This window comes from Populus nigra, chromosome 3 (genome assembly GCF_951802175.1).
Source record: "Populus nigra chromosome 3, ddPopNigr1.1, whole genome shotgun sequence".
Taxonomy (NCBI): Eukaryota; Viridiplantae; Streptophyta; class Magnoliopsida; order Malpighiales; family Salicaceae; genus Populus; species Populus nigra.
Genome location: NC_084854.1, coordinates 22,383,458 through 22,520,746, shown reverse-complemented (window position 1 = coordinate 22,520,746; position 137,289 = coordinate 22,383,458). Strand labels below are relative to the sequence as shown.

Below are 137,289 nucleotides of genomic sequence, written 5' to 3'. Positions count from 1 at the left end.
CTAAAACTCTTTCTATTACTAAAATTCAGCCACTTTCTTTCTCATGTCTTAAACTAGAGACTAAAAGATAGGGAAAATGAAGTTTCGTAATAAAATTAAATTTTAAAAAAATTAAGGGGCTAGAAGTTTATAATTTAATAAGGTGAAAGATCAAAGTGAATTTTTTGACCCAATTATGAACCTACCACCTATTTTATCCACCATTTTCATGCTGATCCTTTTATTTTAATCTTGCTATTCCTCAATAAATTTGAAGTAAATAGTCTTTAATTTAAAAATAAAAGGATGAAATCATCTAAAATAAAAGTTTGATGAGTAAAATAAAAATAAAAAAATACATAGTAAGTGAGTTCACAATGAAATATAAGAAACACAGTGTTTTATGTAGGGTGAAATCACCTTTTAGAGTTATTATTATTTTATTATTAATGACAACAACAACGCATACTGGAAGTTCTAGCCCTAGGAACCTTTGAGGGAGTTCAGAAATGTGCATAAATTTTATTTGTTCACAAATCTTTTAACCATAGAAACCCAAACCCTAAAAACTCCCAGAATTAGTTAGGCTTCAAGTTGATTATAAAAAGATTTTTCATGGGGAAGAATAAAAAAAGAAAATATATGTAATTGCGAAAACTCTGCAAAAGTCCAATACTCTGCAAGAGGCTATGAACAATCCCCCAAGTATTCTGGTGTAAGCAAAAACCGGGAGTTTTTTTTTTTTTTTTTGAATGATAATTCTCATTTATCAAGAAGAAGAAAGTGCAAAGGACGTCAAAATAAACGATCTCAAAGAGATGCTTGGAGAAAGTTGACCAATCATCAAACACTTCACCGCTTTAAAACTGGTCAACACATGCCAGCTTGTGAATTAGCGCTAACATTCCAATCCATTAAAAAGATACTAAAATCAAGATTGTCCGAATTAAAAAACTAGCAATTCACTTAATGAGGCCTTTTCCACGCGCAAAATGATACAAAGTGCAGGGAATCCTCCTGCAAGCATAAAATATGTTGCCTTGATCATGGCCAGCCAAAAAAACGTAAACAAATACGAGACAGACAAGAAAATCGAACTACACTCGGGTATAGAATAAAGACGCTGCGTGCCAACCTGAGTCAAGACCTGCTGTATTGCTCAAAGCTATGCAAACCTCAGCTCCTCAATATTCCATTGGACACATCTCTCGCCATACAGACTCAAGGCTAGTACATGCTTGAAAATTGTTGAAAAGAGGAGCACAAAGCTGGTAAAGTGACAAATAGCCAAAGAATTTTTCTGGCTTTTTTTATTCATGTAAACATCAAAAGGAACTGGAAACAAATTCTGTCAAAGGAGCTCCTCTGATGAACAAAAATGGAGCTCCCTAACAATTACTAGAAACAAATGATACAACAAACTCACCTACCTATGAAAGGAAAAAGATACAACAAATAACAGGCTGTGAAACCAGAGAAGGAGAAATAACCTAAAAATTGCAGGAGAATGAACTTAACGAACTTCATATTAAGCAATGGCTTGTGCAAAAACCCTTTTCTTAACGCCGGAGAAAGAGAATCAGTTTGATACTAAACTGGACCGAGCCCGGGATCTTCTCACATACTTGAACTTCTGCTTGTCCCTGAGATACTGTCACACTGGATCAATTTTATTTCCCATCTACATCACACGTCATGGAAGCATCTTCATATACGCCTCATCTCACCATCACTCATTGCCTCTAGCAAGTTGCAAAAATATTTTCAGCTAGTGGCTTAAATACAATTTTTCGAGGATGACTTTCTCTACTGCCGATTCTGTTTAGCTGGAATTACCAACTTACCCAGCAGCACAAAACTCCTATGACAGAGATGACACATGATTAATAATTACGCTTGCAAACATCTAGAGAAGAAACAAGAAGAGAAATTGAACGATATGATTGAACTATGATGAGATAGAATGACAGTGTTACACATTTCTGAGTTGTCTTTATAAATGATTCAACATGACACTCAAAAACAAGAGAGAGCCACTGATGGAGGACCTATATTTTATTAATCAACATTTAACAACCAACTTTCACAAGAGAAATCTGAGAAATTGTTGAGAATAAAAGGTACTCAATGATACATTGTACAACAGGGTGCGGTGCAGATATCACCACTCAACAGTGTATTTCATCACTCCCACAAAGCTTATAATAGCACTGCTTGGGGAGTGGAATTAAACTGGGGGAGTGGAAACATCGTTTCCCAGAACAATGATTGACAAATTTGTTTAAAAATCAACATAACATGGCGACAAAGACCTGATATAATAAGAAAGACCTGTCAAAGATTTTACTAAAAATAATATTGATGTTCAAGGTTTTAGACATGTAAAAACTAGAACAACTATGAAGGACGTTTTCCCTTTTAACAGAATGGTTCTGTCATTAATAGCTCTACTTCTAGGATTTCAAGTTTGATATTTCTTGAGGGCAATAATATAGATGCAGCATCAGTTATAGATGGTGCGAAAGAAGAATTAAACTTGGAAATGATAAGCACTGAAATGCCTTTGCCACTTACCAATAATGCAAAGGTACATAGATGTTAATTATTTTCAGCATTAAGAGTCTCCAAACAAGAAGACACCAATGCAGCACTATTTTGAGAGAATTTTGCATCCGAAGGTTCCTCACTCAAGTCTTGAGAGTTGTCTGAACTCCCAAACAATTGCTTCCTGAGAACTCCATGCAACCGTCCAAACAGCTGATCCTTCAATGATTCAAAAGCCAAATCCAACCTCTCTAACTGCTCCATTGCATTTACATTGTACATGAACAAACCATAGTACAGATCAAAGCTATCCCCAGCTGTATTTTCCACCAAATTCAACAAAGTTTCATAGCCTTTAGTGTTAACTGGAGTTGACTCCATTCCTAACTTTTCCAAAACCCGTCCCATGGTGTGTGTAATGAACTGTGATCCTGCAGCATACCAATCATGCTCTGCACAAGACATCTCCACCATTCTGCATCTTTCTCGAGCAAAAATATCAAGAAACTTGTCGCATCGTGATACTCTTGAACCTTCACTTCCAATCCTGACCTTCTCAAAAACAAAAGCCAGCCGGTTCCACCCATTTTTACCACTTTCAGGTCCAAACATAGGATGAGTACAGAGAATATCAAAATGCGATGGTAAATGTTGAAGAAACAGATTCCTTGGAAACTCTTTAACTGAAAGTACATCAACAAAAAGAGTACTTCTCTTCAGTCTCTGAAATGGTAATGACTTGAGAACCTTTTCTGTCGAGAGAATAGAAGTACAAAGAACAATCACTTCTGGATGCTCTTCACAGAGGTCATCTGCATTAGAGAAATAAGAGACCCCAAGCCTTTGAGCCGCATCAGAGTAGTTCGCTCTAGAATAGGCTAAAACTGAGTGACCCTGTTGAACAAAGGTTTTTGCAAGGAACTGACCAAAGTTTCCAAATCCAACAATAGCAATCTTGAGCTTGGAGCTGTCATCAGAGCAGCTTGAGTTCTCTGCCTCGTACTTGTATGTCTGGGCAGAGCCCTGAAATCTGAAAGGTTCATATAAAATTATGTTAATGATCATTCATTTGGTTTCGGCAGTCAAAACTATCCCAGAGAGTGCAATTTCCCATCCCTACCCTAACACCAACCACCATCTGAGGACTTCTTGCTCCCTTTTTTTTCTTTTTCCCCCCCTGGTAAATTGTGAAAACTACCCTATCATTTGGCATATGTGCGCACTCAACGGACACAAGTTTTCCAGACAAATAAGTGACACCTGCTTTTTCTCTATTAGCAATTTAACACATTCTCCAATACCATTAATTTTCTTGTTATTTTGGCATAACTTTTGCATCTCTTGTCTAACATGAGAGCTACTTGAATTGATGGATTCAAGCTTTAATTAAGTGAATTAAGTAAAAGAAACTATTCCTCAAGTTTTTCATAATGTGTCAAACATTTTTGTGGGATCTCTTCACTCCAGAATATACAAGCCTTTACAAGGTGATCTTCACAATAGTCAAACAGCAAAATTTAATTCATATCTCTAAACAAGTATAGCACAGATCCCCTAAATTGTTCATAGGTAGCATCTATGACAGGCACAAACTACAGGAGATCCTATACCTAATTACAAGTACCTTTCGCTTTTCAATCTTGAGATGGGAAACTAGAATGAGAATCAGCACTAAGAAAACATACCAATGCCATGATAAAACAACAGGATGGGAAATGCACAAGAACACCCACATCACTTACTAAAACTAAAAACCCAAGAATTTGCTTAAACACTTACCTCACAGATTTTGAACTAGATGATAATGCAGCAGCACCATTGAGGTGCCCTTTACTGTAATTCTCTTGCACGACTTTACGGCTCTCCGCATTCCCAAACAGCTGCTTCCTCACAACCTCATGTAACCTTCCAAAGAGCTGCTTCCTCAAATCCTCAAAGGCCAAGTCTAACCTCTCCAACATCTCAAGCACGTTCCTATTATACATAAACAACCCGTAATACAGATCAAAACTATCCCCTGAAGTATTCTCCACCAAATCCAGCAAACTCTCATACCCTTTAGTATTAATCGGCGTGGACTCCAATTTCAACATCTCCAACACTCTCCCCACAGTATGCGTTAAAAACTGTGATTCCGCGGCATACTTATCATGTTCTTGACAACTCATTTCCACCATTTTACACCCTTCTCTTTCAAAAATTTCCAGAAACTTTTTACACCTATTAACTCTATTTTCCTCATTACCGATCCTCACATTCTCGTAAACAAAATAAAGACCATCCCACCCATGTTTTGCACTCTGAGGACCAAACATGGGGTGGCTACAAATGATATCAAAATCATGAGGCAATACATCAAGCAATACATTCTTAGCAAATTCTTTCACAGATAACACATCAACAAACAACGTGTTTCTCTTTAGTCTTTGTAAAGGCAAAGACTTTAGCACTGTTTCAGTTGAAATAATTGACGTGCAAAGTAAAATGACATCTGGGTGTCGCTCACAGAGATCATGAGGGTCCAAAAAGAAAGAGACACCAAGGGATTTGGCTGCAAGAGAATGGTCTGATCTTGAGTGAGCAAGGACTGTGTGGCCTTGGGAAATGAGGGTCTTGGCGAGGAATTGGCCATAGTTGCCAAAGCCAATTATAGCTATTTTTAAATCGTACGAAGAGGGATTTTGGGTTTGGTTTTTTGGGTTCGCTTTGGTGGCGGAGGAGGAACAGGAGGATTGGAGGCGGGGAGAGACGGTTGTGGGGGTCATGGGTTTGATCCTGGGAGTGAAAATGAGAGATTTTGACGGTGGTAAACAGAGAGGGACAGGGGAGAGAGACAGAAGAGAAGGTTTTGGAGGTGGAAGGTGGAGAGAAGAGAAGGAGAGCATTTTTTTGGCTTCAGAAAGAGACAATTGTCCCTCTCTTGTCTTGAGAAACAATGGAGTTTGAGTTTGAAGTGCTTGCTCGGGTCTTAAAAGACAGCTGTGGCAGCTTTGTTCGGCACGTTCTTTATACTGTGTTTCTGCACACAGTTGCTAGGACTCAGCACGGAGCACAATGCCCATCTCCATCACCACCTTTCTCATGCTTGGGCCCCTCTTACATTATAGCTGTGGGAGCCTCGTACGTCAAGCCTCTGACCCATTGCAAGCGTCTGGCCCTTTCTTGTTGGGTCATCCCAGAATGAAGTGGGATGACCCATCCTACTAAATTTAATAAATTCATTGAATCCTACTAAATTTAATAAATTCGCTGTAATTTCTCTGTGTTCGGATTTAATGGTGGTTGGATTAAATTAAATTTGCTTTCGTATCCTCAATTGATTTCATCTGTAAGGAAGGATTATTCCCGCACCTCTACTGTCCTCTCCATCTGCTGCGTTTTCTTCCTCTGTTTCAACTTCTGTGCCCACAAAGCTATGAATGACAAAAATTACCACCAACAATAATCCAACCAGGACAGACCCAACAATTTATCCACGCTTTTGGAACTGGGAGAGCAGAAAGCCAATCCTTCCAATTCCTCAACCTGAACTATAATTAAAATATAGTGATAATTTAAATTTTTTAATTGATATTTTTTTGTGATGACATAAAATGTAACTTTAAAAATTGTGTTTGATTTTGTATGTAAAATATGATTCCTGAAAAAATAACTAAACGATAGAAAATTCACAATAATTTCTTCCAATATTAAAGTTAAACCGTAGAAAATTCACAATAACTCAGTGGTCAAGCGCGAGTATATTATATAGAATTCACGGGTTTGAGATTGGAAGGCATGGATTATTAATTATTCTCATATGACCTATTTTTCTAAAAAAAAAAAAAAACAACACGCGTGTGTGTATAATATAGAGTTCGTGGGTTCGAAACTGGGAGGTGTGGATTATTTATTTTGAGAAGACAAATGACTTGTTGCTTGTTTATCTTTTTATTAAAAAACAGAAAGAAAAAAAAACTCTTGAGAGGGCCCACTCACTTGAGGCATGTTTGGGAGTGTGGTTGTAATTATTTTTCAAAATATTTTTTATATGGAAATGCATCAAAATAATATTTTTTTTATTTTTAAAAAAATATTTTTGAGATCAACGCATCAAAACACATAAAAAAATTAAATTTTTAAAAAACACAATTTCCACCGCATTCCCAAACATTCTTTTTGTAGTGACAAACCCTTTGGATTTTTGTATTGGTCATTTATTTTTTGGCCTCCTTTTTTTATTTTATTTTTTTATTTTTCAATTTAATTTTTTAATATGATATTTTTATTTTCTTTGGATTTATAACCTCTTTTTATTTTTTTATTTTATTATTTGATATAAATTTATATATATGGAAGTTATGAATGCTCGATTTTCATTAAAAGATCAAAGTTTCGATCATTTTCTGTTTTTCTCCGACCAACTGCCTCAAGTCTTTTTCAGAAATTGACCATTTTATTAAGAGGACCGAAGGTGAGAGTTTCAAATAAGAGCACCGAAGTGAAACTTGATAAAAACAACGTCGTTTCATCATCCACACACAAGGCAGGGGTTTTTTTTTTGGGAATGTTCACTATTCATTTTAAATAGAGTCACTCTCTTTTCTCTTTCTTTTTTTTCTTTCATATTCTCCAAGCAAATTTATTCATAAAAGGAAAAGAACTTTCCTTTTGTCAAAATATCATAATTTTTTATTTATTTTGTAATTATGGAATACTTGAGCGTGTTTGGCAGTGTGGTTGCGGGTGCTTTTCAAATAGCTTTTCCTGCCGAAATACATGCCAATGATATTTTTTTATTTTTTAAAAATCATTTTTGACATCAGCACATCAAAAAGATTCAAAAAGTACAAATCGCACTCAATTTTAACAAAAAAAAAATTTCAAATTTTAACGAAATGCAGGTACAAACACAGTAACAAACGTTTCCTTAAACTGACGAGGACTTCTCTCAAATTGTCAACACCTTAACGTGCCAAGACCGGATTTATTAATTATTTATATAATTTCTTGTTTTATTAATTAGGACAAACTACAGATATATCCTCCACCTATTTGTTAGGTTTTGATTCGGTTGTTCTCTTCCTTATAGCACCCAAGTAGTCCAATCCCTTCCCTCCACGTTACTCTTCCCTGACATTACTTATGAAACTCATGCATGTGCTAACTTCATAATTATCTCATAACCTCTAGTGGTTAGTTTAGTGATCAAGAAGGGAGGTTAGTGTTTTTTTTTCCCTTACTTTTTGAATTCAAATCTTGCATGAGGTTAATTAATATATATTGAGAAGATTTTATTAAAATTTTCTGAATGTATTCATTAAATTCATGTAGGAAGCGAAACTTAGTTTTGTTTGACATGAAAATTGGCATAAAATATCATTTACCGTGGAATAAAAGAGCGAATTATTATGATAAAAGATATGAATACAATTATTTCTTTATTTTTGTCCATAATCGTGAGTTTTTTTGAAGTTTTTTCTCTTTAACTAGATGCTCGTGATAAGAGATATGAACTTCGAGACAATTGCTGTGTGATAATAAATTAAGTTGGTGTTAAAGATGGATTAGAATTATTAAAATCGACAAGGTTAAAGGGAGAAAACCAGAGAAAAGTCGAGATACGACAACTTTCTTGTGAAATTTCACAGTGTGTCTGCGTGTGTGTTTTGGGGAAGAAGGAGATGAGCACAATCTGGACAGGTTGAGGGTAGAATTGGCTGAATTAAGCGAATAAGGACCAAATCAAAAGCTATCAGATAGATGAAGGGCACATTTATAGTTTCCGTTTGATTTAAAAAAGAGAGCTCAAGCACCCAAAACAAAGAAGTTTCTCATGCACGACTCCTTTTCCATGCTCTTGCAGAGTCATTTTGCTACCTGATTCATCTTTTCTGGTTATTAAATAGATGCTTTAGGGTTATTTTTATTAGGCTAGAAGTCAAGGCGGCCTTGTAACCGGGAAGCATGGCGGCAGCAGCGGAGATTACAAGTGGCAATAACATTAATGCAGCTACAGATAGTGTCCGGCCAGGACAACATCACCGTAATATCTGTTGGGAAAACTCGGGACAACTAACCGGATCAATTAAGCGGAATACATTCACAATTCACAAGTCCCAATCCTTTTTCCCTCTTTGTGCAGTAAAAAACAGATTCAAACAATGATCAAATATAATGCAAATAATCACACAAATTAACACCAAGATTTTTACGTGGAAAACCCGATGCGGGAAAAACCACGGGACCGGAGTCCACCTAAAAACTTCCACTATCACAAATAATGGGTTCACAACTGTTCTTCCTCAGATTCAACTAAGGGATACAACATATATATCATCAAGAACTACTTATTCTCGGATTACAACAAGATTAAAGGAGAATTATTTGAGAAAAACTCACAAAACTGACAGCCCCGTTTTCTGTCAAAACGGCCAGCTTCCACACCACCAATCTTCGATCCAACCGTCCAGAATGAAGAGGAATGTGTCTAGAAGCTGCTGTCAAAATCTCAGCCCGATCCAACGGTGAACGAACTGGAAATCAAAGAAAGAACGCAGGTTGCTCTGCTGCCTCTTCTTCTATTTTTCTCTCGGTTTTCTTCTCCTTTCTTGTTAAATTTGCTGCTGCTGCTACAGTATCCGACCCACATTAATTTAAATTCCAAGAGACAACATGTCTCTTGACAATTAATGTGGTGGTCCCACCATCACATGGTGCGGGACCACACAACAAATCTCCCCCTCACGCACCATGTGAGGAATTCGCCATACTGGCGATCAATATGTAAACTTCAATTTAGGAGGCTCTGATAAGCCTGCTTCCCTTCTGCAAAACTCAAACTTCTCTCTCGATAGAGGTTTGGTCATCATGTCTGACACATTGTCATCGGTATGAATCTTCTCGACAACAAATGACTTCATCTCCATAGCATCTCGAATCCATTGATATCTAACCTCAATGTGCTTTGACCGAGAGTGAAAAGTAGGATGCTTACTAAGATGGATTGCACTTTGACTATCACAGTGCAACACAAAGTTCTCTTGAACTAGGCCAAGTTCATGTAAGAACTTCTTCATCCATAACAACTCTTTGCCCCCTTCAGTAAGAGCAATATATTCAGCCTCTGTAGTGGATAATGCCACACATTTTTGCAACCTTGATTGCCATGAGACTGCTCCCCCTGCAAACTTCATCAAGTATCCTGATGTGGACTTTCTAGAATCAACATCACCAGCCATATCTGCATCTGTGTATCCATCCAACACAGGTTTATCATTACCAAAACATAAGCTGAAACTAGAAGTACCTTTGAGATACCTGAGTATCCATTTCACTGCTGACCAGTGTTCTTTACCAGGATTGGAGAGGAACCGACTAACCACACCAACTGCATGAGCTATATCCGGCCTTGTGCAAACCATGGCATACATCAAGCTACCAACTGCGGATGCATAAGGAACCTTTTCCATCTCATCTCTTTCTTCATCACTTGAAGGACACTGCTTAGAACTTAGTTTAAAGTGGCTTGCAAGTGGAGAACAAACTGGTTTGGAGTTGCTCATGTTGAATCTCTCAAGTACCTTTTGGACATATCTCTCCTGAGATAGCCAAAGTTTCTCCTTCTTCCTGTCACGTGTGATCTTCATGCCAAGAATCTGTTTTGCCGGTCCTAAGTCTTTCATTGCAAAAGACTTGTTTAACTCTTCCTTCAACATCTGAATCTTCTTAGCATCATGGCCAACAATCAACATATCATCCACATACAACAGGAGAATAATAAAGTTTCCATCTGGAAACCTTTTCATAAATACACAATAATCAGAAGTAGTCCTGTCATAACCATGATCCACCATGAAAGAATCAAACTTCTTGTACCATTGTCTTGGAGCTTGCTTTAACCCATATAAGCTCTTTTTCAACTTGCAAACTAGCTGCTCTTTACCTTTTGCTTCAAACCCTTCAGGCTGTTCCATGTAGATCTCCTCATCTAAATCACCATGGAGAAAGGCAGTTTTCACATCAAGTTGCTCAACTTCAAGATTCAAACTAGCAGCTAAGCCAAGCACAACTCGGATTGAAGACATCTTGACCACTGGTGAAAAGATTTCTTCAAAATCAATACCCTTCTTCTGACCGAAACCTTTCACAACCAATCTTGCCTTGTACCTTGGCTGTGAGCAATGTTCATCAATTTTCAACCTGAACACCCATTTGTTCTTGAGCGCTCTCTTACCTTTAGGAAGCTTCACTAACTCAAAGGTATGATTTTCATGCAAGGATTTCATCTCTTCTTGCATTGCTTTCAACCACTCACTTTTCTTCTCATGTGACATAGCTTCATCAAAGCATTCTGGCTCTCCCCCGTCAGTAACCAGCACATACTCATGAGGAGAGTATTTGGTGGAAGGTTGGCGAGGTCTAGTTGACCTCCTCAATTGTGGCTCATCTGGAGCTTCCTGCATAACCTGTTCAGGAATAACATCAATATCATCATTAGCTGATTCAGGATCACCAACTAATGGCTCATTAAGAAAACCACCATTTTCATCATTTTGCAAGTCTCCCCCATGATTAGCAGGCATCAAAGATAACTGTGGAGTAGGTGCTGGATTTGAATTAGATGGAATAAAAGTAGTAGACTCTGTTTTCTCCTTCAGTTCAAAGTCTTCAATGGTTTGATCTTCAAAGAAGATAACATCTCTGCTTCTCACAATTTTCTTCTCCTTTGGATCCCACAACCTATAACCAAACTCATCATCTTCAGAGCCCAAGAAAATACACTGCTTTGTCTTGCTATCAAGCTTAGACCTTTCATCCCTTGGAATATGTACAAATGCTCTACATCCAAACACTCTCAAGTGTGCATAGGAAACATCCTTTCCTTTCCAAACTCTATCTGGAACATCAAACTCAAGAGGAACTGATGGAGAAAGGTTGATCATGGCAACTGCAGTCTTCATTGCCTCACCCCAAAAGGACTTAGGCAGCTTTGCATGAGAGAGCATACATCTAATTCTTTCAACAATTGTTCTATTCATTCTCTCAGCCACTCCATTCTGTTGTGGAGTCTTAGGAACTGTCTTCTCTAACTTGATGCCATGTTCCCTGCAGTACTTCTCAAAAGGACCCCTGTATTCACCACCATTATCTGCTCGAACACATTTCAGCTTTCTACCAGTTTCTCTTTCAACTCTGGCATGGAAATCCTTAAAGACATCAAACACCTGATCTTTGGATTTCAAACAAGTGGCCCAAATCTTCCTGGAGTGATCATCAATAAAACTAACAAAGTACAATGCACCTCCAAGAGACTTATCAATCATTGAGCAAACATCAGTATGAACTAAATCAAGAACATGTGACCTTCTATGTGAAGGTGATCTTTGAAATGCAACTCTATGTTGTTTACCAACTAAACAATGAGTACATGTGTTCAAGTTCATACCTTTTAAAGGAAGGTAATTCTTCTTGGCAAGGATTCCAAGGCCTTTCTCACTCAAATGTCCAAGCCGCTTATGCCATAAATCAGTAGAGCAATCTTCAATTGCATTTACCTCCCCTTTGATCACCTTGGCTTGTGACATGTAGAGACCCATCTTCTTCCCTTTAGCAACAATTAGGGAATTTCTGGAGAGCTTCCATTTACCATCTCCAAAGTAACTGTGATAGCCTTCTTCATCAAGAGTACCAGTAGAGATCAAATGTAGGCGCATATCAGGCACATGCCTAACATCTTTGAGTAGCAACTTGCACCCAGTATTGGTTTCCAACCAAATATCTCCAATGCCCACAACACTAGCCATCCCTTGATTTCCCATCCTAACTTGACCAAAGTCACCAGCAGTGTAGGATGTGTAAAAATCACGTCGGGGTGTAACATGGTAAGAAGCTGTTGAATCTGCAACCCAGGTGGTATCTTGACATGCAAGATTAACACAACCATCATCACACACAATGGCAACATCACCATCAGATACAACTGCAGCTGTACCATTCTCTTCATTCTTGTCTTCATCTCTACCCTTTTTATCTCTTTTATACTTTCTGCAATCTTTTTGCATATGCCCAGGCTTGTCACAATAATAACACTTAAAACCCTTCCTTGACTGAGATCTTCCTCTTGGCTTCCATTTGCCTTTTCTATTGCTGGATTCTCCATCTTGCTTGCCGTGAGAGAACCTGCTTTGACTTCTCCCTCGACTTTCTGTAACAAGTGCATGAGACTCGGAAGTGCTTGTCCCTTTCCTCCTCTTCTCTTCATTGAGGATACAATCCTTCACTGTTTTCAAAGTGAGCTTTCCATTCGGAGTAGAATTGCTAAGTGACACTACCAAAGTCTCCCAACTATCCGGCAATGAACTCAATAGGATTAATGCTTGCATTTCATCGGCTAACTCAAGGTTCATCAATGACAGCTGATTCAAGAACCCTTGGAATACATTTATATGCACTGAAGCATCTTCACCATCTCTATACTTCAAATTCACAAGGTCTCTAATTACAAAAACCTTGTTTTGTGCACTCTCCTTGGCAAATGTTTCTTCCAACATCTTCCACACTGTATAACAGTCATGTTCTTGAGAAATATGATTAATGGACTTAGAAGATACCCATTTTCTAACATTAGCGGTAGCCTTTCTATTTAGTCCATTCCATTTTGCATCATCCATGTCATCAGGCTTTATTCCTTTACATTCAATCGGCAAAGCCAAATCATTGCAATATAAGTGATCCTCCATCATTGTTTTCCACAGAAAATAATTTGAGGAAGTGAGCTTTATCATGCCCGAATCTTCCTTTTCCATTTTAACTGCACAAGAACTCAATCTACACAACCAAATGCTCTGATACCACTTTGTTGGGAAAACTCGGGACAACTAACCGGATCAATTAAGCGGAATACATTCACAATTCACAAGTCCCAATCCTTTTTCCCTCTTTGTGCAGTAAAAAACAGATTCAAATAATGATCAAATATAATGCAAATAATCACACAAATTAACACCAAGATTTTTACGTGGAAAACCCGATGCGGGAAAAACCACGGGACCGGAGTCCACCTAAAAACTTCCACTATCACAAATAATGGGTTCACAACTGTTCTTCCTCAGATTCAACTAAGGGATACAACATATATATCATCAAGAACTACTTATTCTCGGATTACAACAAGATTAAAGGAGAATTATTTGAGAAAAACTCACAAAACTGACAGCCCCGTTTTCTGTCAAAACGGCCAGCTTCCACACCACCAATCTTCGATCCAACCGTCCAGAATGAAGAGGAATGTGTCTAGAAGCTGCTGTCAAAATCTCAGCCCGATCCAACGGTGAACGAACTGGAAATCAAAGAAAGAACGCAGGTTGCTCTGCTGCCTCTTCTTCTATTTTTCTCTCGGTTTTCTTCTCCTTTCTTGTTAAATTTGCTGCTGCTGCTACAGTATCCGACCCACATTAATTTAAATTCCAAGAGACAACATGTCTCTTGACAATTAATGTGGTGGTCCCACCATCACATGGTGCGGGACCACACAACAATATCGAGGTCGTAGTAGCCCCTCAACAACCACTTCCTACTGGTGATGGAGGTAAATAATTAAGTTGGATGTTTAATTATTGTTCTTGTTAACTTCATATTGTGAGGGTTTGCTTTTTGCCATGGCTGCCAGTAGAGAAAAAAAATATCCAGTAACTTTTTCAATGATTAAACACACTGTTATACTTATTAGTTATAGTCAGCTTTCTATGTAATTCATGTTCGTGTTATGTCACTGCAACAAAAATGACTTGTGAGTGATTTTAGAAATTCTACAGAAATTACGTAAGGTTTCGAAGAGGAGAAATTGCCTAAATCAAAACTATTCTAACTTGTCCAGCACTATTTCTTCTCGACAGCACTGGAAAGAAGAAGACACTTGCAGTTGTATCATGCCGCTCTGAGTGGTGATCGATTGGGAAACAGCTGAAGGCATTTATGAGTCATTTCGAGGAGAAGTTAATGCTAGAATAACTAAGCGAGGGGAGACTGCTCTCCATATTGCAGCCGCAGCGGAGCACACTCATTTTGTGAAACAGCTTGTTGGAAAGATGAGCATAGAGGCTTTAACTTATAAAAACGAGGCGGGCAACACAGCATTTTGCTTTGCTGCTATATCTGGAGTTGAGGCACTTGCCAAAGCCATGATGGAGACAGGACGTGATTTGGCAATGACTCGAGGTATAGAAAACCTGTTACCAATTTATATGGCAGCTCTGTTGGGGCATAGAGGGATGGTGTCATATCTTTATGATGAAACGAAACGAGCAGTTAACAGTTACTTGTTGCTTTGATCAACAGTGACATATATGGTGAGAATTAAATCTTTTCTACGTTTTAAATGTATGGATGAACATGCAATGTTTGATAGCTTGATACCATTTAGATATTGAATTTATCTTTGAAATGAAATCAAACTGTTCGAGTTTGTGATTGCTACTATCTGGAAGAGAAATTTAACATTCGACTCTGAAACATCTTATTCGTAAGCCTTTCAAAATCTAACTTGTTTTCATATTTTTTTAATGTTTTATTGCCAGATGTTGCGTTGAGAATTCTAAAAGCACATCCCGGGTTGGCCTATGCTTGTGATGAACATCAGCTGACGGCATTGCATGCACTTGCCCAAAAGTCTTGTATGCCTTCAAACGTTGTCGATCAAAGTCCTCCAGGATTTTGGAACAAATGCCTCGACCCATGTTAGTTCTCTGATGCTCCAAATCTCTATTTCTTGAGAAAGAAACCAATCCAAAAATCTCAGCCGGCTAGAGAATGCCAAAGATCAACTTTATATCTTTATCATATTCATGATCACTTTATACACCATTTTCATGGATGCATATATTCAAGCATGCAAACTTGTGTATTACAAGGAATTAGCATTGATCATTCTATCATCACAATATAAAATAAATTGTATCCAAATAAACAATGCACAAAGAAAGTTTATCACATTTTTAACTTAACCCCGTTGGTGAACTACATTTATATTTTACATCTTCGATTTAGAACTTAACCCCGTTTCCCACAATTCAATTTCTCAGTTTCAGGTTTGAAATTGGCACAGATGAAGAAACTTATGCACAAACAAACACTTGACCTAATCCAGTACCTTTGGGAACAAGTTGTTCTGTTGGATGATTCAACAATCTCTTGCCAGATTGGAAAACCCTGGCCATTGATATTCACTGCTGCAGAAAGAGGGAACCTTGACTTACTAACAATACTTATTCGCTTGTATCCGGAGTTGATCAAAATACGTATAGGATATTTCATATTGCTATCTTGAATCGTCACGAGGACATCTTAAAGATGATATACCAGATTGGTTCTATTAAGAATGTGATGACAATATACAAAGATAGAAAAGGAAATAATATGTTGCATTTGGCCGCAAAAGTACTGGAATCACCAAGTCGACTTAATGTTATACCAGGAGCAGCTTTACAACGTTACTGCAACGCGAATTGCTGTGGTTCGAGGTGACTATTCTCTCTCTTCCCATCAAAAAAATACATTTGATTGTAGGTCATCATGCGTTAAGCCAACCTTATTCGTCATCATATGATAGGCGGATAAGATCGATGTTCATATGCACGTGTGATTAAATATTGCTATAATATTCTTCTTCTATATATGAATATGTCGCAGTCTGATCTCTACATGATCATGATTTATAGGAAGTGAAAAAAGTCGTTCAACCGCACGGCACATTGAAGAAAAAAATATTCGTGGGAAAACTCCAGGAGCTTTATTTATAGAACAGCACAAGGACTTGATGAAAGAAGGGGAGCTATGGATGAGAGATACTGCCGATTCATGCATGCTTGTAGCAACACTTATTGCCACTGTGGTTTTTGCAGCAGCTTTTACCTTGCCAGGAGGTAATTTACAAGATAAAGGGACTCCTGTTTTCCTTGAGAAACCTGCATTCAAATTCTTTGTCATATCAGATGCAATATCTCTAGTAACCTCTGCTTCATCCTTGATAACCTTCTTGTCAATTCGCACTTCTCGGTACGCAGAACAAAATTTTCTTTGGTCATTGCCTAACAGGTTGATTATCGGACTCACAACACTTTTTATATCAATCGGGGCAATGATGGGAGCCTTTGTTGCAGCATTTTTCCTCGTTTTCAAAGATAAATTACAACAATACTCTATCCCTATTGTTGTCGTTGCTTCTTTGCCAGTCATTTTCTTCATTTGGCAGCATTACCGTTTATTCCTTGACATGATTCATTCAACTTATACGTCTCGGTTTCTTTTCAAGCCAAATAAATCTCCTCTCTTTTCTAAACGAGTCAAGCCAAAGGTTTCTTAGCATGCTTCAAATATTCAAGTTGAATTGATTGTGTGCCTTGCATGTTCTACTTTTCATTATGTAAAGAAAAGGTGGTGTAATTAATTTACTGCGCTCACCAAATAGTTGATGAGTTTATTGTATGATATATATACTACACTAAAGTCTTTAAATGGTATTAGTACACAAATGGAAAGTAAATCGCATTATTATAATTTTCCAAGATTGCTAAGAGATCACTTTTCAAATCTTCCAAATCTGTGCTTTTCTAAGAAATATACCTAATAAAACAGTTATATTTCTCCTTTTCTTTGTACCTCTCCTAGAAAATAGAGTTTCAGCTTGATGAAACACAATTAAAATTATAGCTTGGCAGTCTACAAGTATCTACGTGCTTTCCTTCTCCTCCATATGCAGGTCTGCCATTAATTTCCTAATCTAGAGAGCTTGGTTCATAGCAGCAGCAACATCTACATATTCTGTGTGAATTGAGCTATGACTTCTTGCTTTTTAGAACATTATAAAAAAAAAAAACCAAAACCAAAACAATAAACTGAAGTATTTATCATGTCATACTATCCTAATCATTATCATACATGGAGTGTAAAATTTTTAACTTGACAGAACCTCAGACCATAATCAATCGTACCCTTGATATATCTAACAATTCTTTTTGCTACTAATGCATATATCTTGAGAGTAGACTTATAGCATTCATAATATATGGTCTTGTTGCAGTTGGGTACATCAAGCAGCCTATCAAGATTCTGTAAAGCCTTTCATCAATATTTGCAGCTTCATATTCTTTGCAAAACTTCCCTCGGGGCTTTGAATCACGCACGTTCCTTGATCCAAATAATTTTTTGAAAAAAATCAACAAATAAAATCTTGATCCATCGTATTCAAATACAAAATCCAACCTCTCTAGCTGGCCCATTGCATTGTTAATAAACAGAAATAAATATCAAAGATATCCCTAGATGTATTTTAAATCATATTAGAATAATATAAAATTATTTTGATTAAGTGAATATGAGTTCAAATCTTATTATTTTTATTATAATTAATAAAAAAAATTAAACACAAAATAATATAAATTTGTACACATTTCAAGTTCAATAAATTTGTACGTGAAAGAGTGATATAAAATTCTCATGGTGAATGTGATGAACTGTGAACCTACAGCATGCCAATCATGTTCAGCACGGGACCTTTCAACTATTCTGCATCCTTCTACATAAAAAATATCAAGAAACATCTTACATAGCGATACTTTTGAACCATCAATTCCAATCCTGACCTTATAAAAAACAAAGGTCGGTTGAGTCCACCCATTTTTACCACTTTCTGGCCCAAACATGGACGAGTACAAAGAATATCAAAATATAATGGCAAATGTTAAAGAAATAGATTCCTTGGGAAACTCTTTCACTGAAAGTACATCAACCCTCTTTTTATATTAAAAAACTTTGTTGAAATTAATTTCTAACATAAACTCATGAATTTCTAATTTATCTCCGTAGGTGTTATACTTGACCCACTACCTCTCTTCAGACATCAAGTGGCCTCCCACCCCCATCTGCAGAAGCAAACATTACAGGGGCTGCTCCAAGTAATCATGCAAATGGAGTAACAAACCAAGATGGAAAAACCCCTCCATGGGTTTCCAATCCTTTTATTAGTCTCATTCTCTCCTGCCGAAGAGAACATTGCACGAGCAGCAGCTTTAAGCAGCCTTGGGACTCGAACATCAAACCAAAATTGTTTAGGGCTGGAAAATGGAATACCATATCAAGATGGTAAACCATGCACCCCACCTTCTCGCCTCTTCCCTGTAATTATGGTCGAGCTGCTCCCTCTTTTCTAGCACTTAAAAAGCTGTTTACAGTACCCTCATGACCGCCCATTTTGCTTGGAGCCCGCTCAGACGTGCTGCCTAGAATAAACGAAGGGCATCGCAATCAGGCAGAGGGTTTGGGAGCATAAAACCAGACACGAGGGAGAGTGTACATAACAGAAAACTTTTTTTAAAGGGGTCTATGATACATTCAAAATAAAACCGAACTATGCAAACATGTTATGATACATTCACAGTTTCGACAAAAACCAGGCCAAGGGATTGAGTTTGTTCAGGGTCACAAGGAACATGTCCTTGAAACCTACAGTATGTTCCCCCCATTAAACTTCATAACATTGAGGGAGGAAAAAATACATACAAACCAGACAACATTCATATGAATAATCGACATTTGTATTTTTACAGGAAAACCACTTGACGATTCTTGATTTCAAGGAAGGAAGCCAATTATCGTGCAGTAACCCGAGCAACACCTGCAGAGAAAGATATCCAAAATAGAATTAGTATGATGCCCATACATAATATGTGATGCAGGCGCGAATGCATACTGAAACTTGACCAGCCTGTAGTTAAAACTGGTTCTTGTTGTTGTTATTGTTATTATTTGCAACATTAACATCGTATTTGGTTAGTGTCCCGGGTTGAAAGAAACAGAAACGCAGATAGGAAGACAAAAAGAAAATTGTATTTAGTAGTGATATACAAAAAAAATTACTATATTTGTATCCTTTGTAGTTGATGGTGCGTGCTTGCCTGTAGGTCAACCTAGAACCCGGCCAGCCTGGGGCCTGTGCTAGTCCGGGTTTATGAAAATATAAGGGATTAACCAAGCCCAACCCAGTCAAAAACTGGGTTTATGAAAATATAAGGGATTAACCAAGCCCAACCCAGTCAAAAACTAGGACGACCCACAACCTGATCAACCCAGGATAAAACCCAGTAAGAACCCATTGAATAAAAAAAATGGTCAAAACAATGTTGTTGTGATCCTTTTTTATTAAAAAAAAATAAGGTTAACTCAAGTTGACCCTTGTATGCCTCTTGTTTTATAAATAAGGAAATTTACTCCAAAATTATCTCAAGAACAGATTTATTTTTGTCTATATCTTGGTCTCCTCAACCTATCCTGAAACATTAACCAATCGCTACCTAAAACCCAAATGCTAAAAAAAATGGACAATAATTTCCTACTTCCATTTCATCGCACCCATCTAAATTCTAACTGCAATAACTTTCATATAATTCTCTCATACACATACCATCAGCCTAAAACATCTAATGTCATTTCCCCTCTACTTTTTATTTAATTACACTTTTTTCTTCAAAAAAATTTCTTACTTCTCATTATAACACTCCATGGGTAATAAATACTAACCATTCGTCGCTGCCTCTTCTTCCTCTTCTTCATCAATCGTTTTCCATACGATGTCTTTCAGCCCAGTTGAAAGGTTCTTGTAAAACTGTCATTCAAGCCAGATGATTTCAAAATTACACCTTACAACAATTAAAGATTAAAGAAAGAATTAACTGATAACATAGTTTTGGGACAACAATGCCAGTGGAGGGAGCTACATATTTTATGGCCTGTTGGGTCCACCCAACAAGACCAGACATAAATCTAGCCTTCCGCTCACTCCATGAGATTATAAGACCCAGAAAGTAAGCAAACCCATTTAGCTTCACCTTATTCTTGAGCTAACAATGCTATAGTTAACTTTTTTTACTTTGCCTTGTGCCTGGGAAAAGTTTTAAATTCAACTTGGCCTGGAATGTTTAATATCATAAGCATTTTTTTTCAGTAATAATAATAATAACAGTAATTGGAGGATTAAATGGGTGGAGCTGAATCATATGTTGTAGTTATTGACTAGTTCTTGGCATCAATGTGTATACCATGAACCATGGTTGGGTATCTCACATACCCCTCCCAGTCCATGGAAAAAGCTGAATCACACATGATATACTTATTGGCTACGCCATCAACTGTGGTTGGGCATCTCACAAAGCCCTCCCAGTCCACCCTCCCTATTTACCAAAAGAACCACTTGTCATAATTGTTTTTGCATGAAAAATGAAATAAGCACACCAGCTGACTATATACTTTTCAAGAACAGATCCATTCAATTTGCAGCCAAACCAAGGGTCACACACAAGACCTAACTACACAGGCATCAACCTGATAGACTAAAAAGAATACGAAGACCAGAAACTTTTTTGAGGGAGGAGAAATTCTTCATTACTGTTTTAATTGCCACAAGAGCACCAATATTTAAATTACCTTATGAAATTCCAGGGTATCACCATCAGACTTGCGAACCTCAACCATATAAAGAGAAGGGGCCACTTCAAAGACCTGAAAGAAAGAGAATTATGTTAGGACCCAGTTCAAACCACTACAGACAAGTCTATCAGTACAGATTTCCTAGAGACATACCTCTGTTGAAACAGATAAACGACCCTTGCGTCCATCCTTCTCCCCTTGAAGCTTCATCTGTGATTTGAAATAGAAGAGTTGTTTCAGTAGAAACAATAATTTAACAGTTGACTGATAACAAAATCAAATTTCTGAAGGAATCATGTTTCCTCACACACAAAATCAGGAGTCCACTATATAAATCAGGAGTCCACTATATAGAAAAAGTTTAATATGATAAATCAATTTACTTATGAAGGTGAAAGGACAAGGAGAAAAAAAAGATGGCAAATTTCATTCAGGTATATTAAGGATTCCAGTTTGGAGGTAGCTCTTGAAAGCCATACAGACATCACAACAAGTTGGATGCCGGAAAACCACAGGAATCTTGCTAAACATGAATTAAACATTCCACCAAAAACTCTCATTTATAAAAAAGGAGAAAATTATCAGACCTTAAAGTTATTTTTCTTTACATCAAAACCCAGAGGCGCTGCTGCTGCTTCAATTTTCGAGATTATCTCGCTAGCAGAATGTTTGGAAGTGAATCTCGTTTCCCGTTTAACAAGCCCCTGGTTGCCAAAGGAAAAGAAAGTCTCTTAGGTTTATGGTTGTGAAACTCAAAGATAACTACACATCCAAGGAGGTGGTCGCGGCTCGTTAAACTCTGATATTTCAAAAAACACACACTGGGAGACAACAGTTATCTGATTTTTGCTTGGCAATTATTTCACAAAATTGATATATCAGAACAAAGTTGGAATACCAACTAAAACATGCTTTTAAATGGTAGAAAATCTAAGTGTATAATGCTACAGTTGAGTATTCAACCATTAATCTTTGGTATAATTATAATTTGATAAGATTTCAGCATAAACAAATGTACCACGCTGTCAGGCTCTCTCAAGTTCCAACATTTTCCAGATTTTGGTTTCATTAACATAGAACAACAACGAGTTTAAAACTTACCATTTGTTTCTCAAAAAGACTACTAAGGTTGAGACCCTGAGAGGTAGAGATAAGTTCAAACGCATTCATGGTTACAGGAGCCATAGGCCCTATAAACCCTTCTTCTCGCCTCTCCACAACAAGGTTTTGAGAATCCTGTTAGCCATGAGAAACATCAATTACAAACCCACAGGTGGTGTACTAAGTTTGAAATCAGGATGCACAAATGAAACACAAGAATTACCATTGATTCATTGAAGATAGAGTCCACATCGTCGAGACTAACATTAGCCTTTTCAAAAGTAGGTGGCTTATATCCTTTCTTAAACCATTCATTTTCAATAAGCTCGGAAATGGTAATACGCTGTTTCATACCATTAGCATGTACAGTAAGACAAATACCTCATATTATATGGCATCCTTTCTAGAGAAGGAAAGGTGTACAATAAATTTATACAAAGAGAAGATGGGGAACAAACTGTTGAAGGATTAGGGTCCAGAATTCTTTTGATTAGTTTCTTTGCACTTGAGGAGAACCATGGAGGACATGTGAAGTCAGCCTTGAATATCTGCAGTCGCACAAAAACCACATTTAGCCTAGGTAAAATACAATAAAGCACCTTCCATTCAGGCAATGCACTATGACCACATTTTGCTTATTTTACACAGCAACTGAACAGGTTTACCTAAGCAGATATGCACAAAGGCTCTGATTTCAAACCTTGGGTCATTAATTTTACAAACCAGAATAAGATATCAAGCTGCCACTTGATTCCCTATTTAATTTTTTAGCACATGCTCTCAGATGTAGCAAATATCTTGTAAGAAGATGCCAATGACATAAACAGCACTGTTGATCATGACATTTTGCAAAACAATCAAAGCCTGCTCATGACTAGGTTTTCTGAAAGCTCCCTCAAGCTCATGTGTACATTGAAAGAGCCAAACTCGAGCAGAACTTTGGATCATTTTCCAATCATACTTTCCATGGAGTAGCTCCACCCAGTACAAAATTGATTAATGAACTTGTGAAATTATGGTTAAATTTCCAATCATAATAGTTGATAATTGTTAAATGTTTTCATAGATTAGTTTCTAAGAGGGCTTTAGAGATCTAGAAGATCTTTTCTACTCGGCTGTTTTCAGGTAAACATGATAGAATTAATAAGCAAAAAAAATGAAACTTGATGCGGTCTTTCTCTATAGAGAGAGCTTCATTTCCCCAACTCTAGCATTTTATACAATTATAACCAACAAACATGAAGACGGGTGACTACAACAATGCAATGAGAAAGAATGAAAACAATCACCTTTTTGTATAGTGCCATAAGGTTGGATTCTTCAAAAGGCAAGTACCCAGCCATCAAGACAAAGAGAATCACACCACATGACCACAAATCTGCCTTGGCGCCATCATAGCCTTTATTGTTGATCACCTAGAAAAGTGAAACACCAAGCAATGAATAAAATAACATATATGGCTGGAGCATTAAGAAATATTGATGGCACGAAAAGTTACCACACCTCTGGAGCAACATAATTTGGTGTTCCACACGTTGTGTGAAGTAACCCATCTTCCTAAAAAGAGAAATAAAAGATAAACAGTCAGGAAATCTTCTGGAATGAAGTGAAAATAATCAATGTTTGGGCAGAGTTCTCGGGTCAGAGGTTAACATACTCTAACTTGCTGAGGTAGTGCACTCAATCCAAAATCCGAAACTTTAAGAAACCCACTAGCATCCAATAGCAGATTCTCAGGCTGTAGTTTTAAAACCAGATGTAAAAAACTTAGTTCATTACCGATATTAATAAGAGATTGATCAGTCAGCTCAACTAAAGAGATTAGTGAGGCTCATTGTCATTTTAACATTAAAATAAGAATAAAAGCAACAACCTCGCACCTTTAGATCTCTGTGGTATACACCTCTGCTATGGCAGTAGTCCACGGCATTGATAAGTTGCTGAAAATACTTTCTCGCTTCATCCTCCTTCAACCTCCCTTTACTTGCCTAACTCAAGAAAAATAGCAAAAAAAAGACAAAAAATTAGACTTGTCATTAACATTAACATGCAGAATAATCCAACACATCAATTTCAGACATATTCATCTTACAATCTTGTCGAAAAGTTCACCACCCGTCACAAATTCTAAAACAATGTATATTTTGGTCTTGCTCGCCATCACCTACAGCACCAATACTGCTGCAAGTTATTAAAACAATCCCGACAATAACATAAAAAGAATAATAACAACTTGCTAATTAAAAAAAAACTTCCAACCTCATACATGCGGACGACATTCGGGTGTCTAATTAATTTCATTGTTGAAATCTCCCGTTTAATCTGCAATGAAAAAAAAACAAAAATATAGCATAGCAAACGACTAGTCTCCCTATTCAAATTGACTTTTCTTTCTTTTTTTATTGTCTACAACTAACAGCTCTAAATTTTCAATTCGATTTTCTCGGTGACCAGACATAACAACTAACAACGAGAAAAATCATGAGCTACAATAAACACAAAAATAAGTTGAATTTGATAAAATAAAACTTGAGAATTCACAGAATTTTATGAAATAAAAAAATCAGAAAGAAATACCTGACCGATCATTTTGTGTTTAAGAACTTTCTCTTTATCGAGAATCTTAATAGCAACATTCTCTCCCGTCTCAACGTTCCTAGCAAATTTCACCTTCGCAAAAGTTCCTTCTCCGAGAGTCCTTCCGAGCTCATACCTCCCCACGCGTGTCCTGCTTCCGCTTCCACCACTTCTAGAAGACGACATTCTCTGGAATCAATCAAAACTCCTTTCCTTTCCCTCTCTTTCTCTCTCTAAAACTGAAGTTCCTGTTCTTATTTTCTATCTATCAAGATCTCTTCTTCTTGCATGGTTGCCATACCTGAGACTTGGCTACACTCATATTTGCTTCTTCTTTTTTAATTCTACTTTTTTAAAATAAGAAAAAAAAACTAAAAAAGGAAACAAATCAATTTATGATGGAATCGAAAAGGAGAAAATAGAGAGACAAAAAGAAAAGTCATGAATACTGACGGTCGGATCGGACATCAACCCCATAAAGTCAGATAAATCGACGGAGAAAATACGGTAGAAGATAAAAATAAAAATTCTTTTTTTTCAATGAAGAAGAGATTCTACATGCAATCAGAGATCTCCAAAAAGACTGGAAACAAAACTAATCGAGAAAAGACTGAAATAAATAAGAAGACTTTTGCTTCTGTTTTTACAGAACGAAAAACAAATCTTCTAATTAAGGCTTAGGCTAGAAGAGAGTTGGAGAGAGAGGTGATCGAAATCGAATCGTAGTGGAAATAATTAAGGCTTAGGCTATGACGATAAAATCAAAGTCACTTCATTCTAATCCTGTCCCGAAACAGAACAATTTATTAGTATTATCCCTAATTTTTTACACATTTCTCAATTTGATCCTTCTATCAATATTTGTTACAATACGTTTGGTATGTGAGGAAATTAGTCTTATATTTCGCTTCTCTTACTTTATTGAATTTTATTACCAATTTATTTCCTCTTTTCCTTTCTGGAAATAAAAAAAAATGAAGATATTTGATCCATGTAGTCTTAATATTTTATTATTTGATTTTTACTCTCTTAACATTTTTTTTTCAAATATTCTATCAGCATGTAGTCTTAATATTTCTGATTCTACGCAATAAATGATGTCTTTAATTTGAAGAAAAATCGACCAGTAAATTAACAGGCTCGGAAAGAAGCACCTAATGAGAAACTTCTTAAGCACGGAGGACTTAATTGATAACTTATTTTTATTAGGACTCGATTAGTGACAGAATAATATATTAGGGTCTGATTTAGGGTTTCCCAAGATCTAAGCGTGTGTTAATTTTTAGTTTCCAAAGTACGAAACCAACCCTGTTGATGGCAACAATCCCCGTATGATTTGGGACCTTTTTGGACATTTAAGCAAGTCTTGTGGGCCCCTTTGTCGGTTTAAGGTTTCAACTGGACAGGGCCTATTTCACGACATCATCACCTGACCTGCCCTGGGCATTCACTTCCGTCCGAATCGGAGGCCACGCCACGACAGTTGTGGGTGACGTTTCTGTAAATATATAGTCACGATAGCTTTAGGCCGTTGGATTAAGATCAGGTGCCATGTACGATTGGATGAAATATAGGTTGTTTGGATTCCGTTAATTTAATATCAATAAAATAAAGACGCTCGGAATTCATGTATAGACGACCGAAATATCTTTTTTTCTTTCTTATTGATTGAGTCAGACACCTTTTATTATATGTTTGGTGTCCTGGTATAATTTGATTTTTAAGAGTAAATTTTTTTAATTACGTCATCATTTGAAAAGGAAGTAACTTTTATTTTTTTTAATTTATTTTAAAAGTACATTCTACTATAAAAAAAATATCAAATTACTTTTTTTTTATAATTTTGATATTCTAATATAAAAAATTTAAAAATATTATTTAATATATTTTAAATAAAAAATATTTTAAAAAATATTATACACCACAATACTAAACAGATACCATCTTAATTACAATATGTTGATTAATAAATTAGATTAATGAATGAGTAGAATTCATGAGAATTAATGTTGGAGAATGAAGCATTATCTTGTGATATTAAAGAAGAAGTCGTTCATCCCTTAAATAAGGCCAGGGTTCGGCACTCTCATCCCTTAAATAAGGTAGGAGTTCGACCCCTCTTTATGTATGGAAATACTCTTTTTGGGAGCATTTTACCTCTCTGTGGGCTAACCCCGTATAAGTGTGGATTAGTCTGGACTAGCGTCGAAGACACTGTGTGGTTTATACCAAAAAAAAAAAAGAAGTCGTCCATGGAGTAGCTATCATGAACATATAAATTGAGGATGAACAGTCATGTGGGCAATCAACATTTTCATGCTTTCTTTTTTGCAATTCATTCGCCAGTTTTTTTCTATGTTGAAAAATATAGAACATGGAAGGCATGCATTTGTATATCTTTTACAATCATGTACTTTCAAAAATCAATTTAATTCTTTATTAAATAAACTTTAATTTAGTGCCACTTGAAATCGAGAAACCCTTCAAATATCAATCTAAGCAAGCTTTTATTTTTATTCTTTTGTTTTAGCAAAAGCAAACTTCCATTAATTACAACTGTAGATCTATATATATTCATCAATAATATTATATTTATGAAGTAATAATTACTTGGTGATAAAATAAATCACTGGAATTGAATGGCATGGTTATTAAATTGAAAACCTTCACGAGTAGATAAAATTAAGTTAGATCAATTCAAAAAATTCAAATAATAAGTCATAAGTTCCAACTCGAAAAATAAAATCCTAGAGTGAATCTATCGGTACACGAATTTTTCCTTATCATCAAACGTTTATGCATCAAGAAAATAAAAGAGATCGAACTTTTCATGCGTATTATGAGAGGAAATTAACATTATGGATTCACTCAATGTTTTTTCTCTCTTTTTAGTCTTTTTTTTCCATCATTTGATTTTTTTTATTTGATTTTTTTATATTATATTAATTTAAAATTGAGTTTTGTTATTTGTTTTGCTTTGCTTGGTTTGGTATTGGCTACTCGTGGTGTTGAGAAACAAAACCGACTCTCGATTGATGCTTTGATTCGGAAAGATTAAATGAAAATAAATTGAATTAAAAAAAATTAAAGCTAAGAAACCACATTTGAGCATTAGACAAGTATTAAACTCTTTTTTCTTGTAAACATCACAAACTGAATTGCACGAGCAAACGAGAAATTCAACCCTCTTGTTTTTGTCTCTCAATTTTTTTTAAATTTGAGCATTTTAAATTAAGTTTACTTGTGATTGGACTTGATTTTTTTTTTATTGCCTAGATGGAGGGATTCCATGGTGTTGAGGAAAATTTTTGATATGTGTTTGATTCTCAGTTTTGCAAAATTAAATTAAATTTATTGATCTAAAACAATTAAGGTTTGAATGCTCAAATTTGAAACAAAAAAGTACTTTTAGGAACTGAAAAGGACGAGCAACATAATGTGGTTGGCATGTAAAATGCACATGATAACGTGCGGGGTGAAGCCTCCATGCTCTAGCAACGTGTGCATCTTCTTCAGGCGTTGGAACATTGTCGTCCACGGTTCTATTTAAAGCAACGTAGCGAGCTCTTGCCAATGGTGTGGTGTGTGTCGAGAGAGAGGCTTTAGCAACCTTTTCTTTCTTCTTTTTCCTTTTTTCTTTCTCATATCCTCGGATTCGAGTTGGTCTACCAAAATTACAAGGTGTCCTATCATTTTTATTTTTATATCAATTTGATCTTTATTTTTTTAATTGTAATTTTTTATTTTGTGTTTTTTTAAAAAAAATTCAATTTCATCCTTAAACATTGGATTTGTTATAAGTTGGGCTTCATAATTTTTTGGATGGGGTGGTCCTCGTATCATGATCCAGGTCATAAATTTGAAAGGTTAATCTGGTTTGACATCGGTTTTTTTAGCTCTTTTTTTACATGAATTTTCTTTTTTAATTTTATCTTTCAATTATGTATTTGTTGAAAGCTGAGCTTCATGATTTCTTCACTTTTTTTTTCTATAGGGTTTGGACTTAAAAACAAATTAGGATGAGTCAAATGAGCTTGTTAAAAAAAACATATATAATTTTTAATTCAATAATTGAATCTAGTTGAAATTTTACAAGCGCATTTTATAGGTCAGGTTCTATTAGGTAGTGTTTAGTATGTTGGACATTATTAATTGGACTAGAGTGGATATGACATGACTAAACAAACAATTATCTTGTCTTGTGTTTAGCATGCTTTGAACTAAACTGAACAATTTATCTTATTATGTATTTGAAAGATAATAGATGGGATCCGACCAACTTGATGCTTTGATCAGTTCGAGTTAAAAAAAAAGAAGAGAAGGATTGATCTGACCTAACACAATAAAAAACTTGGGTTAACCTTGCGACCTGGTCGACCCGTGACAAAACACGAGTTAAGAATCCATTGACTTTTTTTTAATTGCTTTTGGTCAAAACAATGACACTTTGATTTTTTTTTTTTAATTTAGATTAACTTGGATTTACTTTCCTAACTCTAGATCTAGGCCTTCTTTTGAGGTTGATTCCGGATCGGGTTTTAAAAAAATTATTGTAATTTATCACCAAGAAAATGAAATTACTTAACACGCGGAGCTTTAGGCTTAAACATGATTAATTGAAAAATGAAAGAAGAAAACAGTAAAAATAGAAGGAATGGCCGAATACCTGCACTAGCAGCAGAAGTTCTACTTTTTCAGGGCAGGTTCATTGATAGCATCAAGGATATTACAGGTTAAACAATGGAAAAGGCAATGCCTTTCTATGTTTGGCAAAGCACCAAGTACAAGTAGCTTCAAATCAAGTACATTTATAGCGATTCATTCGAATCAAGCCTCGCTTACATGCCTTCCAGTCTTAGCACCAGACAACAGGATGACTTTTATAACATGAACGCAAGCATTTTCTTACAGATGTGAAAGCATTCTGTAGAATTATAATACATGGATGTTAAGCAACCTTTGTCTTGAGTTTCTTGGAAAAGAGAGGAGATTTATTTGGCTTGAAAAGTGACCGAGACGTATAGGTTGAATGAATCATGTCAACGAATAAACGGAAATGCTGCCATATGAAGAAAATGACTGGCAAAGAAGCAACGACAGCAATAGGGATAGAATATGGTAGTAATTTATTGCCGAAAACAAGGAAAAATGTTGCCATAAAGGCTACCATCATTGCCCCAATTGATATGAAAAGTGTTGTGAGTCCGATAATCAACCTGTTAGGCAATGACCAAAGGAAATTTTGCTCGGCGTACCGAGAAGTACGAATTGACAAGAAGGTTAATAAGGATGAGGCAGAGGTTACTAGCGATATTGCATCTGATATGGCAAAGAATTTGAATGCAATTTTCTTAAGGAAAACAGGAGTCCCTATATCTTGTAAATTACCTCCTGGTACGGTAAAAGCTGCTGCAAAAACCACAGTGGCAATAAGTGTTGCTACAAGCATGCATGAATCAGCAGTATCTCTCATCCATTGCTCCCCTTCTTTCATCAAGTCCCTGTGCTGTTCTATAAATAAAGCTCCTGGAGTTTTCCCATGAATATTTTTTTCTTCAATGTGCCGTGGTTGAACGACTTTTTTCACTTCCTAGAAATCATGATCATGTAGATAGACTGTGAGATTCATATATAGAAGGAGAATATCGCATGTGCATATGAACATCTTATCCGCCAATCATAACGTGATCCACATTCGATGGACGAATTAGGTTGGCTTAACGCATATGACCTACAATCAAATGTATTTTGTTGATGGAAAGAGTGAGAATAGTCACCTCAAACCACAGCAATTCGCGTTGCAGTTGTAAAGCTGCTCCTGGTATAGCATTAAGTCGACTTGGTGATTCCAGTACTTTTGCAGCCAAATGCAACATATTATTTCCTTCTTTATCTTTGTATGTTGTTATCAAATTCTTGATAGAACCAATCTGGTATATAATCTTGAAGATGTCCTCATGACGATTCAAGATAGAAATATGAAATATGCTATACATATTGTGCTCAACTTTGAAGATCAGCTCAGGATACAAGCGAATGAGTATTGTTAGAAAGTCAAGATTCCCTCTTTCTGCAGCAGTGAATATCAATGGCAAGGGTTCTCCAATCTGACGAGAAATTGTTGCATCATCCAACAATACAACTTGTTCCCAAAGGTACTGGATTATGTCAAGTGCTTCTTTGTGCATAAGTTTCTTCATCCGAGCCAATTTGAATTCTGAAACTGAGGATTAAATATAACAAAACTGAATTGTGGGAAATGGGGTTAAGTTCTAAATCAAAGATGTAAAACATAAATGTAGTTAGCCAACGAGTGAACAGATCTGATAAATCATTAACATTTCGAAATATTCTGTGTATTGAGGTATACAATATATCACTTCTGCAAGAATGTTGGTGTATTTAAAAGTTAAATTGCTATAAATTTCTTTGTGCATCGTTTACAGGATTGTTGGATATTTTTTTTAAGACAAATATTGAAGATAAAATGATAACTGCTACTTGTTGGTGTGAGTTATTGCATAATATTTGAGGGAGAAATTGTAGGAGAATTATTGCAGAAGATTTGAAGGAGAAATTGTAAGGAACAAATTTAGAATTTGACCGTTACCTCTAATTAAGCTATATTTATGTATAAGAATAATTACCTACCTAGATTAGAATTATCTACCCGGATTAGAATTTCTTGTACAACCTTTATAATCATATACTTGTGTACAGTTGAAATGTATCAATAAGGAGTGAATGAATATTCTTGATGCTTTCTATCACTAATTCCTTGAAACACACAAGTTTGCAAGCTTGAATATATGCATCCATGAAAAAGATGTATAAAGTGCTCATGAATATGATAAAGATATAAAGTTAATCTTTTGCATTCTCTAACAGGATGAAATTTTCGGATTGGTTTTCTTTCTAAGGAAATAGAGATTTGGAGCATCAGAGAACTAACAGGGGTTGAGGCATTTGTTCCAAAATCCTGGAGGACTTTGATCGACAACGTTTGAAGGCATACAAGACTTTTGGGAAAATGCATGCAATGCCGTCAGCTGATGTTCATCACGAGCATAGGCCAACCCGCGATGTTCTTTTAGCATTTTCCATGCTACATCTGGGAACAAAAGGATTCAAAAATATGAAAACAAGTTGGATTTTCAAAGGCTTACGAATAAGCTGTCTCAGGGTTGAATGTTGAATTTCTCTTCTGGGTAGTAGCAATCACAAACTAAAACAGATTGATTCATTTATGAAAATAAATTTAATATCTAAATGATAGCAAACTATCGAAAAGATTGCTCACCATATATGTCACTGTTGATCAAAGCAACAAGTAACTTTATGCGATCATCATCGGTTAACTGGTCCTTTGTTTCATCATAAAGATATGATACCATCCCTCTATGCCCCAATAGAGTTGCCATGTAAATTGGTAACAGGTTTCCTCTACCTCGAGTCATTGCCAAATCGCGTTTTTTGTCCATCATGACTTTGGCAAGTGCCTCAACTCCAGATATAGCAGCAAAGCAAAATGCTGTATTGCCAGCACTACTTTTATAAGTTAAAGCCTCTATGCTCATCATTCCAACAAGCTGTTTCACAAAATGAGTGTGCTCCGCGGCAGCTGCAATATGTAGAGCAGTCTCCCCTCGCTTAGTTATCCTAGCATTAACTTCTCCTGGAAATAACTTATAAATGCCTTCAGCTGTGTCCCAATCACCACTCAGAGCGGCTTGATACAATTGCAAGTTCCTTCTTCTTTCCACTGTCAGGAAGAAATAATTAAAATAGTTTTGCTTTTATAGAAAACTAATGCTTCGCATTAAACATCATTAACTTGCAATTATTGAATAGAACTTCTAGATTTCATACAGTCAGATGCAGGAAATCGAACAATAGAAATGGAGAAATGAAATTTTCACTGCATCATACCCTTTTACGTCACTATTATTACAATTCTTGTTTTTTCCCCTTCTTTTGTTAAAATCACATGAAATTTCCACTAATGTTTTCAATCATTGAAAAAGTTACAGGAGAAACTTTTTTTTTCCCTCTACTGGGCCATTGCAAAATGCGAACTCCCAAAACATAAAGTTAACAAGACCTGTAATAAAACATCCAGCTAAATAAATTACCTCCATCACCAGTAGGAGGTAGTTGTTGAGGGACCACGACGAGCTCGATATCATGGTGATGCCGTCCATTCTGGACACTATCTATAGCTGCATTAATGTTAATGCCATCCGTAATCTCCGCTGCTGCCATGTTTCCCAATTACAAGGTCTTGATCAGCCTAAGAAAAACAACCCAAAAGCATGTATTTTGTAATCAGAAAAGATGACCCGGGTAGCAATATAGCTTAATGATCAACATATCTCAAGGACTTACCTCGAGCTGGGAAAATGTTTGGCTACAGAGAGGAAGCCACGAAGAAATGGCTCTGAAACAGCATGGAAAAGGAGACGAAAGGAACTCTGTTTTCTACAGCTGAACTTCTTTTTAGTCAAATGACAAACTACAAATGTGCCCTTCATTTATCTGACGGGTTTTGATTTGATTCTTCTTCTTCTAATTCAGCCAAGGCTACCCTCAACCAGTCCGCATAGTGCTCATCGTTTCTTCCCTTAAATCAATATTTATCCCATAACCATATATATATATATATATATATATATATATATGAACACCAACTTCCTCATCACACAATAATCTTCTCAAAATTCATATTTGTTTTTTTCATCATTATCTAAAATTAAAAAAAAAAAGTTAACTTTCTTAATCACAAGAGTAATCCTTTAAGGTTATGAAGTAACGAAGTTGACACTACAAGAAGAGTTCACGTGCATGAGTTTGATATGCGATACAAGGGAAGAGGGAAGAAATGGGATTGCTTTGGGTAGATTAAGGGTGAAATTGGTGCAGTTAGGAGGAGAACAACATAATCGAAACCCAACAAATAAATGGAGGGTATATTTGTAGTTTGTCCTCAATAAAAAAAAGACCTCAGGGAACTAAGGAAACCTCGTCTAACTCAACTTGTCAAGTGTTCCTCGGCAAGTTGACATAACAATAACAATAATGGGAGCTGTCTTCGTCAATTGTGTTTGGTAGTACGTGATTAAAATATTATTTGTTTTAAATTTGATTATTAAAAAAAAAATTAATTTTTTTAGATTGTTTCTATAAATACGTGTCAAAAATAAATTTAAAAAAATAAAAAATATATATTATTTTAATATATTTTCAAATAAAAAATACTTTAAAATCCAATATTTATTTTTAAATATTGATAATTAAAAAAAAAGTTATGATATTGATAATTTCTTTTATATATATAATGCTTTGGACAAGATCAAAAAGAGTGGACGGGCACATCCGCAATTTATGGACGGATAAGAAAAAATGGAGTTAATTAGTACATTTGTTTTCAGAAATAATATATTATTTTTTACATTATCTTAAACTCATTTATAACTTTCTTATTTTTATTTTCCTATACAATTTATTTTGTTTTTTTATATATAGATAAACAAATAAAGAGATGCAAATAAGGTAGAAAGAACTGATAAAAAAAAGATATTTTCTAAAACAAAACAAAAAAACACTAATAAGTTGAGATGGTCAATGTTTTTCAATGAACTAATCACTCATTTTTGTCCTGTAATACAAGGACTAATTAATTAGTCTTAATAAACTACAAGGACTACAATATAATTGACCCTAAAATATTATAAAGAAAAACAACGCGGGATGTAGTTTTCATGTAATTTTATAAAAACTAAAACCAGGGAAGTTTGTTGCCGTTGAAAACTCAGGCACTAGCGAGTCTACACTTGCGTTCCCAGCACGCAAGCCAAGCTCGCCTCCTCATCCATATATATATATCACACCTAAAACACAAAACGCTTGACATAATTCACAATCATTGGATTATTATGTTAAGTCCTTTTTTGTTCATTAAGATTTGTTTAATTATAATTATTTCACTTACAAATTATATTATATATAAAAATAGTATTATGTTTTTACTACGTTAGTTCCAGATAAAAATTAGAAACGTCACGATAATATTACTTAAAATTTAATCTTCTTAGATAGGATTTTCCAAACCATATTTATTTACCGCACTAACTTTTTGTGTGTGTGTGTGCACTAACTTTGTGTGTGTGTGTGTGTGTGTGTGTGTGTGTGTATAGTAATGTATGTGTGAAAAAAATTGATTAGTTAACTTTGATGTTAATCTTGTAGAATATAAATAAAATAACATAAATTATAATTAACTTATTGGAAATATAAATTAATAAGATTTATGATATGCATCAAACAATTCAAATAGCATGAAAAATAATTTTAGAAGATAAATTATAACTTTAAAATAAAGATATATAGAAACATTCTAAAAGAAAAAGGAAAAAAATCATTACATACCAAAAAATTATGGATAAAAGCTTTTAAATATATATAAACTAATTAGCAAAGATATTTAGTTTATCACCACAAAAACATGCTAAACAAAAATTATATAACAAGAGATTAAAGTTTATATATGTTTAAAACTATAAGCATGTAAAGGCATAACTAATGGCAAGTATGTTTTCAATACAAAAATAATAATAGAATATTACTATACATACTAAGTATATATTCAAATTTACAATTGATATAAAAATCCTAGCATGCATACTAATAATAAAATTAGCTATAGTAATAAGTATTTTATCCTTAAAGCTTTATTGTTATTCACGTTTACAGCTATTATATTTGCAATACGCTTCTCAATATTCCAACAACAACATCTTTGTTTAGATGCATTTCTAAATAAGGTCTCTGAACCAAAAATTATGTAACTGAAATATATATTTAACAAGATGAATCTAAATTCTAGATTTAAAATGAAAACTAAATCATAAAAATAAGAATAAAAAATACTAAAAATAAAGTAAGAAATAGTGTAAAATCTGAAAGATTCAAGTTAAAAATTCTTTATTCATCTTTTTTTATATAGTGAATTTTAGAGGTTAAAAAAATTAAAGAATAAATAAGAATCAATTCCTATTATTATTGATATTTGATTACTCACTATAAATCAAGAATTAAATCTAGAAAAATGAAGAGTATTTTTTAGTAGAAAAACTAAGAATTTTTTTAGATTAATTTCTTATTTATTTATAATTTATTTAAATCATGTTAATAAAAATAATTTCCAACAAGAGTTTGTTTAAGAAGGTGAATTTCGAAACGAGTAGAGCTTATGAACAAGTAGAAAATGTGATATTGTTTTTGGTAAAACGCTAAACCATTATGGAAAGCTAATATTTCAAGGGTGAGATTGAAACTTTTCAAAACTGTGGAGCTCCATGGCCCCCCAAAGCAAAGCGTGGCTGTGGCACTGAGTAGGTAAAGGCAACTGGAGAAACAAACAACGGAGAAAAGCGAAGCCTTTTTCTGGTGGGAAGGCCATCTTAGAAGCCACCAGGTTCAAGTAACTGCAAATCAAGTGAATTTCTACTGTTAATTTAGAAAGAAACTCCCTAAAAAATCAGGTACTTGGCCAAGAAGAGGAAATAAGAAACCTAAATATCACAGTAGCTCAAAAGGATAAGGAAGTAATTCGGCTAAAGGAGCAGCTAGACAGGTGCGAAAGCTTTGGAATTAGACCTCCTTCCCCTGCCCCCCCCCCCCCTGTACACATTTCAACCCAATGTAGGGCCAAGTACAAACTAGCAGTTATATATATATATATATAATGCATCCATTGATATATATATTTTACGCTGTTGGATTAACAATCCCACTGTCTCCGTATTGACTCTATGGATATATGTTTTACAGTCTCGAATTAATAACGTCCCGTTTGGTGGTGCTTCTTCCCCTCTGGCATGAGACGGCGTGTGTTCTTCTTTTTGTTTCCAGCTAGTTTGATGCCCACTGAGGATAAATTTTATCAGTTATTGAACAGTAACACACAGAAACTCAGTCGTTGTCACGGAGCACTTTGCGAAATTCATTTATATAAAAATTAAAATAAACGTGTAGAAAAAGGCACTGGTGGAAAATGTATTCATTTAGTAAAAACTGTTTTCTCCCATTCTCGTTTTTTCATTTTACAATAACATGTTTCTCTTCTTATAAACAACATAACAATAAAAACTAAATTGTAAGAAATCCATACATGCACGCATTAAATTAAATCAGTTTTTGAGAATCAAATTACAATAAAAAAATATTGAAGGACCAACGTGTAAGAAATCCAAGGAGAAAAGGTCATCATGCAAATCCACTGAGGATAAGTTTTTTTTAAAAAATTTAATTAGGCAGCTGGGGCATGTTTTGTGCATTTTACGCAACAGCTGATTAAAATATTTGGCGTGGAGCACAGAAAAGATAAATGAAAAGACAGCGCAAAAAGAGAGAACATACAATCAAAATTGCGTAAAATGTGCAAAATTAACTGTCCTTACTAGAAAACAAAATGACAACTTTGGTCCAGCTCTCTTCACTAGATTGATTATCGTCGTCATCGCTGTCATCATCAACCCCCTAACAGGGATGATTTTCTCCACCATTCAACACGAGGAGAGAAATTTAAAGTCATCACGAACTACAAACTACATATATTGAGGTAAAGATGAATAGTAGGGCAAAACAAGAGAGATGGGACTGGTGGGACCATTTCTTCTGCCTGTCCGGTTCTCATTCTCAGAATATCTTGAAGAGAAGGCCACCGTGCGTGGCAAAGAATGGAGCAAAGACGAGTGATTCAACAGCCATCAGTTTGATGAGGATGTTAAGTGATGGTCCAGATGTATCCTTCAATGGATCCCCAATGGTGTCACCAATAACAGCTGCCTTATGTGGATCTGATCCTTTTGGGCCAAGAGATCTTGCATGCTCTGAAGCACCAGCCTGTTTCCAACAGAACAAATACAGGGCATATTCGCATTACAAAAACCTTTATTTCAGCACGCACACCAAATTACAAATAAAGAAGTGATAAAGCTCACTCGATCTATACCTCAATATATTTCTTGGCATTATCCCATGCACCACCAGTGTTGGAGGCAGAGATGGCAATCTGAACAACAGAAACAAAATGATCAGACAAGCGGTAACAGGACATCTATAACCTGAACAAATATGATCTCAAATTTATGTTGACTAAGGACATTATGTTGACCAGTAGCCTTAGCATTACCTGGACACCAGACACAAGGGATCCAGCAAGGACACCAGATAGAGTTTCAACACCGAAAAAGATCCCAACAATGAGGGGTGTGAGCATGACAAGTGCACCAGGTGGGATCATCTCCTTGATAGATGCATCAGTGGAGATCTTAACACAGGTGGCATAGTCAGGCTTGGCAGTGCCTTCCATCAAGCCAGGGATGGTGTTGAATTGCCTGCGAACTTCCTCAACCATCTTAAGCGCTGCACTTCCCACGCTCTTCATTGTCATGGCAGAGAACCAGTAAGGAAGCATCGCACCCACAATCAAACCAATGAAAACTTTTGGAGTCAATACATCGACTGTTGAGATAGATGCACGGCTGACAAAGGCACCAAAGAGGGCCAGGGAGACAAGAGCTGCAGAGCCAATGGCAAATCCCTGAAAAAAGCAGAGCACATTGATCAATTAGAAGTGTGAATAAAACCTTAAGATCTGTGAGTTCAACAAGTCATTGTCAGATGCTTCTTTTCAATCAAAACAAAATTAATGATGTGTTCTACAACTAATGATGCAAATACAACTTCACTGCAAAAAAGACTCAAGCTCCCAACAAATTATAAATTGCCAGAAAGATTAAGGCCCCTACAGAAGCCTTGTTCCCAACTAAAAACAAAATCATGTGTCCAAAATGACAGCACATGGAACAGTATTAAGCACTTTCATTTCTCCTTTTTATTTGGAGAAGGGAAAGGCAATTCCATGATAAGTGGTCCTAGGAATTTGCAATGTGATGGTAACGCCCAACTTGTCTAATCATAAAATAAAAAATCTAAAGTTTCATTTTTAAAAGGAAGAAAACACAGAAAACCAAAACTACAGCTGGGGCAAGTTGCCTATTTCCTTGGTTGTGTGCTGTGTGCACCACTTCAATGTGATCTCATAACAAAAAATCAGTAAAACCACTGACCAAACACATCAATGCATGAAAAAAAAAAACATGCAAACCCGCATTCTAACATGACATGTAAAAGCAACTACAGATTGCTTACATCGACTACAATTAAAAAGGAAGTGGTTAAAGCAAGACAGTTTTTCAGACCTTCCCAATAGCAGCAGTGGTGTTTCCAGCAGCATCAAGGGCATCAGTTCTTTCTCGGATTCTGTGGCTCATGCCTGCCATCTCAGCAATACCTCCGGCATTGTCACTAATGGGACCATATGCATCTATTGCCAACCCAGTGGCAATGGTGCTCAACATTCCAAGGGCAGCTACAGCAATACCATACATAGCAGCAAAAGAGAAACTAACAAAAATGCTGGCTGCGATAGCAAAGATAGGAATGATGACAGATTTGTATCCCAATGCAAGCCCAAAAATAACATTAGTGGCAGCTCCAGTTCGGCAGGAATCAGCAACATCCTGAACAGGGCTGCAGGTTTTTGTAAATTAAGTGTTAAACTAACTGTTATTCGGGGAGCGGGAGCAGTTACTAGAAATAAAAGTAGGACAAAAGCTTACCTGTATGCATTGCTGGTATAGTACTCAGTTACAAATCCAATAATAAGACCGGCCCAGAGACCAACAGCAACACACAAGAAGAGTTGCCTGCATGTAGAATTCAATGCTATAAGCTAAGACAGTATGACCCAACTAGAATGGCGCTACGTTTTTCTCAAAAGAACATCAATAATAGATCTTACCAATTCTTGACAACTTTCTGGGTTCCGAAATTGAAGATGGTAAAGGAAGATGGGAGAGCTACCCAACTAACAATGGCAACCCCAACAGTCATCAGAATAGTTGAGATGATGAGTTGATTCTTTAGTGCTGGCTCAATTTCCTTCACAGCCTTGATCTCAAAGAAATCAGTTGCAAATAAGGTGGTTATCAGACAAATAATGATTCCCACAGAACTGACAATGAGAGGATATAGCATTGGAGTAAATTCATGATTGATTCCAAAAGAAGAGATGGAAGCAACAACTAGGGCAGCACAAGAGGACTCGGCGTATGAGCCAAAAAGATCAGATCCCATGCCAGCTATATCACCAACATTATCACCTACATTGTCAGCGATCACCTGCAATCACAGAAGGAAATCAGACACAACCCAAACCAGAAATCATGTCAATGTTCAAGAAAAAAGGTTATTTCTATAGAGCAGGATTACTTACAGCAGGATTTCTTGGGTCATCCTCGGGAATGTTCCTTTCAACCTTGCCAACAAGATCAGCACCAACATCAGCAGCTTTGGTGTAGATACCTCCACCAACTCTGCCAAAGAGAGCCATGGAAGATCCTCCAAGTCCATAGCCAGTTATAGACTCAAAAAGCCCTTCCCAGTCATCACCATAGTATAGCTTGAAAACATTGATGGTAATGTAAAGCACCAAGAGTCCATTTGCAGCAAGGAGAAAACCCATGACTGCCCCAGATCTAAATGCAATGATAAAAGCCTTCCCAACTCCTTTTCTTGCCTCCAGGGTGGTTCTGGCATTAGCATAGGTTGCAATTTTCATCCCAAGAAAGCCAGAAACCACTGAAGTGACAGCACCAAGCACAAAGGCTACGGTGCTGAAGCCAGCAGTGGCAAGAGCAGGCTTGCACATCTTCAAGGGATCATATGTGCAAGACTGACTCTTAGTGCTGAATCCCTCAACAGAGCCAAGGAAAACGAAAATCAAGATTGCAAAAGCAACCATGAAAATTCCAACATATTGATATTCAGTGAAAAGGAAAGAAGTTGCACCTGCAAAGTAAAAATATCCACATCCATAATTAGTATAAAAAATGATATTGACAAACATTATCACCACAACATAGTGATGTGTAAATGAAGTAAAAAAACCACCACTACATTGCAGAAACACTCCAATACAAGCAGAGCAAGTTGATGCAAATTATGTTTTCAGTTATTTATATGCTTAGGCAACAAATCATTAATATTGGACTGTGAGAACATATAACAAGCTATCAGTTACAATCCTGGATATGGCCTCCCCAACAAGTTTATTTATACTTCATATTTTACCATTCAACAATAAAGTATGAAGTTAAATAAGGGGACTCCAGACCTATAAATCATCTGTCAAAGACAGATGGAGGTGACATAATACTTGTATGATGCCCCAGGCATCTGGTTTTCACATCCTAGTTATAATATTAATGCAAATGATAACTAACAAATAGAGATTCACCACAAGATAACCTTAAAAGATGTCAAGAGAAACTAATCAACTTAATTAACAATACCAGGTGAAGAATTATGCCTAAAATGCTTAGATTTATTGAAGGTTTACAATAACTTCATCAAAGCCTGTAGATCTAGCAAAATTTCATCAAACCATCAACTTAAAACCGCAAAAGGTACCATTCCCAGCCAGTAAGCATCAGGGTTGACAGGTTGGTAGCAGCATATCAATACTAGCACCCACATGCCAGAAAATACCGCATTTAACATTCTAGTCATGACCGGACGTCTATAATCTTCGTGTGTTTTAACTAAATAACCATTACCATAATTCCAACAGAATAAAACAACAAAAACTTGGCTAGATCTCAAATAGCATTCCTTCGGTCTAAGCAAAAAATATATGTTACCACCGGAAATAAATGGAACTCCACCTCCTCAGACCAAGTTCCAGAACTAGCCACCAGCTCACGCGTAAAAGGAATATTTTTAAAAATATTCATATAAAAACTGGATTCTTTTTCTTTAAGCTGAAAAAATAAACTAAATAAAAAAAACATAAAAAAAAGCTTTCCACAGTCAGCTCAAAGTCCATAACCAGAAACAATATCAGAAACTCATACAGAATCCTTCACAAAAAACACAATAAATGCAACACCACAACAAAACTTTAGCAACAAAAACAGCTCATTTCCTTCCATTTCAAAACCAAAACACCAATTCAACGAGAGATCTAAACTCAACAATCCCCAAAATCACAACTTCAAGAACCAACTCAAGAAAACAACCAAAATACTGATAATATTATACCTTCAGAGATGGCATTTTGAATCTCAGCACATTTAAGAACAACATTATGGTCATTAAGACCTTCTTCTTCCTCAATCAAGTAGTCACCGTACCCATTCTTTCCAGCAGCACCACTGTTATTCGACGTCGCAGGGCTCGGTACAAGCTTGACCTTGGAAACCAACAGCCACTGAAGGAGAGAGAATCCGATTCCAATAATGGCACACACCGGAATCAGAATCTCCGTTCCCAGATCTGGCAAAATCACCGAAACCATGGCTCCAAACCCTAATTGATTTCTTTATTAATTTTACCAATGACAGAAAAGAAAGGGAAGTTACTGGAGAAAGAAATGAGGAATGCGTGATAGAGTGGAAGAGAGAGAGAGAATAGGGCAGTTATTTATAGTGAGTGACAGTCAGATCTGACTTGTTGGCGATCGGTAAAGGGTGAAATCAGCTCATGTAGTTAGAATAATTGTTTTGCTACTTTTTGGGTTTGTATGGTTATTTTAGGATTATTTATGCTCAAATTTTGGGAATTTATGGTTGTATATTAAAAAAATTATTTTAATATATTTTTAATTAAAAAACATCTTATATTATAATATTAAACACACATCACCCATAAAAAAAACACGGCTAATTATAAAAAATAAATTACACATGTCGTTGGATTTGATTTGTTAGCTTGAAAAATCACTTGCCATGGCAAAATTGGCAAACTGAAAATGAATAAAATAATGATGGAGGAGCAGGCATTTTAGGTTGATAAGTTGACATGTCACTCACCAAGATAAAATTCAAAAACTAAGAATTGAAGCATAAAATTAGCATATTATATGAAAAAAATCTATAAAGTGTGAACGCTTGAACAAGATTGTGTGTTGTTCGATTAGCATCCCATCAACAATAATATATATTATTGAGTTTGCTGACCTGGCCCTACTCTTCTCGAAGGCCAGCATGATTATTAGTTTAATTACCATACTGAACACATGAACATAATATTATCCGGGGAAGGCAACAACCGTATACACTTGTGTATTCAAATATTCATTACTTTTTTTTATTTTTTAATATCGATATATTTAAACGATATAAAAACACCCTAAAAAATAATTTAAAGCAACAAAAAAAATTATTATTATTTAAATATTTTTAAAATAAAAAAACAAACAAGTTTTAATTTACTAGCTTCTTAAAAATACATGGACTCGGTTGAGATTCCCTTTGAACAAAAAAAAGAAAAAAGGAGATAATATTATGGAAGAAAAGGCCAAAGGAATGGAAGAGATGTTTATCCACAAGGAGGGCTTCTCCAGACCAGGGAAATTTCTTGAAGGGCAGATTTTTTGAAAACAACACAAGAAACCTTATCATCATCAACAACACCACAAGACGTTCAATGTGTGGTCCTAAGAGAGGGGAATGTCATTCTGGTAATGTGGTGTGAGATGAGAGCATTAATGTTCAAGAATTTGCTTTGCCTTTAATGGGAAAGTTTCTTTTTTCTCTCTCCTTTTGTCCTGCTCCTTCGTATGGTTTCTACTTTCGAGGCTTTGGTGTGTCATCACGAGGTGGCGGATTTATTCCGGATAACTCTAACAACAGCCGCGTATTTTAAGACGCTTTCCTGTGTTGTCTTGTCAGAATCTGTCCCACTTTTTATCGAAATTTTTTTTTTCTAGCACGGTAAAAAAAATATATAGTAAAATAATGTGATGCTAAAGATAAAAAGATTTTGAATTCAATGGTAATATCTCTAGTATAATTAAAAAGATCTCAAGAGCATGGGATAATAATTATTTAAGTGGTGATCCAGTGGTAAGAGTTTGAGATCAAGAGGTTTGTTTTTTCTGTGGTCTCAGGTTCGAGCCCTGTGGTTCCTCATATGATGGCCACTTGAGACTTACATGGTCGTTAACTTAAAGGCCCGTGGGACTAGTCAAGGTGCGCAAACTGGCTCGGACACCTACTTTAAACTAAAAAAAAAAAGATCTCAACGAAACGAATCCAACGACACTAAAAAAATCATCAATGGTGACCGGAATGGACCACACGAGCAATTAAAGGCAAGTTAGCCCCGACACATTTGCATGGCTTATGTAACCTACTATGTTTTCAATTTTGTGACATTCCCTGTTGTCGTTGTATTTGTTTCATCGAGATCTTTCCAATGATATTAGTTGTGTTATCATCAGAGTTTCGAAGTACCTTTAGAATCTTTTTATCGATCTTTTTTTTCTAGCACGGTAAAAAAAATATATAGTATAATAATGTGATGCTAAAAATAAAAAGATTTTGGATTCACATCAAAACTCCAATGATAACACCTCTAGTATCATTAAAAAGATTTCAATAAAATGAATCCAACGACATCAAAAAAGATCACCAATAGTGACCGGAATGGACCACACGAGCGGTCAAAGGCAAGTTAGCCTCGGCACATTTATCTGGCTCATGTAGCCTACTATGCTCTCAATTTGTGATCTTTCCTGGTGTTGTTCTGTTTGTTTCGTCGAGATCTTTCAAACGATACTAGTTGTGTCATCATTGGAGTTTTGATGTGTCTTCAGAGTCTCTTTATTTTTTTAATTTTCTTCTCTCTTATCTCTCTTCACAAATTACAAGAAAAAGAGAGGAGAGAGAAAAAAACAAACAAAGAAAGAAAAAACCTAGGTATATTGAAATTTAGATAATGACGTCACCAGTATTGTTGAAAAGATTTATCTTACCTTTAGAGCGCTCATGTTGGTCACAAACAGTGAACGCAGTTGGTCATACGAGTCGTCCAAAAGTGTCAAGGCTTGCTTGCCTTTGGAGCACTCGTGCAGCCCACTCCGGTCACCGTTGGTAACTTTTCTCGGTGTCGTTGTATCCAACTCGTCGAATCTTTTCGGTGTGGGGATCTTTTTTTTTCCCTATCTCTCCTTATTAAATAATCTTTTTATCAAATTTGCAATTTGAAAGGGTGACATTTGCTACTTGCTAATTGGAGATGTAATTTGTAAATTTTTAGAATATGTTAGTTTTTTTTTTGTTTTTTTTACTGTGCTAAAGTCCAAAAACTCTCCTTTTTATCTTTCACTTTATGTTTTTTGACCTTTTGTGTATAAATGTTCATTAAAGGGTTGGTCGAGGTTACAAATAAAATAGATTCTTAGTTTTTGTCCCGTCACTAAACTAGCTTTATTATTCTTGTTATTGGAGGTATTTTGAACTCTAACCTATGGTATAACATGTGACGGTCCTAAAAACTGTAAACATGAAAGAACGTAATGTTTTTTTAAACGCAAGTCTTTTTTCACATAACATTTTCCTTTAAAAAATAATTGTTATTTGAATTATTATGAAACACATGTCTGAACATGTTTTCTGTAAAGGAATATTTTTTATGCCATTGTAATAGCGGTGAAAATTGATGACATAACTTATGATTTTAATGGTAATTAGGATGGGTAATTATTATGTGACGGCAGCAAATTAATGATACTTGTTGTCATGCTGGTGATGGCATGAGTGATTGAACAACGATGTTGTAACAGAGGAAATTATGATTTTAATGGCTATTATGATGAGTAGTTATGGCGTGGTGGTGGCAAATTAATGATATTTGTTGAAATATTGATGATAATACAAGTGATTAAACGATGATTAATTTTTAAGTATGGATCAAGAATTATAAAACGAAGGGAGAAATTTACGGCGAGACGAAAACACCCTCGAACCAGAAGCAACTGAGAGGGTTTCCATGTCATTATCAATTGACCGCGTGAAGCACCTAATCATGGGTGTGCCTAAATTGGCCCGTCGAGAGAGGAGGACCGTTTACCCAGAATCTGACAAGAGCCCAGCAGCCAACAAGCAAGACACGTGGACCCACGGATGGAATCTATACTACAACGATCCCATATCTCCTTCAATATTGGACCGCCTTCTTTGTTATATCAATAATAACTATTTTATTACAAGTTCCTTGTTTTATAATCCGATCCACGTTGCTTGTTGCCTGATCAAGACATGCCACCTGGAAGCATCAGATTAAAGTAATCGGAGAGAATAACGGATAAATTCTTTATTGTTCTCTTTAGAATAAGAATCCTATAAAAATGGTGATGGCTCCAAGGAAGCATCATGATTTACCCTTGCCTTTAAACATCGGATACCAGGCTCGATCATACACACTTGTCTTTGCTATTTTTCCTAAATATTTTTTTTTATTATTTTGAGTGGAGTTTCAGTCCAGATTTACAGAGCAAGACCGGGTCTCCTCGAGCACCGTCGAGATCTCTCGGCTGTTTTAACCTTTAATAGCAGTATTTCTTGGTAGTGGTTAACTTTAACTGCAATAACTTTGAAATAATATTTTTTTTATTTTAAAAATTTTATTTTTAATATTAATATATTAAAAAAATATCAATCTTGGATTCAGCCTCTCTTTATTTCCCTGTATGGGCCATTCAAGTTCTGATTTATTGCAAATCCGAGTTCTGTCCCGAGACTCCTGAAGAGCACAGAGACAAGAATGTACAGTTTGGGCATCGTGTATTAGTTTACACCGCAAACCAATTACAATTAGCAAAACATAGCATGTCCATTGCCACGTCGACAAACAATACAGAGAAACAGAAAGTACGGGGACTTGTGTTGTGTTGTGTGAGGTAAGGTACAGTAGTCACGTGGGACCCTAAGCCCATTTGCTAGATCTCACCTTCTATACATTTTGATGGTGGGTGAGAAAAACCGAACCAAGTAAAGAAACCAAACATTTATAATTCAGTTCATTCAGTTCGGTTTGTTTTTTTATTTATCTGGTTAGGATTGGTTTGAAAACCTAACAATCAAAATTCTTTTTTTTCTTTCAATTATTATTTTCAAGAAAAAAAATTGAAATTTACAAAAAAAATATATTTAAGAAAATTAAAAACCAAGCAACCAAACCAAAATATTTGGTTCCCACAATTTAGTTTTTTTATAAATTCAAATTGATTGCTTGGTTTTTTTTATAAAAAAACCAAACAGAACGGCTATTTGCTCACCCTAATGCTAATTATACAAAAAATTAAAATTAAAAGAGCTTAAATATTTACTGTGCACACACTCATATTTCACTGTGAATTTACGTAATAAAACTAACATTTTACCTTTAACCTGCAAACTCACAAAGCTTGGGTTTAGAGGTAGGCGAGCATTTTCTATGGACTCGTTAGTCATTATATGAAAGGAGGGGTTTGATCGATATTTTAAAAATATTTACCCACAATGTAATTATTTAATCACCCTTAAAGGAAGGAAAAAAACCGTTTTTCTTGGGTCAAGAAAATTTTTGAGTTTTTCAGATTTTTTCAGAATTCATCCGTGTCATAGCCTAAACAAACTCATGTCAATATTTTTTTTCTTGTTTTTTTTATTTTTAATTTTGTTTTTAATAATTTTATTTTCTAAAAATTAAGATTTATATTTTCTTCATTTTTCTTTCCATGCAATTATATCATTCTAATTTAATTTTTACTTTATTAACGTATAAGATCATTAATATATTTTAAAAATATTGAAAAGATATATTTTCATAATATTAGCAACCATTCATCTTTTATATTGAATTATTTTTATTTTTTTCCACTTTATTTGTTATTGTTATCAAATTTTTTAATTTCAATGAACAAAATCTTAGATTTTTTTTTTTAAAAATCTTAATATTATTTTAATATTTTGTTACAATTTAAAAAATATAGACCCGTGGCGCCAACATCTATCTAGAGCTCAAATTAATTTTTTTATATATTTTAAATTGTTTTGATGTACTGATTTTAAAAATAAATTTAAAAAAATAAAAAAAATATCATTATATACATTTTAATATAAAAAAACATTTTAAAAAAAATATCATAATCATACTTCCATACATATCCTGATCTACACGCTAAATGAGTGGAAGTGACAGGAGCTGAGTTGGATTTTTATGGACCAGGTTGGTAGTTAATGGGCTAGGGCACATGACTGGGTGTCCGAAGCCAGCTTGTTTATTGAAATTTCAGCAAGGCGTGGCCAGCTTTAAATGCACGCAATCATATATGTGTGTGTGTGTGTGTGTGTGTATATATATATATATATATATCCGAGTTTAGTCTGGCTGGTAAATGTTGTTTGTCTTTCATATTATTAATTATATATGACTCGAATTTTAGATGAGATTCAAGAAAACAACTTTCATAAATCTACAAATCTGAATCTGGATGACCTGTTTAAGATGATCTGGAAAAAAAACCGTGCATAAAAACAACTGAAGATATCATAATCATTAAAAACGAAATAAAAATGAACGATTCCAATATAATAATGATATGCAAATTTATTCATGTCTCTACAGTCCTTGTTCATGAATCTATTCAACAATGGTTTTGCATGTGTTTGGCGTGGTTTATTTTCATGGGTTTTTTTATTTATTATTAATACGAGTGTTTGGACAGTTTATACGCGTCTTTATTAATTTTACGGATTCTAAAATTAATGATCATATAAACTTTTAGTAATTACATGATATTTTTACAAGCATTATTATTATTATTATTATTAAAATAAATTTTTAAATCAGTTTATTATATATCTCAATTAATTCAATCAGAGACACGAATATTTTCTTTTCCATGGGAGGACAGGAGAAAATAGGTCCTCTCAGTAAATAAAAAAGGGTAAGGTGTTCATCGTGCCCTTGTGCTGTCTTAAAACCAGGACAGACAGAGACAGAGAGTTATTGGGCATTTACTTTCTTGTTGCACAAGATATTGCAAGAACAACAGTTGCTTTCTAACATTTTACTTTAGGAGGGTGTTCCGCTAGTCGGTGCTACACTGTTTTCTTAAATTTTAAAAAAGAAATAATTTTTTGAAAAATAAAAAAATTAATTTTATATATTTTCAAATAAAAAAATCACTTTAAAAAATAATTAGCTATACACATGCAACGACACCGTGGAGGTGATCGTGTCTCGTAACCAATAATTTGAGGTGAAAAGTGACTTTAGCAGTGAAAAATTGGTTTGTCTGGAAGCTCTGGATGGGGACTTCTCCCCGACCAATTCGTTTCTTATCACTGGTTGCTCTTCATTCAGGTGATAAAATCATGTTGGGCCTGCTCTTGATCCAATTCTTCATGACATTTTTTGTCAATATCTTTCTTTCCTTCCAATATTCCTATGATCTTGCTAGCATAAACCAAGAGTTGTGATATGTTATGTATGTTAAGATTTGTTTGTTCGTGAGTGAATAGTAGTTTTTTGAAAATGATTTTTAAAATTTTTATGTGTTTATTTATTATTAAAAAAAATTATTAATAGAAAATATTTTTACTTGGTTTTCAGTGAAGTATTTTCCTTTTATTTTGGATGAAAAATGCCTTTTAAAGTTTATGGAGAACTCAGAAATGTCTTGTTATTTGTTAATTATATCAAATTTAGTTCTTAATATCTAGATTGTTATATATTTTATTTTGAATATATTTTTTCAATTTCAACCCTTCAAATTTGATTTAATTTGATTTGATTTTTATATCAACTTTGATCTTTTTTTTTCTCTTATTATTTTTTTAATTGAAAATCTTATCTATCATATTTGGTCATTATTTTTTTTGTTGTTATTTATTTTTATTTGAAATAATTTATGAAATTATATATTTTTTAATTATCATCTTTCAACCTTTTCTATCCATCAAATTTAGTCTTCTATATTTTAATTATTATTTATTTTATTTAAAATAATTTATAAAATTAAAATTTTTTCAATTTTATCGTCCAATTTTTTTATTTATAAGATTACATCTTCATTCTTTTAATAAATTTGAAAAAAATTAAAAAATTAAAATTTTATTTTTTATTTTATTTTTTATAATATAGTCAAATAATGAAAAGTTTTTCTAATTTTTTTTCCATAATAGTAACAAGTTTTAAAAAAATAACTCAATTTTAACCATTTTTTTTTAAAAAAAAATATTTCAAAGTAAAGGACTTAGTTCCTGACAGGTAAGGAGAAAGTAAAGGCTGCATAATAATAATTAATAAGAGTGCAAATAAGAGGATCCACCAATCAGGCTGCATAAAATTGGTAGCCAATGCTTTTGAGGGTTTGCGCCTTCCCGTAAAATATGCCCTTTCTAAACGATAAAGTATGCTCTTGGACCCACTTCAAATAAAAAAGGAAAAAGAGAAGCAAAAATTTTACTTTTTTTAGGGCCAAGTATATCTTACTCGTCTGTGCTCCCAGGACACTGTAATTGGAAAATAATTTTTATAAAAAATAAATTAGTTTTTTATGTTCAGTGTATCATAAAAAATAAATTAAAAAATAATTTTTATTGCTGGACAATGCCATAAAATTTAAGCTGAAAAATAATTTATAAATAATTTATTTTTTTCAAGTTTATCTAATATATATATATATATAATATTAACTGTAATTATTTGACCACTCAAAATAAAAAGATGAGATATAATAAGTGTAATTATGAAAGAAAAAAATTTATTATATTATATATTTACATATAGCTTTTTTTATAAAAAAAATATAAATATACATATAATATAAATATTTTAAATATAATATTATAGATGCATAACCTTGTTAACAGTGAAAATCAAGAAGAGAAAAAAATAGTAAAACTTCACGAACATATCTCGATTGGCCTGGCCTGGGTAACCTATCTGTAATCCGATAGACCCTGGTATAGTTTGCTTAAAAGTTCATAACTCGAAACTTTGTTTTTGTACTCTAAAAATGTTTTTTTAAAAAAATAAAACTGTTTTGTTTTTTTTACTTTATTTAGATTATTAATTTTTATATTTTCATATCATTTTGTGACGTGAACATCAAAAATAAAATATTATTTAATATATTTTTAAATAAAAAATATTTTAAAAAATTATTATTATTATTACAATAACAAACCAGCTCCAAAAGTTTCATAATCGTTCCATGATATTTCTTCATAGGTGATGGTAACCAGTGATGGCCCATCGAGCTGCCTAACACTAACATAGCACACCTTCTGGCATGGGAAAGAGGGCAAAAGAAAACCGAACACTGATGTAATTTGACTAAATCTATTAGATTATTAAATCTCACTTCACAAAAAATATTTAAATTTATATTCCTGCAAAGTATGGATTTTAACTTAATTTTATAAATAAATCAAGTCATCACATATTAAATCCAAAAAAAAAATCAAATGATTATTTATTCTTTTGTGATAATATTTTAAATAGAAATTATAATTTATCATATAATTTGATAAAATCAAATATTTATATACATATACGTTTATTTAATTTAAAGGGCTCAAAATTATAGCTATAAATTTATGATGATTCCATTAAAAAAGTCTCTACCTCTCGTCTCCTCTTTTTTTTGAAAAACAAATTTCAACAATCTCTCAATGATGACTAGAACGAGCATAATCACTATTTTCGCTTTTAAAAGTAAGAATTATATTTTATAATCTATTAATTAACATCTTTTTAATCAATTATATATAATGGTGTTGTTTTTTTTTTGTTTCAAAAGTATTTTTAAAAATAATTATTTTTTTTTATTTTTTTATTTACTTTAAATTAATATTATTTTGATATTTTTAGAACATTTTAATATGCTAATATCAAAAATAATTTTAAAAAAATAAAAAATATTATTTTAATATATTTTTAAATAAAAAATATTTTAAAAATAATTATAAAAAAATTATTGTAGCAGTGATGTTCGAAGATGGTTGCTGATTTTTAATTTGTCTTCTTCCATGAGATATTTACATGAAAGAGAATCTTTCAACGGTAAGTGCTCTCTGCAGTAAATTCTCTTGGCCTCGACCAAAACTTCTTCGGAATTAACAATAAATCTAATTAGAGAGCCAATTAACATTTTCTTTCAAAACATAATGAACATTTTCATCGCTTGTGTTTTTTTTCATAGAGTAAAAGCAAATTTAATTTATTTTTATTTTTAAAAACCATCATTGCCCATTGAAGGGTTGTTTTGTTCAGTTGTATTATTTCACATAACAATAGCAAAATAAACTAAAATAGAAAGAGTAGGAATAATGTCCTTACTGTAGCTATAGACTCGAATCTTAAAAAATTAATTTTTATATTAATATAATAAAATATTAAAAAAATTAAATATATTTTTTAAACACAGAACAAATATCTAAAAGACAGCCTCCCTTCATTAATTGTCCTGGGGTGGGCGTTGAAATAAATTGGAAAATCTAGAAAGAGGTGAATATTGAGAATCTTGCGTGGTAAAGGTGAAAAATATTGGAAAATCTAGATGAAGGTGAGCATTACTGAAGTCTGCTGTATTTTAAAAATTAATATATTTTTTTATTGTAAATTAATTTCTAATATATTTTTAGGTTGCTTTAATGTGTTAATGTTAAAAATATTATTTTATTATATTTTTAAATAAATAAATACTTTAAAAAATAATTGCTGCAATATTTTTAAATTTTTATTATTTCCAACATGGAGACCGAATTGAAAGGCACTCACTCTCTAAGAATGCAGTTATCTCTCTCTTTTTTGTTAACAATGATGATATCAATAGCTTGTATTATGTAAAATTAAATTTTATAAAAATATATACAAAGAAAAAATTGGTTCAATTAAGCATTTATTTTGTAAACCTTCATGATTTTCTAAAAAAATAATTATCAAAGTTTTTATTTTATTTTAAAAACACTCTTATATGTTGGGATGTAAATTTAATAATTTCTTTTAAATACTAACTTTAATATTAAAATAATATATATATTTTTAAAAAAATCTCTTTAATTACCGAAACCAATATTTGAGTTAAAAATGATTGTGAGCAGATGAGAAAATATCTAACTACTGGGAGAAGGAGAGAGAAGCTGCTTGTATCAAAAGAAATGGACAGTTTGAGACAGTTTACACGTGTAGGGGCAAGAATAAAAGGAGAAATAACAAAGAGATGGAGGGAACTTGAAGAAGAAGTAGCGTGTGCTAACTTTATTTTTAAAAGTTTTTTTTAAAAAAAAATATTAAAATAATATATTTTTTATTTTTTTATTCATTCTTATTATCAATACATTACTTTTTTTTAATAAGAAATTCCCTCACCCACCGTTTCGCACGTTTTTTCTTTCCTTTTGTTTTTTTTTCAGACATGAATGTATTTCAGTGTGGTTGCGGGTACTTTTCAAATAGTTTTTCATATCGAAATGCATATCAATGATGTTTTTTTATTTTTTAAAAATTATTTTTGACATCAGTACATCAAAATGATCCAAAAAAATATAAACCGCACTTAATTTTAATAAAAAAAAAATTTAAATTTTAACAAAACACACTTACAAACACGATACCAAACGTTCTATCTCGAAACTTTTTAAAAGCACTTCTCTTTCCCTTCCTATGTGTTTTGATGACCGTAGGTTCACTTCGTAACACATAAAAGTTCTTATCACCGCAAATTCAGACCCTTCTAACAGATACCATCAGCCACCACCAAAGGGACTAAATCATCAAAGTTTTTCTTTTGTTATGGGGAAGAGAAAGAGAAGTAGTGGTGATCATAACAAGACCAAGTGCACTTCTTCTTCGGGTAATGTATCAGTTCTCTTGCTTCTTTAAATGATTTTGGGGTTGTTGAGAAAATGGTGGGAGATGAAGGGAGTTTTGAATCTTGATGATTGAATGGAAATGGGATTTTACTTTAGTAAAGAGAAGCGATTATGGTGGGATTTTGTGTTTTATGAGAATCTATTACGGATGAAGCTTTAAAGATTGAAGACTTGATTTTCTTTATTTCTTAAAAAAGGAGTCTTTTCCTTTCTTTTTTGAATTCTTAACAGTAAAATTGAGTGTTAGGGTTTAATTGTCTTCCTTTTTCTTTAAATTGTTTGTTGCTCTGGTTGCTACTAGTTCTAGTTCCTGATCTTTCTGATTTTCTCACTGTGAAATGCGTTGGGGTTACTTTTTGCTTCTTGATCAAGGCTGGATTGAATGATCACGGCTACCTTTTGTCTGATAAAGTAATTTGATTATTGTTTGATCTGATGGAAAATGGGGTGTTTGGGATCCTAGCAGAGAATGTGCGCAGCTGCAACATGAATTCCGAGGAGAAAAGTGATTAATTTCTCTGGGATTAAGTTTGTGGGGTTGGATTTCGAGTGTGGGTTTGTGAAAATTAATTGGCCAAGCCCAAGATAAAGGAAAGAAAACTGTGTCAAGTTCTTAATTTGGCTTATAACAATTTGTTGTGCATGGCTTTCTGAGCCCTGCAGGGATCATTATCATGTGTTCACATTGATGATCATGGATGCCATTCCCAGTGATTGTTACCTTTTACATTCCAGCATGGTTTTTATTATTATTATTATTGTTTTAGGATTTTCATATTTGCCTCAATGAAATATTTTTTCTAGCTAATGGAACGACCTGTCAATACATCTTTATTGGTAATTGAACTTTGGATTATTTTAATTTCTTGATTGATAAATTTATTTGATGGATTGCCTTTATCAACATTGTCCAGTCATTTACATCCTGCATTCTTTATTTGTCATCCCATGAATTTGACTCTCGATCATTATTTCGCCGCATGCCTTTGTAGCTATTTAATACTGAGAAGTAGTCGATGCAACGATATGGGTTTTTTTCTTAATCTTCGAATCTATCCTCTTATCCATCAATGGAAATGTCATTGTATTTACTCCCAGAGATTTTTTATTGCTGATCTTTGGAATCCTTGAGTTAACGGATTTCCACATTTACCTATTCTACATCCTTCACATTTGTGGCTGCTGACCTGCTTGCATGGCTGTTGAACGTTTTCTATCATGTTAATTGCTCTGCTCTGTGGTGATTCATTAGTTGCACTTTCTTCCTTCACTTCAACTTTATAATCATGTCTCCTTAACAGTGGTTCCTACAATGTGGTGAATAAAAAAGTAGTGACATTGAAAGTGCATGAGTCCTGGTTAGAGAAAAAGGATTGGGACCTTTTGTGTCAAGTAAATGGTTAGAAATAGTTCCTTTTTAGCTCATTCTTACTCTAAGAGGAAATGATTGGGCTGAAAATGATCGTTGTATCTTATGTTGCAGATGACTTGCCATGCTCTTCTGGAACAGAATTGTTGTCTAGAGAGGTTAGTCGTTTTTTTCCTTAATTATGAGATACTGTAATTTCTTCTTGCGTGTGCTGCTTTGCTCTCACTTTATCTTTCCTACATGGATGATGATGAGGGGTTAAACTGAAAACTTGAAAACTTATGTCTGGATCAGAATACTTGGTGCAGGATGAGATTTTCATATTTCTTTTTATTCACATTGTGACCTAATAGAAATTTAAATGTCTTCACGATGAACAAAAAAAAGAAAAAAGAAAAAAATAATTGTTTTTAATTTTCCTTTTGCAGAAATCTTATTTGCTAGAGTCTAGTGAATCAAGGCCTCTCATACCCATGGTGGATACTTCAGATAACACTGTAAAGGTATTGAATGCGCAACATTCTCATGCACATCAGAATCACAACCTTGGCCGTTCAATAGTCTTGAAACGATCACGACACTACTATGGTCATCAATACTCCCGGAGAAACTTGGGGAGCCATGCTGATGCATCAACTTCTCATGGGAAGACTGCCCTTTCACGTAATGAGAGGCTTACCTTCAAGCTTATGAGTCAACCAGGCTCCAAGCCTGGGTGCCATACAGGTGAGATATTCATAGTTGCATGGTGTTGAAGACAATGTTTTTCCCTTCCCCATGGAAATAATCTAGCATCTAGCTGCTTCATTCACGCTTGTATGCAAACGAGGCACCTAAATAATTTCTATATTATTTCCGAAAATATCAGAGGTGGTATCATTTTCTACAAGTTCAGAGCTAAAATTCTTATGCACACAAGATGAAAGAGTTTTTCAATGCATCTTTAAGATTCTACACATCAGCTATTTACATTTACTTGCATTGACTTTAATTTGTTTCCACTTTTTCAGAAAACAAGGAAATAGAATTTAGCAGGCCAGACAGGGTTAGATTCAGTTCCTTGGTAATGAATGCAGTTTCATCTGATGCAGTGAAGATGGTATGTGGAATCTGTCAGAAACTAGTGAGAAGGAAAAATTATTTTCTAGGAAATGCATTAACTACTGGTGAATTCTCTGTTGTGGCCATTCTAGTTTGCGGTCATGTTTATCATTCAGAATGTTTGGAGCAGAAAACAAGTATTGAAGATATGCGTGATCCTCCCTGCCCATTGTGCTCGGGCTTGCTCTCTGAAGCAGATGCCTCTAGAGAAGAAGAGTAATGTGATGTTGACTTACATCTACGCTATTGATTATCTAGGACAGACGTAACAGAGTATAGGTGGTTGAAATAGACTTAGCGAGGTGTCATTAGGACTAAAGGATTTTGATCGGCAGTTCTTCACAGTCTCATTGCTGTCGAGAATGTTGAAAAGAAGTATGAGCTGCAGTCATCTCTCATTAGTGCTAGGCCTAGAGAGAGACACCGCAGTTTTTGTCAAGATACGGACACCAGTTAAGGTGGCATATTTAGGAGAATATATTAGTAAATGACAATTTTAGTTTTGTTGTACGAGTTGACAATGTTGTACACACGTTTGTATTGGTGTATGAAGTGGCGGTACAACAAATTCAAAATATCAGTAAATGACTATCGTAGTTTTTTGGTATGAGTTGACAATATTGTAATTGTATTGGTGGAAGAAGTGGCAGTACACGTTCAAATATGAAAATGTTTTAATTTGTTCCTGCTTGGAAGCTTTGAACAGGGATTTGCACGACCGATTGCCCAGAGTAACATATAATCTGTTTCCCTTCGTGTTATCAATTCCATAATGCTGGTAGTTCAAAAACTAGGACAGGAGTTTCAAGGAACATGCTATTGTCAAGTATGAACCAAAAGGTCATAAATCCTCTGCCAGAAAAGATGAAACACCATGTTCACCCTACCTCTTGCTGCTTAAGACGTGGCCAACAAGGGAAGATTGTGCATTTGTAATCGGATTTTAGAGGGCCAGCAAAAATGACCGCTCGGATTGGTTACTCATTTCAGCATTGAGGATGGCCGCTACTTCCCTGTTGGTAGAGGAACAGTTACAGAAGGACGTCTGAAATACCTGCTGCACTATATACCTACAGGAACCTTTGCTCCTAAATTTTCCTGTATCATCAGTTAAGCTCTACGCAAACAAAGCAAACTTCAATCCTTGCAAAGACTGACCTGCTAAAATTCCTAACATGAATTTCTGTTTTGAAAGGAAATGGAGCTTCATGAAGAAATGTCAAAAGAATCAATTCCTTATGGAATAAAGTGAAATAGTACTTGGAAAGTAAACTGCAGTTCGGGCGTAGGTGGGAAATTCCCCGATGCCCTACGTTTATGGAAGCTGCCCTACTTTAACTGTAAGGCATAGGAAAGGAAAATTAAAGATCTCATCAGCTCACCCAAGGAAATTTTTTTCTCACTTGTTAGGAGTTCAGGACCACGTGTCCCAAATTGATTACGTTTCCACAACCAGATAATGTAGAACTTTCAGCATCTTACAGTCCAATTTTTGCAAAAATGGTTCTTGGAAAGTGCAAACTCAAATCTTACAAGAATTCATGCTGTTCAGGCACAAAAAGTAAGGCAGTGTCACACCGACACGGCACTATTTCATTCTTTATATCTATCAAGTGCAGAGCACTTCCGTAGCATTATTGCTCATATAACTGTACATTATTGTTGATACAGGAAAGGCAGACTCATCAAGGTCCCGTTTTGAACCAGTAGTAATTGAGCACATTAAGAAACTTGAGCTGGGCTTGGACTACCAGGACAGGGCTCTATCAATGTCAGCTCTTCACCACCTGGGGCGGTAGCATGTTCCAAGGGTTGGGCTATGAATGCCAGCTCTCTGCCACCTGGGGCTGGGGCATCTAGGGCCAGAGCTGGAGCATCAAGAGCTAGAACTGGAGCAGGGGCATCAAGAGCTAGAGCTGGAGCTGGGGCATCAAGAGCTAGAGCTGGGGCATCAAGGGCTAGGGCTAGGGCATGTTCCAGGGGTAGGGTGGGTTGCTTGCATGTAGCCTTATTGTGCCCTTCTCCCTTGCATCTGCTGCAAGACATTACCCTTGTGGGTTCTCCCTTTCTGTAGTAATATCGTTTTTCCTCTGGCTGGATTGGAGGCCTTGGGGTATTAGGAGGAAGCACCTGCACCAACCCGGAGACTTCTTTTTCTTCAGCCAGATCCTTGAAATTGTCTAAAACAGGGTGTATTGACTTTGAATACGTCATGCGAAAGCTATCAACAGTGTAGTATTTTGAACAATAATCATATATGCTACTGCCTTTGCATTTGAAGACAGCAATAGCATGGCGACAAGGGAGCCCAGTCAGTTTCCACTCGAGACAAGTGCAGTCCCTTTTTTCAGTATCAACGACATGAATAGAGTCATCATGAACCTCAAATAAGGTATCGGATGAGAATAACACTTTTAAAAATTGAGCTCTCAGAGCATCTTCTTGTAGCTTTTTCTCCTTGGATGGAGTAAGTTTTGCAGTCCAGCCATTTGAATCCATTTGACATGTGCGGATCAACCCCATTATCTTGCATGTAAGTGCTTCCAGCTTCCGTATTATAGGTAGCTCCCGCACTTCTTCAATCCAGTCAATGTATGTTGCTGCAACATCAACTGTAATATGATTATAACGCTCTCCCTTGAATAGCGCATTTGTCCAACATTCTGGTTCGATCTGCATAAGCCAATCATAAACTTTTGAAGAAATCCGTTTAATTTGCTCCGTGTGCATTCTAAAACCATCAAGCCGGACTGCATGGGCAGCTGCCACTAAACTTCCAGGCAAAGAAACTTTCCCGTCTCCATGGAATGGCCCCTTCCAATTTCTCCTCAAGTTTTCCAGCAGATGGTATATAGAGTAACCATGGTGAGCATTCTCAAATACTTCAAGCACTGATTTCATCAACCCCTTCTCTTTATCAGAGACAAAAGTTACTGATTGTGAAGTTGAAATTGCAGCTTTCAACTGCTTCAAAAACCATTTCCAATTATCACCATTTTCAATGTCCACTATAGCAATGGAAACTGGAAAAAGCCCGTCATCTCCATCTAATGCAGTAGCTGTCAGCAAAATCTCATGGTATTTTGATTTTAAAGTTGTAGAATCAAGAAAGAGAATTGGGCGACAACCATTCTGAAAACCATATATTGAGGCATGAAAGGATACAAAAAGACGCTGAAATTTGCTGTCATCATCAACAGAAAGCTTCACAAAACTGCCAGGATTTGCCTCCACTATCTTATCACAAAACCAAGGCAACATATTATATGCCTCTTTCTTGGAACCCTGAAGTTGCTCCTTTGCATCCTCAATTCCACGCCACACTTGAGAATAGTTCAACGCCACCCCAAAGTCTTGGAAAAGGCCATTGGCAATGTCCTTTGGTTTTTGCCGTGGTGTCTGTCTTAACCTGTCTTTTATGATACTGACCAGCCAATTTTTATTTGGAGTAGCACGCTTCCATGATTCTCCTTCACAAGTATGTGACTTATTCATCTTTTTTATCCTAAATACTTGTTCAGATTCGACCCAAGATGCATGAATCCTCCAAGAACAGCCTTCAACCACACATCTGCCACTTGCTCGATTAGTGTCATTCTTTTTCAATCTGTACGCAAAACGGCGTGCAATGGAATATTTCTGCAGGGCATCACGAAATTCAGCTACATCTTTGAAGTCCTGGCCTACCCCAGTAATTCTCTTTTTCCAAGAGGCAACCATCCTTTCCACTGAAACATCCTTAGAGTTCACACCATGTACACATAGTTCACTATCTTCATTGTCTGATTGCCATTCTATTTCGACATCTACAAAGGCATTATCATGGTCCCAAGCGTTCTTCTTCCTTGATGTACTTTTTCTTGTCCTCGTGTTTGTCTTTCGTGACGTGCTTCTGGTCTCTCCATTAACATCACCAGTATTGTCATTGTTGTCGTCATTGTCATCAAGAACAATGCTGGGACCATTAGCACTGATATTCCAGGATGCAATGCGCCTTCGCTTCTTAACAGTGTCAGCAGGGGAAGTATTCATATCAACTGTAACTGAGTCATGGAGAGTTGTATCAACAGGAACAGTGACAAGATCTGTTGGAATCAAACTAGCAACACCAGGATCCTTGGTACTGGTGGCAGGAGATTTTTTTGAGATAATGGCCAGTGCCACACTAGCAGGGCTTTTAGCTTCTGCACTGGCAGCATTTGCGGTTTTAGAAGACAATACACGACGACTACCAGAGGCAACAGTAGGAGTGACTGTTGGAGTAGGGACAGCAATACAGGATGATGCACGGCTTTGGGCTTTATCCTTGGCAGCTCTTTTCGATTTAGATGACAACACACGACGGCTGCCAAAGGCGGCCGCAGCAGGAGCGACTGTGATAGGAACTGGAGACAGCACAGTTTCAGCTAGTTGGATCCCACTTCCTCTGTAATTTTTAAAACTACTATTAATCAATGTCAGAAAGAGAGAAAACCCCATGACTGCTGCAACCAAAAAAATTCCACCAATCACAATGTACCAAATTAAAAACTAAGGGTTACTGTGGAAGAACACGGGGTCATTCATCAAAGAACCCAGTTTGGGGAGCAATGCTATGGCATTGAAATCTCTCAATACAACAACTTGACAATTACTGATTTTTAGTAAAGTAAGAATTATAAGACTTGTTCAATAATGAAAATCAATAATCCATGCTCTTAGAGACATGAGGCAGCTGAAAGACAGAAAAATATACCTGCTAGTATGCATGTAATCTTCATGTTTAAAACCTTCTCTTCCCATGACAAATACATCTGCTGTGATCGAGTTCCCATGAAAATCAAACACCCTTTTCAGGTCTTTGTCACTAGATACAGTAATTAGAGTTCGCTTGTTTCCAGGGATAAAATACTTCATTGACAAAGATTCATATTCCAAGTTACACATTTCTGCCAATTTTAATTTCAGATCATCAAACACAGTTTCAATATTGATATCTAGGGCATGTGCCTCTCCTCCATTATATGATAAACTCCCATCATCATTCGTCACAAATTCACCACCAGACTGGCAGATCAGTATAAGCTTTTCCCTTGGCATCAGAAATCACTTCTGTGGTTCAAATTGACAATCAAAACATGTTATTATACCCAGACACACACACACACACACACATCTCATGCATCTTTTTAATCTCCAAAACAGTCTATACTTCTGTAAGACAAACAAATTCTGAGATAAAAGATTGTTTCATATGTTTACAATTAGCAAGTATGTTCAAAAGCTATCAAGAAACTGTAAAAGCATACAAAAACATGTTACAGGGGCGCTGATCATAGTTTTAGAAGAATGCAAGCACATCTGGTTACAACCAATTTGAGAAGAAGTTTCCTTGGTATATCTTGATGGAACAATGCTCTGATTTACAATCTATAAGGAAGTTAAAGAGCATGCCTGTAAAAGTTGGATTACTGAATATCTTTTCAATACAGCACAACGAAACACAAGTTGGTGATTATATGCAGAGACATCGTTTGATCTTAGCAGATCAAGTACATGAGTGCACACAGTGCTGCGTAGCATGTGCTGTAAATCAAGGGCAAGGGCAAGGGCAAATCAAAACCAAATTGGCTTGAATTTTACAACTTGAATACAGTTATTCAAGTTCCCATTTTCAAGGGACATGCAAAGCAAAGCTCTAACATATGAACAAACCAGCCACTGAAAGCAAATCACGAGTAAACACTAAAATACACGAAACTAACTCCTGAAAAGACTGATAGGCCAGCGAATCAGATGTTCTCTCCCTATCCTTGTCCCAACTTACAAGACACTTTAAGAGCAAACTTTCAATTAGCCCCCGACTTATTGGTCCAGCCCCATCAGCCACTCCACCACAACAGGAAACTAATCCATTTTGGTTACTAACACAGTTATTGCCTTTCAAACATAGCATAACAATGTCACAAACTGGCCAATCACTGCACCCAAGCTAACTATCCAAGGGATAAACCACTAACAGACACAAAACAACCTGAACTGTCAAAAACCAACAATTACATAACCACATTACAAGTAAAACAGCAAAAAAGCACAAGACATTACAACTCCCAGCAACGAAACAGCACAAAAACTATCACTAAACAACAATGTCAAAACACAAACAAACCAAACAGCTCACACAAACAAAAGTCAACCAAACCAAAGTCTATGATCAACTCGCCGAAAAATCTACAAAACCAACACTATTTAACAAAATCCCAATAACCCAAATCTCAGATAATCAAGATTGTAGAAACAAAATCAGAAAGAAAGACACTACATTAGCATGCCACGTGAGCTTAATATTGTCACTAATAAAAAAAACGCACAAGAAGACTATAGAGGTGAAACTTTTATTGATATTTAGAGAGAGATGAAATCTTTGATTTACAAAGAGTAAAAAAGAAGGGATTTTACCAGAGGATGAGAGGCAGGGATTTGTGATAGATGGAAACCCTAGAATTGGGGGCTTTGTGGAATTTGAGTGAATTATCGAAGCAAGGTGGGGGAAGGGTGTATTGGAAAACTAAATTATAAACGTTGGGCTGAATTTGGAAGAGAGTGGAATTTATAGGGGTTGTTTTGGAAATTTAAGAAAAGAACAAGAGGCGTGCAAGGACTGTATTTGCTTGTTTTTACCATCCGGTTGCCTATACGATGTCGTTTGCAGGGTACATTTTATACATTTTTTTTCCCGGAATTTTTGTTGAGAATGATAAAAGAATGAGATGAAATGAAGGATGCAATCTCGTTCGATAATTGTTTTAGAATAGAACGGATGAAGATAATAAGGATAAAAATAAAATTATATTTAATAGTGATGTAGTGAGTTTTTATATTATATTTGGGGATCAATTGGGTAATTAACATCTAAAATATAATTAAATACTGAAATAACATATATATATTACACACACACACACACACCTAGCGAGACCTCATTATTTCTGCTCTCACGGTGATCAATAGTCGCTGCTCTTATGTTCCTTAAGCTCCACAAACCCCTTTCCAGGCACCATTCCTAATTGTCGATCTGTATATGGCCTGATTGGCTAAAGTTGAGAGGTCAAGTCAAGGAGAGATGCGGTCCGGCCACCAGTTAAAAAAGATGTTGAAGTAATGCTATCAGCCATGCCATATAAATTAATGTTGGCTGTTTAAAAAACAGCTAAGTAGACTATATAGAAATATCAGCGACTACATAACATGTAGACCGCATAGCGCAGTGGATTAGCGCGTTTGACTTCGGATCAAAAGGTCGTGGGTTCGACTCCCACTGTGGTCGCCTGAGATTTTACCTCATTCCAGACTAGCCTTTTTCAACAATATATTCCTAGCAATGATTTTTTTAAAACTTATTATTATTATTATAACAATAATCAAGATCCTTGCCATGAAATCAATTTATCACCCCCATGGTCCGTACTTTTTCTCACACACTTGTTTTTGGCTTGCTGCTGCTGCTGCTGCAAAATCCAATCACTGGAAAGCTTCTTTTTGGCCATCCAATAATAATAACAGTAATAACATGAGAAGAAAAGCAGCTTCATTTTGATATTTTATCGACTTCTTTATCTAGGGACAAACACATGATACCTAGAAAAACAAAAAACAAACAAACCATGGGCTGAAGAGATTGGAGGATTGCTATAACAAGAGCATCGTCCCCTTAGATCATTGATTAAAAAAAAAATTACCAGAAAAGAAGGATTTTTATACTCTTTAAAATGATATTTATTAAGAATTGAATTTCATAATTTTTTTCCAATTTACTTATTTTAAAGTTATTCCAATCTCATGACTCGAATCGCGGATCAACACTATTCATTGAAATAATGTTTTTCTCCCTCCTTTTTCAATTTCAATTTTAATTTCATCTTTTAATATTAGGTTTATAAGACATTGGGCTTTATGTTTTTTTTTTCAATTTACTTTTTATGAAGTTATCTCATTCTCATGACCTAAATTATAAGTTTGACAAGTTAACTCATTTGATTCAAGTTTTTTTTTATTTTCTAATTAACCTTTTCTTTTTTAATTTTATCCTTTAACGTTGGGTTGATTGAAAATTAGGCTTCGTTATTTGTTTAGACTTGCTTTTTATAAGGTTATCCATGTCTTATGACTTCTAATGACGGGTTCGGCAAGTTAACCTGAGTTGACTTGAGTTATTTTCTATGTCCTTTTTTAAACTGATTTTTTTTTCAATTTTATCCTTCAACACTAGGTTGATCGGAAACTAAACTTCATGATTTGTTTTAATTTACTTTTTATTGGGTTATCTCGGTTTCATGACCTAGATCGCGGGTTTGACAGATTAATCTAGGTAGTCATTTAATTTGCCAAGTTGACCGAGTCATATTAGATCAATCTTCACACAATTTATTTTTTTTTATTAGAAAAACATATTAGCAACATCTTAGTATTTTTTATGTTAAAAAAATTAATTTAACATGTAATACAACACGTGCCTATAATCTAGTACGATCCAAGTAACTATTTTCTTATTTTTGTTATTCACAGTTAGATAACACCATAAGCATATTCCTTTTGGAATCAAGTGTAACTTTCTATATAATTGGATGCTCAAACTCAAGGTGATCAGAAAAGATCAACGATTTTTAGCAATTACCTACAAATTTAGTACTTAGAATGAAAAAGCGTTCGTGATCCATTCTTTTGTTTTTGTTTTTTTGTTTTTGTGAGTGTGGTAATAATTATTTTTTAAAGTGTATTTTATTTAAAATTACATCAAAATAATATATATATTTTTTATTTTTTAAAGGTTAATTTTGACATCATTACATTAAAACGATATAAAAAAACAACAACAATAAGTCAACCAAATTAAATCAAAAGGAAGAATCATAATATTCTACACAAAAAGAATGCTTGCCAAAAAAAAAAAATAACGAATCCGTGGCATGCATTGCACTGCAGGTTGGACAAAAAAAATAGCATAAAAAAAATGTCTAGGCTCTGTAAGCATGTTTTAAAAAAGTAAGAAAAATTTGCGACTCGATTTATAGACTTGATTGAGTAAAATAATTTTTTTTAATTATATTATAAAAAAAGCATCAACAATAAAGATACTTAATTAAATCAAAAGAAGTGATCATAATAATATGTACAAAAAGAATATTTTTCAAAAAAAAAAATACAAAGCCCAATCCTTAACTAACATAATAATCACTGACAAAAAGAAACAAAAAGAAGTGATCATAATAATCTTTCTTTACTCATGCAACCCCGTCCCTAATAGGAGAAAATTAAAGGTGTTTAATATTCTTCAAAGCTTAAAATTCGGTCTTTGAAGTCTTAGTTACTCTCTTGTCAAAATAAGTATTAATCAAGCAACAAAATATTTTGTCAACACTTAATATTTTTACTCGCAGACATAGAAAACAATTGGTCAAGCCCGAATCCATATTATTGCAATATTAAATGATCAAATAAAAAATATTGAAGGATCAAAATGTAAATTACTAAAAGACAAAAACAAAAATCATGGTGGATTAATGATCATCGAGAGGGGCTACATTAACTTCAAGAGAAGAATTGGGTTTTTTTCTTTTTAAAAAAATAATATTTAGAAAAATGAATTATTCTGAATACACTAGACAACCGTGAAGATATCTTCTTAAATTATTAAAAAAAATTTAATATCAATGAATATATAAATTAATTAATTCATATATATATATATATATATATATCATAAAATGGATTATAAAAACTTGGTGAAATAGGAATAATTATGGATAATGAATGCAAAATAGCGAGTAATTAAGAGATGGATGAGATAATGATGAGAAAAAAAGGCAAAAAAATCATTACATTGATGAGAAGGCAAAAACGAAGTCTATGAAAAAGAAATAAATCCATGAATCGTTTTCAATTCGTTATGAGAGCCTAACTTAGTTGAATGATGCCAAGAACATCTTAAAATCATGGCAAGATTTGATTAATTCAAGTAAAACCCAATCATTTCTTTTTTTTAATTATTTTCTTGTCCCTCTCCTCTACTTAATCACATCACCATTTTCAATTATCATAAATTAATTACTCATAATTCAACACAACAGCCAATAGGAACCATCATCAAGGGCCGAGCTTGTCTTCCCCTTCCACCCTCGTTAACAACACCATCTTCTTCCCTCTTTCTTAGCCGACACGAGCAAATACCCAAAAAGAAAAGGGCACAAAAGCAAAACCCAAAACTCACCATGACCCTCCAAGCGGCAAGCACTATTTTAGAAGATTCGAATCTAAAAATCTCCCCAGACGAACATTCCAAAATAAAATGCGAACCCGACGGCTAATAAACTCTCTAAATAACCCCCCGCAAAAAGCCACAAATCCTAATGCAAAAAAGGCGTCATTCTTTGGCAGCTAAGCACATTATGAGCATCCTTCCACTACAATTTTAAAACCTACAAAAACATTTTCTTGCCAGCACACACAACCTTAAACACCAACAATATAACCTTCACTCCCTCTCTCCTTTGCCCCTCCCTCGTTCTCTCTCAAAACCTCCACTTTCTCTCCCTCTCTCGGCCAGGAAAAACCCCATTTTCCGGTGGCGGGAAGGAAGTTTGACCGTTCGGTTTTACTTGGTTTTTCTTGCCTTTTCTTTTACCGACTTTTCAAATACTTGAAAGTTCGTTATAATGATGAGGGTGCAGGCTCCTCCGAGGAAAGCATCATTTACTGAGGTTTTACAAAGAGTTTATAGTAATCTCGGGTCGGTTAGCAGTAATAGTGATAGCAGCAGCAGCAGCAGCAGCAGCAGCAGCAGCGACAGCTATAATTGCAACAATCTACAAAGGCTTAAGTATTATATCCAAGAGAGTGACGATGATTTTGAAGAGGAAGATGGGACCATGGAACTTGTTCAAATTGGTGCTGAGAGAGCCAAGAATGTTTTGATCCTTATGAGTGATACAGGTGGTGGCCATCGTGCTTCTGCTGAAGCCATTCGTGATGCTTTCAAGCTTGAATATGGTGATGAATACAGGGTGTGTGATTTATTTAGGCTTTGAGTTTCCTTCTGTGTAGAACATGATTTATTTTTTTTGTTTTTTGTTGCCTCTGATTATGATCTTCTGATTATCTTGTTAGAGGTGTTTTGTTTTTCTATATATGTAAGTGGATAAGGAAAGTGCCGATTTTGTCAATATGGTAGTAGCCATTTTGTTCTTCTTGGATTTATTTGTTTGCTGTTTTCTTCTCTAATTTGCTAAACGTTTTTTTTCGCGGCAAATAATCAATTCTGTTGTTTTCACATTCAATCAGTTCCTCCTCTTTTCAAGGCCTTTTCCTCATCTCTCCTCCTCTGTTTTACTGGAGAAATTTTGTTTCTGGACTTAAAGATTTCATCTGCTAAATAAGGCCTCTACTACATGTCATTGCTTTCAGATAATTGTGAAGGATGTTTGGAAAGAGTACACAGGCTGGCCATTGAATGATATGGAGAGGCAATACAAATTCATGGTGAAACACGTACAGCTATGGAAGGTGGCATTTCACAGTACTTCTCCAAGATGGATACACTCCAGCTATCTTGCCGCTATCGCTGCCTACTATGCCAAGTAATTTAATTCCCTCAATCTTTCAGTTTTTTCCTTGGAGATATTTCTTCATTTTATGATAATTTATTGCTGGCAAGTGGATTGTAGTTTATAGTTTTAATTTACAGCTGTCATTTTAATTTTATGGATTAATACATCAATTTGGTCACTACAGTATAATAAAGATTGAATCTTTTGATTAATAAATGTCAGAGCTTTTAAGGACTTTTTTTATTCTTTCTCCTCTTCCACTATTGATTATGCATTTGTAGGTTCTTCTTGAAAATGTTTCTTTCCGACCCCACTTATCAGCACACAATGTTGATTACTGTTAAAGCTAAAATCATTTGTTTCTTGAGCTGGAAATGTGATTGGATGTCGGAAAGAAAGTGAATCCAATGTTTGTGTTAATAAGTTTAGTGGAACTTTTTTAATCTTATTCTGTTGTGTGTGTGATTGTAGGGAGGTGGAGGCTGGTCTAATGGAGTACAAACCGGATATAATTATCAGTGTTCATCCCATGATGCAGCATATTCCTTTGTGGGTTCTGAAATGGCAAGGCTTACAAAAGAAAGTGATTTTTGTTACAGTCATCACCGACCTCAATAGCTGCCATCCTACATGGTAAGTTAATTCAGTCATTTTGAAGATATATGTCTCATTGTTTCCCTTTATCATAACTGGTTATCTATTGTAACAATGAAAGTACTTTCAGGTTTCATCCTGGGGTGAATAGATGCTACTGCCCATCAGAGGAGGTTGCCAAGAGGGCTGCATTAGATGGCCTAGAAGATTCTCAAATTCGTGTTTTTGGTTTGCCTATCCGGCCATCTTTTGCTCGTGCAGTTCTTTCGAAGGTGCACAACTGTGATCACACAATTAAAAGCACAGTTATGCTCTACTAGGATGGTTTTCTCACTTAACTGTGCGCTTGTTTTTTTTGGCTTCTTGTCATACAGGATGAGTTAAGAGAAGAGCTTGAACTGGACCCTAGTTTGCCAGCGGTTTTACTGATGGGAGGTGGTGAAGGTATGGGTCCTGTTAAGAAAACTGCATTGGCTCTTGGAGAATCGTTGTTTGATAAAGAACTTGGGAAACCACTTGGGCAATTGATCATCATTTGTGGCCGTAATAAGGTTCTTAAATCTACATTGGAATCTCATGAATGGACAATCCCAGTTAAGGTATTGGATTTTACTTCCCGTCCGTGTAGTATGTGAAGCGTATGATATACTTCATACATTTACAAAATTATTTGTTGAATATTGGTCTTTTTATTTGCCTAATTGCAGGTTAGAGGATTTGAGACACAGATGGAGAAATGGATGGGAGCTTGTGACTGCATAATTACCAAAGTATGCTACAGATATTTTAGCTTTAGATGCTAAATGAATCCTTTTTGTTTATTAACTTAATCTAATTGATTTTACTGACTTCAATGTTTCACAGGCTGGACCTGGCACTATTGCAGAAGCATTGATAAGGGGGCTACCTATTATTCTCAACGACTACATTCCTGGACAAGTAAGCGATTGGCGTTCTGCACATTTGCTTAACTTGACAAACTAACAGTCAAGATTTAGTTCTTATTTCATCTCATTTTTTTATCTTCATTTGGCAACCGCAGGAAAAGGGAAATGTTCCTTATGTGGTAGACAATGGGGCTGGTGTCTTCACCAGAAGTCCTAAAGAAACAGCGAAAATTGTGACAGAATGGTTTTGCACGAAAACAGATGAACTTGAAAGAATGTCAGAGAATGCACTCAAACTAGCCCAACCGGAGGCTGTATTTGACATCATAAAGGACATTCATGAACTCGCACAAGCACGCGGTCCTCTTGTGAATATCCCTTATGTATTGACAGCATCTTTCACAAGCATAATCTGATCAATGAAACCATCATCGTCCAGTGTGCACCATCAACCATGACCAAGGTTTGTCAGTACTAGAATGAAATGTATAGCTAGTTCTAATAGTGCCATTCTTTGTCCTTAAGAGTCAACGAGTACCAACTAATGGGAGAGTGAATTCTTCTAAGAACATGTTCTGATGTTTGTACAGGTTGTGATTCTTTTAGGGTATTTCTTGGAAGGAGTTAGTGGTCTGGTGAAACTCGACTGTGTTGTATGATCTTTTTCTTAATAGTTCCATAGGATATGAATCATGCTTCCCTCTTCAGTTTTAACCCTGGCATTGATTGCTTGAAATTTTAGTCCTGTAATCTTCAATCTATATATATGCTTGACTAGGATGGTTTTTCTTTACAACAAAGAAGTCTAGTTTGCTTGGCTTTGAATAAAGCCCCTGCTATAATTTACTTCAAGCTTAAACAATATAGAAGAAGACCGACTTGTGCATTGATACTGATAATCTGAATAATTAAGGCGCGCTAGTTGCTCCGACTTCATGTCAATGTTGGAAAAAACCAAGAAATCTCTGCTACAACTTCACAGAATAAATTATTCAATTACAATTTTCTAATGAAATAACCACATTGTGATAACTTCAATTCATCGTAGCTTTTGTAAAAAGGAAAAATGGAAGAACAAAATTGATCCCCAAGAAAACAATTGAAAATAACTTGTTTGATGTCCTTTCAATTTTATTATATCTTACTGCTGTGTTATTGACAGTTGCTGAATGTTTACAACAGAACAACAATCAATCTGAAGCGATCTGATAGTAAGGTGGTGGATTGTGTACAGTTACAACCTTTGACGTGTGAATTGTGGGACAGACAAGTGATTGGTTAGAGCAAGCTATGACCATAAATTAAACTTAATATTTTCGTCCTCTTTCAGACAAACAACCCTCCTAGCTTAGGAAGAGAGATGACTTGAGAGCTTGAACAATGGATCCTATACTATATATACAATTGAAGGAATGGTTGGTAGGTTCTGACGGTAACTGGTTTTGTTTTCTTTCTTGTCATTTTGCCTTTAAGTTTTAAAGAAAGTCACGGAAATAAGATTTCAGATGAACGTATCATTTAATCTCTGTATATACAGCTCAGAAGATACTCCCAATGTTAAAGGCAAAAAACAGCATTTCGTATTATCTTTGGAAATTGATGACAGCATCGAGGAGAATCTTGAATAAGCCACGAAGCAGGTTGTAACTTGCAAGTTAAGATTCCTGGCATAGAATATTAATTCGAAGTTTCATAGTAAGCTGTGTTTGTTGGTTGCGGGCCCATAGTAGCTAGATCAGATTCGAAGATTGATCCGAAAAAATGTTTGGGTTACTGATCAACCCTGATCAGTAGTTTTTATTAGAATGATGGCATTTCTTCTTCTTCCATCTTGATCTTGTTAGGGTTTAGAGCTGGTCAGATGGGTTATAAAAAATCTTATCAAGTCAACTGAATTTTGCAAGTTTAATATCTTTTCTAGTTTAATTCTTATCAAAATTTCAGGTTTTTTAGATTAACAAGCCGGTTTGAGCTAAATTCAATCAATGATATTAAATTTGACTTGATAAGTCAACATGGTAACTCGCCTATCTAGGATTTAGTATGGGTTGAGTTTAGTGTCGAGTCAGGTGGGAGTTGATTCACTCAAACTCAATCAATTTGATCTGGATATATATATGGTTTGACTTTTTATGTTTTTTCAAAACAATATAATAAATTTAAGCACCCAATTTATAACTAGCTAAATTGGGTTTTACAGGGTTCAACTATGGGTGCAGGGACATAATTCCAGAGAATCATGAATGAACAAGTAATATCCCAGATGTGTCTGTTTCATACTTCATTAAAATCTGGAAATAAATTTCATGGTCAGACGAGGTGTTCATCGGGCAAACAGTGACAAATGTCTAATTAGGGGACCAAACATTATTCATTAGGAAACACCAGAAGGCAAATAATTGGATTTGAAAATGATTATGATATGATATCGATGACAAATCATCATCATCACCACTCTTAAATTATTGCTGTTTGGACGACTCGACTTTTCATCATTCAAATTTCAGAGTGCAAAGCATACATCAGCAGTACACTGACAGAAAATTAGAAAAAAATAATAATGGAAACACAGAGGGAAAATATTATTTTATGTCACTGTTTATTGATAAATATTGCAATCTCCCTCCTCTAATTCTATTGTTTTTTATCGAGCTTCACAAAACCCATCCACTTTTGTTGTAATACTTAAAGTTTATTTATTAAAATTTATTTGTAGAATTTATAGTTTGCATAATAATTTATAAAAAATAGATTTAATTTGCCATGATTTTTGTAATTTAAGTGTATTAAAATTTAAAAAATGATAAATAATTTAATAAGTATCATTTTTTTTTAATTTTATGGTTGAGTTGAGAATTTAGGAAAAGTTGATTTTGCGTGAAAATAATAATAATTAAAAAATATTAATTTAGATTGAATAAGTTTTATTAAAGAAATAATAGATAATCCTCAATTAATTTTATTTATTTATGAGTTTTGTTGAAAATTTAGAAAATATTTAAATTAATGTGTAGTTAATAATAATTATGGTATTAATTAATATTAATTATGAGTTTTAACTAGGGATGATTGTTGCTATGATAATAATGATATTAATAATGATTATAATAAAATAATTAGTGATGATAGCGGTGGAATGATGACAATAACCCGTGATGATTGATGATTATTATTTTGAGGGTGGAGATGTAAGAAAAGTTATGATAAAGTATTTACACCGACAAGAGAGAAAGTTACAGTGTAAGTGAATTACAGGGCGCCTATGACGTCACTTTTCTGTTTTAGCTAAAAGAGACAGTGTCTTTAATATTCATATATTTTTGCTCGATTTTCTGAAAAGAATGTGTTCATACGTTGGCCCTGGCCCCTGGGAGAAAATGGATTTTTTTAATATTATTTGGTTGATTTGACAGGTAAGAAAATTCAGATAAATAAATGATAAAACGTGATTTAATTTTAATTTTTTTAAAATGATAACATTTTTTAAAAATAATTAAGATGCTAAGATATTATATTACTCTTAGTAAATTTAGATTGATTTGTCAAACTAGTGATGAAAATGATGAATTTTATTGAATTTAATAACTTTATTGTTTTAAAAAAATTATTTAATTATATGATAAAACAATAAATGCTTGCAAAACCAATCATTAATTTAATATTGAAATATTTTTTTGAGACCACAATAACTATGTAAAAAATTAAATTGAAATAAATTATGAAATCTAATCTCAATAATTATATTTTTTTTGAAATTATTTTTTATTTAATAACATAATAAAAAATAGAACCTAGAAAACCCGTACACCAACTCAATACCGGTATGTTTTTCTAAAATTACAATAATCTCATAAAAAATAAATAGAAATAAATCATAAAAATCAATTTATAATAACTATTTTTTATTTAATAATATAATAATTATTTTTATTTAATAATATGATAAAAAAATAGATGATTATTATAGTGGAATGTTATTCCAAGAACATAATAACTCGAAATAAAAAAAAAACTAAATAATAAATTTCAAATCCAAGTAAATGCCCATCTTGAATTCGTATTTGCTAATAAAGCACCTGAACGTGTAAACTGGTCATGAGGATGACATGGTGATAGAACTGGCAAATGAGGTGAGGAAGGTTCTTGGAACTACAGGGAATGGAATTCCCGTAGACAAGAAGATAAATGGATCATCCCCAGTTGCTCTCAAATCCCGTATGCCAGCCCTTCAACTTCGCTTGTATTCAAGGGTTTTTAGGGACGACTCCTTGTATTTCTGTGCCTTCAAGCAAGGTTCTGTGGAGGTGTGGCTAATGCAAGAGGATGGTGTGACTCGTGAGCGACTCATGGGTCAAAATGCTTGTCACGGTAATATTCTCCGATTGCGTTCCGGTGATAAAGCTCTTTGAAAATGGGGATGTCCTGTTGTTTCTTAATCACAAGATGCTGGTGGGCTCGCATAATCCTAGAGAGAAAAGTTACAGAATGCTAGACGCAATCTGCAGGATTGAATCAGAAACTCATCCGATTGCTTACAGTCCAAGCTCTTCTGCACTCAAAGATTTTGTGGCAGGAGACAGCTTTATGGTTTTAAATGTAAGATCTTGGACAATGCCTTGTAATAGATACTGACCTGATAAGTTTTAGAGAAGGCTTTTGTCTGTCTTTCTATCTATCTAGTTCCTGGCATCTGATTTCCAGAAGAAATAATTTTTTAGCCTTTCTACGAGTTGGGACTGCATCATCACTATCTTTAACTCCTCCTTCTGTTATCATTAAAATGCAATGTACAGCACTTGAGGGTCTAGTCACTGTGGTTAATCGTGTGACTTGTTCCGTCCCCGTTCTAGGTTTGATTCTCTATGTGCACGTCTGTCACTCCCGCGGTGCCTTACCTGCTCCTGGGCTTGCAGGATGTTCAATGAGCCGTGGGGAATAGTCGTGGTGCGCGCAAGCTGACCCGAACACCCCACGCAAATAATAAAAAAAAAATGTACAGCTACCTCGGATTGTATCTTTCTCTGTACTTGAAGACAGTTTGAGCATTCAAAGAGATGGGGTGTGGATTCTGCCCAGCATGTTATAAAAGAAATTATATATAATTCTACGTGGCTGAATCAATAATCAAGATAAATTCTCAGACTTTTAGCCAAAATAAATAAATAATACATGCATGATATTTTCTTTTTACTTGAAATAAAAGGGGAAAAAAAGAGAGAGAGGAATGAAAGCAGAAAACCCATTTTTAGAGAGAGTTTAAAAGTGCAATAACATTGTTTTTCAAAAAACAATTTTAGAAAAATATATTAAAATAATATTTTTTATTTTTTTAAATTAATTTTTAATATTAACTCATAAAAAAATTAAAAAACATAAAAAGAACCTCAAAATTTTAGAAGATATCTTTTAAACGCTTTCCCAAAAGGGATTCAAAACTCTCATTTGGAGTCCGAGCAGAAACGACAGCCCACGCAATAAAGAAAAAACAAAACGACAGCGCGTTTTGATCTCCTCGTTTGCTTAAAACTTCAGATCGAAGGCCAACAGCGACGTCAATCAAACTCCGACAACGCACTCCAGCGGGACTGAAAATTTTCAGGTAATTTTATTACTTCTATCTTACCTTTACTTTTCTTAAGATTTTAAATCATGGGACTTTTTTTTTTCTCTCCTTACGTCTTCATTCATTTCCAGTGAAAACAGGGTTGTTTTTATATCCGAGTCTCTACAATAATTTACCATTTGAGCACTCTCTAATGCATCAATTCATCTCTCGAAATTTGTAAATTTAATATCTTGCTTCTAATTGTTTTCAGGGATACTCTTATTTGACTGAAATACTGCAAAAGTTTGAATGTTCGAGCTTTGGGATTGAAAATGGTATGTGGATGGAATCTGGAAATCTTGTTTCCTCATTACTTTTCATCTTTGTATTTTTACTTTCAAAAATTGATATAAATTGTCGATTGGATATGTCAGATTTATTTGTACTATTGGGGTAGAGGCAGGTTTAGTTGAAATCAAAAGAGTAGATATGGTAAAGGTTGTGGCTTTAGTCATTTAATGGGAAAAACTTGGTTGTCATCATAATTGGGTTTGCTTTGAAACTAATGAAGGCATCCGCGTTCTTAGGATTTTTCTTGCTCTATTTATTTCGTGTATTTATATTTGGTAATAACCAAATGTGAATTGAGTTTCTGTTTATTGATGAAGTTTGAAAGATGGTTTTTCATGCTTAGGTTCATCACTCTAGTTTCGTGGATGAGGAGGGAGTGAAAAAAGCTTGTGGCTGTCCTTTGCTTCCGTTGAAAAGTCATATAAAGGGTCCTGCTCCAGTTTCGGATCAAGGTTGTAAAGTTATAAACACATGCATTATAATTTGTTTCGATGATTGAATGACTGTTAGATGGTTTTTTTCTCTGGTCTTGATTGTGTGGAAACTGGGATGTGTTTTATGCAGATAGAACTGATATAGTTGATGAAGCAATCACGTTTTTTCGTGCCAATGTTTTCTTTAGAAATTTTAATATTCAGAGCCCAGCAGATAAGCTCCTTATTTACTTAACGTTCTACATCAATGTGGCTTTGAAGAGGCTTGAGGGTTGTAGAACTTTGGCTGAAGGTACTAAGGCAATAATTAACTTGGGTTTGGAGAAGGTTTCTGTGCCTGGAGAGTCTGGTTTTCCTTTCCCGGGTCTTTTTGCGGATCCTCAATCTCAGAAGGAAGCAGGTAAACTTCCTTTTTATGTTTTTTTTTTCCTGGAGATAAATTTGTGTAACAGATGTCATGTTAGGAGCAAGTTTACTTGGTCAAATTTGTAAAACTATATGAATTACGAACCAAGTTTTAGATAACCTAAATGATCCATGAGCAAATTTATTTGCATGCTATATTATAATTATATCAATGAAGCATTGAAATGCACTAGCAGTCTCTTCAAACTGCATTATGTTCAACCTCTAGACTTACGAGTCTGAGGAGTAATGTCAATGCTTGATTGCAGGCTGATATTTATCTAGCAGATTGCTGTAACCCTGCTAGTAATCTGAATTAACTTCTCGTCTCAGTTTGTGACTGGATTATAGGGATCATGAAATCAATTTTGTTTCTGTTTTCAGCTATCAATAAGACATGGGCATTACCGCCTGCCTTTTACTCTTGTTCCTCACTACTGTTCTGCTGATGAAAATTTTGTGTGACAGACTTTGTTATTCACATTTCAAACCATGGAGACTTTGTCATTTTACTCTCATAGTTCTTTGCCATATCAATACTATATCATTAGGGCAGTTTAATATCCTCGAGCCTGATGATATTGTATTATTCCAATGGCTTTAGCTATTTAAGTTTTTGAATTGAGACTGCATGGTAAATAAAATTCAATAATAGTTTCAGTTGGCTGCAAGTTCTCCATTACAGCTCACTTTATTAACTGTTCTACAGAATTGTTGATTTGAGCCAAAATTCTGAAATCTTGGACTTTTAAGCTCTTCCGTTTTGAATGTTGGTTTGTTTGCAGTATGATTGTGACTACTCTGCTATTATTATTCCAAATTTTTTGCCTATTTATACTTTTGAATTCTTAAAATGCAGAGCTCTTCAGAAAGTATCTTAAACAGACAAGGGAGGAAACAAGTGGGAGATTACTGAGTGTCGCATATAGACCCAATGGGACTCCAAACAAATGGTGGTTGGCATTTGCCAAGAGGAAATTCATGAATATCATTGCTCTTTGAATATTTTGTTTATATATTCAACCTAAGGTGACGAATAGAAGCCTTATAACAAGTTGTGAATATTCTTTGTTACCAAGCTAAATATGAATGACAATGCCTTCAAAACCAGCAGACATGTTTTGTGTGCTTATGACTGATATTACAGTATATTTGTAAAATGAAGTTGAAGTTTCTATTCGTACTGCCTTCATTTTCTGAAAGGAAGAGAGGGGAATGTTAATAATAGGCATGGTAAAGATGAGGGATATGTGGCATGATTGCTCCACTTTTGCATCTCATGCTCGCATCATTTGCATAATTGGTTTCTCGTAACTCAGCTTTTCTAGTTCTTCATCAGAAGGAAGCCATAATGTTTTATACAATTGATTTTCTGATGATTGAATATTCAAAAATTATATTTTAACCATGAACAACTGGTTTCTCGCAATTAAAGATAATGTTGCTCCACTCGAGGCATCTTCAATGAAAGAAGAAGAAATCAATCCAAATGTGGTAGATTTCTCCTCTTGAAACATGTAAAAAGATGCAAACTAGCAAGATGACGAGACACCTCAATTTGGCAAAAGCTGATAAGGTGTTTATATTTCAGGGTCAGTGTCTTTGAATTTCTCTAAAAGACACTTGAGAATCCGGATAAATTAGGCAATTATTACAATAAATTAGCAAATTGATATAAGATAAAAATAGCACAATTTGAGAAGTGCTATATACTCGAAGCTTAACCGGTTTTGAAAATAATATTAGTTATTTCATTGATAACTAATAATTAGTTAGAGTGACGGTAATAATAGTAATAATAGTAAATGTAATAATAGTGACAATATTAGTAATGATAATAATAATGATAAGAATAGTAATTATTATAATAATAATGATAAAAATTTATCATTTGATATTATATTCATCTTTAGATACTGAATTAATTGGAGATTAATGGTGATAATCTCATGATTTAGGTCATGAGTTTGTTCGGTTGACTCGAATGGTTTTTTGTGTTTTTTTTTAATTGATTTTTTTTAAATTTCACCCTTCAATATTAAGTTAATTAGGATTCATGTTTCATAATTTGTGTTTAATTTTTTTTTCATAAGAATATCTCAGTTTTATGATTTATATTTGACAAGTTAACTAAAGTTGACTAGACATATTTTTTTAGTTAAATTTTGTTTTTAATTTTATCATTCAGTATTGGGTTGATTGAAAATTAAATTTAATAAATTTTTTATTTGCTTTTTATAGGGTTATCAGGGTTTCATGACCTGGATAACAGATTTGACAGGTTAATCTAAGTCAATCTAATGTTTTGTTATTTTAATATTTAAAAAAATATATTATCATGATTTTTTAAAATAAAACTTTATTTTTATCTATCATTCGAGTTATATTTGAATCTATCAAGCCAATCAGGTTACATTAAATTAATTCTCGTATTATTATTTTTTACTAAAAAAACATACTAACAATACTTAAATATTTTTTTATATTAAAAAAATTAATCTAACCTACAACAGAACACATAGAATGATCTCGTATATACCACAAGCAATTGATTGATTAATCACATCCTTATACCGACTAAAGTATTAATTGTATCTCTATACTAAATTGATTTGTTTAATGTGAGTCATTTATTTAAGATTTTGTTGACGGTGTTAAGTAAATTACATAATCAAGCGACATGTGTTGTTTAATCTCATTGGCCTAGTTAGTTTTTTTTATTGCAAAAAGCATTTATTGAAATTATGAAATTTATAATTTTTTACAAGTTTTTTATTTTTATTTTTTGTAATTAAAAATTAATAATAAAATTAACCAGTCAAAGACACACGTCGTTTAATAAACCAAATTACTAATGAAAGACTTACGTTAAACAAATTGATCGAATATATGAATTCAATTGATGTTTAAATTGATAAAAAAAAAACTTGATTAATCAAGTGCCTGTAGTGCATGGATAATTAACCCCCAAAGCATCTAATAATAATTTCTCTTGTTCCATATAAATTGGAATGCATGGGTTTAGGGTTCATATTTTTTGAAAAGTGGCAAAATGGCCGAGTTAGAAGGACGAAACTGGACCTGACTTTCCAAGGCAGCCCAAGATCTGGTCCAACAAAAATAAAAGCAGAAGCCTATACGCTAAAAATTTTCTCACATCAAACCGAATAATAACTAGCTATCTACCCGTCTTTTGCTACGGGTTAGATTTTTTTTTAATAAAATATTACTTTTTACATGTTTTTTAATATAAAAAATATCAATAGCAAATTATAAAATTTATATTTGTATTTAATTAAATAAATTAAAAACTATTTATATAACATAAAAAATTAAGAAGACCTGCACATGTGAGTCTTTTTCTTATGACTTGTATGCTCTAACCCAACCAAACTTGAGCGCCTGAACCTTTTCCCCCCTAGATTCTACCTATTATAAATGGATTTTTAATGATTTTTTTATTTAATTTTATCATTTAATATTTTGTTAATTACTAATTGAGCAATGTAATTTGTTTTGGTTTGATATTTTTTTCTCTTTTAATTTTCCTGATATTTTATCGATTCTCAATTTTATAGGTATTCATTTCAAATAAAAAAAATTATTTAGATCAATTGAGTCCATGACCCAGATAATAAGTTTGGCTAGATATCCTTGATTGGCTAGGAATCATGCAGCCAACGTTCTTGGATCTTTTTTTTAAAAAAAAAAAATTCTCATGGGATGAATGACTCGTCCACCCTTTATTTTTATTTTTTAAAAAGGAAGGTGACACTTCGTTTGCCCTACCTAAATATTGTCGGAAAGTTAGATTATGATGTTTTAGACAAAAAAAAACATTTCAACTATATTTTGAACAAAAAAACATCATAAATACCATGTAAAATATATTCATAGTTTCAAATAATCTAAAAATTAGCCTGAAAATCCATTATCAACTCAAAATCAAAATTATTTTTGAGCTCATATCCACAATATCAAGTAAGTTCATGGGGAAAAACACCTACGATAAATTTTTTTCAAGAAATCTATTAATATCAAAATTATTATTTTTCATGATTGAAATTGGTATAAATGATGATTTTCTTTATTTGCCCATGAAACCCAGCCACTTTCTTCTTTTTTTTTTCTCAAATAAAAATAAAAAAAAATAAAAAAATAAAGGATTGAGCCAAAATTAACTCTGTTCTTAAATTTTAAAAATAAAAGGGGCCAAAGATTTATAATAAAGTTTGGGAATTACAATGAATATTTCACTTTAAAGCCACTTATTACTTTTAATTTTTTCACTTTAATCTTCCATATTTTAATCTAATCTTTCCTAATAAATTAATCTAAATTAGCCTCTAAATTAGCAATTTGAAGGTAAAAAAAAGTAGAACAAAAAAAATCAGTGAATTGAGAGGGGCTATGGGCAACAATATTTCCCCTAACTTTTTAGAGTTTTGTATAATAACAACAATAATAATTTTCTTGTTTTCTTTCGATTCTTTATTCACAAAATCACAACAACAAGAAAAAACAGGGCGTTGTTTGTGTCCGTGTTCTGTGTGTTAATGATCTCTGTCTTATCTACAATCTCTCTCTCAGTCTCTCACCTCTCCTTCCCACTTTCTCGTCATCACCAAATCCAAGAAAAGCACACACCTTTCTTAGCTGATTCCAACTGGGGTTTTGATTTAGACACAGAATTTCAAAACCTAGTTGTCTGATTTTTTTTGGGCACTCTCTCTCTTTCTTGTTCTTTCAGTTGTGTATTAGGGCTCAACAACTTTTGTTTATCACTTTGGACTGATTTGGGTAAATCTCTTACTTATTTCAGGTTATTGATTGTTTGGTTTTATTGTTTAACATTTGAAATCATTACGAAAGATGCCATCTTTTTTAGTTCTTGCAGGTAGAATGAAGGGTATTAGAGATTGGGTTTTTGGTCAGTTATTGTCCAAGTCTTTGGCTTCAACTGGACCTTTGTCAGGCAGTGGCAGTTTCTTTAGCGAGGAGCCTGTTAATGAAGAATCTGATGACCCAGGTGCTTATTTTTGCTCCTTCCACTCTTGCTGTGAAATTCGTTGTTTTCTTGTTCATAGTTTTGTCTTTCTTTATATGTGTTTCAGTTGGCATTTAATTGGATAATTACTGTTCTTCGGAGGATGTTTTGCTTAATGGAGAAATGGTTTTCTCAGTTAGGTACTGGAACAATGAGTTTTCTTGTTGAAATGAGAGAATTACTTTGTGATATTAGATATTTTTGGTAGTTGTGTTGGGGAATCCAGTGACATGAGTTTCCTTGCGGAAATGAGAATTGCTCGTGATGTTTGTTTGGCCCCTCAGGCTAATTACCTTTGTAAAATTTTTTAGGGAGAATGAGGTGTTTCTTTATTTAGGGGTCGGGGATGGGATTGTTTATAGCTCTACCAATCAAAGCAACTAACTTTTGGTTATTGGATTCTGGTCCCATGGATTTGAATTAAATTGGGCTTGGTTTGGGGATCAATGATTCAAGGATCATGAATTGCACTGCCTGTTTTAATTGTTGGTGCAGAGATGGTAAATTGTTAAGAATCTTCTGGAACGTTTGGTTTTAGTTACTGCAGTAATTTTGTATGAAGTAATAAGCTATCTTGCTCCATACTAGCTTGAAAACATTTTGGTAGAGTTTTACTTTTTTTTACTTTTGAGTATGACATGTATAATGGGCATTTTCTACATGGAGTATGAACAGTAATTGTCATGACCATATGCTGACAAGGAAAAAAAATTGTTTTAATGCTGGGAGCTGAGTTTGAAATTGTTTTATGTTTGCCATCTGACTTTAACACTGTTGATTTTTGCATTCAGCAAGAGTTTATTTGCTTGTTATTATTTGCAGCTCACATGGCCCAGTTAGAGTCTTCATCACCAACTTCTGATACTTCATGCTCGTCTAACTGTAATCAGGAAACTGGGTCTCCTCAATCTCTGGAGCAAGTGGCTGCAGATTCTTACCAACCTAATCATGAGGTTGAGGTAAAGAAAGCTGATTCATTGACCAAGATTGAGGATCTTCGAATTAACTTCTTCCGTCTTCTTCTAAGGTTTGGGCAGTCACATGACAATCTTCTGGTGGCTAAGGTTTTACATAGATTGCACCTAGCAGCTGCAATACGAGCAGGGGAATCAAACTTGAAAAGGGTTAAAGTTGATGGAGCTAGAACTGTAGCAGCAGAACAAGAGGCATCTGGTACACCTGAATTGAACTTCTCTCTTAGAATACTTGTGTTGGGTAAAACAGGTGTTGGAAAGAGTGCAACTATAAATTCTGTATTTGATCAACCAAAGGCTCTGACTGATGCATTTCGACCAGCCACTGAACACATCAAAGAGGTTGTGGGGTCTATCAATGGGGTCAAAGTAACATTTATTGACACACCTGGTTTTTTACCTTCATCTACAAGTAATTTGAGAAGAAATAGGAAGATTATGCTTTCTGTTCGGAGATTCATAAGAAAATCACCACCAGACATTGTTCTATTCTTTGAACGCCTTGACCTCATCAACATGGGTTACTGTGACTTCCCCCTTCTGAAGCTTATGACCGAAGTCTTTGGCAATGCTGTGTGGTTTAACACCATCCTTGTGATGACTCATGGTTCTTCAACTCCTGAAGGACCTACTGGATATCCTATTAGCTATGAATCATATGTGACTCAATGCACAGGTTTGATGCAACATTATATAAATCAGGCAGTATCTGACTCAAAACTTGAAAATCCAGTAGTTTTAGTGGAGAACAATCCTCACTGTAAAAAGAACTTAATGGGGGAAAGCGTTCTTCCCAATGGACAAGTATGGAAATCTCATTTCTTATTATTCTGCATATGCACCAAAGTTCTTGGTGATGCTAATACCCTCTTGGAATTTGAAGGCGGCATTGAATTGGGACCATTGATTACCCCCCGGGTGCCTTCTCTGCCCCATCTTCTCTCATCTTTTCTAAAGCATCGCTCTACACCATGCCCGGGTGAATCAGAACCAGATGTTGATGAGATTTTACTTTCAGATGCAGATGAGGAAGATGACTATGATCAACTACCTCCAATCCGAATCATGACGAAATCTCAGTTTGAAAAGTTGACTAAATCACAGAAAAAAGACTACCTTGACGAGCTGGATTATCGAGAAACACTATATTTGAAAAAACAGTTAAAAGAAGAGTCTCGGAGGCGAAGGGAGAGGAAGCTTTCTGGAGAGGAAAATTTTGGAGAGGACAGTAATTCTGATCCCCAGCAGGCATCTCCAGAGGCTGTTTTGTTGCCAGATATGGCGGTCCCTCCAAGTTTTGACTCAGATTGCACCATACACAGGTATCGATGCCTTGTCACTAGTGACCAGTGGCTTGTGAGACCTGTTCTTGATCCTCACGGATGGGATCATGATGTGGGCTTTGATGGTGTAAACATGGAGACAGCTATAGAAATAAGAAAGAATGTCTATGCCTCAATCACTGGACAGATGAGCAAGGACAAGCAGGATTTCAGTATTCAGTCTGAGTGCGCTGCAGCTTATGCAGATCCTAGGGGCCGAACTTATTCTGTAGGTCTTGATGTTCAGTCTTCTGGAAAAGGTACGATCTATACAGTTCATAGCAACACAAAGCTGAAGAATCTGAAGCAAAATGTAACTGAATGTGGGGTTTCCTTGACATCCTTTGGGAACAAGTACTATGTTGGTACCAAGCTTGAAGATACCATGTTAGTTGGGAAGCAACTCAAGTTTGTAGTGAATGCTGGCCAAATGAGGTGCTCTGAACAAGTGGCATATGGTGGAACTCTTGAGGCCACATTAAGAGGGGGGGACTACCCTGTGAGGGATGATAGAATCAGTCTGTCTATGTCAGCTCTCTCCTTTAAGAAGGAAATGGTGCTGGGCGGAGGGTTTCAGTCTGAATTTAGACCTGTCAGAGGCATGAGAATGGCTGTTAATGCCAATCTGAATAGCCAGAACATGGGACAAGTTAATATAAAGATTAGCAGCTCTGAGCACATTGAAATTGCTCTCGTTTCTGTTTTCTCAATTTTCAAGGCCATTTTGCATAAGAAAATGACTGAAAACAAAAACAGGGAAGTATTGGAGATGGGATGAGTCTTTGCTGTCCTCGATTGAGCATGATTTTCTTTGTTCAAGGACGGAACCATTGTTAGAAAGCTATTTATTTACTTAGCTGGGATGCAAATCGGCCTTCCACGTGAAGAAAAAGATGAAGAGCTAAGTTTTGCAGAGGCTGTCCTTTTCTTCTTCTTTTTCCTGCGCTGCGATTTTCCGATGCATCTTTGAAGGAGGATAGGTAGCGATATTTTGTTTTTCCATTTTACTTGAAAGCAGACAACTGGCCCGCCAGCCTTGGGCTGAGAGCCTTGTAACAAATAAATCGTTGTTATTTTTGTACAGGAAATTGGAAAATGAGAATTTATACTTCGATCCAGAGAATGAAACCTTTATGATGGTCTAAGTTTTTTAGTGTCCTCAAATTGTTAGTGAACTATGTTTAGTGACTATCCATTCATGTTTCTCCATTTATTGGCATGCAATGATTGATCAATTAACTGCGCTCACGCCTTTTCCAGAAAGAACTCAAATCCCGACCATAACCTAAAACCTGGTCCACTAAAAACTGACCACAAGTTAGCCCTTTCGTCGTTAAGTGTGTCGAATTTTTTCCTCGGAAACGAGAGACGGACACCGGTATGCTCTTCAGTTGTATCCAATCTGCACATAGTGAGGGTATCCGCTTCAATTTTCCCAGTCCAACCAATCCAAATGTTGAGAAATATTCGACTGCATCAGTCTCTCTTGAATGCAAGCCAACTTTGACCGCCAATCAAGCCACATGTCAAGGTGGTTTCCCCTTGCCTTCTTTCTTTTGCCTCAATTCCGATTTCCTTACTGTCATAATAATGGAATACAGGGACCCCATGTCGGCAAAAAATGACTAGCTTCCAGAGGGTCTTGAATGACCATTAGGATTAACCATATCTATCAGCTCACCAGCAAACATCTTCCTCTGCAATTTCGTTCTATCACCCATACTTCCAAGCCCCACAAGAAGATATACAGAAGTTTTCAAGAAATACAAGTGTAATTGTCCTTTGTTTTTTGCAAATTGGTACTGGGAATGTGGTGACTGGCATTAAATAGAGTAGACAGTAGATATTATGATAATAACAATCATGTATCCTGTGAAATTATTGTGTGGCCATGATGACTATTGAGTTCTATAAGATGGTGGTGGACAATTCCCAACTTTTATGCATCCAAGGGATGTAGTCTTGTCCAAATGCTAATGAATTTGCTCCTTTAGGGCATATCTTGGCCACAATACGATGATGACAATAGTGGGGTTTGGCACTTTAGCATGTGTTTCTAGTATTAGAGGTTCTGTTTTCTCTTGCAACAAGAAATTCTTTTTACCAGTAGTTGGATTTGACAGTATAAGCATCAAAGAATCTAGCTCGGTGTGTATCACTGATGTTCAACATTCTGGGCTCCATTAGTTGTTTAACCTGTTCATTTATCAGTGCATTCGCACATGAATCTGATTCTATCTACAAAGAAAAAGAATAGCACGAAACAAAACAAAAATTACAGACCTGTTGTTCTCAGAATCGGGTTTTTGTCTTGAAAGCAACAGATCAGAAGCACCCATGTTCTTGGAAAATGAAAGTCTCTTCTTTTCAGTTTTCAAAAATTGTTTCGAAAATATTAATCCTAAGCATAAGTCATATATATATTTATAACTACTGCAATAAGTTACAATTTTTGTGAGAATAAAAAAGAGCCTGTATTTACCATTTAGTTGAGTTTCACTGATCCACGTGTAAAAAAATATATATTATTGTTTTTATTTTTTTATACACTCCCATGGATTTCTGTTTTTAATTCCCCTAAAAAGATTTGGATTAATACAATATGATTTTAGGGCCGGAGGAGGTTTTTAGAAAAATAAATATTATTTTAGTTTATTTTATTTTTCTATTTTGTATTATAATATTTTTCAGTATTAAAAATTAAATGGTCACCTCGTGGGGTGGGGTGGCGACCACGCAATGACATTAAAAAAGTCAAGATAGTTTTTAACCATATCATCGAAACTGTCGTGGGGGGTGGTGACCACGCGCGGTGTAGCGTGGTTAGTGGCCATGCCATTGGGACCATGGCCTAAACCACGTGCTCTTTTTTTTTAATTGTGCACCATTGATCTTGAAGAAAGTATGAGAAGTATATAAACATGTGTCTATATATATATATATATATATAAGAAAATTATTGAATTGGCGTATACGTAATAACTTACACATTTTATTTAATATCAATGCATAATATTGATAGCTTAATTAAGAAAAATATTTCAACTATAGGTTAAGGAGATACTTTGATGATTATTAGAAGATGAAGTGGATAGAAAATTATTTTATTAGTTTATAATTTGAAGATTATAGAATATGATATATTTTATTGCATCGATTTTTGACTAAATATTTTCGATGTCATTCTAATATCTATTGAAATTGCAAGTTCTCATTTATTAACTAAATATATTTTTATTTTACTCAAATTTATTAAAGAAAAAATTTATTGATTGTAGTCTTTCCTTAACTAAGAATCCTCATAGACATATTGCAAACATTCTAATTGATAAAATAATAAAATTTTAAGAACAAATAATTTATCTAAGACAATAACAAAAATCTCATTATTTTAAGTGTATATATTTTTATTATTAATATACATGCTAGGACTTTGAATTAATATCAATTATAAGTCTAGATTTATGCTTAGTATTTTATTATTATATTTGTGTTGAAAACATGTTTACCATGGATTATTAATTTGCAGGATGAACTATGAACTTTTCTTTAAGACATTTTTGACTTAATAAACTAAACATTTTAATTCACTAATCTAATAAATTTACAAACTTTGATCTCCAAATAATTATATTATAATAAATAAATAAATATAAAATAAGTTACTTTTTGTCTCAAGTGTGTTCAACAATGGAAGAACATAAATTAGATCAGCATATGCCAAGAAGCAAGGCCTAAAGGAGCCTAAATTTTAAAGTGTTCATTCATCCACGTCATCTCCCAAACTATGGAATAACAAGGTTGCTTGATCCAGAATCCCCTCAGATTCCTCACATCTCTCTCAAACCATTACAGGTTGAATGTTAAACTTTCCACTCAAACAATATTATTTCTCAGAAAGTAAAATAAAATGATATATATATATAAAGGAAAAGATTTGAAACAAAGTTTGATCAATGAAATTTCTTCATTCATTTTGGGGATAGTAAATTGACTACCAGTTAATGAATCCAACACTCCAACAATTTATTCAGCAATTCCTTTACACCATTGATCAATTCATACATGGACACGAAACAAGAGAAAATCCTAACAAATCACTAAACCAGATCAAAGGCAATTACCTTTCCAATTTCCTGCAAATCCAAATTTGTTAATTACACAATATCAAGGTGAGGACCCCCAAAGAACTTCAGCTACAATAGTAGCAGCCTCGGCATTAGAAACACAAGCATTCCTTACTGTCTTCAATATCTCTTGCTTGAATGCCCTCCTCTCTCTCTGCCTCAACCCTTCTCCGACCTCTAATTGAACTGCAAATCTTGCCACACAGCTTGCAAATGGGTGATTCTCTAAGAACCTCGTCTCCCCCTTACCTCTCTCTTTCTCGTCATCAAACATTCCGATGTCAATCAAATCCCCACCAAGTTTTGATCTTTGCAGCTCCACTAGCTTCTTTATCAACGCTTCTCTAAGCATAGCTTCGATCGCCTCTTTTCGGCCGAAATAGCCAATTTCAAGAATGCAATCCATTGTTACAACTCTCAAATGCAAGTCTTTGTAGTCCAAGAAACTAATGATTTTTGGAATCTCACCATTAGATTCAATCTCGTCAACAAGTGGTGATTTTATTGACTTAATTAGTGAACAAAGTACCTTCATTGATTTCCAAGAAGCCATTGAGACAACACCATGAATCAAGCGACTCATCAACACTTGACCAACGAAGACATCCTTGTTGAATCTAATCAAAGCTGAAACAACGAAAGCACACTGTTCTCTTACCTTTCTTGAGCAACTGGGATCACATGAAATTCTCTCAAGTAAACAAAAAATCTTTGATTTAAGCACCAGGTCTTGTAATTCACGATTAAACCCTTGTAAAACTCTGTCCTCAAACTGACTCAACAAACCCACCAACTCATCGTCCTCAATTTGCAACGGATCTTTCAAACCTTTCATCAATCTGTCTATACACTCGCGATCAATCCAAGCTTGAATCTCCGACTCGATCGACCCAGCAACTCGGGATATAGACTGAGTCGAGACTCGGCGAGTCAAGAAACTTCTAAGTCCATGCCCACAGCTTCTCTGTAGAGTGTCGAAAAGGGATTTGAGGCTAGCAAGGTGTTCAGAGAGGGTAGAGAGAAGGGGGTCTTTAGAGAGAATTGTATCTGATTCAGTCTCGAGCTCTAACAAAGCTTTAAGGGCAGGAGAGTTGGACTCGGCCGAGTTAGGACTGGGGTGTGTCTGCAAGTCATGAGAAGCTTGTTTTAGAGCTTCTAGGACTTTAAGGACTCGTGTAATCTCTTCTTTTGATGGTGTGTCTTCCATCATTTCAGTGCCTGGTTTTGTTTTTAGAGAAAGATTGAATCTTTATATATTTCTGGAGAGACGCGTCATGAATTAAATTCTATGCGAATGAGCTCCTGAGAGAATGACTACTTCAACGACCAGTCGCAGGTTCAGGTTCGTGTAAAAAAAGGAAATTAGTTTATATATATATATATATATATATTACACTATATGACTAAATCTATACTCTATTCATGAAATGACTGGAAAAAAAGAAAAAAGAGAGGCTAAAAGATAGAGAAAATCACTTCTATTTTATAAGTCAAGACTAGGTTAATGAAATTTGATCTCCCGAATAAAAATATTTATATTTAGGTAACTATATATTTATAGCAAACTACATGCCATTCTCCAGAATACTAATCTTAATTAATTAAGCTTGATTGACACTAATTAACAAATTTGATCTCCCGGATAAGTAAGTTGACCACGTGATTTAGAAGGAAAAAAAATGAGAAAATGCAAACGGCAAGAAGTAATCAGCAAGGCAGTCGAACATGTCATCAGATTCAGAACCATGTTCCTTTTTGTTTTTTTCTACTTTTTAAAAAATATATAATGGGTCCAAATTAACTGGTTGCTCTCGAATACTTAATTCTCGTGGGTGCTTGTATTACCCCTCCACGTAGTCATGGCACTCAGCTCTTAAAATAAAGAAACTAATAGCTTCGATTTAATTGTTGCGGTCCAAAGAATATTATTTAATAAATTAACTGTATCACTGGTTCATTTTTTATTTATTTTTAACTTGGAGCTGCAAATCCCTTCTCTGAATTTTGCCTTCGTCATGCTTTAGCGAGCGTCCACCGTCGAAACTATTTGGGCTACGCTAGAACTTGAAAGAGTCTGGGTCGAGCTCAGCACCAATCAAAAGAGTCCAGTCCGGTTGGGAAAGGGCAATCAATCTTTTTATGTTCTCCTCTTCGTTAACAGGCCAAGCCCTAACAAATATGCTGAGAATACAAACAGGGTGCGGTGCCGAAATTGCTTTCAATTAGCAATTGGCATTCAGACAACCTTTACAAAGATGCCAGTAGTTTCACCAATAAAATCTCCATCGAATCAACTCCATCATGAAAAAATCTTCGCTCTGTTCAATCTCAATTTCTGCAGACTGAAGGAAAAACCGTCCAAAATGTGAAACTATGGAACTATTATTATTTATACTTCAACAGCAGATTTCTGCAACTAGAAAGATTTGATTGGAACAAAGTAGTAGCTATACCCACAGGGAAAAACTATAACCTTAGAAAAGTCACCAGGAAATTCAGCAAAGATGCATTGTTGTCACTGCCTCAGAGGCATAGCAATCCTGTCCTCACAGAACCTGACGGGATAGCATTTTGCAAAACAAAAGGTGTTTAGAATAGAAAAGCCTCAGATTAGGTTGTTTTCATAGCAATAGCTCATGGTATATTTAAATCCACCATTGGCACAAAAATATATAACTTATACTTGTAAACAACTCTGCTCTCACAAACACTCAAAAATCAAAAAACAAAGAATTAATCTATACGAAACCAATCACATGAGACCCTGAATTCACTCGAGGTGACACTAAATAAAAATCCAACTTGTAGTCATTACTTTGCCTCAGAGGTAGTGACAATAAGATAGATATCATCATGATACTCTTATCTGATAATACGTAAATTCTGTTGCATCACAGGCAAAGTAGGTCAATTTTGTATACCATTAAATGCACTGACATCAATGAAAGCGATAAAAGAAAGCAAAATTCAAACACAAACACATGAAATGCTAAAATCAAACATTGATTTCTAGAAAGTGATTTGTGCATCAGAGAGATTCCCATTTAGACAAGTCAACATTCTCCAATTTCAATTGGAGTGGCTGATGTCCCTGTCTGTTCTATCATCATCAGCACAATTTATAAATGCAAATTTTTTTTTATAAATGAACAGTTTTTAAGCTATAAAAAAGGCATCAGAGAGATTCCCATTTTAGACTTGGTCATCATCCTCCCTAAAAAGAGAGTAACTGATGTCCCTGTCTATTTTATCATCACCTGCCTTTTACTTTAGCCATAGCTTACATAAAAAAAAAAAGAATTTAAATTCATAATAACATGCAGCAAAAAAAATTAAGCAAAAGAAAGAAAGAAATAAATGTGCCTAAATAAATGCCTCAGGTTAAAATTTTTTTCATAGATATATAAATCTCGGAGTATATTTAATACCATCATAGGCAATAGCAGAAGAAATTATACTCTACACAGACCAAAACACTATTACTGCGGAAGGCCTGGAAAACGGAGGATGAAGAAGAGGAAAAGGAGGAGGAAGCGGTGGTGATAGCTAAAGAAAGTGGAAGCAATAAGAGGAGATAGCCGCTGCAGATTTCCACTAAACCCTAATAGCTGCGACAAACGGCCATAGAGGAGGATTCATTGTTGCGGTGGTATTTATAGTAATGTGTTTGGGATAAATTGAAAGCTAGGGTTTGGTTTTGTGCTTTTTTTTTAATTACAAGACAAGAAGAGAAGATAGGTATAATACGATGTCGCCTCGGGCTGGCTTATTTTTGAGAACCCTCTCCTCTTCTCTTGTGTTTCAAAACCTGGGCTTAAAGTCCTTTACTCGTTGAACTTGCTGGTTTGGGCTATAGCCCAAGTAATTTTAAATTCAATGAAATCATCTTTCTCACTTAAAATTAAATTGTCAATAAAATTATTTTTACATGAGAAAAGAGTATTGAATAATTTCTCAGAGAATCGAGAATTTTTTAGATACTATTTGATTATTTTTTTGAAATAAAAAATACAAAAATAATAAAAATAAAATAAATATATCTCTTTCACTCTAAAAACTACAATAGAGATAAATTTATTTTATGTTTCATCTGATTTTTTCAATTAAATATTTTTTTTTTCATTTCTATTTTTTAAATAAACATTAACCAAATACAATGTTAAATAAAAAAAGATTGAGAATGAAGGATTTGGGGTGAATAATACAAAACCTTTATGACTTTTCAATTCCAAAACTGTGATTAGAATAGCAACTCAGAAGAACAAAAGACAAGGCAAATTTTTCAACAAGGCTTTTCCTTCTTTTATATTATGCAATTCTTTTTTTTTTAATTATATAACATGCAATTTAATTCTTATATTAAAGGGTTCTTTCAACTATACCCTCCCAAAAGTTCACATATTTGATTTATGACCCTCTTCCCTTACTTTACTTTTATTCCCACCCTCCTTGAAATAATCTCACTCTAATTTCCTTCTCGTTAGGAATAAAAAAAACATTTAAAATTGTTTAATTATTGTTTTCTATTTAAAAGAATGACTCTTTAATATAAGAGTGGTGATAATAGTAAAGAGAGGAGAAATTGACAATATTAGCTTATAATTATGGAAGCAACAAAGGATAATAACTATAGATATAACTATGGTGGTGACAGCATGAAAATTAACGAAGGTGACGAAAATTAACGATAAAGTATCATTTAGAGGGTGAGGAAAAGATAAAAAAATCGATTAAATCGAGAAAATTGGAAAACAAATAATTAAAAAACCAGAATTATGAAAAAAATCGATTAAAATTTTGAAAAAACCGACTGGTTCGATTTTGGTTTTATAAGTCTGAAATTGAAAAAATCGAACTGAACCGAAACCAAACCAAAAAAAAAATAAAAAAAATCAAGTCAAACCAAAAAAACCGATCCAAACCGGTTTGAATCAATTTTTTCCTAAAAAACCGAACCGAATAGAAACCGATTGGTTTGAATCAGTTTCGGTTTTTTTAAAACAAAAATTTGGTTTGATTACTATTTTTTAATAAAAACTAAATCGAACCGAAAACAATCTCTCCTAATATCATTTATAATAATAGGATTTTTTTGTTATTACTATTACATGAAAAAACCCAATACCATCACTTACAATGATAGCGATAGAGATAATGAAGAAAATAGTGAACCTTATGACTGTAAAAGTGATTACTATCCATCATAATTGTAAAATATAATACTATGTCATCTTTTTTAAAAATAATCATTCTCATTCCTATTATTAATAATACATCTTAAAAAAATCCATTTTGATATAGAACTAACTACTACCACATATCACATATGATGGTTTAGTTTAGAATTTAGATATTAGAGTAGAATAGGCTTAAGGCTCATGCTTCACCACGACTCGGATCAAAAACCAATTATTATATAAAATAATATGAGTGTTATTATTTTGTTCTGTATGTGATGAAATACTTGAATTAAAAAATAAAATTTTTACCAATGTATCGGATCAAATTAATTAATCATCATGTGCATTAATAAATGAAAAACAAATTGGTGTGACTTCTTCAACCTAGTAGCCCAAGAGCAAACTAATTGCCATGTTCAAGTGCCGATTGAGTTTTAAAAAATCACGCTGATGTCGTTTTAACCTGTGTCTAACTCCAGCTTAAATGTGAAACAAAAGATTATTAAAGTATTATATCACAAAAGAATTTTAAGGAGTGAAAATAAAAGATGATGACATATTGTATTGATTCAAGTTAACATGCGAAACTTACGACCTGATAATAGACACGGCTGCAATGAGTTAATCTACTTGGACAATATGTCTCCTTCCTTTTCCTTCCTTCATTCCTTTTTTGTTTGGGCCTTAATTGGATCTTAATTGATCTCGGGTTGGATTAAGTCTCGAACTAAATTGAAGAGGTACAAAAGAATTGAAGATAAAATATAAAAATTATGTCATATTATTTCGATCCCGGTCAATATGAGTTAACCTATAAAATTCAGGTCATAAACATAATCCTAATGAGGTCCCTTACTCTCTTTCCATATAAGCTTCAATTGGGTCTCTACAACTAGATGAAATTTAAAATTAAATTGAAGAGTTATAAAAAAATTGGGACCAAATAAAAAAAACTGTCGAAATTGTCTTCTCGAGCTCCTTCTCTAGAGTAGTGTGGTGGCGTTGGACTCCAAACGTGGCTTCAACAAGTTTTTATCTCCTTCCCCTCCATTTTTTTCATACAATAACAGGAAAGAATAAAACAATGCAGCCAGTAGAAAAGACCATTTTGTGTGTGTTTACACAACGTTTTCTATGGTAGAAAAGACCATTCAATCTGAGTTTTTACCAGGGCAGATGCTTGTCACTAAGATAACAAAAGCAAATAAGAAGTAATTGGCTATCAATTTTACAATCGAAGGACCCAATCAATTAAAAAAGAACTTTGGCAACCAAAATAAAAACAATAAAAAACACTACTCTAGTTCATTATGGAATGAACAGTGTTTAACACTATCACGACAACCTTTCCGTTTTAGTTTTTTTTTTTTTTTTAATTTAATTTAATGTGGAATATTGGACATGGCCCAGAAAAAGAAAATGACTCTGACGTTATCTCATCCAAAAGCACATCCTTAGGATTGAATCACACATGAGTTCTTATATCGTATTGCAGACACGAGCCATTGGACCTTGCAAGGAAGGAAACCTACCAATTATGGGCTGCCATGTAATCAATCCTCTGCAACTTACCACATATATTCTTGGCTCCAAGGCAATCAATAAACCACACGACAAACTGTCTTTTCTATCTAATTAACTTACGTCACGCCACCACGTTCTTCCCGGCTAACCTACTCCTCCTCTTCCCTTTCTCCATATAAAGTCTGATACAGACATTATCATCATATGACCACCTCTGCCACCCTCTTCAAATTAATGTTCTAAGGTACGATTCCTCATCAATTCAATGGTTAAAATGATGACGATGATGTTGAAAATTTATTAGCTCAGGTTGTTGTTTTTCTTTTTGCCTTGCTGTTCTTTATATGTTATTATTATGTGGATGATTTGGTTTTTGTTTTCTGAAATGTTTTGATTTGCTGCTCGTTTTAGAATGAGGAACGTGTTTAGCCTTCTTTCGTTGCTGGCTGACTTTGATTTCTTGGTTTTTGTTGGTTATATTTGAAATATACAGAACTTGTCAGCCATTTTTCTTGTTGCAAGTAATGTTTTTGCTCCCTTCTTTTGATGCTTTTAGAGGGATTTCAAAACGGTTTGTGTTTGTTTGATTTTAGAGTTGGAAATCGACTGTACAAAGAATTGGTTGGTGTGGATTATTTGAGCTTAGAGCTTAGAAAAGGTTGTTCATTTTGAAATTTATGCAGTCTTGAAATCCTGGAATGAAAATATGGTTCCAGAGTGAAATCATAGTCCAAATTGATAATAGCGTTTGTTTTCCTTTTTTTGTTGATCTGTCCTTGTGATTTATTGATATATTGGCATTGATTCGGCGTGCAGTTGTTGAATTATTTGTTATTGAAAAATATGGTTTTAGAGGAGAATTACTAGTTGAACATGGATAGTAGGCTATTTTTGTTGATTTTCCGTTGTGATTGATATTTTTCATTGATTATGGGATGCAGCTATTGAATTGTTAGTGGCTGATTGATCAATAATCATGCCAAAGGTTTTTGAGACACAGCCCATATTGCTTCAACTTATACTAGTGTTCGTCATTTTCTCGGGCTTTTTCAAGAATGGAAATGCTGGGATAACGAGCGATTTCATTCGGTCAGAATGGCCATCTATTGACATCCCTCTTGATAATGAAGTATTTGCAGTCCCAGAGGGTCATAATGCACCACAACAAGTAAGCAATTGGAATATATTGTGCTAAAAAGATCTGTGGTGAGATTGCATATGGGCATATGAATCTGCTTGATAATTTTGTCTGTTCTGCCCATATTTAATGCTCCATGGAATTATCATGCAATTACGTGAAGATGGAAAGGGAAAGAAATGACGTTTTGGTGCATGTGCATATTCTAATTGTCTTTCTTACACCTTCGATATGGACCCCTTTTTCACAGCAAGTAGATTAGTGTAATCAAGTACTTCTGTTTGTTAAATAGGTTTTAGGTCCTTTTTCTAAAAGAAAAACTAAAGTAAAGAGGTGTTACAACAAATGAAGTAGCATTCAAGTGCAAAGATTACTGATTGGTGTTTATGACAATACGAGGTTAATATATCTTGAAACCTACTAAACTGTGTTACCACAAGCACACTTTTCATTCAATTGAGAGTCCTGGAATCATTTTGTTCAGATGATGATGGGATGAATATCGTCTACCATATATATCTGCATTTTGTTTCTTTTTATAGTTATTTCTTTGTTATTTAACCATATTTTCCTGAATTACTTTAACCATAGGTACATATAACCCAAGGTGACTACAACGGAAAGGCTGTAATAATCTCGTGGGTGACACCTGATGAACCAGGCACCAACAAAGTGCAATATGGTGTGTCAAAGAAGAAATATGATTTTACTGCAGAGGGGACAGTGAAAAATTATACCTTTTACAATTACAAGTCTGGCTACATTCATCAGTGCCTTGTTGATGGCCTTGAGGTAACTGCTAATTGAACCATGGAAGTAGGTAAATTGATGAATTGCTGAATATTTTGTCTTTTTCTCTGAGTAACATACAAATTACCAACTGCAAGTTGACATAGTAAATTATTGTGTTAGAAATTACTTGAAAAAAGTCTCTCACCCTCTTATATATCAACTTTAACAGGTTCTGATCTTGGCAGAGCTTTTTCATATAGTAAATAGATTAAAAAGGCACTCTGGGGGTTTTCTGCTATGCCAAACACATTAGAATGACTTTTGAGTAGTTAGTATGGATATAAACATGCTCCAATTGAATTTCCATGCTACGCCAATTGACACAACCAATTTGGAAATCTTTTTGGCTCACAACTGCTTAAGAAGTAACCATTTGAGTTTCTTTCTTGTTTCCAGTATGAGACCAAGTACTACTACAAGATTGGCAGCGGTGATTCTTCTCGAGAATTCTGGTTCCAAACACCTCCAAAGATCAATCCAGATACTCCTTACAAGTTTGGAATAATTGGTGAGTTGTTCCCTTCTTTACAAAGTCTTATAGGGACCGTTGTAAAATTTTTGAAAGGTTAAAATAGTAAGCTGCGTTGAACTTCGATATGTACTGCTGATTTTCATATATATATATATATATATATATATATATAAATATGTACTTTGGTACCATATATTTGATGGAATCTGTGCTGTTTAGGCTTGACATGGTTCTGTTACGTGAAGCATGATAATGGCTATTAAAAAACAATTAGATAATTGAAATTTCCAGAACTTGGAGGAAATTAGTACTTCACCTGGACAAAATATTTCCCCTGCCTGATGGGCACCCAATATATAAGTTTTAGAGAAGACTATCAGAATGTGCCATGGATAATTTCTTATGTCTTTGAACTAAAACGTGGCATGTTACAATGAAAGAGAGGTTCGTTATTTGGAATTAAAGAACCGGCTAGGGTTTGTGCATGCCAGAGTCATGTGTTTCTCAAAAATCCAACTTCTCAAGGGAATTCCTCTATCTAATCACGGCCTTTTTCTTTTTGCAGCGTTAATCATGATACTTCTACTCTTCCTTTTTTCTATTCTATTGCCTTAAAGTTGATATCCATAAGTTCTTTTCTCTGTATGCATGTCATTGGATAAAAGGCTTACCTTTCTTTAAAGAACCCAGAGGTTGTGGTATCTCCAATGGGGCAGGTCCCTTGCTTGGAGGCTCTGGATCCATTTCTTTATGAATTTCAATAATACGTTACTCCTTTTCTATTCCAGGTGACTTGGGACAGACATATAATTCCCTGTCTACACTTGAGCATTACATGCAGAGTGGAGCTCAAGCGGTATTATTTGTTGGAGATCTTGCTTATGCTGATAGATATAAATACAATGATGTTGGTATACGGTGGGATAGCTGGGGTCGTTTTGTTGAGCGCAGTGCAGCATATCAGCCATGGATGTGGTCTGCTGGAAATCATGAAATAGAGTACATGCCTTACATGGTACAGTGTTCAGTCATTCATCAATTTGCACTGCTTTCTGTCACGATGTCATCATTCAGTTTTTAACTTAACTTTTCGGTGCTATGAGAACTTCCGGTCTATCTTGAATTCTTGATATATGTTGTCTAATGAATAAAAGAACTTGCATACTGAATTGGTAACACTGACAGTAAACATTCTCTGGACCGTTTACAGGTTATTGCTTCTCGTTGTTCCTACAGTACCATTGTTCTCATTCCATTCCATAAGCATGGAATAGTCTTGTGGACACATGCAAAGTTTTTTTTACTTGATCTTTTCAATTTCTGTTAGATATTTTTCCTTGTGTATATCCTTGTTGCTTATTGTAAACTCCCATGTCCAGCTACACCTATATAAGATGATTTAACTAACTGTACCATTGAACCTACTGTAACTGCTTTTTCCCTAATTTGCAAATTTTTTTAGTCCTTAAGAAATGAAATATCAATAAGTCAAAGAATACAGCAAATTTACTGACAGTTTGCATGACAAGACATGAGTTTCAGCTTCTGTGTGTGGACCTTAATAACCTAAATAATTTATTAGGTGTTTTTTTGTCTCTTCTTTTCCTTTTTGTTTTATTTCATACATTCAGCATGCAATGCATAGCAATATAGTTCACATGTAGAAATCTGTTTTCCTTAGAAGTTAAAGTTCTTGTTCAGTTCCTAATTCTTTACAATTGTAACATATGTACAGGGAGAAGTTATTCCTTTCAAATCTTATCTTAATCGATACCCTACTCCTCATTTAGCCTCCAAAAGCAGCAGCCCTTTCTGGTATGCCATTAGACGTGCATCTGCTCATATAATTGTGCTGTCCAGCTATTCTTCTTTCGGTAACTTTTCATTCCCTTCTCTACATTGATATCAATTCAGCAGTCATCCTATGGTGCATTGTTTTATGGATCCACACTAAAGTAGTCCAATGAATCACATTCTATTCCTCTCCTACCTCACAGTGGGAGTTCACTAATTTTCAATGACATAGTTTATGAGCATAAACACGAGTATTTTCCATTCTCCCATCTCATAATTTACTACTTCAGAACCTTATGTGATTGATATTAATAATGTCAATCACATACGGTGAAAGGTTTTGACAAGGTTCTTTGACCAGCATGATTCTGGAAGTCTTGGCAGCCTCTTAAAATTTCCTGAGGAAACTATTTTATAAGTGACAGGTGAAAAACTTCTCTTTAAATTGTGACCAAGTGCAGTGTCAAGAAAACTTCACGATTTTAATGTTAGTCATAGGACAGTCTCAGATTAGAGTGTTTATATGGTAAAAATTCCTATTGTTCAATTTGCACCATGGGTGCTTGGCCTGTTCATAAGGTTGTTCACTGGTACTGCACTTTGTGCAGCAGTTTCCCTTGGCCTTGCTATAGAATTGCATAATGCTGGAAGAGGGAAAACTAGCTACACAATTTGTCTCAAGCACGTTAAAAGCACGAGTCATCGAATTGTCTTACAATGCCTACACTTTTGATCTCTTCCCAGCAGTCATAATGTCTCAATTTGTCAGGTTAGCTAGCATCTCCCACTTGATTTTGTAGCATCTATTGTGCTGCTCCTGAAAATCCTCGAGGACTATCTACATTCCCTGGAGGATATGCATTATCATTAAAAGTGAAGGATTTTTAGCAGGAGTATTTGTAGTATTTTTCCTCCCTGTTCTGTCAACATGTTGGTACCCGCTATGGTTTCAAGACCTTGGTGTATAAAAATGTTAATATGGGGACAGCCTGAAATCTACCAAGCAAAATCAGTGCATTCCACAAACGTGTCTTCTGAGATGCTTACGTTAAAATTATGTTTCAAGTAAAATTCTCAGCAAATACAAGTAGTTTGACTTTGACCTCTCTCGCTAAAACCAAAGTGAATAATTAAACCCCTGTAACAGAGAAATATATAGCGTTCTTTTTAAGGGAAGAGCTGTGTCATTTATATCCCTAATTTCATTTGAACTTTTGAACAGTGAAATATACCCCTCAGTGGGAATGGCTCAGAGAAGAACTTAAAAGGGTTGACAGGGAGAAGACACCTTGGCTCATTGTTCTTATGCATATCCCCATCTACAACAGTAACGAAGCACACTTCATGGAAGGTGAAAGTATGCGGGCAGTCTTTGAGAAGTGGTTTGTTCGTTACAAAGTTGATGTAGTTTTTGCTGGGCATGTCCATGCTTATGAAAGATCAGTATGCTTCTTTCCTCATATGTTTTTCCCTTTGTTTTACAATCTGGTTGCTAATGTTTGTATGTTAAGATCTCAGAAAAAAAGAATTTCTCGAAGAAACTGTTTGGTGGTTCATTCAAAATCCAATTAACTTTTAACTTGTCATCAACTAAACAAATTGTAATTCCGAAGCACAGTTCTTTTGATCATCATTTAGTCATGCTAATAAATAGTGGATGTATGTCATGAATTTTGTTTTACAATTTTATACAATTCCATTGACAAATATCTTTCCTTGGACTAGAAGAAAAACACTGTTTTTCATAAATTGTTTTTTCCAATTTCAGTATCGAGTCTCAAACATACACTACAATGTATCTAGTGGTGACCGTTTTCCGGCAGCAGATGAATCTGCCCCTGTCTACATTACTGTCGGAGATGGAGGAAATCAAGAAGGTCTTGCCGGAAGGTAACTGAAGCTACTCGGGGAAAAGATTCTGCCTATAGAGAACACTGCTGGTGGTGGTATTAAATAATTGTTGCATTCATCCTGCAGGTTTAGAGATCCACAACCAGATTACTCGGCATTCAGAGAAGCCAGTTATGGGCACTCTACATTGGAGATAAAGAACAGGACACATGCAATCTACCATTGGAACCGCAATGATGATGGGAAAAAAGTGCCAACTGATGCATTTGTCTTACACAACCAGTACTGGTAAGTATAATTTACCACTTTTTTCAATGTACCCACAATATAACAGCAATTGTGTTTTTGGTCGAAAAAGACAAGTTTTCTGCTTCTGAAAAATCAGATGTAAGCAATGTTCTCTAAATTGTCATTTCTGGCAACACTGATATTCGTACAAGAAGAGCATGGAACCAGGGGAGGTCTATGTGTTTGGTTAACATGTTGGTCCTAAAATTTTGGAATAGTTTTAATCATATCCTTTTTGTTTAGGCTTATTTTATAGGAAATATGTACTTTTTACCCCCCAAAATTATGTATTATCTTCATGGCTCCCCCTTTATCACTTTATTTTCAAGTTTATCCAACTTTTTTTCGTATTGCCCCCACCAATCCTAAAATTCTTGTTCCACCCCTGCATGGAACAATTAACAGAGAAAGACAGCTTGTTAGTATTTATTTATTTATTTTTGTGATGGAGTAGTAGCAGTATTGATGTTGAAGATACGCTGACAAGGGCATGTTATCCTATTGAAAGGAATAAATAATGACAGTAGTAAATAGTCATAATAGTTAGAAATTTAAATTTACTCACAAATCTAGCCTTCGTAATGAAGAAGTATAACTTGAAGTCTAAAACTATTATGCACTGGCAATTTATCATCCATATCAGAATGTAATCAGAGTTTTTATTTTATCTTGCTAATGAGATAATATTTACAAAGTTGGGATGTGTCTACACAGGGGAAGTAATCTGAGAAGAAAAAAATTGAAGAAGCATCATTTGAGGACTGTTGTTGGCTGGGTTTCAAGTTACTGACAATATTTCAAGAACTCCGGAAGCTATCTCCAGATGTATTCGGCAAGATTGATGGAAATGGAATGTTAGTTAATCAAGCATTCTGAATGGAGATTCATTTTGATCTTGCAATTGTAATGGTTCCTTAACAAAAACACATGGATAATGCCTGTCCTGTCAGTGCGATATCCTGTCCCATAAATGCACAGAATCCAGTGAAATGATCAAGGTGTGCAGATTATGCTATCAAGGGCTTTTTTCTTTGCAAGCAAATGCATTATATTAACACGCGCCTAGTCCAGTTTAGCATTGGAAAAACCTCTACAAGATATTGATATCGCAAGCATTAATCTTTTACCATGAGTCATTATCCAAAAAAATAAATAAGAACTGCATAACTGGAAAGATAATTTCCCTTAATGCAAATAATTCCTTTCCTTAATGCTCAGAAAACCACCAAATCATGCATTCGCTCCCATTTACGAAAGTTTGACTCTTTGATTGTGCAGCCCTGTTCACAGGAGTTCAATTACATATTAGGAATATTTGTATGAGAATCCTCTTTAATGAAACAAAATCTTCTAAGCTTCGTCATCATTCAAGCCCTTTTTTCAATTGATGCATTGTAATAACCACACAATGGGATTCTTTCCATTCATGAAAAGATACTACATTAATTCAAGACTCAATAAAAAGAGGAACATTTTTCACAATCTTAATGCCAAACCAAACTCAAGCTTGACCTTTCTTGAGTTCTCAATGGAAACAGGTGGTACAGAAAGGTGCCCCTCTGAGGGTTCTAGCATATCAGCAACCTCGGAAGGAACACCACATAGAGATGGTAGTGAACTAGATCAAACAGAGATGGTCAATACGAATATGAAAGAGAAAGTTGTCCAAGGATCTGAACCAGCCCTCCTTCCCAAATCGAGTGCTCGTGTTTTGCTGGATTTGAAGCTTTCTAGAGATAATTCGATCCGCGGGTCGAAGCTAGAATTCAATCTATTTAGCCCCATGAATGTTGGTTCTTCTCTTGCTAAAGAGTCTACCGATGAGACCTTGAAGCAAACCGAGTCTAGGGTTTTCCCTTGCAACTTTTGCAAGAGAGAGTTCTCCACATCCCAAGCCTTAGGTGGGCATCAAAACGCACACAAACAGGAGAGGACACTAGCCAAGAGGCGTCAAGAGATGGATGTGGGTGCTTTGGTACACTTGCCATATTATCCCTATTCAAGCCTCTCAACAAACCCATATTATGGATCTTTAAATAGGTCACTTGGGGTACGGTTGGATTCCTTGATTCACAAGACATCGCCTCCTTATTCATGGACATCCCCCATAGGGCTTCGCTACGGCGCCCATGGTGGCTGGTCCGGGCAAACTACGATGAATACACAACCTTCGAATGGTAGACTAACGACAGAGAGTTTGGATGCCTTTAGTGGTGGATTTGGAATTTCTAGTTCCTCATCTTCTTCAAGGTTTGAGGACAATCTCCTTCGAAATTTTGCTTCTTCTCCATCATCCAATACCGTTGCAATCAACAAGCCTCCCGGTACTGATCATGTCCAGCAAACTGACCATCCAAAAAGTTATCAAACAGATGATTCGGGACTTGATTTGTCACTCAAGCTCTAGAAAATTAATTAATATTGTCTAGTAGAACACTACAAGCATGCTAGTTGTTTATGCTTGACCTATTTCTATTTGTTTTTATTCATCATGTGTTTGGATTTCACATTGAACTAAAGATACGTACAAAAACATGCTTAGTTATTTGGTTGTCCTTTTTAGTTTCTAATTTATAATGTCAATGCACAATTTTTCCTCTCTCCATATGACCTTGCGAAACTTGATGCATGGGATCTTAATGCGTAAAGGTCGACCTTCATGATCTTTCCCTATTTGTGTTTTGTATTTTTCTAAGCATCAGAGTTCCCCCCGTTTTATATAGGCCATGCGAGCAATCACACCTTCTCTAAGATCAATCTTTCGCCAATGTTAGATGGATATTTCGTCGCTAGGTTTTTGAAGAATTTTACTTGGAGCTCTACTGCTAATTAATGAAATGAATTCGGGAGAGATGTAAACTTAAATATGGGATTTTGATACAGAAGTTGTAGTTCGTTTTCTTGGCTGAGAATCCGTTTGATTCTAAGAAGATCTCGCAAACATACTGAATAAGGGTGGCATGCACCAACTCTTAATTTGTGCACAATATTAACACGCCATTTTAGAGCCATAAATTGAGATTTCCTTCCTGTTCTTCATTAGAAGCCACTAATCATAAGATCCAGTGCATGAATATTGATGCTGTATTGGCATCTTCTGGGATAATATGAAACGAATAATTCCATGAGTTAATAAGGGTTTATTTTATTTTATTTTATTTTTTATATATATATAACGATATCATATATCCTCAACCATTTTAGGCATCGGACAAGACTAAGTTTTCTTTTCAAAGGATCGCCCTTCACATCAGTTTAGTATATCCAAGAAACTAAACTTTTTAGGTATGCCTCTCTTTGAATTAAAATCTTTAATGATAACAAAATTAACAAAATCATTTATCATTTAATTAGTCAACTGTAAAAGATAATATTTTCTGTAACGTTAGGATCAATTAATGTAGAGAACTAACTGTATTAACGTGTGATTCATCTATCATCATTGATATATATATATATATATATATATATATATATATATATATATATATATATATATATATATATATATATATATAAGGGCCCTAGCTAGTAGTATATGCTCACATGTTGAAGCGAAATTAACCTTCATGTCCTTGAGACACGCACAGAAACACGCAAGTGTTAAATATGTATATTTGATGATGTTAATTTCTTAGTTTTTTGAAAAAACCTAAGATATAGAATATCGAAAAGATATTCAAAAACAATTGAAGTGAATAGGCAAGATTTTCAGAACATAAATAGCTTATCAGCACTTTATTTTGACTATAAAAGCTCAAAATTTAATTATGAAAAGCAATCCCTAGTGCCCAATTTTCGTAGATAAAAATACGAAAAGCTCGATCACGTTGTTTTATGATGGTTAAAAATAATTAAGCACATGTTTTTTTTTAAAAAAAAAAACATTATCTTCCAAATATATTCTTTGCATACTTGGGTTATTTACATGAGTTAACATTATTAGTGTTATTGCATATATATAGAGAACCCACATGAGGCATCCTCGTTCAATGGTTGGTAAAGGTTTCGAGTGAATGGATTCTGACAAGGTTTTTGTTAGTTTCAGTCCTGGATGAGGAGGGGAACTGGTTGGCATAGTAGTATTTGTAAGAACTTACTCAGTATTAGTTGCCTTCTAATATGAATTGGTTTGCTACGTACCAGAAACAGTCAGGAATAATCGAATGTTGCTAGTTTTTTTTTTAAAAAAAAGTGGAATAACTTCAATCATGGGAATTAGCATCATTCCCGAGGAACATTCAACTCGTGGCTTGTCCTGTGACAATCATACAATCTCATGGTACAGCACTTCCTACTGTCCTCTCGACCAATCTACCTGTTTGGTATACTTCAATCCTTTTTCCTTTAGACCACAGCAAAAAGTTATTTACACTAAAGGTGTTTCCTCGCATATACATGGCACGAGATTTATTAACTTGTACGCAAGAATGACTGTAATGTTCTCTGTATGCATCTATGGAGTGGGTAGAAGAAAAAGCCTCTTTCAAAAGGTTCACCGTCTGGGGTCTGCTACTCGACAGGTTCACTCAAGAATCGCGATAAATATGCTGTGGCGACCACTTGAGGTGCAAATTTAATCTTCCGGATTTAGCCTCGTCAAGTTGGAAGCAATCTTTGTATTCGCCTTCCAATATAACCCTGGTCAAAGTCAGGATGCATCTCCCCATATAATCCTGAAGTAAATAAAATCAAGCCCAAAAATGGTGTCAGCACTCATTACAGCAACACAAGGTCAGCAAAGGCATGCAGCACAATGCAGCAGTCTCTAAATCCATCGAAGCAACTAGATTTGTGTTATATATCAGGATAGCTTTCTGTTAAAAGTTTGAGAACGCCAAGCACCAGATATCCCGATGGAAAAAGTGCGCTCAGGCACCACAACTGCACTCCCATAGTGAGATATGCACGTAGTAGTGGTTTAGGGACCAATACTTACTTGGTATTAAAGCCACTCATTTGGCCAATATGTTTAACATCAGAAAATTAATAGAGAAGATGGACAAGGAACCGTATAAGCATCCAGTTCAGAAGTCAGCCCCACCATATAATTACCAACACGTTAATTTTGGAGTATAATGTGCAAGCAGCAAGCATTTTGACGATTGCATCAAAAGATAAAATATCAAGAATAGTAGATTTTAAGGATTTTATTAAAACTTTCTAATTTCAAAACCACAGACAATAAGAGCAGCTTTGATTAATCTCTAACAACCCACAAAGATTGTTATTAAAAATTTTCTTTTAAAAAACAAACCTAGGATCAACTCAGGTCATTGTAGTGCCGACCTAGGGGATAATTGCGAGAATGCAAATGAACCACAGGACTATGGGCCTATAATGATCACAACTGTACCATTACGTAAGTAAATGATAAAGAACTTGAAAAATAACAGCAGATAGTTCTTTTTTTCTTTGTACCTTCCCAAATGTGTCATGATCCCAAACTTCGACAATAAGCATATCATGTAGTCCATCCTCAACAACAAAGTCAAAAGTTTGATTCCAAACAGGATTCAAGTTGTTGTTCACAACCTGGAAAAGGAAATTAACAATGAAGTAAATTATACTCTGAAGCCAGAGAGAGCAATAGTAACCATTGAAGATATTAAGAAGCTAGGAGCATGAGGTAGAAGTGCAAAGATAAATAAAATCCCCTTCTTCAAGGGTCTCCTTCACCATAAAAAATGCATAAGGAACAGAAAAAACTAGAGGTGGAAAGGCAAGGTTAATGAAGAAATCTCAAGAAAGACAGCAGTTCAAAAAGAAGAAGAAGAAGAAGTTGTTCATGGTTTGGAATGAAGCCTTTACCCTGGTTTTGTTTCTCATCTCCGATTTCTTCATTGTTAGTGTAACAAAGGGGTCAGCCTTACCCATCAAATCCACCACTGGCAGATCTTCTGCAGAAATGACAGTGACAGAGAGAACTCCTCTAACGATAACCTCTCTTCTCTTCTTTGTGACTTCATTTACATTTCCAGTAATTTCCATACTGTTTGCGCCGTTTTTAAGTACCTTCTCTAAAGAAGTCATTGAGAAGCTGGAGGCAAAAGAGTTGCCAAGGCCATTCTCCATACCAAAAGGACGGTACAAAAGTTCCAGGTGCACCTAAAATCAAACAATAGTTGAGACAACAATACAAATGAACAGTCTTCATGGTATTACCCTGGGATGTAAAAGGTCTCTCAGAGTCTTCATGATAATGTATTTCCATAGGGAAGTGACAAGTGTTCTCACCTGCCCCCTGTTTTTATTATCTCGTTGGACCTCCAAATCCTTAACCAGCTTCAACCACAAATCCTTCACTTTACCAGGCTCAAGCTCATTTAGTTTTACTTGGGCGCACCCGAGGAGCTCAGCTGCCTGTATCCCCTCATCATCATAAATTTTTACTACCAAGTGTTGAGTAGTTGCATCTTCAACAACAAATTCAAAGTGTTCGTTCCATATTGGATTCAGATCATTGTTCTACAGGAGAAAAAACGAATTCATTTCAAATCAAGTTTTGTAAAACAAAACCCCTCAAGAGAAAATGTTGTTTTAAATTACACTACCAAAATGCATAAAAATATCTCACAATTATTTTGGTGGTTTTCGTTTTATCAGGTAAAGGGCGTATGTATAACTTGGCGAAGGGATCAGATTTCCCAATGAGATCTTTATTCGTCAAATCCTTTGCCTGCACAAGCTTCACCTCCAATATTCCCACAGGCTTTAACTCCAGGTCACTGCACAATAACATTATTAGCTACTTCAATGAATTGACAAAACAAAAACAAATGCAGCCAATAACCACTACCACACCCTGCCTCCTCTCCCATGGTCCCACCCTCTCTAGCAGGTTGAAAGGAGAAAATGAACCACCACAAATACCCCTTCTTAGCAGTCCTATGGTTCCACCTTCTATAGCTAATTGAAAGGAAAAAATGAACCATCACCACTTCTGGACAGCTCAACTAAGTATTTAAAGAGAGAGAGATTGTATACTCAAGCATGAGAACTTAACACAAGGTGCCAAGTCCAACCCTTGGTGAGCGTGTAAGGAGATTAAGAGTTGCATTAATTGATGATCTCAAAAGCAACTCTTACTAGCATTTTTTTGGTAATATGCCTGCAAGGTATAAAAAATTGGACCACAGCCACCTCATGCAACTCCATGTTTGCTTGGGAACAGTTGTCAAGTCAAACTGACATGTATGCAGCCAGTCTGAAGAGTGCGTGAAAATGGTATACATACAGAGTGTGGCCCTCACAAGAATACCAGGTCTAAAGAATGGCTTATCTGACAACCAAATCCTAAATTGAGTTCTTGTGAGGTAGATTTCTAGTATAAAAATTACTTCCAATACCCCAAAAGCTACTCCATTAAGTATTTCTAGGGTGATAGGTCCATGGTGTTATAACTAATCATTCAAAATTACTCAAATGCTTTTCTACAATTACAGAATGAATAATGAGAGACCAGCAATCAAAACACACAGTAATTTTTATTAGGAAAGAAAAGTGAAAAATGCAATCAAAGTGCTTCCATCTCTTGCTGAGCACTGACATACCTGTAATCCCCAGGCAAAATTGGAACAACTTTCCGAACAGGCCAGGTAATAGAATCTTCAACAGCATTCTGTATTGTCTCCTGTATGGGTGAACATGCAGCTTTATTATGCTTGGATCATGTTGTCACATAAATCTGGAAAGTAAAGCTCTGTGTTTTATAGTGAAAAATAAAAAATAAAATTATCCCATCATCCTCCACAAGCACCATAAATATGCTATAGAGTATTTGCTTATGCCTGAACACACACACACACACACTGTAATGAAACAAAAGCAACATGCTTCTGTATTTACAATTTACCTACTCAAAATAATCTAGTTTCTATCACAATACAGCCCATGTCAAAAGCCTTCAAAGACCAACATAATATTTGAATATATAATCACGAGGATCAATCCCAAATTGCAGCAATAGATGCTTTTCAAGCAACTTCAATTCAAGAACTCGCGACATTGTCACAACACTTTGTCCCTGTGACAAGATTCCAATTAGTTATTCAACCGGGCCTTCCAAATCTTTGGTCTCAAATCATTCGCAAAGCCATGAAGAACATGTCTTTTCACAGACCTAAACTAAGAAGTAATAACTCATACACTTTAATCTCTTCGACGGAATCTACCTCAGTACCAACAGAGAGATGAAGTACCTGAAGTCCACCAGTTAAGACTGATTTAAATGACAACGAAACTGGAAAATTTAATCTCATCTTGAATTAAATGCATCAACTATAATCTAATAAGAGAATTTAGCGTACTTGACTTTGAACAACAAGACTAGTCTCTATGTTGGCCAGTTAAAATTTAAGGAAAAGTATGTGAAATCGAAACTAAAAATTATCAATGGGAAAGGAAAGCTATTTCTAATCCATAGAATTCAAAAGGAAGTAATGTTAATTGATAGAGCCAGACAATAATACATTATCACATAATGAAATCAGGGAAGATGATAATGGGTTCTGTTATCACATGATGAAAGGAAGGAGGCTAACAATGGGTAGTACAAACCTGAATAGCATCATCAAGTCCTGGAATTGCTGATATGTCACCACCAACAACTTTAAGTTTAAAATCCATTTTTTTCTGCAAGACAGGAAACATCCACGCTGAAACTTGTACTTGCTCAGTGTGTTCACGCACAAGCATGTGAGTGCACGTGAGAGAGAGATAGAGGCCTAAAGAACACATCATCACGGTTTATTATTTTTTCTAAATTCACTTCTTTATTGTCAAGTAGATTATGTTGAAGCTTAGGATCAATCCGCACCTAGAATTTGGGCTGCATGCTGATGCTGCTACAATTCCCATTCAAATGACAGTTCAAACTCCCAGTCCCATCAAAAAACGTCTTAAATTTCTATATTAAGCAAAGGAAAGAAGAAATAAAAGAAAGAGAATTTCTTAGGCATATGATTGAAAAATGGATATTGGTTGATCTAAAGGGAGCAATATAGAATTGATCATGTCTATGTGTGCTACTATGTTGGTTGGTGCTACAGTCCAAATATATCAATAGATACAAAGTAGCATACTAATGTATGGCAGTAATTAGTAGACTAGACATTTTATATTCAAATAACAGTCGGGTAAAATATTCTACCCCCTCCCCCCAAAATAAAATAAAATAAAAATAAAAAATTCTAACACTTGAAAACAGATACTGCACCTTTTGTCTCAAAGAACAACAAACAGCTCCAAAGCAAGGAAACTCAGCAACTAGTGGCTTAAAGATCAACCTGAAAACCCCAGTAAATCCGATATCTTTTACCTGAGTAGAAGAGAGAAGAAAAGGAAAAAAAAAAAGAAAAAAAAATGCAGACAGACAGAGAAAGGGCAAAGCATGAGATGATGATAAGCTGCATTAAATGTCAAGTTATGGGATACAACAAAAAAATCTTGAACAAAGAGAAAGACAGCACATTATCACAATAAGATGTCTGGCTGAAACATGTAAATGCCGGGAGGGAGGTCCCAGCATTCTACATTTGACCAGCTGAAGAGTTTTGGAAGCAAAATAAAATATGTTCTCGGGCAGGAAACTTCTTAAGTTTCAGGTGCTTACTCAAGAAATCTGTGTTGAAAGATGCAGAGTCGGGTGATAATTTTGTAGCATTTTTAAAGATTCACGCAAGAAACTAAAATTGTTGGGAGCAAAAGAACAGTTAAAGGTTGATATTTATTTTTCATCTTCTAGTTTACAGAATGTTTATTTAGATGATACAAATCTAATATTTATTAACTAAGGTCTTCTAATGCAATGCTTATTAGGACCGTATCAAGTTTTTGAGTTCAGTCCCATTCTAATCACAACATTCAAAGTTGTAACGGATGTGAAAACACAATAGGCGGCCTATGCATTATGGTTCAACCAGTAGAGCGGAGTTTCAGCAGCACAAGTACGGACAACAAGTCAAAATTAAGGATAAAGATTCTACATTCTCTACTAGATTTCCTTTAAAAGGTTGATATAGTGATATTCTGATTTTTTTTTACCTGTACAGGCAAAGAAACGCCAAGTCTAGTCTTAATATCAAGTATTATACTCGGATTCCCATCCCAGTTCATTTCCAACTCCATGGTGATGCCACTGCCTCCATCTTCAATGATAGAAACTCCTAAAAATAACATTGATTTAGGATTGTCATTTTGTATCATCTACAGAAAATAATGTGACAATATTACAATACACAGAAAACCGAATTCTACATTTGATCATATCCTAGCAAGAACTAGGGAACCTACACATGCACCACCATTTTGGCCATATGAACATGATGAAAACAAAGAAATCTCTGAAACAAGTCTCCAACAGAAGCTGGCAATCAGCTCACAATGGACCAGTAGAGCACAGCAAAAGCCAGATGAAAGGCTGCACGCCTACAGCAACTAACCTATCAAGTAATCTCTAATTGCAAATGAACATAATCGAAGCACGATAGCAAATACCTAAATAATTGCATATCAATTGCAAAAAAAGAAATTTACCAAACCAACCTGTAAATTGGGGCGCAACAGTACCAAGAGTAAACTTCGAAAATTTGAGAGATGACAATATAATCGGTCTATATTGCTCAAGGACAGGTTCCACTGAATCCTTTATCAGCCCAGAAGCTGCCTACACACACCAAAATTATAGATAAATTCATTTTCTCAGAACCAATTGAGAACAACCCGTAACTATGTCATATGCTATAAACTAAATAAAAAGTGAAACCCCACAAAAGCAAAATACCTGGTCAACATAAGGCCAGATCTTTGTAAGATGTTGATTAAGCCAATCCAACTGCAGAAATAAAAATAAAAATCAAATCAAATCAGAACCTCAATGACACATAGATAACATATACATAGACCAAACAAAGAAGAGTAAGAGTAAACGAGAGCTTAACTTCTGGCGCTGAGAGAAGACAACCCAAGAAGGGTAGTACTCAGCTGGCAAGATCTTTCTTGAATCCTCCACTGTCATTCTTGCAAAAGCAGCTATAGTTGTTGCCTGAAATTATGATTAAACAAGAACCCAGAAACCAAATCAATACAAAGAAATCAAAAACACATAAAGATGCAAACTTCACAACAACTTAGCAAAAACCCAGAAACAAAAAACACAAAAAGAGGCTAACATTATAATCAAAACAACTTAATTAACATCAAAGCAAGCCAACAAAGCTACTTACAAGCTCAGACCGAAGCTTGGATCTTGCATTCTCAGACTTAACAAAACCGACAATCAATGCTAGACCGACAGCAAGACCGATAATCAATCCAACAAAAAACGACATTCTGTGGTTTTTAATCAGTACACGGTGAAAAAGAAAGAATGTAAAAGGAGTAGTGTGTATGAATGATAACAGAAGAAGGGAGAAGTTTCCTTTTCCTTGTGTGCGCTTCTTGTTTTCTGGCTATAAAAGCGTTTGCTCACTACTTCTTTGTTTTTGTTTATTAGGGGTTGCTTTTGATGGTAGTTGGCTTTGGTGTTCGTTGTAATCAAAGTTTCTTTTTTCATATATTTTTTTGTTTTGGACCGGAGATGTTGATGTTTTTTTCTGCTTTTTAAGACGCAAGAAAGTAAGTGAAAGAGAAAAGGTCGTTTGCCGACAAAAAGCCGACCTTTTATTTTTATTTTGTTCTGGTTTTTTTCGGACAGTGGATTGAGATGGATTGGATGTTTCTGATTTTTTTTATCATGATGCTTCTGATCTCATTGATAAGATGGCAAATGGCAAGTCTGTTGGTTATATGTGTGATTGACTAGTAATATTCGTCACCCTTGACATGATTAACTTATTGACCTTTTGAGATTTGTCTCCCGATAATAATAATAGATTTATTAGTAATTTAAAATGTAACTTTTCGTTAATATATATAAAAAGTCAATCATCTTGGTAACTATTCATTGATCATCTTCCCTATTAATTGATTTCAATTTTTGGTTGCCAGATGTTCATAGGTTTATTGATTTAGTTTTTGGATTTTTTAGAAAAATATTATCCCAAGAAAAAAATCATTGTCAAGTTTGATTAGGTTGTGAGCTATGTCAGCGGATCTGATAACTATAATTCAACGATATATAGTCTCGGATTTAATTATAGTGGAATAAGAATCACATTTACTGCTGGAGGTCTGAACTTTATTCCATGGAAGTGACTGTGAGGATGATAGTTTGCATATGGTGTAAACATTGTCGTCCCTTGCAAGACCTGGGTTTCGAACCTTGTGTATAACCTCTAGAGGATGATGACATATTTCCGTTTTAATTATAGCATGTTTGGAGCAATTCACATGATTAAATTAATTATTGTATCTGAATAAAATATGCCAAGGCAAATTAGAGGGGAGAACTTTGATTTGCTACAATAATTTTTAAAAAAATTAATATGGAAAAATAATAGGTAAAATTATTTTCATTATCTAATTTAGTTATTTTTACACTTATTTTCTGCATTTTCAAAAATTACAGTTCATGTAATTAGTGAGTGTAAAATAAACTAAAATTTAGGATATAAAATGTAATTTATATCAAAGTTTAGGATACAAAATATAATTTTTAAAAACATGGAGGGCAATTGTAAAAACGATGCTTGCATTTATATAGGTAATTGTGCTGTGCTGTGTCTTGTCTTTCTGGGATGCTGCTACTTGTTGATCAGTGTCTGTACGTAGAATGTCTTAGTTGAAACTTGGTCATTGGCTATAATTACTGTTGGAATTTGCTTCATTAATTAACTTCAAATATCGAATTCTCAGAAGGAGGAGGGGAAAAAAAAAAGCATTGTTGATTTCCTTTTAATCGCTCGTTTCAGTCTGGTACGCATAGTCCATGTGAGCATTGCAGCTCTGGGTTTAACTTATTTAACTAATCTCAGTTTTTGGCTTATTTAACTACAGTTGAAGAATGTTGAACTGTATTTGGGGTGTTAAGAAGCTTTAGCTTTTGTTCCTGTGATCCCACCTTAAAATCTCTCTTCTTGTGCAGGAACTATATCATGAGTTGAATGCTTTGGATAGATCCGAATTCGATCAAGATTATCAGAGAAAGCTTGATGAAGTGCTATCCCTAAATCTCCCTCAAAAGGGTTGGCATAGATGAACCTTTTTTTCTTTCATTTTTCATGTTATGGTGGTATGCGTGTCTATGATGCTCAGATGTTCACGCATTTGTGACTAGTAAGCAATATCTAAGGTGACAGTTACATTTTCCAAGATCAAGCTTTTGGATTTCCATGTCCAAGCTTTTTTATCAGCAAACAATGGTGATTTCCTTTAGTTTCCCAGATGTGAACCACAACGTTTTTCGTTTATGTGTGATATATGGTTATTTGTGGAGTATATAATGAGTTTTATCAGCAAACAATGGTGAATGCCATGGCAGAAGATACTGTCTCAGCTCCATCTATGTACTATATTTATTCTGCTTTTCTAAAGCACAATGACAAACTCGCGGTAGAACATATACAACAGGGTGGAATCAGGAGGATTTATGCAGGCAACTGATGGAACATTGCAGCATTAGTTTTTGAATATTTGAACATGTTAGTGAATCGTGCTCATGAAAGAACAATGTGATCCCCTTTCTATTTATATATTCTTCAAAACACCTATGGTTTAGGTTATTTTTAAAAAGTACAAGGTTTTGTTTTTGTAACAAAAAGAAATAGTCAAGATTGATATTCAATTCATTTCCCCTGGTATTTCAAACAATATAATTGAATTTAATTATATGATTTAATATTTTATTTCAAATATAAAAATTATAATTGAGGAACTAGTTTAATGCAATCAAGGATAAAATTAAGAATAAATTAAGAGAAAAGGGTTGAAATTGGCTAAATGAAAATGCTGGAATAAACAGTTGGCTTACGAACAAAGAACATGCTTGGAGAGAGGAGCGATTGTTTGTAAAATTTGAGGTTAAATTCCACTTGGAGCCCACAATGACACTGAAACTATGATCCATGCTGTTTCATTTTAGATGTTCTTAGGGTACAATTTGAGGCCCATGTATTTTGGACCTCCCAGCCTTTTTTCTTTCTTTTTTTAAACTGCTCGAGACGTTTGGGAAATGAGAGCCTGAGAAAGAAATAGACTCCTTTAACAAGAAAATTATTTATATCTTAGCGTTTTCAGAAAGTTTTAGTGAATGTTTGTTTCTGCAACAGGTTTTTAAAAAAATTTAATTTTTTTTTCGTGAATTTTTTTTACTTTTTAGATTATTTTAATGTGTTAACTGTTGATATTAAAAATAAATTTTAAAAAATAAAATATATATATATATATATATATATATATTATGTTTTGATATATTTCTGAGAAAAAAACATTAAAAATCAGTTGGTATTACAATATCAAACAAGCACTTAGAGATATTTTTTATAATGATTTGTTAATGTATTTCATAGTTCAAAACTACAACGTTTAATCAACAAAATTATAAATAATATCAAGGTTCTAAAATATAATATTATTAAATATCACGCGTCTTAAACATAATATTCTCAAACAATTTCACCAAAAAATTTTCAGGTCTTGTATGACTTCCTATTTATTTGTATTTCCTGTGCTGGCTATCCAATTTGCCCTCATAATTTTTATCTATTCAACCTGCAAGCGGAAGACAAGCAATACACTGACAAAGTAGTGCGAATCAAGGAAATAACTACGTAACGTGCTCGAGGCAAGAAAATCTGGCGAAGATTTTGCCTTGGGAAGATTTTGGAGTAATGATCGCAACATTATGAGTTGAGATATGAATGACTGAGTCTGAAAGGCAAGCATTTTGTCGGCATGATTCTAATTAAGAGCACAGCATGCTGCCCCCATTCCTTTTAATAAACGTCCACATGGCCTGCCACATGACCACTCGCGGCAGTGACACAGTCCCTTGCTAATTTTTTCTGGACTAAAAACAATAATTTTTTTTGATAATCTTGAAATGAAAATATCAAAATCATTGAAAGATTATATATATATATATATATATATATATATATATATATATAAAGCATCTTGTACTTTATATTATTTCAATCTAAATGTAATTTTATGAGAATACATACATGCTCAACAAGCTCTCCTTCGGATCTACAAGATTCAACAGTACTTATTCTGCTCAATGTATCAAAGATTCAAGAGGTAGCTTTAATTTAGTCAAACTAGCTTGGGGTCCATCATGCAATAGATCTATAATTACGTCTTGCAAGGTTACATTGCCTTCAATATCGTAAAAAAAAATTAAAAAAAAATAGAGAAGAAATCACATCCAAATTGCTCTTGTATTGCTAGTATTAATCTTTCAATTCAAGTATAACAAGGAAACAACTCGAAAGTGGGCAACGAATCTTGTACCCACTAGAGCAAGACCAACGCAGCCAGCTGCAATTATTCTGGAAAAACTTTGGCTGCTTTCAAATCTGACTGATCAATGTGGATAAGCATCGTGATATGTTACTTTCTTTGTTGATTCCAAGCTGTCGGTTAAGGAACAATGCTGTCGTGGGCACCACAGTGCATGGGCGACTTGAGACCATTCACGAAGATGAAGATCATCAAGACAAGAGACATCTTACTTGAACAAGGATATAGTTTAATCTCCCATGAATAATCCTCTGCTCCCATACGTTTTTTCAAGCCTCCTCATGATCGAGCATGCACCTGCAAGCTAGGACCACTTGGGGGCGGGTTAAAATGGATGCAAAACTGATCACTAATACAGAGACAATCAAGCATAAGAGAATGCTTGGATTCAGTCATTCAATGATAGAATATTTGCAACTTTCTTTATTGGATCTGATTCCGCGGGCATGAATTGCCCACTTTGCTATTTATATTTAGCTTGCTAGGTTGTGTTGACCCATTAATTTAGTGGCTGCCTTGTGCATTTGATGCACGTGATCAAGAGCAAAAGTCATGAAATCAAATTGTATATATATTGTGTTAATAGTAGCCTTAATTTCTTGAAACAAGATGGGATTAAAAAATGTGAAAATAAGTGACCGTATTGATCTATAACCTATCGATTCTCTCTATCTTACACATAAAAAAAAAACCAAAAAATACAAAACAAGAAAAAAAGTTTCTCTTTACTTTAGGGGTGTTCGAGACGGTGGTGGTAGTTATTTTTATTTTAAAATGTATTAAAATAATTTTTTAAAATTTTTTATTTTTTATATTAATACATCAAAAAATCCTAAAACATTAAAACAAATTAATTCAAAGTAAAAAAATTTAAAATTTTAATACACTCTTGTGGAACCACGAGGCAAACACCCCCCTTTATAATGTCATGGACATGAACACCATCATCAATTTTATCATTTTATGCATTTAGGATCAAAACTATAAACTTTAGGACGGGACAATACAAAAAACTAGGATAAACTTAAAAATTACCAAAAAAAAAACTAAATGAGCTCATACTTTTATTGTGGCCCTAGATATCAAAAACTTTATTGTGGCCCTAGATATCAAAAACTGTGGATTAGAATAATATAAATATAATTTTTTCTGCTAACAAAATTGATCAAACTTGTAATTAGGGGTAGAAATGTTTTTTCCATGAGATATATTCGTCATTGCAAAATTGATTGTGAAAAAATGGTCTGGACATTTTTTTGTTACAATGTAACGACTATTTTGCCCACGAAAGCCAAAAAAAAAATTATTTAGGTGAGGGGCTCTTCTGTTTTTTTTTTAATGAATAGTAGAGTAACAGTCATGCTATTGGATGAGAAAAAAAATATACATGCATGGAGGGGATTCTCTGTCTTTTCCTTTTTTAAAAACAGTAAAATAGCATAATTAACCTTGCAATTCGAAGAATAAAGGTTATTTGCGAAGGTGTTTTGTTCTTTTTTGGTTTTGTTGTTATTTTTAGGTTTTGTCATGGATAGTTTGGTAATTTTATGTTTTTGAATATTATTATAAAAGATGTGTCAGTGCATCATGACCTTCGTGCCATTCAGGTGGCGCGTAAGGGACCGTGCGGTGGCCCAAGTCCTACTTCCGCCGCAACGTTGGGAGCGGCGCGTCATTCTTTTTCTGGCAATGTGGCGCATGCTCATGGAGGAGGTCCAGTTAGGTTGCGGTGGAGGTTTTTTCCTTCTCTCTTTTCTATCTCATTTCATAGGAGAACACGCCTGAACTTCCAAAAAAACAATTGTGTCCTCCGATTTGTAATCTTATCGATTTGGGTCCTCTTTCATTTAATTACTGTTTATTTGGTTTTTGATACTTTTTTAAGCTTGATTTTTTTCAATTTCATCCCTAGACATTTTATTTAATTTTGTATTAAATTATTTTCCCTTGAGCATTATTGTTTTTTCACTTTTCTTACAGCTTGGTTATTCTGAGAGCGGGTTGGTAAAGTTAACCCAAATTGACTCAGGGTTTTTTCATTTTTTTTATTGTACTTTGGTTTTTATTACTAGGTCATCCTTTAGAAATTCTTTTTTTTTTATCCTGATCTCATATCGCAGGTTCTTAACTCATCAAGTTACACAGAGTTGACTCGAGTTTTCTTCTTCAATGTTTTATTTTTTAAAGTTTTTTTTTGTTTTTATTTTTGACATTAGGTTATTAGACCCTGGACTTTACAATTTCCTTTTATTTTTTTTACAGGTTTTTTCGGTCTCATATCCCAAGCTATGTTTTAGTTAATTTAACCTTGGTTGTATCAGATTATCTTCTCTTCAATATTCTTTTTTAGGGTTGAAAAAGTTTGGCCCAGCCCGTAGTATAGCGCGGATCACCTACCTAGTTAAATAAAAAAAAAAAACTATAGAGCAAATATATTTTTAAGGGCGGGCGCACAACACTGGTACAAGCCTTGAATTGAAGGAGACAATTAAATAAGTTTCAAACTTGTAGGACTAAATGTGAAGTTTCTAAGATATGGGGGTTCCATGGCCCCAAACATTCTGATGCCCATTCCCCCCTATCAATGCACAGCCATGAATATCTAGCAGGACTTTTTTTCAACAGAAGTTGGGGAGAGGGAACTTGGACAAAGACATTCTTGGAATTCTAGAGTTCCAAACAACCGGACCGCTAGGTTTTGTGTGTTTTTTTGTTTTTTTAAGAATACCTGGACTATGCTGTATGGTCCTAAAGGTATCAAAATTAGTCTCTCTCTCTCTTTTTGGCTCTCTCTTGATTCTATGAGAACTCCATTGCCAAATTAATTACAGACAAGTGGGGTTTCAGACTTTATGTAGTAACTACTGATTTTATGTTTGGTGAAGCGCACTACCAACGACTGTGATCTACCGATATTTGCAGACCAATAAAGGGTACCCTTTATTTTTCTACAAGCGATGAACGTCACCAGGCGGGAACCCTCCTTTTCCTTTACAAAGTGCTCCACGCAAGAGACAATTTCACCGTCGGTAGTAGGGGGATGATGTCTACGTTCTATTGGTCATTTCATGGAGGTACGTTTTTAGTATATTTTCAGTAGACTAATGGTTGTTTTTTTTTTATAAAAAAATTGTTTATTTAAAAAATATTAAATTTTTATTTTTATTTTATTTTTTAAAAAATTTATTTTTAATATTAACACATTAAAATAATTTAAAAATATAAAAAATAAAAAATAAGTTAAAACTCAGCCCTAACCATTACATTATGGTAATTAACGAATGTGTTTGGGAACGTAGTGCAAACCGCGTTTCAAAAAATTTAATTTTTTTTTACTAAAATTTAATATGATTTGTATGTTTTGGATCGTTTTGATGTGCTGATATTAAAAATAATTTTTAAAAAATAAAAAAATATCATTGGCATGTATTTCGGCATAAAAAATTATTTGAAAAGCAACCACTGACACACTATAAAACACATTCATAATGTTCTATACCCTTTTTCCATGTATATGTTACGTGTGAAAAGCACCAATGCAATATATTTTTTACTTATTAGTGTGTGATCTTTTGATGAGGAAAATAAAATCTATGAAAATACCTAGAAAAATCCAAATTATATTTATATCAAAATTAAGCTTGAAATACTTTTATGAATAAAACTAATTAATGGGATGTATTATGTCAGTTCTTCATAAAACTACAATATGATATTATTACTTGAAAATAAATTTTTAAAAAATATAATTTCTTGTTAATTAAAGTTTTTTTAAAAGATTTAATGAAACTCGTGATGTATTTTAATTGATAAAATATTTTCGAATATATAATTAAGACAAAACACAAGCCAAGCCAAACCGCACCGTATTAAGATAAAACAAAGGACCGTAACTGGTGTTTTTCACGTGGTTTAGCAGTTGCCTGCTGTGCCCAGCTACCAGCAACCTGATTTTGAACGACCAGTCAGAATCGAGCATTATTTATTGCTCAATAATTCCACGCCAGGAAGCACTAATAATGGATAACTGTTACAGGACATTTCGAATTTTGAAAGCAATGATTTTTTCCTTTTCTTCCATTTCAATTGATGCAATTAATTGTTACGACCAATCCCTGGGTTCCAACGTGGTTGCGGGTGCTTTTTAAATAACTTTTCGTGCTAAAATGCATGTCAACGATGTTTTTTTATTTTTTAAAAATCATTTTTGACATCAGCACATCAAAACGATCCAAAACATACAAACCATATTAAATTTTAACAAAAAAAAAAACAAAAATTTTCAAATTTTTTAGGAACGCGGCCGCAGCCGCGTTCCCAAACGGTGCCTTACTCTTTCAGTATTAAAATATTATTTTTTAAAATTTATTTTTAATTTCAACACATTAAAATGAAATAAAAATTAAAAAAAATTAATTATAACACTTTTAAAACAAAACAAAAATAATCGGATGCGTACAAGATAACATCAACTCGGTGCTGTTGGGATAAAGCAGGAGAAGAGAGTGACGTCTTGTAACAGCATCTTATGTAGATGCTAAATAAATAAAAAATTAAGAATAAAAAAAAATATTATTTTATTTTTTATGTTTGTTTTACATGTTTTTAAAAGGAATTCCAAATAATATTATTATATTATTTCTCTTGTAAAAATACTAATACTATGTATCTTGTAAAAAAAATACTAAAAGAAATTATTTTTTTCACCAGTTTTTTTTTTGAATTTTTAAAAAAATTTATAATTTATAATTTATAATTTATCTTTTATAAAATTATCTCTATCTTATGATTCATATCATGGGTTTGGTAAGCTCATTTATATTAACTAGAGTTTTTTTATTGAATTTTTTTAATTTTATCTTTTAATATTAAATTAATTAAAAATTTTCAGGTTATTTTTAAACATGTTAAATTAACTAAGTTAGGTTATTAAAATAATTATATATTAAATGTATTAAAATACATTTAGCTTTTCAAAATAATTTTACCATTAAAATATATATATATATATATATATTATATTTACACTATTTAAAAAATTAATTTAGCTCTTCTAAATAATATTTTTATTTGGAGATGCTCTAATAGAAGGAAAATAAGAATAATAACAATATTAATTTACGAGGACGCCACTCTCGTGGTACTCTTATCAGAACCTCATATTGTTGTGCTTATCTTTCTTACTGTGCTTTCCTTCATGTGTTTGTGTGTACACGTGTGTGTGTGTGTGTGTGAGAGAGAGAGAGAGACAGAGAGAGAGAGAGAGAAAGGGATCTTGCAATCCAAAGTCAACGATTAGATAGTCAAGAAATTAGTGTTACCGGTTAGCGTGTTAGAAATGTTGAAGTGCCACGATGGACTGAATTGTTAATCACTCTAAAAGAAAAGATTACCCGGATTTTAATTAAACACAAATATTAAAATAATATTTTTACTTTACTAAAAAGAAATTTTTTATACATTAAATATATAATAAAAAATAAATTTACGACACTAACTAAATATGAAAGTAAAAAAATATCTTAATCTTTTACTTTACTAGAAAATGCTTGTATATACAAAATGAATTGTTTTATTCATGTTATTTTTCATTTAAAAAACAATGAAAAACTTGGAAAGAAAAAAAATGGAGAACCTCTAAACTTTTTTTTTTAAAAAAAAAAAAACTAGTTTTCTATTATATTTAAATAGAAACTTTCAATTTTTTTCTTTTTCTACTTTATTTTTTTAGAAAATCATTATATTCCTAAATAACCTTATAAATCAACTGTTACAAACGACTGAGATGACAAAACAAGGCTAAATTTTTGTTTTCTTATTTATTTACAAATTAACCCCCTAACAACCTACAAAACAAGTGCTACATTCTTCTTCTTCTTTCTCCCTTTTCTCACAATCCCTCTAGAATTGACCGCAAAATCCCAGAGCACCATGCCTGTGAAGGACATAAAAAGCTAATGGGGTGTTGCTTTGCCCTATCCGTTTGATTTTCTCACCTCTTCAGACCAATATTTTCATGGGATGGTGACAAATTTTGTCTGAATGTTCAGGATAAAAGTTTTGTCCTAGTTTAACAGATATGGCAATGGAGTCTTTTTCTTTTTTTTGGGGGACCGTACGTTGTACCATGGAAGAGTAGAATCCATCTGCCTATGCCCTAAGTTTTTAATACTTTGAATATAGGTTTTGGTGAATTTATTTCACTCACCATTTTCTTCCTTTTTTTTTTTTTTTCCTTCTTTGATGGCAAGAGATGTTATTAAAAATCAGACCACCCATGAGAACTCCCATAACAACCACACCAGCCTATCATTTTCCACCAGGCCTTAGCCCCTCACCAAAGCCAGAGTTCCATCCTGTCACATACACAGACACCTTCACTTCCTCACAATTCAGAACACTCAACTCTCTCTCCTCCTCTCTCTCTCTCTCTTTCTCTCTCTCTCTCTCTCTCGTTGTATGTGCCAATGAATAACTGAAAAAACCAGTTATAAAACCTTAAAAAGAAAAGAAAAGAAAAGAGAAAACACCATACCATGTCAACAAATTCTATCAATGGGGAAGCAGACACAGACCAAGAGTCTCTTATAATTCCTCTCCTGTCCCCTCGAAGATCACTCATTAACTCCACTTCTCAAGTTGCCATCGTTGGAGCTAATGTCTGCCCCATTGAAAGTCTTGATTATGAGTAAAACCAACATGCTAAAATCTCATCTTTTCATTACTTTTCTCTTTTTTAGGTTTATTTGACTTAAATTTTTGAACTTTTTTTTTTGTCTCTTTTGATAGGATTGCTGAGAATGAGTTCTTTAAACAAGATTGGAGGAGTCGTGGAAAGATGCAAATATTTCAGTATGTGTTCATGAAGTGGTCGCTTTGTTTCTTGATCGGACTGATTGTTAGCCTTATTGGGTTTTTTAACAATCTTGCTGTTGAAAATATTGCTGGCTTGAAGTTTGTGGTCACCTCCAATATGATGCTGCCCAAAAGGTAATGCTTTAGTAATTATAGTAACCTTGGTTTCTATCAAAGCTTGGAATTTTCTCCTGGTTGTGTATTTTTTTAATGGAAATTAAGTTGTATTATGAAGTGAAGAATTAATTTTCCTTTGAATGATTTGTTTCTTAGAGCTAATTTAGCTTCCTCTCTTCTTTTTTTAATCCTTTTCATGTTTTTTGGGAAAGAGGAGAAAAGAATTTGAGTTTGAGGAGAATGGGAATGATATTTAATGCATTTTTTTTAATTATTGTGTAGGTTTGGGATGGCTTTTCTTGTGTTCTCAGTTTCTAATTTGATTCTTACCCTGTTTGCATCCATCATCACGGCTTTTATAGCACCAGCTGCTGCTGGTTCAGGTATTCCAGAAGTTAAGGCTTACCTGAATGGTGTGGATGCACCTGGAATTCTTTCCTTGCGAACTTTGGTTATTAAGGTGAGATTTGGGGAGTTCTTTCTTTCAGTTTAGATTGCTTTCAATAGCTTGGGTTCTATAACTTGCATTGGCTCACTATGTATTCTATTTGGTAATGGAGGTGCCCATTTATGTTTTTTTTTTTTTTTTATGATGGGTGATTTGGCTAATTTGATTTCTTGTTGAAGTTTTCTGCGGAACTCGTAGCTAATTTAAGAGAAATTTGTTGTTTGCATAGCAACAGAAAGTCTCATATATTTTTGCTCATTTTGCAGATTATTGGAAGCATTTCTGCGGTGTCCTCGTCTCTTTTTGTTGGAAAGGCAGGGCCAATGGTGCACACTGGAGCATGTGTTGCAGCATTGCTTGGTCAGGGTGGATCCAAGAGATTTAAATTAACATGGAGATGGCTTCGTTTTTTCAAAAATGACCGAGACCGAAGGGATCTTGTAACATGTGGATCAGCTGCTGGAATAGCTGCTGCCTTCCGTGCCCCAGTTGGAGGTGTGCTGTTTGCACTTGAAGAAATGGCATCTTGGTATGTTTCTTACATGGTAAATGCTATTGAACTGAACCTTCTGTAATTTTCCTTTTCTGTTGCTATTATTGTAGCTTGTCATGATTGCGATTTTTATCACAACTTTTTTTGAAGAGTACTTATTTTCTTGGTATTGAAAAATCATGTACCAGGATGAGTTTCCTCATCATTTTCTTGTAAAATTTTATGAGTGGATTCTCAGATGAATGACAGAAGAATAACAGGATGTCCACCTGAGAAAATAGTAATGTGGATCAGCTAATAGCCTCCCCTCTCCCCTCTAGAATGGACTGGTCTGAATTACAAAAAATTGCTACAGTTTGCTGCCTGTTATCAATTGACTATCACTTTCAATGGCTTGTACATGTTGATTCACGGACCATGTTAATTTTATCTGTTACTGTTACTTCTACATTTATATTGCATCTATATGGACATAAAAATTTGCTCCTAGGAAATGTGTTTGAGTTGAACGTCTTACCAATCATCTCCATCTAGTTCCTTTCTGGTTGGAGCAAGATATCAAGGCTTGAAGCTGAAATATTTCTTCATATCAATGCAGCAATTGGTTATTTAGCTTAATTTTTGTTGTCCATCAGATGTCATGAAAAATTCGTATGTACTTATCTTCAACATTAATGTCAAGATATTCTTCTGCAGGTGGAGAAGTGCCCTTCTTTGGAGAGCTTTCTTCACAACAGCAGTAGTTGCAATAGTGCTTCGGGCTCTGATTGACGTTTGTTTAAGTGAAAAATGTGGGCTATTTGGAAAAGGAGGGCTCATAATGTTTGATGTGTATTCAGCAAGTGTTACGTACCACCTCATTGATGTACCACCTGTGCTCACCCTTGGAGTTATAGGAGGCATATTGGGAAGTTTGTATAACTTCCTTCTAGACAAGGTTCTTCGAATTTACAATCTCATCAATGAGTAAGCTCTCTTCAGCGCTGTTATAACAAAATCATTGTCCAATATGACAACATATGATTTCCGAATAATATTTCTTGATATTTTCCCTTTTCCAGGAAAGGCGTTGTTTACAAAATTTTACTTGCTTGTGCAATTTCCATTTTCACATCCTGTCTTCTTTTTGGACTACCATGGCTTGCCTCTTGCCAACCCTGTCCGTCTGATGCGTCGGAAGCTTGTCCAACAATAGGCCGGTCTGGTAATTTCAAGAAATTTCAATGTCCTCCTGGACAGTACAATGATCTGGCCAGCCTTATATTTAACACAAATGATGATTCTGTTAAAAATCTTTTCAGCCAGGACACCAACTCTGAGTTTCAATATTCGTCAATTCTCATATTCTTTGTGACCTGCTTCTTTCTTAGTATCTTTAGCTATGGGATTGTTGCCCCCGCGGGTTTATTCATACCAGTTATCGTGACGGGTGCATCTTATGGACGTTTTGTTGGAATGCTAGTTGGTTCACACTCAAATCTTGATCACGGCCTCTATGCTGTCTTAGGTGCTGCTTCATTTCTAGGCGGATCTATGAGGATGACAGTTTCTCTGTGTGTCATTATTCTAGAATTGACAAATAATCTGTTGCTGCTACCCTTGATAATGCTTGTTCTTCTTATTTCCAAGACTGTGGCTGATGCTTTCAATGGTAATATTTATGACCTTATCATGAATGCAAAGGGTTTTCCTTACCTAGAAGCTCACACCGAGCCTTATATGAGGCAGTTGACAGTTGGTGAAGTAGTTAGGGGTCCACTTCAGATCTTTCAGGGCATTGAAAAGGTTGGCAAAATAGTACATGTTCTAAGAACTACGAGTCATAATGGATTTCCCGTAATTGATGAGCCTCCGCTTTCTGAGTCTCCAGTTCTTTATGGTCTAATCCTCCGTGCTCATCTAATTGAATTGCTAAAGAAGAAAGCTTTTGTGCCAACTCCAGTGCCAACAGGCACTGATGCCTTCAAGCTGTTCTTTGCTGGTGATTTTGCAAAGAGGGGCTCAGGCAATGGAGACAAGATAGAGGATCTGCAATTTACCGAAGAAGAGATGGAGATGTTTTTAGATTTACATCCATTTACGAATGCTTCACCTTATACTGTTGCGGAGACAATGTCACTGGCTAAGGCTCTCATACTTTTCCGAGAAGTTGGTTTGAGGCATTTACTGGTGATACCCAAGATATCTGGTGTAAGGAATTCTATCCTCGCTTTTTGTTTTTTAAAATGTCTACTTGTAGCTTAAACAAATTTAAGGCACTTTACAAGTTGTTGCTCTGCACTTGATATTAATTAATGTCTTGTACTCTTGTTGATTCTGTCTCCTTGATCATGTATGTTCTGCTAGATCTGTAATCACCTCCTTTTGCTTCTCGCTCCCTTGAAAGCTGTATTCACGTAAATCATGCTCAATTAATTTCGCCATTCCTGAAGTTTGCATGTGATTTGCACTTGCACTGTAAATTGCATGCAACAAAATACTATTTTCCAGTAATTATTTATTCACAAAACTATTCCTGCTGCAACACCCTGAATTACCATGCACTAGCAAATCTTCATTGCAGATGATTTCTTCTTTCACTTGGCTTCTCCTTTTGCATTCAATTTACCTTCTATTTCAGTTCACCTCGTTTCTGGTGTGCCTATGAGATTTCATATGGGATTACTTGTTGGTTGCGTTCTCTTTGTCCTCTTTGTGGATGCAATTTCAGCGCTTTTTTTTGTGTGTCATTACTTGTAGCAATGAGATCAATGTCACTCTTTTAGTTAATGTGAGATAAGCTGTCTATATGTTTTAATGTTATTTCTCCTTCGCTGCAGAGGTCCCCTGTTGTGGGTATATTGACTAGGCACGATTTCATGCCAGAGCATATACTTGGTCTGCATCCTATGCTGATTAGAAGCAGGTGGAAAAGATTAAGAATCCAGGCACCTCGTTTATTCAAACTCTTCTAGAGCGTTGGAGTCAAGCAGACGGAGCTCGCCCTTGAAAATGATATTTGTTCCTTCTCTTATTTGAGCTCCACAATATGGTATCATGCTATCACTATTTTCAAACTCTTTCATAGAAACCAGAACTAAAGAAGATCAGATAAGAACATTCATTAAATCATTCGGCTATTTATAGGTAGTATGATGTATGCGAGGAGGTAAATCATTGTTTCATGGTGCATTGATAGCCAGGGAGACGTTGTGAATAAATGCAATTGCCCTTTAGTGGGTTTTTTTTTCTATTCACTTTGAATTATTTATTTTCTTTGTTTTACCAGCCTCAAGCCATTGAGACGAGTTCATAATGATGCATGGATTTATAGTTTACAGGAGGGAAACTGCGACACTTGATTCTTTCAAATAAATCCTTACTGCAGTAGGTGATACATGATAGGATTATTTCAAGGATCACCCTCTCATTCTGCCATGTTTAGGAGTTTGAATTTATTCTCATGTTCAGCCAAAGCGTATAAAATTATAGGATACAAGTTTGTTGAAAAACATCTTTCCTACCATCTCACATTAAAAATAATTGGGTATATTGTATATAAATTTATCCACAAACTCTTATCATTTTTCTTGCATTGCTTCACCCAGTTTTCAAGAAAACACAAGGAAGGAGGACCAAAAGTTGAAATTGAAGCCAGAAGCTAGTCATCATTCACCAGGCAGGCTAAAAATCTATCTGAATATCAGAGATACTGTATAGTTAGGGCAACGGATGATTAGGGAGAGAGATTATTCATGTGAAAGTTCACCATTAATTTATAGTTCTCTCTCACTAAACTCCCAGGACTCTCACTCAGCTTGCCACTACAAGCTGTTGCCAAGACAGCTCTCTACCTCTCTATTCTTTCTACAATCGGCTCTACTTTGCTCATACAAATGATGCCTATTTATAGTTGAAAACTAACGTCGCAAGCACGTTTTGAAAGAAAAGAAATCTAATAATTCGGGTATAGTCTCAATCAATTCAATCAATTAAATAAGTTAGTTTTTATAAAAATAATATAATTATCAACGTAAAATTATAAATAATAAAAAAATTATAAAAGAATTAAGAAATTTGAAGAATAAGAATAAATTGAAAACATTAATATAAGTTAAAATTTGATGAATTTCTCAGCGCCTTTCTTTACATTAAAAAAATAATAAATATAATTACAAACTATTTTGTAAATAAATTTACAAAAAAAAAGTCATTAACAATAAATAAAAATAGAATTTAAAAATTTTAAGAAATCAATATAATTCAAGATATTTAATATTACAACATGAGTCATTTACTTAGTTATGTGTACTAAATTTGTTTATTAAAATTAATTTTTAATAGAAATCGACACATAAAATTTATTGAAAAAAATAAAAGAAAAAAATATTATGCAAGGCTATATATATTAAAAGTAATATAAAAAAAATGCACACTGAATTTATATAAAATATATACATAAAAAAATATTATAAATAAATTATACTCACTTTTCAAAAAAATAAAACACCTAATATAATTAAACAATAATAACTATTTCAAAAATGCTAAAATTATTTTTAAATAAATAAATAAATAAGGCCACGTGTTACTAGGTCTGGAGAACCAGGCCTAGCGTCTATCACATCCATAAAGAGAATAGACATAAATTTTTAATATTTTTAGTTAACGAGAGAGATAATATATTATTTGCACTAATTATTTTTTTAAAAAAAGATGATAAGTCCTTTATAGGTGCCCAAAATCTAGCCATTAATTTAGCAGGGAAAATAGAGGTTTTTTTTAATATATATAAAAATTCATTTTTAACCTAAAATATGTAGGAAAGACTTTAGAAACTTTGTTAAAGCAATCATACTCCATCTTCTGATTATGGAGAGGTTTTTAGTGTTTTTAAATATCATAGATTGATTTAACATAAAAAAATAATTATACAACTACGTGAATCAGAGTCGGACTTGGACACTGAAAGGGATACTTTTGATTTTTCTTTTGAAAATTTAGCCAAGAATTCAAGTTAGTCTCCATCTTCCATACCTTCCTCAAAGCGTCCAACTCGTTCACAGCATGCTGAATCAGTATCACCAGCTGGGCAGTCCATTTCTTTACACATAAATACAGATTACAGAGAACTTGGAATTTCCCTTGTATTCAAAAACTAGCAGATCTCTCTTCTTAAGATTAAGAGAGTACAAATCCACAAAATCTTCCCAGCCATTCTGAAATATAAACGATGCCATTATCACACTTCAACAACTCTGTTCTCCCCAAGTTCCCATTTGGAACCTTAAGAGTTGCTGGCTTTGACAAAACATTTCCAATTTTGCTCATAAACTTTTTGGAATCCACTGAAAATGAATATACAAATATTTTTATTTCATGTTTAGCTTCAATTTATTCTTAAGCACGAAAAATTATTTACTACAGTATACTTACAGGCTTCTTGCTTTCCGGAATGTCGTCACGGCCTTGCTTGATGAAACGGCTTCCTTCTGCTTTACAAGATGAACGATCCTTCTATCTCTTTCTGCCGAAAGCCATGTTTCAACAGCTCTAAAATGCGAACCGATCAGGAGGTTATTGTAACTGGACACGAGTAGTTGAAAAGGCTGGGGTTTTTTTGGGGTTCCTGGACCAAGAAATCATCCATTTTCTCCCAAGCTATTACTGGTGCTTGTTAATTTCAAGTTAGCCGTAAGTAGTTGTTACCTGTAAAATTTAATAAATTTAAAGATTTAAAGATGTTTAAATAAATATATTTTTTAAATAAATATATAACAATATTTTAAAGAGATAAATTTTAAAAATATATATGTTGAAGTATTTTGAATGAAAAGATTATGAATATAGAATTTATTTTTTTATGGAGAGGAGAGACTAAAGAGTTAATTTATTCCTATGATTTTTTAAGTTCTATTCTACTTAAAATAATATAAATAATATATATGTAGAATCAATATAAAATATTAAAAGAGCTGCATGCATCTTAACAAAATTTACAAGAAAATATTAGCTCCAAGCAAGTTACTTAAGCCCATTGAAAATAAGAAAAAGCGCAGTTATTTTGGCTAACATTTTCAAAAACAAACAGCAGCTAAACGAGAACAAGTACAATACATTAATCTTCATAAATCCTATGAAGACAGAAAGCTACTTTTAGTTCAATAATTTTGTTTTTGAACCAGAAGGTGTCCGCCATGCTTGCAGATGGAATTCTCCACCAACGTGATCTTTTTGGAATTCCAAATTGATTTTAAAAAATTAGTTCGAATGACTCGACCCATGCCACTTTTTTTCTTGTGACAGACAGTTGATTCCTTATTTTCTTCATGCTTGTACTGTATCCAATTTGCCTCAGTTCAGAAGCCCTAGTTTTTTGTGTGCCTATGGGATTCTCCATGCTGTAGTTACTCTGTTTCCTTGCCTTGTGTCCTCTCTGTGCATCTCACCATGGCTCTAATTATTTCTTGTTTTTAGTAATGGGTTGCTGACATTGTTCTAGTCTAATCCATGCAGAGAATTTGTCCCCAATAAGTTCACATGCAAATGTCAATGTTTAATCTCCTTCAATCGTGGCTAAGTTGACAAGGCATGATATCATGCTAGAACATCTACTGGGCCTGAATCCTCTGTTTGGAGTGGTGGAAAAGATTAATAATCCATGTCGCACTTAACTAAAATGTAAATCTTCTAGGCATTAATTATGATTCGGGCCAAGTTAACTAGGGACGAATCAAGCAATGCAATATTATTTTTTAATAATCCTGGAACAAGTGGCTGGTACTTGACAGAAGAACTGCAATGATTACCTCCTCTCATGACATGTTAGGACTTAACTTGGTTTATGTTTCTCATAGTAGGATCCCTCTACATGACGAGGTGAACAGCATATCTCGAAGTATGTTGATAAAACGATGAGCGACAAAGTGGAGATTAAAGATCTGAGAGGAAATAGTCTCTGTCCCAAGGTTAAAAACACAATTTGTTTACAGGTAGGCTAAAAGAAAGGGTAACAAAAGAACGGAATGGAATGGAATGGAATGAGATGGGACGACCAGTAGAACACCGAATTTTTGTGCTGTCCTCTTACCCTTTCTTTACACCTTTCAGGTAGTCTGCCCTTATTCCCCACAAATGCTCTACAACTACTTTCATGTCTGGTCGTTCAGATCGGATGGGTGCTGCACACTGGATTGCTAGTGTAAACATGCTGTACAGTACCTCCGTGTCCACCTTTTCTTCCATAAGCGGATCCACCATGTCCACTACATTTCCTTCGTTGTACTTCTTAAAGACCTGCACAAATTACCATATGATATGAATGACTTAGTGCTTGGAGGCAAGCTCGCACATATTATACAGAAGGGACAAAAGAACAGTGGCAACTGAAATTGGAGCATGACTTTCTCTGTGCCATAGTTAACAGCATTTAGGTTTTGAGAAATTCAATTAGCTAGTCACACTGAAAAGAAAAACAAGAATGCTCCGTCGTACTCTTCAAGGAAGAGATGACATACTGTTTTGAAAAATACACAAGTTTTATTGGAAATACTCTGTAGGTGGTTAGATATATCCACAGATGTAGAAAAGGGGTCAACACTCAGATACTCCCAGGCAGCAAATTCAGACTCTCAGTTCTGCAAGAATGCATCCTGGGAGTCCAATTGATCTTTTGCATTGGAATTGCTTGTTAACTGTCCAATATAATGAAGCAGCACTTCCTAATGCAGGTTCAACACTCAATGTTAGCATAATATCCTTGTGAGAAATAAAACATAAACTACAATACAGAAGTCCCCAGTGATTAAAAAACAAAGAGTAGACAACCACATTATTTTAGTTAGCGTTCTCAAATGGTGATGATCAGCACAAGGAAAGTGAAAACATTAGAGATTTGACATGCTTAGAATGGTCCAGCATAACTCTAAATGAGAACCATTGCAATTTGGGCAGGACTCAGTCATCATGAAGGCTGATTTCTCACTGTTAGTTGCTTTTGAAGCATGTGCCTGAGATTGGACCAGAACTAAAATTGGCTTCTAGCCACAAAAAATATTGGCCATCTCATTTACAGTGGTCAAGGTCATTATCATCATCATCATCAGCTCATTTGCCAAGGGCTCTCTTCTATGAGGAACGTTTGTCATCCAGGGTGTGGTAATTGCACATGTTTTGACGTTAGTAACCACAAAATACACATTATCAATTTAAGATAAGGAAAGCTTACCCATCTCAGTGTCACCCGCTCATCAGCAGGTTTCCTCGGCTCCACAGGGCGGCGTCCTGTCAGGATTTCTAGAAGTAAAATCCCAAATGAGTACACATCACTCTTGGGGGTAAGTTGATAGGTCCTCATATATTCTGGGTCTAGGTAACCCACTGTCCCTTTCACTTTGGTTGAGATATGAGTTTGATCAGAGTCTACCGGACCCATCCTGGCGAATCCAAAGTCTGCTACTTTAGCTCTCATACTCTCTGTCAATAGAATGTTGGATGACTTCACATCTCGATGGATAATTTGCTTCTCTGTTGTGAGATGCGCAACACAAAAGCAATTAAATAGTTGACAATTATACAATGCAGAGTACAGGCAGTTACTTTCAAAAGAAAAGGTACGGATAGCCATGAGATAGATCTATGGGAATATCTGGAAAAGGGGAAGCAGAACATTGTTCCAATTTAACAAGGGTTTCGATCAGGGGTATTAAACAAAATCCAATAAGTAAACCCACAAGAAATCTTCAGTTCCAAAAGAGCTCTCTATGTATAACTTGTTAAATCAAATTAGTTCTCCCCAGAATAACAGAGCCACCTGTGCATGTACAAAAATTCCAACCATGTACATTTGAATGTTTTAAGCACTCTTCTTTGCTTTCCTGGAAAGCCATTATTCAAGTTGAATTGACATTTCAATGCATGAAATTTCTTAGAAATAAAATAACCAACCTGCATATAGATGGAGATAAGTTAGTCCATGAGCAACATCAATAGATATTTCAAGCCGCTGGTTGAAATCCAGGATTTTGCCACGCTGGACTGCAAGGAATTTCAGAACTATTAGCATAAAGGTTGTTGTAGATTGAACTTTACCTCTCCTATAATTGCATATGCTTACCATCCAAATGTTCCCTGAGAGTACCATTGGGCACATACTCTGTAATAATAAGCCGTTCATTTCCTTTATCAACATAACCAAGCAACTTCACCAGATTCCGATGATCAATTTTGGCCAGAAGTTCAACTTCACTGCTGAATTCAGTTCGCAAGTTCGCAAAGTGTTCCTACATGATGTTTTTATAATAACCAACAGTAGGCTAATCAGAAAAAATGGCAATCATCATGAAGGGTATTACTGCTTACCTTCTTTGCTCGTTTTATGGCAACCACCTGACCGTCATCTAGTTCAGCCTTGTATACAGTTCCAAAGCCTCCTTCTCCTATCTGAAGTGATGGCGAAAAATTACGTGTGGCTCTAGCAACCTGATTCAAATTGAGATGAACTGATCCTAATCTACTGAGTTTTGGAGACTGAGAGAATCTAGAGGGACTAGGGGGCACCCGAAGTGGACTAGGCGGCACTTTTTCAGAAGCAGAATTGACATTGAAAGGGGATATTGAATCCGCTGCCAGACCATAATTGAGTGAATAGTCAATTATATCATCCATAAATAGCAAGGAAATTGTATAAGATTAAATACAATGTCACAAAATAGCAAAAAATACGAGAGAGCTAATTCATTGGCTTCCTATTGAACTCCCTAATCATAGAACTGTATATAAATGGTGAACTCCCAAGTTACAACTTAATAGTATCCATGAACTTCAAATATTTGAGATGTAGATTGGATCATTTTAGACTCACTTGACTTTGGATCCTTTTCAAGAACAGTGTGTGTGGTTGCTTTCTTTTTCTTATATAGACAGGGGCAGAGAAAAGTACAACACATCACAAGAACTCCTGCTGCTCCTATCCCAGCTTTATAGGGGGGTGAAAGAGTTTTCTCTTTTGGAGTATCCTGAATAAGATCATGACTCGTGGATTCTTCTCTTACCTCCTTTTGCAAAAGACTTCTTTCAGGCTTGAGAGGAGAGTCAGCTGCCAAAACAACAGTACATGAGGAACTTATGTTGACTGTTGACAATTGAATATTGGCTCATTTCATTGAGGTATAAGCTTACAACATTAATATGCTTTACTTCTTAACTAGAAACCAAAACATGATCTTAGTTCAAGCGCATACCTAATGAAAGATCCAGGTCCAATCCACTGCAGCTACTCCCAAGGTAGTTCTCAAAGGTACAATCATTTACGTCGAAGGAATGGAGGGCCTTGCAAAATGATTCTTTTTCTTTGAGCTCCCCGTTAATGTAGAACAATTCGTGACCGTGACAATTTGAATAGGCTATATGATCAGAACCACAAACCTTTGACTGTATCACAAACCCCGAGGCCAGTATAATCCGAAATTGCATCAATAAGAATATAATTAATGCAGCCGTGGCCATCCTCAATAAATAAAATTGTGATTTATTTCAATCTTTGGGAATTTAAAGATGATGGAAACATTGCAGGATATAGACCAAACTAAGCTAAATGGACAGAATATACAAAACTGCGACCCCGGAAATCTTAAGAAATTCAAACAATGCAGCTCATACTTTCATGCCCAGCGCATCCAACTCTGTAGCAAATACACAGAAACAAACGGAGCTGGAAGTTCAAAACCCACTGATCTTCGAATTCGTAAGTTCCAGGTACCACAATTTTTTACAATCACCATGAAACTCGGCTGAATTGCTCAAAACCCACGCCACCAAATCAACAGAAGACAGCAGTCCAGATAAAAAAGTAACTGAAACTTAAAACCCCATAAATACTTCCAGTTCAAGAATTGAAGCTGCTTAAACAGGCAAGTTCAACTTCTCACAATTACCACAAAAACCAAAAATTCAGACCAAGTTCACCAAATTGATAAAACACTGATGATGACTTTCTAACTCCTCAAAATTTGTTCTAAACAACAGATAAATTCAATCCCTGGCAACAGCCACAGAATCCAACCAAAGTCCTTCACAAACTGATCATCAAACCAACATAATATTCAAAATTCAAACCCCAGTTGCGACAACAGTTACTGATCAAAACCCCACCTTCCAAAAATAGCAAAAAACTCAAAGTGGAACCAAATTCTCTTCCACCCACCTCACCAAATCATGAACTGAATCAAACCCAGATAAACAGAATAATAACAATAAAAAAACCTCACAATCCAACACTAAAAAACAACATACAACCACAGCAAAGAGCAGAAACAACCATATAAATATCACAACTTACATACATACAGATAACAGTGGCAAAACCAAACCTGAGGACAAAAAGGCGGCTAATGAGAGAGATGTTTCTGTTGGTTGGGAGAAGCAATAAAAACCAAAGTAGACTTTAAAGAAACAAGCATAAGACCGTCTGACCGGCCCAAGCCATGTGTTTTTGTTTTGAACAAGGAAAAACAAATAAATGCAAAAAGATGGCCATGGTTGGGTAATTATGTAAATCATGCCATGAATTTTTTTATTTTTTATTTTCTTGTCATTGCATAAGACCAAGGTGTTGGACATTATTGACCGTTTGAAAATTCTTGGCATTTGCTTTGATTCCTCCTAACGGGTCCAACCTTCGACTTTAATCCTCGTCAAATTACTTTCGAAACTTCTTTCTTTTTTATGACATGGAAATAGCAAATACTAATAAGCTTTTAACACCAAGGAGTGAAGTTGTGCTGTATTTTTTAAATTTTTTTATTTTTAAAAATTAAATTGATATTTTTTAATTATTTTAATGTGCTGATGTTAAAAATAAAAAATATTAGTTTAATATATTTTTAAATAAAAATTATTTTAAAAAAAAAACATTACACTACAATATAAATACAAACACGACTAAAGTCAAGAAAATGAGTTGTTGCGAAAATCAAAATTAACGTAAAACTCAAGTTCTATGTCTCTGGACCCTAATGTCTTTAAGAATGTGTTTACCAATCACTTCAATTCTAGAAATTTCAGATTTTCTCTCTTCAAAATTGCTGTAGTTTTCTAGAATTGTCTTATTTTTCTAGAATTACTCCAAGTTTCTAGAAGTTGATACAACTTTCTATTGGCGCTTAGATTACGGGGGGTGTTTTGCTGAGTGTTGTAGCCATTTTTTTGCTGAATTTTGAAAAAATAAAAAAATATAGCGTTTGAATGTATTAATATAAAAAAAATTAAAAAAAAATTATTTTAATATATTTTAAAGTAAAAATTATTTTAAAAAGCAATCGCTACCACATTCTCAGGCATATATCTATATTAGGTTAGAAAATGTATTTTGATAAAAAAAAATGATATAAAATAAATATAATTCTAATACAGTTTTAAGATTAATTTTTATAGTTTTAAAATAAGTTACAAGAGATATGTCCTTTTGAAATAATAACTAAATGTTATCTGCTTCTAAAAAGCTATTCATTATAATTAATTATGTATATTAATTTATTATTATTATAATTACAAGCCAAAAAAAATACAGAAAATGAGATTGTGAATACAATAAAAGAAGAAGAGAGAATCACTCTTGCCATTCATGGCAAGGAATGCAGCTGTCATGTTGTGTTGAATCACTTATGTTTATCCATAATTTAATAAATATTAGTTTACACGCTAGACCAAAAGAAACTGAATGTAAAAAAAAAATATAAAAAAATTATTTGATATTATTATTAAATTTAATTAACCGAGTTAACTTTGAAATGTTATAACCTGATACTCTGTCTAGTCCGAATTTAAAATTAAATAATATAAAAATTATTTTAATATACTTCAAATAACTTGGCAAGCTCTAAAGTAATCTAGATGACTAGCATGGCCATGACCCGATTCAAGACCTAGATCATGGGGTTGGGTGGGTTATTTCGAGCCAATTAAAATAACATAATTTTTTAAAAAAAATATTAAAATGATATTATTTTGTATTTTTATAAAAAGTTAAATTACGTTTTAACTTGATTATAAATTAATTCATCAAGTTATCCGGATTTAATCATGCCAACTTCCACTCGATTGATCTATTTTATAACTTTACTAGACCTAAGAGCCTTGGATATGGGTCTGGCTGCAAATTAAATAGATTAATTAAAAAAAACAAAAAAAACCAACAGGAAAAAAAACTAATGAAGAAAAAGAAAAAAAAATCTGAATTAATTGGGTTAACCCTTCAAATCAGGTTAATTCGTCAAACCTTAGATTCGCGTCATAAAAGTTTGATAACTAAATAGAAAAAAAAATTGATGGGTTAACCCATAATTAACTGGGTTAACCTGTCAAGCTCAGGGTACATGTCATGAAAGCTTGATAATTAAATAGAAAAAAATTTAACATTAACAAACTAAACTAAACGAAAAAAATTAATTAAAAAGAAAAAAAGCAAAAAAAATAAAATTTCGGGTTAACTCGTCAAACCAGGTTAATTCATCAAACCTGGGATCCGTTTCATGAAAATATGATAACTAAATAAAAAAAATTTTACCGTTAACAAACTAAATTAAACAAAAAAAAATTCATTAAAAGAAAAAAACACAAACAAAAAAGCAAACAAAAACCATAAAAGCATAAAAAAATAAATCAAAACAAAAAAATTAAAAACGAAAAAATATATGTGTGTTATAATATAATAATAATAATAATTATTATTATTATTATTATTATATTAATAATGGGGAAATAATGGGGAAAGTAAAAGGTGTGG

At 34.4% G+C, this 137,289-nt stretch overlaps 15 protein-coding genes, 1 long non-coding RNA gene and 4 other non-coding genes across 33 annotated transcripts; 9 read left to right on the top strand and 11 right to left on the bottom strand.

Annotated features, from left to right (window-relative positions):
- Window positions 1–1,251: 1,251 nt before the first annotated feature.
- LOC133688644 (arogenate dehydrogenase 1, chloroplastic) lies at window positions 1,252–5,533 on the bottom strand. Of its 2 annotated transcripts, XM_062108209.1 has the most exons (3): window positions 4,303–5,532; window positions 2,554–3,553; window positions 1,252–1,840 (listed from the first exon to the last, which is right to left on the bottom strand). In XM_062108209.1, the coding sequence occupies exons 1-2, from the start codon at window positions 5,406–5,408 to the stop codon at window positions 2,578–2,580; spliced, it is 2,082 nt and encodes a 693-aa protein (XP_061964193.1). In that variant the 5' UTR covers window positions 5,409–5,532; the 3' UTR covers window positions 1,252–1,840; window positions 2,554–2,577. The 2 variants fall into 2 exon arrangements, with proteins under 2 accessions (XP_061964193.1, XP_061964194.1); XM_062108210.1 differs by lacking the exon at window positions 1,252–1,840 and having other exon boundaries at window positions 2,298–3,553; window positions 4,303–5,533.
- Window positions 5,534–15,791: 10,258 nt separating this feature from the next.
- Window positions 15,792–16,947, top strand: LOC133688648 (ankyrin repeat-containing protein NPR4-like). Its single transcript, XM_062108214.1, has 2 exons — window positions 15,792–16,022; window positions 16,221–16,947. Exons 1-2 carry the CDS (start codon window positions 15,965–15,967, stop codon window positions 16,862–16,864), a joined length of 702 nt encoding a protein of 233 aa, XP_061964198.1. The 5' UTR covers window positions 15,792–15,964; the 3' UTR covers window positions 16,865–16,947.
- A 1,307-nt stretch (window positions 16,948–18,254) lies between these two features.
- Window positions 18,255–25,406, bottom strand: LOC133688647 (CBL-interacting serine/threonine-protein kinase 23-like). The gene is made up of 15 exons (XM_062108213.1): window positions 24,661–25,406; window positions 24,343–24,405; window positions 24,176–24,247; window positions 23,964–24,071; window positions 23,741–23,821; window positions 23,587–23,640; window positions 23,373–23,498; window positions 22,542–22,631; window positions 22,307–22,426; window positions 22,084–22,218; window positions 21,570–21,686; window positions 21,136–21,192; window positions 20,980–21,054; window positions 20,077–20,161; window positions 18,255–19,174 (listed from the first exon to the last, which is right to left on the bottom strand). The coding sequence occupies exons 1-15, from the start codon at window positions 24,844–24,846 to the stop codon at window positions 19,149–19,151; spliced, it is 1,395 nt and encodes a 464-aa protein (XP_061964197.1). The 5' UTR covers window positions 24,847–25,406; the 3' UTR covers window positions 18,255–19,148.
- Window positions 25,407–29,315: 3,909 nt separating this feature from the next.
- On the bottom strand, window positions 29,316–33,197 carry LOC133688645 (ankyrin repeat-containing protein ITN1-like). Of its 2 annotated transcripts, XM_062108211.1 has the most exons (6): window positions 33,046–33,197; window positions 32,793–32,950; window positions 31,961–32,422; window positions 31,613–31,771; window positions 30,438–30,883; window positions 29,316–30,250 (listed from the first exon to the last, which is right to left on the bottom strand). In XM_062108211.1, the coding sequence occupies exons 2-6, from the start codon at window positions 32,920–32,922 to the stop codon at window positions 29,609–29,611; spliced, it is 1,839 nt and encodes a 612-aa protein (XP_061964195.1). In that variant the 5' UTR covers window positions 32,923–32,950; window positions 33,046–33,197; the 3' UTR covers window positions 29,316–29,608. The 2 variants fall into 2 exon arrangements, with proteins under 2 accessions (XP_061964195.1, XP_061964196.1); XM_062108212.1 differs by lacking the exon at window positions 31,613–31,771.
- A 3,867-nt stretch (window positions 33,198–37,064) lies between these two features.
- On the bottom strand, window positions 37,065–42,218 carry LOC133688643 (pyrophosphate-energized vacuolar membrane proton pump). The gene is made up of 8 exons (XM_062108208.1): window positions 41,827–42,218; window positions 40,001–40,575; window positions 39,527–39,906; window positions 39,345–39,431; window positions 38,925–39,255; window positions 37,853–38,263; window positions 37,673–37,732; window positions 37,065–37,563 (listed from the first exon to the last, which is right to left on the bottom strand). Exons 1-8 carry the CDS (start codon window positions 42,080–42,082, stop codon window positions 37,357–37,359), a joined length of 2,307 nt encoding a protein of 768 aa, XP_061964192.1. The 5' UTR covers window positions 42,083–42,218; the 3' UTR covers window positions 37,065–37,356.
- A 10,970-nt stretch (window positions 42,219–53,188) lies between these two features.
- On the top strand, window positions 53,189–56,512 carry LOC133688832 (uncharacterized). Of its 2 annotated transcripts, XM_062108452.1 has the most exons (5): window positions 53,189–53,416; window positions 54,919–54,962; window positions 55,233–55,530; window positions 55,815–55,903; window positions 55,998–56,512. In XM_062108452.1, the coding sequence occupies exons 1-5, from the start codon at window positions 53,356–53,358 to the stop codon at window positions 56,172–56,174; spliced, it is 669 nt and encodes a 222-aa protein (XP_061964436.1). In that variant the 5' UTR covers window positions 53,189–53,355; the 3' UTR covers window positions 56,175–56,512. The 2 variants fall into 2 exon arrangements, with proteins under 2 accessions (XP_061964436.1, XP_061964435.1); XM_062108451.1 differs by having other exon boundaries at window positions 53,192–53,416; window positions 55,815–56,512.
- Window positions 56,513–57,362: 850 nt separating this feature from the next.
- On the bottom strand, window positions 57,363–62,488 carry LOC133688831 (uncharacterized). Of its 3 annotated transcripts, none has more exons than XM_062108448.1 (3): window positions 62,344–62,488; window positions 60,641–60,996; window positions 57,363–60,349 (listed from the first exon to the last, which is right to left on the bottom strand). In XM_062108448.1, exons 2-3 carry the CDS (start codon window positions 60,982–60,984, stop codon window positions 57,628–57,630), a joined length of 3,066 nt encoding a protein of 1,021 aa, XP_061964432.1. In that variant the 5' UTR covers window positions 60,985–60,996; window positions 62,344–62,488; the 3' UTR covers window positions 57,363–57,627. The 3 variants fall into 3 exon arrangements, with proteins under 3 accessions (XP_061964432.1, XP_061964433.1, XP_061964434.1); XM_062108449.1 differs by having other exon boundaries at window positions 57,363–60,346; XM_062108450.1 differs by having other exon boundaries at window positions 57,363–60,331.
- A 649-nt stretch (window positions 62,489–63,137) lies between these two features.
- Window positions 63,138–63,211, top strand: TRNAR-UCG (transfer RNA arginine (anticodon UCG)). The gene has a single exon. It is a non-coding gene; the product is annotated as a tRNA-Arg (tRNA).
- Window positions 63,212–66,301: 3,090 nt separating this feature from the next.
- Window positions 66,302–69,729, top strand: LOC133688892 (monogalactosyldiacylglycerol synthase 2, chloroplastic-like). Its single transcript, XM_062108533.1, has 8 exons — window positions 66,302–66,944; window positions 67,345–67,517; window positions 67,959–68,120; window positions 68,212–68,353; window positions 68,456–68,680; window positions 68,789–68,851; window positions 68,946–69,020; window positions 69,124–69,729. The coding sequence occupies exons 1-8, from the start codon at window positions 66,597–66,599 to the stop codon at window positions 69,382–69,384; spliced, it is 1,449 nt and encodes a 482-aa protein (XP_061964517.1). The 5' UTR covers window positions 66,302–66,596; the 3' UTR covers window positions 69,385–69,729.
- A 4,679-nt stretch (window positions 69,730–74,408) lies between these two features.
- LOC133688724 (actin-related protein 2/3 complex subunit 3-like) lies at window positions 74,409–76,882 on the top strand. The gene is made up of 5 exons (XM_062108309.1): window positions 74,409–74,567; window positions 74,785–74,848; window positions 75,208–75,316; window positions 75,429–75,698; window positions 76,563–76,882. The coding sequence occupies exons 2-5, from the start codon at window positions 74,846–74,848 to the stop codon at window positions 76,703–76,705; spliced, it is 525 nt and encodes a 174-aa protein (XP_061964293.1). The 5' UTR covers window positions 74,409–74,567; window positions 74,785–74,845; the 3' UTR covers window positions 76,706–76,882.
- Window positions 76,883–80,187: 3,305 nt separating this feature from the next.
- Window positions 80,188–84,191, top strand: LOC133689683 (translocase of chloroplast 90, chloroplastic-like). 5 transcript variants are annotated; one of them, XM_062109662.1, is made up of 4 exons: window positions 80,188–80,503; window positions 80,601–80,732; window positions 80,818–80,890; window positions 81,573–84,191. In XM_062109662.1, exons 2-4 carry the CDS (start codon window positions 80,712–80,714, stop codon window positions 83,822–83,824), a joined length of 2,346 nt encoding a protein of 781 aa, XP_061965646.1. In that variant the 5' UTR covers window positions 80,188–80,503; window positions 80,601–80,711; the 3' UTR covers window positions 83,825–84,191. The 5 variants fall into 5 exon arrangements, with proteins under 5 accessions (XP_061965646.1, XP_061965645.1, XP_061965644.1 ...); XM_062109661.1 differs by having other exon boundaries at window positions 80,592–80,732; XM_062109660.1 differs by lacking the exon at window positions 80,818–80,890 and having other exon boundaries at window positions 80,189–80,503.
- Window positions 84,192–90,195: 6,004 nt separating this feature from the next.
- LOC133690403 (small nucleolar RNA R44/J54/Z268 family) lies at window positions 90,196–90,290 on the bottom strand. Its single transcript, XR_009841434.1, has one exon. It is a non-coding gene; the product is annotated as a small nucleolar RNA R44/J54/Z268 family (small nucleolar RNA).
- A 52-nt stretch (window positions 90,291–90,342) lies between these two features.
- Window positions 90,343–90,437, bottom strand: LOC133690402 (small nucleolar RNA R44/J54/Z268 family). Its single transcript, XR_009841433.1, has one exon. It is a non-coding gene; the product is annotated as a small nucleolar RNA R44/J54/Z268 family (small nucleolar RNA).
- A 104-nt stretch (window positions 90,438–90,541) lies between these two features.
- On the bottom strand, window positions 90,542–90,616 carry LOC133690401 (small nucleolar RNA Z267). The gene has a single exon (XR_009841432.1). It is a non-coding gene; the product is annotated as a small nucleolar RNA Z267 (small nucleolar RNA).
- A 3,241-nt stretch (window positions 90,617–93,857) lies between these two features.
- Window positions 93,858–101,227, top strand: LOC133689245 (bifunctional purple acid phosphatase 26). 2 transcript variants are annotated; one of them, XM_062109046.1, is made up of 10 exons: window positions 93,858–94,186; window positions 94,819–95,045; window positions 95,607–95,807; window positions 96,204–96,315; window positions 97,068–97,294; window positions 98,015–98,153; window positions 99,296–99,516; window positions 99,842–99,963; window positions 100,051–100,212; window positions 100,927–101,227. In XM_062109046.1, the coding sequence occupies exons 2-10, from the start codon at window positions 94,854–94,856 to the stop codon at window positions 101,000–101,002; spliced, it is 1,452 nt and encodes a 483-aa protein (XP_061965030.1). In that variant the 5' UTR covers window positions 93,858–94,186; window positions 94,819–94,853; the 3' UTR covers window positions 101,003–101,227. The 2 variants fall into 2 exon arrangements, with proteins under 2 accessions (XP_061965030.1, XP_061965029.1); XM_062109045.1 differs by having other exon boundaries at window positions 93,859–94,121.
- Window positions 101,228–101,740: 513 nt separating this feature from the next.
- On the top strand, window positions 101,741–102,619 carry LOC133688808 (zinc finger protein 3-like). The gene has a single exon (XM_062108421.1). The coding sequence runs from the start codon at window positions 101,741–101,743 to the stop codon at window positions 102,617–102,619; it is 879 nt and encodes a 292-aa protein (XP_061964405.1).
- Window positions 102,620–104,371: 1,752 nt separating this feature from the next.
- Window positions 104,372–111,929, bottom strand: LOC133689244 (synaptotagmin-5-like). Its single transcript, XM_062109044.1, has 13 exons — window positions 111,438–111,929; window positions 111,154–111,256; window positions 110,996–111,048; window positions 110,758–110,878; window positions 110,257–110,378; window positions 109,430–109,531; window positions 108,772–108,846; window positions 107,766–107,845; window positions 106,790–106,940; window positions 106,450–106,680; window positions 106,024–106,320; window positions 105,634–105,747; window positions 104,372–104,888 (listed from the first exon to the last, which is right to left on the bottom strand). The coding sequence occupies exons 1-13, from the start codon at window positions 111,540–111,542 to the stop codon at window positions 104,742–104,744; spliced, it is 1,701 nt and encodes a 566-aa protein (XP_061965028.1). The 5' UTR covers window positions 111,543–111,929; the 3' UTR covers window positions 104,372–104,741.
- Window positions 111,930–121,819: 9,890 nt separating this feature from the next.
- On the top strand, window positions 121,820–127,379 carry LOC133689605 (putative chloride channel-like protein CLC-g). Of its 3 annotated transcripts, XR_009841323.1 has the most exons (8): window positions 121,820–122,302; window positions 122,404–122,604; window positions 122,869–123,046; window positions 123,301–123,579; window positions 124,210–124,493; window positions 124,589–125,717; window positions 126,347–126,558; window positions 127,115–127,379. XR_009841323.1 is itself a non-coding variant. In XM_062109529.1 (7 exons), exons 1-7 carry the CDS (start codon window positions 122,151–122,153, stop codon window positions 126,479–126,481), a joined length of 2,358 nt encoding a protein of 785 aa, XP_061965513.1. In that variant the 5' UTR covers window positions 121,820–122,150; the 3' UTR covers window positions 126,482–126,759. The 3 variants fall into 3 exon arrangements, 2 of the variants coding, with proteins under 2 accessions (XP_061965513.1, XP_061965514.1); XM_062109529.1 differs by lacking the exon at window positions 127,115–127,379 and having other exon boundaries at window positions 126,347–126,759; XM_062109530.1 differs by lacking the exon at window positions 127,115–127,379 and having other exon boundaries at window positions 121,822–122,302; window positions 123,301–123,563; window positions 124,224–124,493; window positions 126,347–126,759.
- A 1,085-nt stretch (window positions 127,380–128,464) lies between these two features.
- LOC133688419 (uncharacterized) lies at window positions 128,465–129,211 on the bottom strand. Its single transcript, XR_009841140.1, has 2 exons — window positions 128,943–129,211; window positions 128,465–128,854 (listed from the first exon to the last, which is right to left on the bottom strand). It is a non-coding gene; the product is annotated as an uncharacterized LOC133688419 (long non-coding RNA).
- A 1,198-nt stretch (window positions 129,212–130,409) lies between these two features.
- On the bottom strand, window positions 130,410–135,018 carry LOC133689535 (calmodulin-binding receptor-like cytoplasmic kinase 3). Of its 2 annotated transcripts, XM_062109403.1 has the most exons (8): window positions 134,876–135,018; window positions 133,748–134,725; window positions 133,369–133,602; window positions 132,867–133,129; window positions 132,622–132,787; window positions 132,453–132,542; window positions 131,734–132,032; window positions 130,410–130,802 (listed from the first exon to the last, which is right to left on the bottom strand). In XM_062109403.1, exons 2-8 carry the CDS (start codon window positions 134,010–134,012, stop codon window positions 130,593–130,595), a joined length of 1,527 nt encoding a protein of 508 aa, XP_061965387.1. In that variant the 5' UTR covers window positions 134,013–134,725; window positions 134,876–135,018; the 3' UTR covers window positions 130,410–130,592. The 2 variants fall into 2 exon arrangements, with proteins under 2 accessions (XP_061965387.1, XP_061965385.1); XM_062109401.1 differs by having other exon boundaries at window positions 133,748–135,018.
- Between the last annotated feature and the right edge of the window lie 2,271 nt (window positions 135,019–137,289).

Bases quoted from the DNA above. Each gene is read 5' to 3' on its own strand.
- LOC133688724 (XM_062108309.1), top strand. The intron at 75,317-75,428 runs GTTGTAAAGTTA...TGTTTTATGCAG, and splicing joins TGCTCCAGTTTCGGATCAAG to ATAGAACTGATATAGTTGAT. The intron at 75,699-76,562 runs GTAAACTTCCTT...CTTAAAATGCAG, and splicing joins TCAATCTCAGAAGGAAGCAG to AGCTCTTCAGAAAGTATCTT.
- LOC133689683 (XM_062109660.1), top strand. From the start codon at position 80,606: ATGAAGGGTATTAGAGATTGGGTTTTTGGTCAGTTATTGTCCAAGTCT. The intron at 80,733-81,572 runs GTGCTTATTTTT...TATTATTTGCAG, and splicing joins TGAAGAATCTGATGACCCAG to CTCACATGGCCCAGTTAGAG.
- LOC133688892 (XM_062108533.1), top strand. From the start codon at position 66,597: ATGATGAGGGTGCAGGCTCCTCCGAGGAAAGCATCATTTACTGAGGTT. The intron at 68,121-68,211 runs GTAAGTTAATTC...AAGTACTTTCAG, and splicing joins AATAGCTGCCATCCTACATG to GTTTCATCCTGGGGTGAATA. The intron at 68,852-68,945 runs GTATGCTACAGA...AATGTTTCACAG, and splicing joins GTGACTGCATAATTACCAAA to GCTGGACCTGGCACTATTGC.
- LOC133689245 (XM_062109046.1), top strand. From the start codon at position 94,854: ATGCCAAAGGTTTTTGAGACACAGCCCATATTGCTTCAACTTATACTA. The intron at 95,046-95,606 runs GTAAGCAATTGG...CTTTAACCATAG, and splicing joins GTCATAATGCACCACAACAA to GTACATATAACCCAAGGTGA. The intron at 98,154-99,295 runs GTAACTTTTCAT...ACTTTTGAACAG, and splicing joins GTCCAGCTATTCTTCTTTCG to TGAAATATACCCCTCAGTGG.
- LOC133688832 (XM_062108451.1), top strand. From the start codon at position 53,356: ATGGGGAAGAGAAAGAGAAGTAGTGGTGATCATAACAAGACCAAGTGC. The intron at 53,417-54,918 runs GTAATGTATCAG...CTTATGTTGCAG, and splicing joins CAAGTGCACTTCTTCTTCGG to ATGACTTGCCATGCTCTTCT. The intron at 54,963-55,232 runs GTTAGTCGTTTT...TTCCTTTTGCAG, and splicing joins CAGAATTGTTGTCTAGAGAG to AAATCTTATTTGCTAGAGTC.
- LOC133688831 (XM_062108448.1), bottom strand. From the start codon at position 60,984: ATGCCAAGGGAAAAGCTTATACTGATCTGCCAGTCTGGTGGTGAATTT. The intron at 60,350-60,640 runs GTATATTTTTCT...ATTGATTAATAG, and splicing joins GATTACATGCATACTAGCAG to TAGTTTTAAAAATTACAGAG.
- LOC133689605 (XM_062109529.1), top strand. From the start codon at position 122,151: ATGTCAACAAATTCTATCAATGGGGAAGCAGACACAGACCAAGAGTCT. The intron at 124,494-124,588 runs GTAAGCTCTCTT...TCCCTTTTCCAG, and splicing joins ATTTACAATCTCATCAATGA to GAAAGGCGTTGTTTACAAAA. The intron at 125,718-126,346 runs GTAAGGAATTCT...CCTTCGCTGCAG, and splicing joins TGATACCCAAGATATCTGGT to AGGTCCCCTGTTGTGGGTAT.
- LOC133688647 (XM_062108213.1), bottom strand. From the start codon at position 24,846: ATGTCGTCTTCTAGAAGTGGTGGAAGCGGAAGCAGGACACGCGTGGGG. The intron at 21,055-21,135 runs GTATGTCTCTAG...TCTTTCTTTCAG, and splicing joins GTTTATCTGTTTCAACAGAG to GTCTTTGAAGTGGCCCCTTC. The intron at 19,175-20,076 runs GTTAGTATTTAT...CTTTCTCTGCAG, and splicing joins AGAAGAGGCAGCGACGAATG to GTGTTGCTCGGGTTACTGCA.
- LOC133688648 (XM_062108214.1), top strand. From the start codon at position 15,965: ATGTTATACCAGGAGCAGCTTTACAACGTTACTGCAACGCGAATTGCT. The intron at 16,023-16,220 runs GTGACTATTCTC...CATGATTTATAG, and splicing joins GCGAATTGCTGTGGTTCGAG to GAAGTGAAAAAAGTCGTTCA.
- LOC133688643 (XM_062108208.1), bottom strand. From the start codon at position 42,082: ATGGTTTCGGTGATTTTGCCAGATCTGGGAACGGAGATTCTGATTCCG. The intron at 39,907-40,000 runs GTAAGTAATCCT...CTGTGATTGCAG, and splicing joins ATGACCCAAGAAATCCTGCT to GTGATCGCTGACAATGTAGG. The intron at 37,733-37,852 runs GTAATGCTAAGG...TCTGTTGTTCAG, and splicing joins CCCTTGTGTCTGGTGTCCAG to ATTGCCATCTCTGCCTCCAA.
- LOC133689244 (XM_062109044.1), bottom strand. From the start codon at position 111,542: ATGTCGTTTTTTGTTGGATTGATTATCGGTCTTGCTGTCGGTCTAGCA. The intron at 111,049-111,153 runs AGTTAAGCTCTC...TTTTATTTCTGC, and splicing joins TGTCTTCTCTCAGCGCCAGA to AGTTGGATTGGCTTAATCAA. The intron at 106,321-106,449 runs GTGAGAACACTT...GTTTGATTTTAG, and splicing joins ATAATAAAAACAGGGGGCAG to GTGCACCTGGAACTTTTGTA.
- LOC133689535 (XM_062109401.1), bottom strand. From the start codon at position 134,012: ATGGCCACGGCTGCATTAATTATATTCTTATTGATGCAATTTCGGATT. The intron at 132,543-132,621 runs GTAAGCATATGC...AATTCCTTGCAG, and splicing joins TCTCAGGGAACATTTGGATG to TCCAGCGTGGCAAAATCCTG. The intron at 130,803-131,733 runs GTAAGCTTTCCT...TAATTTGTGCAG, and splicing joins AGCGGGTGACACTGAGATGG to GTCTTTAAGAAGTACAACGA.
- LOC133688808 (XM_062108421.1), top strand. From the start codon at position 101,741: ATGGAAACAGGTGGTACAGAAAGGTGCCCCTCTGAGGGTTCTAGCATA.
- LOC133688645 (XM_062108211.1), bottom strand. From the start codon at position 32,922: ATGGCAGCAGCGGAGATTACGGATGGCATTAACATTAATGCAGCTATA. The intron at 31,772-31,960 runs GTGAGCAATCTT...TTTTGTTCCCAG, and splicing joins GATCAACAGTGACATATATG to ATGTAGCATGGAAAATGCTA. The intron at 30,884-31,612 runs GTTAGTTCTCTG...TTTAATCCTCAG, and splicing joins GAACAAATGCCTCAACCCCT to TTTCAGAATTCAAATTGGCT.
- LOC133688644 (XM_062108210.1), bottom strand. From the start codon at position 5,408: ATGCTCTCCTTCTCTTCTCTCCACCTTCCACCTCCAAAACCTTCTCTT. The intron at 3,554-4,302 runs GTAAGTGTTTAA...TGAACCTTTCAG, and splicing joins TCTAGTTCAAAATCTGTGAG to ATTTCAGGGCTCTGCCCAGA.